This window comes from Oncorhynchus keta, chromosome 34 (assembly GCF_023373465.1).
Source record: "Oncorhynchus keta strain PuntledgeMale-10-30-2019 chromosome 34, Oket_V2, whole genome shotgun sequence".
Classification (NCBI taxonomy): Eukaryota; Metazoa; Chordata; class Actinopteri; order Salmoniformes; family Salmonidae; genus Oncorhynchus; species Oncorhynchus keta.
Window position 1 is genome coordinate 20,001 of NC_068454.1, and position 130,052 is coordinate 150,052.

The 130,052-nt window shown below is 45.4% G+C and overlaps 2 protein-coding genes across 2 annotated transcripts; both read left to right on the plus strand.

Moving 5' to 3' along the window:
• The first annotated feature begins 22,500 nt into the window (after window positions 1-22,500).
• LOC127914917 (T-cell-specific surface glycoprotein CD28-like) lies at window positions 22,501-84,429 on the plus strand. Its single transcript, XM_052492693.1, has 4 exons — window positions 22,501-22,681; window positions 41,541-41,867; window positions 73,083-73,231; window positions 77,493-84,429. Exons 1-4 carry the CDS (start codon window positions 22,588-22,590, stop codon window positions 77,598-77,600), a joined length of 678 nt encoding a protein of 225 aa, XP_052348653.1. The 5' UTR covers window positions 22,501-22,587; the 3' UTR covers window positions 77,601-84,429.
• Window positions 84,430-93,671: 9,242 nt separating this feature from the next.
• Window positions 93,672-97,684, plus strand: cd28 (CD28 molecule). Its single transcript, XM_052492694.1, has 4 exons — window positions 93,672-94,178; window positions 95,014-95,376; window positions 95,952-96,088; window positions 97,170-97,684. The coding sequence occupies exons 1-4, from the start codon at window positions 94,121-94,123 to the stop codon at window positions 97,254-97,256; spliced, it is 645 nt and encodes a 214-aa protein (XP_052348654.1). The 5' UTR covers window positions 93,672-94,120; the 3' UTR covers window positions 97,257-97,684.
• Window positions 97,685-130,052: the final 32,368 nt, after the last annotated feature.

The following is a 130,052-nucleotide window of genomic DNA, read 5'->3' on the forward strand; positions in this document are numbered from 1 at the left end:
TAAACATCAGCGCCACAGGTAACTTCCACAAAGCTGTGAAAGATCTGAGAGAAAAGGCAAGAAGGGCATTCTATGCCATCAAAAGGAACAAATTTCAACATACCAATTAGGATTTGGCTAAAAATACTTGAATCAGTCATAGAGCCCATTGCCCTTTATGGTTATGAGGTCTGGGGTCCGCTCACCAACCAAGACTTCACAAAATGGGACAAACACCAAACTGAGACTCTGCAGAATTCTGCAAAAATATCCTCCTTGTACAACGTAGAACACCAGCTAATGCAGAGCAGAATTAGGCCGATACCCACTAATTATCAAAATCCAGAAAAGAGACGTTAAATTCTACAACCACCTGAAAGGAAGCGATTCCCAAACCTTCCATAACAAAGCCATCACCTACAGAGAGATGAACCTGGAGAAGAGTCCCCTAAGCAAGCTTGTCCTGGGGCTCTGTTCACAAACACACCCTACAGAGAGATGAACCTGGAGAAGAGTCCCCTAAGCAAGCTGGTCCTGGGGCTCTGTTCACAAACACAAACACACCCTACAGAGCCCCAGGACAACAGCACAATTACACCCAACCAAATCATGAGAAAACAAAAAGATAATTACTTGACACATTGGAAAGTATTAACAAAAAAACAGAGCAAACTAGAATGCTATTTGGCCCTACACAGAGAGCACACAGCGACAGAATACCTGACCACTGTGACTGGCCCTAAACAGAGAGGACACAGTGGCAGAATACCTGACCACTGTGACTGACCCAAACATAAGGAAAGCTTTGACTATGTACAGACTCAGTGAGCATAGCCTTGCTATTGAGAAAGGCAGCCGTAGGCAGACATGGCTCTCAAGAGAAGACTGGCTATGTGCACACTGCCCATAAAATGAGGTGGAAACTGAGCTGCACTTTCTAACCTCCTGCCCAATGTTTGACCATATTAGAGAGACATATTTCCCTCAGATTACACAGATCCACCAATTTTGATAAACTCCCATATCTACTGGGTGAAATTCCACAGTGTGACATCACAGCAGCAAGATTTGTGACCTGTTGCCACAAGAAAAGGGCAACCAGTGAAGAACACGCACCATTGTAAATACAACCCATATTTATGCTTATTTATTTTATCTTGTGTCCTTTAACCATTTGTACATTGTTAAAACACTGTATATATACACATACATATATATACATACATATATACATACATAAAGCAAGTGAGGTAGATAATATATAAAGTGAAATACAAAATTACACAGACAAGTTTCAAAACAATAAAGACATTACAAATGTCATATATATATAATTTGTATTTCACTTTATATATTCACTTTGTATGTTGTCTACCTCACTTGCTTTGGCAATGTTAACACATGTTTCCCATGCCAATAAAGCCCTATATGAGACAGACGGCTATTTTTGAGATCCACTGAAGTAAACTGCTACCTGACATCTGGAATTGTGATTGGTTGCCAGATGAAAGCAGCTTTAGTGGAAACTGCTGAGATTCACCATCTCCCTCTTCTTATAGAAACATGACCTCAACAAGACCTTCAAATCAAATAGTTAGCACTACCCTGCACCTCAACAAGACCTTCAAATCAAATAGTTAGCACTACCCTGCACCTCAACAAGACCTTCAAATCAAATAGTTAGCACTACCCTGCACCTCAACAAGACCTTCAAATCAAATAGTTAGCACTACCCTGCACCTCAACAAGACCTTCAAATCAAATAGTTAGCACTACCCTGCACCTCAACAAGACCTTCAAATCAAATAGTTAGCACTACCCTGCACCTCAACAAGACCGTCAAATCAAATAGTTAGCACTACCCTGCACCTCAACAAGACCGTCAAATCAAATAGTTAGCACTACCCTGCACCTCAACAAGACCTTCAAATCAAATAGTTAGCACTACCCTGCACCTCAACAAGACCTTCAAATCAAATAGTTAGCACTACCCTGCACCTCAACAAGACCTTCAAATCAAATAGTTAGCACTACCCTGCACCTCAACAAGACCTTCAAATCAAATAGTTAGCACTACCCTGCACCTCAACAAGACCTTCAAATCAAATAGTTAGCACTACCCTGCACCTCAACAAGACCGTCAAATCAAATAGTTACCACTACCCTGCACCTCAACAAGACCTTCAAATCAAATAGTTAGCACTACCCTGCACCTCAACAAGACCTTCAAATCAAATAGTTAGCACTACCCTGCACCTCAACAAGACCTTCAAATCAAATAGTTAGCACTACCCCGCACCTCAACAAGACCGTCAAATCAAATAGTTAGCACTACCCCGCATCTCAACAAGACCTTCAAATCAAATAGTTAGCACTACCCTGCATCTCAACAAGACCTTCAAATCAAATAGTTAGCACTACCCTGCACCTCAACAAGACCTTCAAATCAAATAGTTAGCACTACCCCGCACCTCAACAAGACCGTCAAATCAAATAGTTAGCACTACCCTGCATCTCAACAAGACCGTCAAATCAAATAGTTACCACTACCCTGCACCTCAACAAGACCTTCAAATCAAATAGTTAGCACTACCCTGCACCTCAACAAGACCTTCAAATCAAATAGTTAGCACTACCCTGCATCTCAACAAGACCTTCAAATCAAATAGTTAGCACTACCCTGCACCTCAACAAGACCTTCAAATCAAATAGTTAGCACTACCCTGCACCTCAACAAGACCTTCAAATCAAATAGTTAGCACTACCCTGCATCTCAACAAGACCTTCAAATCAAATAGTTAGCACTACCCTGCACCTCAACAAGACCTTCAAATCAAATAGTTAGCACTACCCTGCACCTCAACAAGACCTTCAAATCAAATAGTTAGCACTACCCTGCACCTCAACAAGACCGTCAAATCAAATAGTTAGCACTACCCTGCATCTCAACAAGACCTTCAAATCAAATAGTTAGCACTACCCTGCATCTCAACAAGACCTTCAAATCAAATAGTTAGCACTACCCTGCACCTCAACAAGACCTTCAAATCAAATAGTTAGCACTACCCTGCACCTCAACAAGACCGTCAAATCAAATAGTTAGCACTACCCTGCACCTCAACAAGACCGTCAAATCAAATAGTTAGCACTACCCTGCACCTCAACAAGACCTTCAAATCAAATAGTTAGCACTACCCTGCACCTCAACAAGACCGTCAAATCAAATAGTTAGCACTACCCTGCACTCAACAAGACGTCAAATAGTTACCACTACCCTGCACCTCAACAAGACCTTCAAATCAAATAGTTAGCACTACCCTGCACCTCAACAAGACCTTCAAATCAAATAGTTAGCACTACCCTGCACCTCAACAAGACCTTCAAATCAAATAGTTAGCACTACCCTGCACCTCAACAAGACCTTCAAATCAAATAGTTAGCACTACCCTGCACCTCAACAAGACCTTCAAATCAAATAGTTAGCACTACCCTGCACCTCAACAAGACCTTCAAATCAAATAGTTAGCACTACCCTGCACCTCAACAAGACCGTCAAATCAAATAGTTAGCACTACCCTGCACCTCAACAAGACCGCAAATCGTCAAATCAAATAGTTAATCAAATAGCACTACCCTGCATCTCAACAAGACCTTCAAATCAAATAGTTAGCACTACCCTGCACCTCAACAAGACCTTCAAATCAAATAGTTAGCACTACCCTGCACCTCAACAAGACCTTCAAATCAAATAGTTAGCACTACCCTGCATCTCAACAAGACCTTCAAATCAAATAGTTAGCACTACCCTGCACCTCAACAAGACCTTCAAATCAAATAGTTAGCACTACCCTGCACCTCAACAAGACCTTCAAATCAAATAGTTAGCACTACCCTGCACCTCAACAAGACCTTCAAATCAAATAGTTAGCACTACCCTGCACCTCAACAAGACCGTCAAATCAAATAGTTAGCACTACCCTGCACCTCAACAAGACCGTCAAATCAAATAGTTAGCACTACCCTGCACCTCAACAAGACCTTCAAATCAAATAGTTAGCACTACCCTGCACCTCAACAAGACCTTCAAATCAAATAGTTAGCACTACCCTGCACCTCAACAAGACCGTCAAATCAAATAGTTAGCACTACCCTGCATCTCAACAAGACCGTCAAATCAAATAGTTAGCACTACCCTGCATCTCAACAAGACCGTCAAATCAAATAGTTAGCACTACCCTGCACCTCAACAAGACCTTCAAATCAAATAGTTAGCACTACCCTGCACCTCAACAAGACCTTCAAATCAAATAGTTAGCACTACCCTGCATCTCAACAAGACCTTCAAATCAAATAGTTATCTGCTTCAAGCATCAATGAATTGGTCAACGTCTCAAGGTTCCTTGACAATCAAGACCAAGTAAATCTGTCCGGTGACTTTAGGTCCTGACTGTGTCATGAATCGATCCTCCCTAATTCTCCAGATTCTTCTCTGTGTAGGAGAATGTTGTCATCTGTTTCTCTCATTTCAGTCCTTCAGTCCTGTGAGAGCTGGCAGTACGGTATCAGCATCTGGTCTGGATGGGTTGGCTCTGCTCTCTACTCTGAAATGACTACAGCAGCTGCTGCCACCAAGCCAAAGGTCAGCTAAACCACAGAGAACACCACGCTACAAATAAGGAATGTTGTTTCTCCTCCTGCAAAACTGTGGTCTGACGACCAGACCTCCTCCCCCCTGGCACAGGACTGTGGTCTGACAACCAGACCTCCTCCCCCTGGCGCAGGACTGTGGTCTGACAACCAGACCTCCTCCCCCCTGGCACAGGACTGTGGTCTGACAACCAGACCACCTCCCCCCTGGCACAGGACTGTGGTCTGACGACCGGACCTCCTCCCCCCTGGCGCAGGACTGTGGTCTGACAACCAGATCTCCTTTAGCAGAATAAACAGTTGTCTCCATGGCAGGGGGACAGAGATGTCCTCTGTACAGGTGGTCTATGATTGTCCCTGTCTGCAGAAACACAAGCACTCACCATACCTCAATAATAAAAGTATGACTAATGTATAATATACAGACTAGAGGTCGACCGATTATGATTTTTCAACACCGATACCGATTATTGGAGGACCCAAAAAAAAAAGCAGATACCGATTAAATCTGCCAATTTGTTTTATTTGTAATAATGACCATTACAACAATACTGAATGAACACTTGTTTTAACTTAATATAATACATCAATAAAATCAATTTAGCCTCAAATAAATAATGAAAGATGTTCGGTTTTTGGTTTAAATAAGTGTTGGAGAAGAAAGTAAAAGTGCAATATGTGCTATGTAAGAAAGCGAACGTTTAAGTTCCTTAAAAGATTAAGAGGGTAGTGCATACGGCCCAGTGCCTCACTGGGACCAAGCTTCCTGCCACTGAGGACCTGTAGCGCCTTCGGAAAGTATTCAGACCCCTTGACTTTTTCCACATTTTATTAAGTTACAGCTTTATTATCAGCAATCTACACACAACACCCAAGAACCCGATGGCTCCAGAGTTCCTCTGTGGAGATGGGAGAACCTTCCAGAAGGAAAACCATCTCCGCAGCACTCCACCAATCAGGCCTTTATGGTAAAGTGGCCTGACAGAAGCCACTCCTCAGTAAAAGGCACATGACAGTCCGCTTGGAGTTTGCCAAAAGGCACCTAAAGGACTCTCAGACCATGAGAAACAACGTTCTCTGATCTGAGGAAACCAAGATTGAACTCTTTGACCTGAATGTCAAGTGTTACGTCTGGAGGAAACCTGGCACCATCCCAACGGTGAAGCATGGGTGGTAGCATCATGCTGTGGGGATGTTTTTCAGCAGCACAGACTGGGAGACTAGTCAGGATTGAGATAAAGACGAACGGAGCAAAGTACAAATAGATCCTTGATGAAAACCTGCTCCAGAGTGCTCAGGACCTCAGACTGGGGCGAAGGTTCACCTTCCAACAGGACCCTAAGCACAAAGCCAAGACAACGTAGGAGTGACACATGTGACAAATACAATTTGATTTGGGAAGTAAATCCCACTTGGGTCATCACAATGATCTTCACCGTGTGATTAGGTTCTGCAGTAACAGTCAATTGAATGTGTTGAGATTAGGATTCAGTCTTACCAGATTTTGTTCTACACACAAAATCTGCCCATAAGATATTACTGAGCGGAAAATCACGACAAGGGTATCATCTCAGGCCTTGGCTCGCTACTCTGTCCAGCTCAGGAGAAACAGGAGGGATTTCCTGAAGGGAAAACAATATTTTCCATCCATCCACAGGCCTGTCCTAGCAGCAACCACAGCCACAGGCCTGTCCTAGCAGCAACCACAGCCACAGGCCTGTCCTAGCAGCAACCACAGCTACAGGCCTGTCCTAGCAGCAACCACAACCACAGGCCTGTCCTAGCAGCAACCACAGCCCTGTCCTAGCAGCAACCACAGCCCTGTCCTAGCAGCAACCACAGCCCTGTCCTAGCAGCAACCACAGCCCTGTCCTAGCAGCAACCACAGCCCTGTCCTAGCAGCAACCACAGCCCTGTCCTAGCAGCAACCACAGGCCTGTCCTAGCAGCAACCACAGGCCTGTCCTAGCAGCAACCACAGGCCTGTCCTAGCAGCAACCACAGCCCTGTCCTAGCAGCAACCACAGGCCTGTCCTAGCAGCAACCACAGCTACAGGCCTGTCCTAGCAGCAACCACAGCCACAGGCCTGTCCTAGCAGCAACCACAGCTACAGCCCTGTCCTAGCAGCAACCACAGGCCTGTCCTAGCAGCAACCATAGCCCTGTCCTAGCAGCAACCACAGGCCTGTCCTAGCAGCAACCACAGCCCTGTCCTAGCAGCAACCACAGCCCTGTCCTAGCAGCAACCACAGGCCTGTCCTAGCAGCAACCACAGGCCTGTCCTAGCAGCAACCACAGCCACAGGCCTGTCCTAGCAGCAACCACAGCCCTGTCCTAGCAGCAACCACAGCCCTGTCCTAGCAGCAACCACAGCCAGCACAACCACAGCCCTGTCCTAGCAGCAACCACAGCCCTGTCCTAGCAGCAACCACAGCCCTGTCCTAGCAGCAACCACAGCCCTGTCCTAGCAGCAACCACAGGCCTGTCCTAGCAGCAACCACAGCCCTGTCCTAGAAACAACCACAGCCATGTCCTAGCAGCAACCACAGCCCTGTCCTAGCAGCAACCACAGCCCTGTCCTAGCAGCAACCACAGCCCTGTCCTAGCAGCAACCACAGGCCTGTCCTAGCAGCAACCACAGGCCTGTCCTAGCAGCAACCACAGGCCTGTCCTAGCAGCAACCACAGCCACAGGCCTGTCCTAGCAGCAACCACAGCCCTGTCCTAGCATTACATTTACATTTACATTTAAGTCATTTAGCAGACGCTCTTATCCAGAGCGACTTACAAATTGGTGCATACACCTTATGACAACCAGTGGAACAGCCACTTGCATCTAAATCTTGTTGGGGGGGTGAGAAGGGGGGCAGCAACCACAGCCCTGTGAGAAGGATTACTTACCCTTACTTACCCTATCCTAGGTATTCCTTGAAGAGGTGGGGTTTCAGGTGTCTCCGGAAGGTGGTGATTGACTCCGCTGTCCTGGCGTCGTGAGGGAGTTTGTTCCACCATTGGGGGGCCAGAGCAGCGAACAGTTTTGACTGGGCTGAGCGGGAACTGTACTTCCTCAGTGGTAGGGAGGCGTGTGGCTGTGGTTGCTGCTAGGACAGCAACCACAGGCCTGTCCTAGCAGCAACCACAGCCCTGTCCTAGCAGCAACCACAGCCACAGGCCTGTCCTAGCAGCAACCACAGACACAGGCCTGTCCTAGCAGCAACCACAGACACAGGCCTGTCCTAGCAGCAACCACAGCCCTGTCCTAGCAGCAACCACAGCCACAGGCCTGTCCTAGCAGCAACCACAGCCCTGTCCTAGCAGCAACCACAGCCACAGGCCTGTCCTAGCAGCAACCACAGACACAGGCCTGTCCTAGCAGCAACCACAGACACAGCCCTGTCCTAGCAGCAACCACAGACACAGCCCTGTCCTAGCAGCAACCACAGCCCTGTCCTAGCAGCAACCACAGCCCTGTCCTAGCAGCAACCACAGGCCTGTCCTAGCAGCAACCACAGGCCTGTCCTAGCAGCAACCACAGGCCTGTCCTAGCAGCAACCACAGGCCTGTCCTAGCAGCAACCACAGCCCTGTCCTAGCAGCAACCACAGGCCTGTCCTAGCAGCAACCACAGCTACAGGCCTGTCCTAGCAGCAACCACAGCCACAGGCCTGTCCTAGCAGCAACCACAGCTACAGCCCTGTCCTAGCAGCAACCACAGGCCTGTCCTAGCAGCAACCATAGCCCTGTCCTAGCAGCAACCACAGGCCTGTCCTAGCAGCAACCACAGCCCTGTCCTAGCAGCAACCACAGGCCTGTCCTAGCAGCAACCACAGGCCTGTCCTAGCAGCAACCACAGCCACAGGCCTGTCCTAGCAGCAACCACAGCCCTGTCCTAGCAGCAACCACAGCCAGCACAACCACAGCCCTGTCCTAGCAGCAACCACAGGCCTGTCCTAGCAGCAACCACAGCCCTGTCCTAGCAGCAACCACAGCCCTGTCCTAGCAGCAACCACAGCCCTGTCCTAGCAGCAACCACAGGCCTGTCCTAGCAGCAACCACAGGCCTGTCCTAGCAGCAAGACCACAGGCCTGTCCTAGCAGCAACCACAGACACCCTGTCCTAGCAGCAACCACAGGGCCTGTCCTAGCAGCAACCACAGACACAGGCCTGTTCTAGCAGGCCTGTCCTAGCAGCAACCACAGCACAGGCCTGTCCTAGCAGCAACCACAGACACAGGCCTGTCCTAGCAGCAACCACAGGCCTGTCCTAGCAGCAACCACAGCCCCTGTCCTAGCAGCAACCACAGGCCTGTCCTAGCAGCAACCACAGCCCTGTCCTAGCAGCAACCACAGACCCCTGTCCTAGCAGCAACCACAGGCCTGTCCTAGCAGCAACCACAGGCCTGTCCTAGCAGCAACCACAGCCACAGGCCTGTCCTAGCAGCAACCACAGCCACAGGCCTGTCCTAGCAGCAACCACAGCCACAGGCCTGTCCTAGCAGCAACCACAGCCACAGGCCTGTCCTAGCAACCACACCACAGGCCTGGCCTAGCAGCAACCACAGCCCCTGTCCTAGCAGCAACCACAGCCCTGTCCTAGCAGCAACCACAGGCCTGTCCTAGCAGCAACCACAGCCCTGTCCTAGCAGCAACCACAGGCCTGTCCTAGCAGCAACCACAGCCCTGTCCTAGAAACAACCACAGGCCATGTCCTAGCAGCAACCACAGCCCTGTCCTAGCAGCAACCACAGCCAGGTCCTAGCAGCAACCACAGCCCTGTCCTAGCAGCAACCACAGGCCTGTCCTAGCAGCAACCACAGGCCTGTCCTAGCAGCAACCACAGGCCTGTCCTAGCAGCAACCACAGCCACAGGCCTGTCCTAGCAGCAACCACAGCCCTGTCCTAGCATTACATTTACAGACATTTAGGTCATTTAGCAGACGCTCTTATCCAGAGCGACTTACAAATTGGTGCATACACCTTATGACAACCAGTGGAACAGCCACAGCATCTAAATCTTGTTGGGGGTGAGAAGACACAGGCCTGAGAAGGATTAACCCAGACACCCTATCCTAGGCATTCCTTGAAGAGGTGGGGTTTCAGGTGTCCCAGACAGGCCTGTCCTAGCAGCAACCACAGACACAGGCCTGTTCTAGCAGCAACCACAGACAGGTGGTGATTGACACCACTGTCCAGGGCGTCGTAGGGAGTTTGTTCCACCATTGGGGGCCAGAGCAGCCACAGAACAGTTTTGACTGGGCTGAGCGAACTGTACTTCCTCAGTGGTAGGGACACAGGGCTGTGGTTGCTGCTAGGACAGCAGACACAGGCCTGTCCTAGCAGCAACCACAGCCCTGTCCTAGCAGCAACCACAGCCACAGGCCTGTCCTAGCAGCAACCACAGACACAGGCCTGTCCTAGCAGCAACCACAGACACAGGCCTGTCCTAGCAGCAACCACAGCCCTGTCCTAGCAGCAACCACAGCCACAGGCCTGTCCTAGCAGCAACCACAGCCCTGTCCTAGCAGCAACCACAGCCACAGGCCTGTCCTAGCAGCAACCACAGACACAGGCCTGTCCTAGCAGCAACCACAGACACAGCCCTGTCCTAGCAGCAACCACAGACACAGCCCTGTCCTAGCAGCAACCACAGCCCAGGCCTGTCAGCAACCACAGCCCTGTCCTAGCAGCAACCACAGGCCTGTCCTAGCAGCAACCACAGGCCTGTCCTAGCAGCAACCACAGGCCTGTCCTAGCAGCAACCACAGGCCTGTCCTAGCAGCAACCACAGCCCTGTCCTAGCAGCAACCACAGGCCTGTCCTAGCAGCAACCACAGCTACAGGCCTGTCCTAGCAGCAACCACAGCCACAGGCCTGTCCTAGCAGCAACCACAGCTACAGCCCTGTCCTAGCAGCAACCACAGGCCTGTCCTAGCAGCAACCACAGCCCTGTCCTAGCAGCAACCACAGGCCTGTCCTAGCAGCAACCACAGCCCTGTCCTAGCAGCAACCACAGGCCTGTCCTAGCAGCAACCACAGGCCTGTCCTAGCAGCAACCACAGCCACAGGCCTGTCCTAGCAGCAACCACAGCCCTGTCCTAGCAGCAACCACAGCCAGCACAACCACAGCCCTTGTCCTAGCAGCAACCACAGGCCTGTCCTAGCAGCAACCACAGCCAGGCCTGTCCTAGCAGCAACCACAGGCCTGTCCTAGCAGCAACCACAGGCCTGTCCTAGCAGCAACCACAGCCCTGTCCTAGCAGCAACCACAGCCCTGTCCTAGAAACAACCACAGCCATGTCCTGCAGCAACCACAGCCCTGTCCTAGCAGCAACCACAGCCCTGTCCTAGCAGCAACCACAGCCCTGTCCTAGCAGCAACCACAGCCCTGTCCTAGCAGCAACCACAGCAACCACACAGGCCTGTCCTAGCAGCAACCACAGACCTGTCCTAGCAGCAACCACAGGCCTGTCCTAGCAGCAACCACAGGGCCTGTCCTAGCAGCAACCACAGCCCCTGTCCTAGCAGCAACCACAGCCCTGTCCTAGCAGCAACCACAGGCCTGTCCTAGCAGCAACCACAGGCCCTGTCCTAGCAGCAACCACAGACACAGGCCTGTCCTAGCAGCAACCACAGACACAGGCCTGTCCTAGCAGCAACCACAGACACAGGCCTGTCCTAGCAGCAACCACAGACCAGGCCTGTCCTAGCAGCAACCACAGCCACAGCCCTGTCCTAGCAGCAACCACAGCCCCTGTCCTAGCAGCAACCACAGCCACAGGCCTGTCCTAGCAGCAACCACAGACACAGGCCTGTCCTAGCAGCAACCACAGACACAGGCCTGTCCTAGCAGCAACCACAGACACAGCCCTGTCCTAGCAGCAACCACAGACACAGCCCTATCCTAGCAGCAACCACAGACACAGGCCTGTCCTAGCAGCAACCACAGACACAGCCCTGTCCTAGCAGCAACCACAGCCCTGTCCTAGCAGCAACCACAGCCCTGTCCTAGCAGCAACCACAGCCCTGTCCTAGCAGCAACCACAGCCCTGTCCTAGCAGCAACCACAGCCCTGTCCTAGCAGCAACCACAGGCCTGTCCTAGCAGCAACCACAGGCCTGTCCTAGCAGCAACCACAGGCCTGTCCTAGCAGCAACCACAGCCCTGTCCTAGCAGCAACCACAGCCCTGTCCTAGCAGCAACCACAGCCCTGTCCTAGCAGCAACCACAGACACAGGCCTGTCCTAGCAGCAACCACAGACACAGGCCTGTCCTAGCAGCAACCACAGACACAGGCCTGTCCTAGCAGCAACCACAGACACAGGCCTGTCCTAGCAGCAACCACAGACACAGGCCTGTCCTAGCAGCAACCACAGACACAGGCCTGTCCTAGCAGCAACCACACCTGGCCTAGACACAGGCCTGTCCTAGCAGCAACCACAGACACAGGCCTGTCCTAGCAGCAACCACAGACACAGGCCTGTCCTAGCAGCAACCACAGACACAGGCCTGTCCTAGCAGCAACCACAGACACAGGCCTGTCCTAGCAGCAACCACAGACACAGGCCTGTCCTAGCAGCAACCACAGACACAGGCCTGTCCTAGCAGCAACCACAGACACAGGCCTGTCCTAGCAGCAACCACAGACACAGGCCTGTCCTAGCAGCAACCACAGACACAGGCCTGTTCTAGCAGCAACCACAGACACAGGCCTGTTCTAGCAGCAACCACAGACACAGGCCTGTCGTAGCAGCAACCACAGACACAGGCCTGTCCTAGCAGCAACCACAGACACAGGCCTGTTCTAGCAGCAACCACAGACACAGGCCTGTTCTAGCAGCAACCACAGACACAGGCCTGTTCTAGCAGCAACCACAGACACAGGCCTGTCCTAGCAGCAACCACAGACACAGGCCTGTCCTAGCAGCAACCACAGACACAGGCCTGGCCTGGCAGCAACCACAGACACAGGCCTGGCCTGGCAGCAACCACAGACACAGGCCTGGCCTGGCAGCAACCACAGACACAGGCCTGGCCTGGCAGCAACCACAGACACAGGCCTGGCAGCAACCACAGACACAGGCCTGGCAGCAACCACAGACACAGGCCTGGCCTAGCAGCAACCACAGACACAGGCCTGGCCTAGCAGCAACCACAGACACAGGCCTGGCCTAGCAGCAACCACAAACACAGGCCTGGCCTAGCAGCAACCACAGACACAGGCCTGGCCTAGCAGCAACCACAGACACAGGCCTGGCCTAGCAGCAACCAGACACACAGGCCTGGCCTAGCAGCAACCACAGACACAGGCCTGGCCTAGCAGCAACCACAGACACAGGCCTGGCCTAGCAGCAACCACAGACACAGGCCTGGCCTAGCAGCAACCACAGACACAGGCCTGGCCTAGCAGCAACCACAGACACAGGCCTGGCCTAGCAGCAACCACAGACACAGGCCTGTCCTAGCAGCAACCACAGACACAGGCCTGTCCTAGCAGCAACCACAGACACAGGCCTGGCCTAGCAGCAACCAGACACAGGCCTGGCCTAGCAGCAACCACAGACACAGGCCTGGCCTAGCAGCAACCACAGACACAGGCCTGGCCTAGCAGCAACCACAGACACAGGCCTGGCCTAGCAGCAACCACAGACACAGGCCTGGCCTAGCAGCAACCACAGACACAGGCCTGGCCTAGCAGCAACCACAGACACAGGCCTGGCCTAGCAGCAACCACAGACACAGGCCTGGCCTAGCAGCAACCACAGACACAGGCCTGTCCTAGCAGCAACCACAGCCACAGCCCCTCTAAAGGGACATTTCAGGGCTGAGAGATATGAAGTTTAATGTATAGGCAAACCCAGACCTACAGTACTGCATGTTCCAAATGCCACCCTAGTCTCTCTGGGTCCTGGTCCAGTAGAGCACTATAAAGGGAATCGGGTGGCATTTGGAAGGCATCTATTGATAGATGCCTATAGATTCCCTCACCTGAGCCCTACCACAGTACCACTGCAGAGTCCAGGCCCGTTCTCCTAAAATCAAGGCTAAATTCATGGTTAGAAGAAATATTTAAGCGAGTCCTCCAGATCAGAGGCAGTAGGGATGTTCTCTGTTTAGCGAGTCCTCCAGATCAGAGGCAGTAGGGATGTTCTCTTGATAATAGTGTGAATTAGACCATGTTCCTGTCCTGCGAACCATTCAAAACATAAGTACTTTTAGGTGTCAGGGAAAATGTATGGAGTAAAAAGTACATTATTTTCTTTAGAAATGTAGTGAAGTCAATTATAAATAGTAAGGTTCAGACACGTCAAAAAAACTACTTTGAAGTATTTTTACACCACTGGGCCTACCTAATAGATTTATAAACCTCTCTGATACAGAACTTTATGGACCTACCTAACATACTGACCAGTGTATAAACCTCTCTGATACAGAACTTTATGGACCTACCTAACATACTGACCAGTGTATAAACCTCTCTGATACAGAACTTTATGGACCTACCTAACATACTGACCAGTGTATAAACCTCTCTGATACAGAACTTTATGGACCTACCTAACATACTGACCAGTGTATAAACCTCTCTGATACAGAACTTTATGGACCTACCTAACATACTGACCAGTGTATAAACCTCTCTGATACAGAACTTTATGGGCCTACCTAACATACTGACCAGTGTATAAACCTCTCTGATACAGAACTTTATGGACCTACCTAACATACTGACCAGTGTATAAACCAACATGTTGGTCCCATGTTGGTCCCATGTTTCATGAGAATAAAATATACAACACATTTTCCAATACACACAAAAACCTTCTCTCAAATTAGTTTACATCCATTTAAAGTTGTAAACAATTTTGTTTCCATCCCTGTTAGTGAGCATTTCAACTTTGCCAAGATAATCCATCCACCTGACAGGTGTGGCATATCAAGAAGATGATTAAACAGAATGATCATTACACAGCTGCACCTTGTGCTGGGGGACAATAAAAGGCCACTCTAACATGTCCAGTTTTGTCACACAACACAATGCCGCAGATGTCTCAAGTTGAGGGTGCAGCAGTTGGCATGCTGACAGCAGGATTGTCCACCAGAGCTGTTGCCAGATAATTGAATGTTAATTTCTCTACCATAAGCCACCTCCATTGTCCTTTTATAGAATTTGGCAGTACGTCCAACCAGCCTCAGAACTGCAGACCACGTGTAACCAGGCCAGCCCAGGAGGTCCACATCCAGCTTCTTCACCTGCGAAATCGTCTGAGACCAGACACCCAGACAGCTGATCAAACGGAGGAGTATTTCTGTCTGTAATAAAGCCCTTTTGTGGGGAAAAACATATTATGATTGGTTGGGCCTGGCTCCTAAATGGGTGGGCCATCATTTTTTAACTAGGCAAGTCAGTTAAGAACAAATTCTTATTTACAATGACAGCCTACCCCGGCCAAACCCAGACGACGCTGGGCCAAATTGTGTGCTGCCCTATGAGACTCCCAATCATATCCGGATGTGATACAGCCTGGATTCGAATCAGGGACTGTAGTGATGCCTCTTGCACTGAGATGCTGCGCCGTAGAGCGCTGTATTTTATGGTGCAAATAAATATATTTATAAACCTCTCTGATAGACATAAAGCTAGCTGGTACTGTCTGGCAGCGACACTGTCTGGCAGCGACACTGTCTGACAGAGACACTGTCTGACAGAGACACTGTCTGACAGAGACACTGTCTGACAGAGACACTGTCTGGCAGAGACACTGTCTGACAGAGACACTGTCTGGCAGAGACACTGTCTGACAGAGACACTGTCTGACAGAGACACTGTCTGACAGAGACACTGTCTGACAGAGACACTGTCTGGCAGAGACATTGTCTGGCAGAGACACTGTCTGGCAGACACACTGTCTGGCAGAGACACTGGCTGACTGAGACACTGCATCCAACAGGAACTAAAATACAGCACAGCTGAGCCAGTAGATGGTCATGGAATGGGCCCACTCTGTGGTCTAATGTAAAGGGTAGGAACAGCTGAGCCAGTAGTTGGTCATGGAATGGGCCCACTCTGTGGTCTAATGTAAAGGGTAGAAACAGCTGAGCCAGTAGATAGTCATGGAATGGGCCCACTCTGTAGTCTAATGTAAAGGGTAGGAACAGCTGAGCCAGTAGATGGTTATGGAATGGGCCCACTCTGTGGTCTAATGTAAAGGGTAGGAACAGCTGAGCCAGTAGATGGTCGTGGAATGGGCCCACTCTGTGGTCTAATGTAAAGGGTAGGAACAGCTGAGCCAGTAGATGGTCATGGAATGGGCCCACTCTGTGGTCTAATGTAAAGGGTAGGAACAGCTGAGCCAGTAGATGGTCATGGAATGGGCCCACTCTGTGGTCTAATGTAAAGGGTAGGAACAGCTGAGCCAGTAGATGGTCATGGAATGGGCCCACTCTGTAGTCTAATGTAAAGGGTAGGAACAGCTGAGCCAGTAGATGGTCATGGAATGGGCCCACTCTGTGGTCTAATGTAAAGGGTAGGAACAGCTGAGCCAGTAGATGGTCATGGAATGGGCCCACTCTGTGGTCTAATGTAAAGGGTAGGAACAGCTGAGCCAGTAGAGCCAGTAGATGGTCATGGAATGGGCCAACTCTGTGGTCTAATGTAAAGGGTAGGAACAGCTGAGCCAGTAGATGGTCATGGAATGGGCCCACTCTGTAGTCTAATGTAAAGGGTAGAAACAGCTGAGCCAGTAGATGGTTATGGAATGGGCCCACTCTGTGGTCTAATGTAAAGGGTAGGAACAGCTGAGCCAGTAGATGGTCATGGAATGGGCCCACTCTGTGGTCTAATGTAAAGGGTAGAAACAGCTGAGCCAGTAGATGGTCATGGAATGGGCCCACTCTGTAGTCTAATGTAAAGGGTAGAAACAGCTGAGCCAGTAGATGGTTATGGAATGGGCCCACTCTGTGGTCTAATGTAAAGGGTAGGAACAGCTGAGCCAGTAGATGGTCATGGAATGGGCCCACTCTGTAGTCTAATGTAAAGGGTAGAAACAGCTGAGCCAGTAGATGGTTATGGAATGGGCCCACTCTGTGGTCTAATGTAAAGGGTAGGAACAGCTGAGCCAGTAGATGGTCATGGAATGGGCCCACTCTGTAGTCTAATGTAAAGGGTAGGAACAGCTGAGCCAGTAGATAGTCATGGAATGGGCCCACTCTGTAGTCTAATGTAAAGGGTAGGAACAGCTGAGCCAGTAGATGGTCATGGAATGGGCCCACTCTGTAGTCTAATGTAAAGGGTAGGAACAGGGATTAACTAGGGACGTGGTCACCAGCCGGTCCATCTCCAAAGTATCCCGAGTCCATCAGCAAACATTTCTGTAAATATCCCAATGATAAAGCCTTGCGTTCGTTCCTGTTGTTTACGGTTAGTGTTAGTGCTGTTTAGTGCTGTTGACAGTAACTGCTCCGACCCCTCAGAACAGACGCTGAGCCAATAGGGTGCCGTCCCACGGGACTCCTAATCACGGCCGGATGTGATGCTTCTTGTGTACTGAGATGCAGTGTCTTAGACCACTGTGCCACTCGAGAGCCCCCATTGGGCCTATCGCCTACTGTATAAACCTCATTGCTAATGAACTGTTTTTAATTGGTTAATGTTGCATAGTTTGTTTTGTTTTTAAGTCATGTTTTTTTTTTTTTAATCTGAGTAGTAGATCTCTGCTTGCATTTTGACTCAGAAAAGGTTGGTGACCACTGAATTAGGGTGTAGGAAGCAGCTAAATCTACACACCGAATGTTTAGAACAATAAACTGCCATTTATTGGATTAGGCAGCTCGAGTGTCCGATCGATTACAACAAGGATGTGTCCATATGAATATAGCAGGTTATCAGAGATGTTCCTCTTCCTACTACTGTCGGTAATACAGAGCGGTGCAGCTGAGAGGCAGTGTGACCGGGTGGTGCTCGGCGGTGTTCGCACCATGCTCGATTAGGTAGAAAGCCTGGTGATTTATATTTATTTATTTAACTAGGTAAATCAGTTAAAGAACTAATTATTATGTTACAATTACCGGACTACCCCGGCTGTAAATACATCAGTACATACATGTAACAGATGAGCTAGCTAGCGACAATAAATCATTGTTTTCTCATATATATATATTTTTTTTTAGGGGTTCATAACTTCTGTTGACTGTAAGTACGTTTTAATTCATGGCGATATGATGTTAAAGCGATTCACTTTTCACAGGGGCGAAAATGTGTTTACTCCGTTGCTACGGTAACCGGCGGCTGTTGTCTTCAGTGTGTTGAATTTCCGGGTTCGCCTTCAAAATAAAAGTCCCTATCTGAGAGTGATGGCAGAACGGATACAAATTGTGATAACGTGCCATATTTAGACTAGCTCATGCTAAACAAGGTTGGAATGTTACAATTTAAAATAAAAAAATGTATTAGTTTGACAATAAACAGAACAAATCATTGAATTCACATTGTGGATGTATAAGAATGCATAACTGCATTGGGGGCATAGTTATAGGCACTGTACGTCTTTACTTATGGCATGAAACAGGGTATCAGTATACTCAGTGGTTATCTGACCTTTAAATTGTACAAAGATTAGAGAAAACATTTCAGATATAGATCGTAAATCGCACATAAATTTGAACAACAAAATCGAGATTATATTTTTAGGCCATATCGCACAGCCCAAAAATAGAGTGCTTCGCTGTGGCATCAAACATGAACCAACAGTGCTGTGATGAGACCATTTAGAAATTACAGGGTGGAAACACAGATGAAACACTGGCACGAGAACACGCCCCTATCAGTGACTCGCCACGCCCTTATCATGTGTAGGCCTAATTCAGAATTTACATCGTACATATTGCCCCAATTAGGGTTGCCTTACTTAATGGTATGTCACATTATTCTCCCCGGCAATAGTGTTCACAGGCCGGGAACCATCCACGACTTTTCTCTGTGCTTGTCCTTCGGCTGACATACACTGCATTATTCCATGAACAGGGCACCAAAACATTAGCCTCGTACAAACCACAACACACCCATTTAGCCTGAAAACGTCCAAACCAGCTCCAGATGCAATTCAATTCTCATCTGCTGCCTTCGTTGAAATTAATCAACGTTGTAGTCTCATGCATTTTTGGCCTAGCGATAAACGTGTTGTTTTTCTTGCATTTAAAACACAGGATAAATCTGCCTTGGCCATTTGTGTTTCCAAATGTCTCTAGATTTCACCGCTGTAGAAATGTAGGCTAATCATGGTAGCCTGATGGGGCTCCATATCAGCGAATAGGCTAATGAGTAATCCGTTATAATAACCTCAAATTCAACATTGCATCGATTTAACAGATGAGCGTCCGCTGATTCCAACGTACCATGATTATAAAAACGTTTTGCAAATGCAAAATATTGCTCGTAAATCAAGGTGGGTTTCAAGAGAGACAGAATGTAAGCGGCTACTTACTATCACAAATCCAGAATGTTTTCCTCTGTATCCAACGGGAAAACTGCTACAATTGATCGGCACATGCAATATTGTGATTTCAATTGGTCGGTTTTCAGAATTGAACGGTTTTCACCGGCGATGCCGACTCCTTGGCTTCGTAACTACTCTGACACTGATTCCTTCCAGCTCCATTCTGTAAAAACCAGTCAGGAGCGCGCCGCAGATGGGAGGCGCGTTCCCGAATTCCTGTTTCCTGTCCAGAGGAGACGAGGCCTGCAGTCCCTCGGTGCTGCAATCAGTCTCGACCAATCAACCAACCAACCGAGCGAAAACAAACGCTATTTATTTGAGATCGTCAGTCACACAAATAACAGTGATTTAAATACATACATGTTTTCTTACCTGCATGTGCCTATATTGTACAGACAGGTCTCATGTAACAGAATAATTTTAAACCGTCCCTCGCCCATACCCGGGCGCGAACCAGGGACCTTCTGCACACATCAACAACAGTCACCCACGAAGCATCGTTCGTTACCCATCGCTCCACAAAAGCCGCGGCCCTTGCAGAGCAAGGGGAACTACTACTTCAAGGTCCCAGAGCAAGTGACGTAACCGATTGAAACGCTATGTAGCGCACACCGCTAACTAAGCTAGCCGTTTCACATCCGTTACACTCACTCGGGAGTATCTATGTCTGGGAATGGGGAAATACTCCTTATATGCTTGATCATATTACCACTAAAGAAATATTGTATATTGGTGGTTCCTCTTCAAAGGCCTGTAATGTGAGACTGGTGAGTATCTATACAGTGAGACTGTTAAAATTGCCCCTTGGACGCTGATCTTGGGTCAGTTTAGCATTTTCCCCACTAATAGTTAAAGATAGGATTGGGGGAGGGCAGGCTGATCCTAGATCTGTAACTAGGAGAAACTTCACCCTGGAGCAAGAGGGGACATGTGGGGTCGCAGTGATTGTTTCCCCCAGGCCTGAAGACAAACCACATGAAACAGGTCATGGTCAATTACTAATCTAAGCCCAGGGCCTGAGGTCAGACAGTATATCTAGCCAGCACAGGAGGCTGCTGGGAGGAGGACGGCTCACAATAATGGAGGAACGGAGCCATGCGTTTTCTGTATTATATTTTCTGTATTATTATTCTTTTGTATTTTCTCTCTTTTTTTCGATCTTGTCTCATCGCTGCAACTCCCCAACGGGTTTGGGGGAGGCGAAGGTCAAGTCATGCGTCCTCCGAAACATGACCCGCCGAACCGCTCTTCTTAACACCCGTCAGCTTAACCTGGAAGCCGCACCAATGTGTCGGAGGAACACCGTTCAACCGATGAACGAGGTCAGCCTGCAGGAGCCCGGCCCGCCACAAGGAGTCGCTAGAGCGCGATGAGCCAAGTAAAGCTCCCCCTGACCAAACCCTGCCCGAACCCAGACGACACTGGGCCAGTTGTTTGCCGCCCTATGGGACTCCCGATCATGGCTGGTTGTGACACAGCCTGGGATCAAACCAGGTTCTGTAGTGACCCCTCTAGCACTGCGATGCAGTGCCTTAGACCTAGCACTGCGATGCAGTGCCTTAGACCTAGTGCCTTAGACCTAGTGCCTTAGACCTAGCACTGCGATGCAGTGCCTTAGACCGGTGCCACTCGAAAGGCCTTGTTTTATGTATTTGATACCATTCCACTCATTTGACATTTTTGTCATTTAGCAGACGCTGTAACCTACAGTTAGTGCATTCATCTAAAGACAGCTAGGTGGAACAACCACATATCACAGTAGCATAGTAAGTGGGATTTTTTTAAATACTCATTAAAGAGTGGGTGTCTGTCTGCTTTGTAGTAGAGTTTCAAATGTTTTCAGAAGATGTTACCGTGTTAAAATACACCTGACTCTGTTCTGTGGAACCATCACCACATTGTGGTTGAAAACGCCCAACTTCCTCTCTCTGGCTCTGTCTGTTAGCTGCAACATCTCTCTCTCTCTTCTAACCCAAACCCATCTATCTCAGATCTGGCTGTGATGCCAATTTCACCCTATTCCCTATGTAGTGCACTACTTTAGACCAGAGCCCTACGGCACCCTATTCCCTATGTAGTGCACTACTTTTGACCAGGTCACATAGGGTGCTATTTGAGATGTCATGCCCAGAGACCAGGGGTTTTAAACCCAACAGGGAGGTGAAGAAGGTGAAGAGAGGGAGGAGAGAGGGAGGAGAAGAGAGGGAGGAGAGAGGGAGGAGAAGAGGGAGGAGAGAGGGGGGAGAGGAGGGAGAAGAGAGGGAGGAGAAGAGAGGGAGGAGAGAGGGAGGAGAAGAGGGAGAAGAGAGGGAGGTGAGAGGGAGGAGAAGAGGGAGAAGAGAGGGAGGTGAGAGGGAGAAGAGAGGGAGGTGAGAGGGAGGAGAGGAGGGAGGAGAGAGGGAGGAGAAGAGAGGGAGGAGAGAGGGAGGAGAAGACGGAGAAGAGAGAGAGGGAGGTGAGAGGGAGGAGAAGAGGGAGAAGAGAGGGAGGTGAGAGGGAGAAGAGAGTGAGGAGAAAAGAGGGAGGAGAAGAGGGAGAAGAGAGGGATGTGAGAGGGAGGAGAAGAAGGAGAAGAGAGGGAGGTGAAGAGGGAGAAGAGAGGGAAGAGAAAAGAGGGAGGAGAAGAGGGAGAAGAGAGGGAGGTGGAGAGGGAGGAGAAGAGGGAGGAGAAGAGGGAGAAGAGAGGGAGGAGAAGAGGGAGAAGAGAGGGAGGAGAAGAGGGAGAAGAGAGGGAGGTGAAGAGGGAGAAGAGAGCATGTGAAGACAAAGGGAGGAGAGGGTAAAGAGAGGGAGGAGAAGAGAGGAAGGAGTGACTCACAAATATGGAAGGAGTGACTCACAATTCAGGCAGACACCCACAAAGTGCAAATGCACAGTGGAATAAAACAGTTCATTTAAAAAAAAGATTTCCTACCTGATCTGTAACCGAGGAAAACTTGTAGAAATTCTAAAGAAATACTTAGCAGAATATGGGCCTGGTTGGCAGTATATGGGTTTGTAAATAATATAGTAATATAGCAGGACAAGTATGTAAAATGTAGTCTGTAACAGTCAACTCAGTCTATATAGTGTAGTCTATGAATGCCCAGACATATCGAGTGTGTACCTGTCAAAGGGCACTCTATTCCCTATATAGTGCACTACTTCTATGAGTTCTGGTCAAAATAAGTGCACTAAATACCCACTGGGCACAGACTTCAATTCAACATCTATTCCACGTTGGTTCAACGTTAATTTAAATGACGTAGAAACAACTTTGATTCAACTAGTGGGTAGGCAACGGGGTGTCGTTTGACAAACAATGACAGTCTAGTAGTCTGTGAATACATATTGTTATTTACCACAGTCAAGTGTGTGGGTGTGTTTGTTTTCACCCCTCTGCTCGGGGTGAAAACTGTATCCTCCTAGCATCAAGGTGAATCAGAAACATCCTCTACTCTCTTCTAGCCCTGCTATCACTTCAGGAGAACAAGATGGAGGGTAATTTATGGATGACAACGATTCTCCTGTCCTTCTCTCTTTCAGATAATCTGTTTACAGAACTCTCCCAACGTCCCGACTGCAACGGTGAGATTCAGATACGCTTCTACATCTGTACTTACTTTCTGTTTGTGGTTTTAGGTTTCTGTTTAAACACCGTGTTCTACATCTGCTGATGTAAGAAAAGCAAAAAGGGGCTCTAATGAATCCATTTGATAGAAATCGGATGGATGTCCGTGTCAGAGTAGTGTTTTTCTGAAGATACTGCATCGTAAAGCATCATTTATCAGTTATGTAAGGCCGTCTGCGGGATGATCTTTCATCTGCCATGAAAACTTCTGTAAAATACATTGGATGTATTCTGTCAGTTGTCGTAAATTTTAAAATGAAAATCAAAAGTCGATGTGAAAAGATTTTCAACAGATTGAATGAACACATAGTTTATTATAGTTAGTTTATAGTTTATTGGTAGTGTAGTTCAAGATACGTCAAATTAGTAACATTTTACATTCATATAGATATAATGCTGTATTTCTAAATTTAAAAAATATATATGTTAATGTCATATAGGGGCGGCAGCGTAGCCTAGTGGTTAGAGCGTTGGACTAGTAACCGGAAGGTTGCGAGTTCAAAACCCCTGACCTGACAAGGTACAAATCTGTCGTTCTGCCCCTGAACAGGCAGTTAACCCACTGTTCCCAGGCTGTCATTGAAAATAAGAATATGTTCTTAACTGGTTAAATAAAGGTAAAAATTACAAAAATTAAATATATGTATCATTTGTACAAGTCTTTATTAAACATGTAGTTATTTGTTCCATGTGTAAAACCTGGTACTACTTATTATATAGGTGGATATCTATATATATATATATATAGCGCTTTGCAACAAAACATGATCATTTGTCTCTCTGAAATGAAACCTTCAAGTGTGTGTCATTGAACAACCCCATGCCGTGATTCGGGTTGTGAGAAAACACACCAATCTCTTTCATTTCATGTTTATTTAAGCTTTATTTTAACAGGGAAGACATATTGAGACCGAGGTCTCTTTTTTAAAATTCGCCCTGTATTTTGCAATATAAACGTGGGCCCCCCAGTTTTGCCGTGGTATTGTGATACAAAGTGTCCCGGTGTGCTTTAGGACCATGCGGACTCCTCTAAGCAGTCTGGTGGGCCGGCTGAATTGTCCCGGTGTGCGTTAGGACCATGCGGACTCCTCTAAGCAGTCTGGTGGGCCGGCTGAAGTGTTCCGGCTGGATTTAGGGCAGCATGCTGACAGCCTGTGTGGTGGCAAAGCTTCTGGAAGGCTGGCTCCAAACCCAACCGCAGTCCCGCAATGTTATTTTAGGCGTATGTGACGCAGCTCGCTTGCTTGCCCCACGGAGGTAGTTGGTTTTATAGTCGGACATTCAACAGCCATTCGCCCAAAAGCCCTTTACAAATGTAAAAATCAGTAACTAATTCACCGTTTGTCACAGAAACATCAAATTGATGATTTATTCTATAAATGTCTAGTATACTTTTACAACCTTTGTTTTGAGTAGAAATTCCAGTTTTGATTTGATAGAAATCCAGAAAATCCCAAATATTGCATTTAAAGAAGAAGAAACCAATAACTAATTCAGTGATTGTCACAGAAAACGTGAAAATATGCATTTATTTGCAATAACTTTAAAGAAATTTTCATTTTAAGTGCAATTGGTTCTACATGAAATTAGACAATGTTTACATAACGTTGTACAATGTTTACCATCTTAAATTGTATGCCAAGTCAATGGTTGCAATCTTAAATTGTATGCCAAGTCAATGGTTACAATCTTAAATTGTATGCCAAGTCAATGGTTGTATTTTTAGTGCAACAGTTCCGCATTTTAAAGTAGTTACAAGGCACAACAGTCACTAATTTATACGTCTCTAATTTATCAGCAAAGAGGCCCCCTTCCAATCATTTTCTATTTTGGCTTTGTTGAAGTCCTTCTTTGTCATCCCCAGACAAGCTGAATGGTGCCGTCCCCTGAGGTAATAGACTCAACTGTTCAACACTTACAGCCAAATGTTTAATAGCCCAGGTATTCCCAGAGCACATTCTGGAAAGTCTCTAGTCACAGTGGTCACTTTATTAGGTACAACCATCTATGCATCTGGAGCAGCGTGAATTCAGAACAACTGATGAAGCTGGGAAAGGAGATGGACTGTTTAAGTCCAGTTGGAGTTACAGACAGTAAAAGCTGAGGTTTGGAATTATAAAATAAAATAAACAGATTTGAAACTTTTCTGAGTTACCAAACACCATCACAGACTGTGCTGTCATTTTGCACATTCTGAAGTTCAAAACAAACAGAATACCTGAATACTTCTCTGCATGCTTTTAGTGTCCAGCAAGCCAAGACCACGGGACTTGATGTATGTAGGAGCAGTTTAGTATCGCAAATAGGGTGGTGAACCTAATAAAGTGACAACTGAGTGTAGATATCACAAACAACTCCTTATGAACAGTCTGTCTGTTATACGTTTGATCAATGGGTATAATGGTCAATCTGATCCCCAAGGTCCTCAGACTCACTTGAATATATGAGTTGGAGATAAATGAGAAAATATGGAACCAGGACATTAAAACACTGGCAGAATTATTTCATCCATTCACATAAAATGTCTTTTAAAGTATAAATACCCTTCTAAGACCACTGTCTTTCTAGATGTTTTAGAAGGTTTGCAAATAGTTCTTTCTACAAGGAATGTGAATTGAAAGGGATTTGGTAATACCTATGTAGGTGACCTAGTTTCTCCACTGGTATAATGTGTGGTAGTTGCACACCTCCCTGCTGAAATATGTAGAGCTGATTTGGGCCAGTTTACTTTTTTTTATTTTTTTTATTTTTTCATTTTCTTTTGTGGACAAACCACATTTTCATGTAGGCTTTGTGCTAGCAGAGAGAGCAAATAGCATACGGACAGCCTGGTTGAAGTCCTAGTTTTTAATGGTTAGTGCCAGTAGATTGCAGAGGGGTTCACATACAGTTCAGAGGTAAATTATAATGTATACATTTAGGCCAAAAACCAAACATGTACAGTCCACTTCTTCTTGGCACAGCCAGAAGAGGACTGGCCACCCCACATAGCCTGGTTCCTCTCTAGGTTTCTTCCTAGGTTTTGGCCTTTCTAGGGAGTTTTTCCCAGCCACCGTGCTTCTACACATGCATTGCTTGCTGTTTGGGGTTTTAGGCTGGGTTTCTGTACAGCACTTTGAGATATCAGCTGATGTACGAAGGGCTATATAAATAAAATTTGATTGATTGATTGATTAAATTAGTGGTTTATTTTGTTATCCACCCTCTGGTATATTTAAATACTAATATATTTATGCAGTATATACATACACAACCGTCTGAAGTTTGGGGTCACTTAGAAATGTCCTTGTTTTTGAAAGAGATATATAAAAAAATAGTCCACTAAAATAACATCAAATTGATCAGAAATACAGTGTAGACATTGTTAATGTTGTGAATGACTATTGTAGCTGGAAACATCTGATTCTTTATAGAATATCTACATAGGTGTACGGAGGCCCATTATCAGCAACCATCACTCCTGTGTTTCAATGGCACGTTGTGTTAGCTAATCCAAGTTTATCATTTTAAAAAGGCTAATTGATCATCAGAAAACCCTTTTGCAATTATGTTAGCACAGCTGAAAACTGTTGTTCTGATTAAAGAAGCAATAAAACTGGCCTTCTTTAGACTAGTTGAGTATCTGGAGCATCAGCATTTGTGGGTTTGATTACAGGGTCAAATTGGCCAGAAACAAAGAACTTTCTTCTGAAACTCGTCAGTCTATTCTTGTTCTGAGAAATGAAGGCTATTCCATGTGAGAAATGGCCAAGAAACTGAAGATCTCGTACAACACCGTGTACTACTCCCTTCACAGAACAGCGCAAACTGGCTCTAGCCAGAATAGAAAGAGGAGTGGGAGGCCCCGGTGCACAACTGAGCAAGAGGACAAGTACATTAGTGTGTCTAGTTTGAGAAACAGACGACTCACAAGTCCTCAACTACCAGCATCATTAAATAGAACCCGCAAAACACCAGTCTCAACGTCAACAGTGAAGAGTCGACTCCTGGGTGCTGGCCTTCTTGGCAGAGTTGCAAAGAAATATCCAAATCCTCTGTCTTGGTAAAAAGCAGAGGGATGGTCCTGGAGAAATGTAACCAATCGCAGATGAATAGACAGAGCTCTAGATGTAAGGACTGACCATCCATGAGCATAACAGGATAGTTTTAACCATTATGAAGCTGTACACTGTTTGTTTACATTTACAAGTTTAGGGTTCTGATGGGGTGTGACAGTGGAACTCAGCTCAAGAGGCATTTATAAGTAAGCTATATTTTAGTTTTATTCTTCAAAATGCAATGCAATATTAATTATATATATATATATAGTCCAGAAATGGACGTAGCAACTACAGATGGCCCCTTTAAGTCTATCAGAAGTGTGCTCATGTGTCTATTAGGTCAAAAACAATATTATTTATTTAATCAGCATGAATTAGATTGAGCAATAAAAGCCCCGATTTTAATTCCATCGGCTGGGATCCACACTATGCAGCTGTTATTCTACAGGCTGGGATCCACACTATACAGCTGCTATTCTATAGGCTGGGATCCACACTATGCAGCTGTTATTCTGTAGGCTGGGATCCACACTATGCAGCTGTTATTCTATAGGCTGGGATCCACACTATGCAGCTGTTATTCTATAGGCTGGGATCCACACTGTTATTCTATAGGCTGGGATCCACACTGTTATTCTACAGGCTGGGATCCACACTGTTATTCTATAGGCTGGGATCCACACAGTTATTCTATAGGCTGGGATCCACACTGTTATTCTATAGGCTGGGATCCACACTATGCAGCTGTTATTCTATAGGCTGGGATCCACACTGTTATTCTATAGGCTGGGATCCACACTATGCAGCTGTTATTCTATAGGCTGGGATCCACACTGTTATTCTATAGGCTGGGATCCACACTGTTATTCTATAAGCTGGGATCCACACTGTTATTCTATAGGCTGGGATCCACACTGTTATTCTATAGGCTGGGATCCACACTGTTATTCTATAGGCTGGGATCCACACTGTTATTCTATAGGCTGGGATCCACACTGTTATTCTATAGGCTGGGATCCACACTGTTATTCTATAGGCTGGGATCCACACTGTTATTCTATAGGCTGGGATCCACACTGTTATTCTATAGGCTGAGATCCACACTATGCAGCTGTTATTCTATAGGCTGGGATCCACACTGTTATTCTATAGGCTGGGATCCACACTATGCAGCTGCCTGACCTCAGCACCATCATAGACTGGTCTCCCCCTGTCTGCCCTACCTCAGCACCATCACAGACTGGTCTCCCCCTGTCTGCCTGACCTCAGCACCATCACAGACTGGTCTCCCTCTGTTTGCCTGACCTCAGCGCCATCACAGACTGGTCTCCCTCTGTCTGCCTGACCTCAGCACCATCACAGACTGGTCTCCCTCTGTCTGCCTGACCTCAGCACCATCACAGACTGGTCTCCCTCTGTCTGCCTGACCTCAGCACCATCACAGACTGGTCTCCCTCTGTCTGCCTGACCTCAGCACCATCACAGACTGGTCTCCCTCTGTCTGCCTGATCCTGCTGAGACCACCCCAGTCATCATCTGATCCTCCTAAAATGAAGCATGCCAAAAAATGACCTTGGTGTACATTTATACATTATATTATCCAAGAATAGAATCAATGGTTCCAATAATTTAAATGACCATTAGTCCCAGATCTCAGACAGTATCTTTAAGCTGCTGTCCTGTAGGTTTATCCATTAATTCAAGAAGGAACTTTGCATCATTCACCGATATTGTTAATATACTGCAGAATCACCTGAGCGCCGTAGACTGGTCTTCCCTGGCTGTCTGACCCTGCTGGGAGCCCTGTCAGATCTGATCCTGCTCAGACATGATGAGCATAGTGTTGTGTACTGACTGCACTAGAGTGCTGCGTTCCCTCAGGATGCCTGCGGGACCGGCGGATCCCGACAGAGCTCATTGGGGAGCGGTCTGCATTTTTCATGCTGTGGGCGGGAGCTGTCGGTAAAACAGACTACTTCAGGATTAAAATATTTTTGTTATTCCAAGAGATTATTTGAAAACTGTCTTCTTTCTGCTTTGTATGCGTTAGCCTAAATATTGTATTAAAAGCACATATTTTTTTAGCATGATTCCCAGAATTCACTGCTTCAACTTCAGTAGCCTACCTCTCCTAGTTGGGAGTGAGAGTTCAAGTGCGCCTAGTGAGTGTGTTCTCATTGAAATAGTGTGGACTGCCTATATGGGTGGGTGTCAGTTAACTTGAATATGATTGGACCGTAGTTTACTACAGTGTCTGTAAATAAATATTTATGATAGAAAGAAGCGGAGGGCGCTCAACCAACGTGAGTCGATGTGCAATCAAAATATGTCCTAATTAAAAAGGAATAGGCACAACGCACAGAGGTCAGACTACGATGGTGAGCGCGCGTTGCGCCAAGGGGTGCTACTTTGGTTTTAGAAGTGGGAGGGACATACATTATTTTTTAATTTTCCAGTCCGATAAACACTCCGAACAGCCTACCGACCAATCGGAGGTGTCCACATGGTCCTAAAGCACACCGTTGCCTCGTTTGATAAAATATGGAGGATGGGAAATGGGGGATGGGGAGGGGGGGGTAATCAATAAATATTGGGTAATAAATATTGATGACCCATTCATTTGTCACTGCCTGCAAATCGCCTCCTAAAGAGGCAGGATATATCCTATAGGACTAAACGTAGTGCGTTTTGCTGTCATCATTTTTGCTGCTTTCAGTTCAGTAGCAGTACCTGTGAGATCAGGTGAGCGTGTTGTCTCTGTTAACTAGAACAGGCTATAACCTATGTATACATGGGCAGAGAAGCACGGGGCAGTTATGGTTCCAAGGAAATGTACTTCCTAAATAGGCCTATGATTAGGCTATAGTTTACTACATTGCCTAGAAATAGGACCTAAATATTGATCACCCATATTTCTCAGTCTGAAAATATTCCCACTCCTTAAAGAGGTAGAGCCTCTCCAACTCTGCTCTCTTCAAACTAAATCTAGTTTATTGGCTGATAAAGGGAGAATATCTGGTCATTGAACCTATATTTCTTGAGTTATTTATGGATTTGCTAATTAGCTAATTATATATAGCTTATAGCTAATGCAGCATATGGGGCATAGAGCTAATGCAGCATAAGAGGCATAGAGCTAATGCAGCATAAGAGGCATATAGCTAATGCAGCATATGAGGCATATAGCTAATGCAGCATAAGAGGCATATAGCTAATGCAGCATAAGAGGCATATAGCTAATGCAGAATATGGGGCATATAGCTAATGCAGCATAAGAGGCATATAGCTAATGCAGCATAAGAGGCATATAGCTAATGCAGCATATGAGGCATATAGCTAATGCAGCATAAGAGGCATATAGCTAATGCAGCATAAGAGGCATATAGCTAATGCAGCATAAGAGGCATATAGCTAATGCAGCATATGAGGCATATAGCTAATGCAGCATAAGAGGCATATAGCTAATGCAGCATCAGAGGCATATAGCATCAATGCAGCATATGAGGCATATAGCTAATGCAGCATATGAGGCATATAGCTAATGCAGCATATGAGGCATATAGCTAATGCAGCATATGAGGCATAGAGCTAATGCAGCATATGAGGCATATAGCTAATGCAGCATATGAGGCATATAGCTATATGAGGCATAGAGCTAATGCAGCATAAGAGGCATATAGCTAATGCAGCATATGAGGCATATAGCTAATGCAGCATAAGAGGCATATAGCTAATGCAGCATATGAGGCATATAGCTAATGCAGCATAAGAGGCATATAGCTAATGCAGCATAAGAGGCATATAGCTAATGCAGCATAAGAGGCATATAGCATAATGCAGCATAATGCAGCATAGGCATATAGCAATGCAGCATAAGAGGCATATAGCTAATGCAGCATAAGAGGCATATAGCTAATGCAGCATATGAGGCATATAGCTAATGCAGCATATGAGGCATATAGCTAATGCAGCATATGAGGCATATAGCTAATGCAGCATAAGAGGCATATAGCTAATGCAGCATAAGAGGCATATAGCTAATGCAGCATATGAGGCATATAGCTAATGCAGCATAAGAGGCATATAGCTAATGCAGCATAAGAGGCATATAGCTAATGCAGCATAAGAGGCATATAGCTAATGCAGCATAAGAGGCATATAGCTAATGCAGCATATGAGGCATATAGCTAATGCAGCATAAGAGGCATATAGCTAATGCAGCATATGCTAATGCAGCATATAGCTAAGCTAATGCAGCATATGAGGCATATAGCTAATGCAGCATAAGAGGCATATAGCTAATGCAGCATAAGAGGCATATAGCTAATGCAGCATAAGAGGCATATAGCTAATGCAGCATAAGAGGCATATAGCTAATGCAGCATAAGAGGCATATAGCTAATGCAGCATAAGAGGCATATAGCTAATGCAGCATAAGAGGCATATAGCTAATGCAGCATAAGAGGCATATAGCTAATGCAGCATATGAGGCATATAGCTAATGCAGCATAAGAGGCATATAGCTAATGCAGCATAAGAGGCATATAGCTAATGCAGCATAAGAGGCATATAGCTAATGCAGCATATGAGGCATATAGCTAATGCAGCATAAGAGGCATATAGCTAATGCAGCATAAGAGGCATATAGCTAATGCAGCATAAGAGGCATATAGCTAATGCAGCATAAGAGGCATATAGCTAATGCAGCATAAGAGGCATATAGCTAATGCAGCATATGAGGCATATAGCTAATGCAGCATAAGAGGCATATAGCTAATGCAGCATAAGAGGCATATAGCTAATGCAGCATAAGAGGCATAGCTAATGCAGCATAAGAGGCATATAGCTAATGCAGCATATGGGGCATATAGCTAATGCAGCATATAGCTAATGCAGCATATAGCTAATGCAGCATAAGAGGCATATAGCTAATGCAGCATAAGCTAATGCAGGGCATATAGAGCTAATGCAGCATATGGGGCATATAGCTAATGCAGCATAAGAGGCATATAGCTAATGCAGCATAAGAGGCATATAGCTAATGCAGCATAAGAGGCATATAGCTAATGCAGCATAAGAGGCATATAATGCAGCATATGAGGCATATAGCTAATGCAGCATAAGAGGCATATAGCTAATGCAGCATATGAGGCATATAGCTAATGCAGCATAAGCTAATGCAGCATAGAGCTAATGCAGCATAAGAGGCATATAGCTAATGCAGCATATGGGGCATATAGCTAATGCAGCATATGAGGCATATAGCTAATGCAGCATATGGGGCATATAGCTAATGCAGCATAAGAGGCATAGAGCTAATGCAGCATAAGAGGCATATAGCTAATGCAGCATATGAGGCATAGAGCTAATGCAGCATATGAGGCATATAGCTAATGCAGCATAAGAGGCATATAGCTAATGCAGCATATGAGGCATAGAGCTAATGCAGCATAAGAGGCATATAGCTAATGCAGCATAAGAGGCATATAGCTAATGCAGCATATGAGGCATAGAGCTAATGCAGCATAAGAGGCATATAGCTAATGCAGCATAAGAGGCATATAGCTAATGCAGCATAAGAGGCATATAGCTAATGCAGCATAAGAGGCATAGAGCTAATGCAGCATATGGGGCATAGAGCTAATGCAGTATATGAGGCATATAGCTAATGCAGCATAAGAGGCATAGAGCTAATGCAGCATATGAGGCATATAGCTAATGCAGCATAAGAGGCATAGAGCTAATGCAGCATATGAGGCATATAGCTAATGCAGCATAAGAGGCATATAGCTAATGCAGCATAAGAGGCATATAGCTAATGCAGCATAAGAGGCATATAGCTAATGCAGCATAAGAGGCATAGAGCTAATGCAGCATATGAGGCATATAGCTAATGCAGCATAAGAGGCATATAGCTAATGCAGCATATGAGGCATATAGCTAATGCAGCATAAGAGGCATATAGCTAATGCAGCATATGAGGCATAGAGCTAATGCAGCATATGAGGCATATAGCTAATGCAGCATAAGAGGCATAGAGCTAATGCAGCATATGAGGCATATAGCTAATGCAGCATAAGAGGCATAGAGCTAATGCAGCATATGAGGCATATAGCTAATGCAGCATATGAGGCATATAGCTAATGCAGCATAAGAGGCATATAGCTAATGCAGCATAAGAGGCATATAGCTAATGCAGCATATGGGGCATAGAGCTAATGCAGCATATGAGGCATATAGCTAATGCAGCATATGAGGCATAGAGCTAATGCAGCATAAGAGGCATAGAGCTAATGCAGCATAAGAGGCATAGAGCTAATGCAGCATAAGAGGCATAGAGCTAATGCAGCATAAGAGGCATATAGCTAATGCAGCATATGAGGCATATAGCTAATGCAGCATAAGAGGCATATAGCTAATGCAGCATATGAGGCATAGAGCTAATGCAGCATATGAGGCATATAGCTAATGCAGCATATGAGGCATAGAGCTAATGCAGCATATGAGGCATAGAGCTAATGCAGCATATGGGGCATATAGCTAATGCAGCATATGAGGCATAGAGCTAATGCAGCATAAGAGGCATATAGCTAATGCAGCATATGAGGCATATAGCTAATGCAGCATATGAGGCATATAGCTAATGCAGCATATGAGGCATAGAGCTAATGCAGCATATGAGGCATATAGCTAATGCAGCATATGAGGCATATAGCTAATGCAGCATAAGAGGCATATAGCTAATGCAGCATAAGAGGCATATAGCTAATGCAGCATAAGAGGCATATAGCTAATGCAGCATAAGAGGCATATAGCTAATGCAGCATAAGAGGCATATAGCTAATGCAGCATAAGAGGCATATAGCTAATGCAGCATAAGAGGCATATAGCTAATGCAGCATAAGAGGCATATAGCTAATGCAGCATAAGAGGCATATAGCTAATGCAGCATAAGAGGCATATAGCTAATGCAGCATAAGAGGCATATAGCTAATGCAGCATAAGAGGCATATAGCTAATGCAGCATAAGAGGCATATAGCTTATGCAGCATAAGAGGCATATAGCTAATGCAGCATATGGAATTCATTTTCCACATGTAAATAGCCCTCTTCAGTAGTCCTCAAAGCATGCCATTCCATGAGCGCAGCATTTATTTTTCAACTCGAATCATGGAGCCCAATCAGTCCTCTAATAACAAGAAAATCATAAACCACAGAGCAGGGCTGGCTAATAAGTCCATATTTTTGGGGTCATGTTCAGGTAAATACATTTGGCTAATCTATACTTCCTGTTCTTGAAGATCAAGGGGTATAACATTAGTTAGAATGACTGGAAGAGTTTGGTTTTTAATGTAAAGATATAATTTAATCATATGATTATATGTCCTAGAAAGCGATGGGTTAGAAGAAGTGTACATAACCAACCCATAAAGTTAAATTGAACGTCCATATATGACCAGCTAAGTAAATGATAACAATGATTTATCCTGCAATAGATGTGGTTCAATTGGTAACCTACACTATTGTCTTATATATATATATATGTTGTTCAATTGGTAACATACGTTTGTGTCTTCCTCTAACACCTCTTAAAGGGAAAGTAATCTAAAAGTAACTGAATGTAATCAGATTACGTTACTGAGTTTGGGGTAATCCAAAAGTTACGTTGCTGATTACAAGTTTGGAAACTAGTAACTGTAACGGATTACATTTAGAAAGTAACCTACCCAACCCTGTCACCTACCCAACCCTGTCACCTACCCAACCCTGTCACCTACCCAACCCCGTCACCTACCCAACCCCGTCACCTACCCAACCCTGTCACCTACCCAACCCCGTCACCTACCCAACCCCACCTCACCTACCCAACCCCGTCACCTACCCAACCCCGTCACCTACCCAACCCCGTCACCTACCCAACCCCGTCACCTACCCAACCCCACCTACCCAACCCTGTCACCTACCCAACCCCGTCACCTACCCAACCCTGTCACCTACCCAACCCTGTCACCTACCCAACCCTGTCACCTACCCAACCCCGTCACCTACCCAACCCCGTCACCTACCAAACCCTGTCACCTAACCCAACCCCGTCACCTACCCCCCGTCAACCCCCCCGTCACCTACCCAACCCTGTCACCTACCCAACCCCGTCACCTACCCAACCCCCTACCCAACCCTGTCACCTACCCAACCCTGTCACCTACCCAACCCTGTCACCTACCCAACCCTGTCACCTACCCAACCCTGTCACCTACCCAACCCTGTCACCTACCCAACCCTGTCACCTACCCAACCCTGTCACCTACCCAACCCTGTCACCTACCCAACCCTGTCACCTACCCAACCCTGTCACCTACCCAACCCTGTCACCTAACCCAACCCTGTCACCTACCCAACCCCGTCACCTACCCAACCCTGTACCTACCCAACCCTGTCACCTACCCAACCCTGTCACCTACCCAACCCTGTCACCTACCCAACCCTGTCACCTACCCAACCCTGTCACTACACCTACCCAACCCTGTCACCTACCCAACCCTGTCACCTACCCAACCCTGTCACCTACCCAACCCTGTCACCTACCCAACCCTGTCACCTACCCAACCCTGTCACCACCTACCCAACCCCGCCACCTACCCAACCCCGTCACCTACCCAACCCTGTCACCTACCCAACCCTGTCACCTACCCAACCCTGTCACCTACCCAACCCTGTCACCTACCCAACCCTGTCACCTACCCAACCCTGTCACTACACCCTGTCACCCAACCCTGTCACCTACCCAACCCTGTCACCTACCCAACCTGTCACCAACCCAACCCCGTCACCTACCCAACCCTGTCACCTACCCAACCCTGTCACTACACCTACCCAACCCTGTCACCTACCCAACCCTGTCACCTACCCAACCCTGTCACCTACCCAACCCTGTCACCTACCCAACCCTGTCACCTACCCAACCCTGTCACCTACCCAACCCCATCACCTACCCAACCCTGTCACCTACCCAACCCTGTCACCTACCCAACCCTGTCACCTACCCAACCCTGTACCTACCCAACCCCGTCACCTACCCAACCCTGTCACCTACCCAACCCTGTCACCTACCCAACCCTGTCACCTACCCAACCCTGTCACCTACCCAACCCTGTCACTACCCAACCCTGTCACCTACCCAACCCCGTCACCTACCCAACCCTGTCACCTACCCAACCCCGTCACCTACCCAACCCCATCACCTACCCAACCCTGTCACCTACCCAACCCTGTCACCTACCCAACCCCATCACCTACCCAACCCTGTCACCTACCCAACCCTGTCACCTACCCAACCCCGTCACCTACCCAACCCTGTCACCTACCCAACCCTGTCACCTACCCAACCCTGTCACCTACCCAACCCTGTCACCTACCCAACCCTGTCACCTACCCAACCCTGTCACCTACCCAACCCCGTCACCTACCCAACCCTGTCACCTACCCAACCCTGTCACCTACCCAACCCTGTCACCTACCCAACCCTGTCACCTACCCAACCCTGTCACCTACCCAACCCTGTCACCTACCCAACCCTGTCACCTACCCAACCCTGTCACCTACCCAACCCTGTCACCTACCCAACCCTGTCACCTACCCAACCCCGTCACCTACCCAACCCTGTCACCTACCCAACCCCGTCACCTACCCAACCCTGTCACCTACCCAACCCTGTCACCTACCCAACCCTGTCACCTACCCAACCCTGTCACCTACCCAACCCTGTCACCTACCCAACCCTGTCACCTACCCAACCCTGTCACCTACCCAACCCTGTCACCTACCCAACCCTGTCACCTACCCAACCCTGTCACTACACCTACCCAACCCTGTCACCTACCCAACCCTGTCACCTACCCAACCCTGTCACCTACCCAACCCTGTCACCTACCCAACCCTGTCACTACACCTACCCAACCCTGTCACCTACCCAACCCTGTCACCTACCCAACCCTGTCACCTACCCAACCCCGTCACCTACCCAACCCTGTCACCTACCCAACCCTGTCACCTACCCAACCCTGTCACCTACCCAACCCTGTCACCTACCCAACCCTGTCACCTACCCAACCCTGTCACTACACCTACCCAACCCTGTCACCTACCCAACCCTGTCACCTACCCAACCCTGTCACCTACCCAACCCTGTCACCTACCCAACCCTGTCACCTACCCAACCCCGTCACCTACCCAACCCTGTCACCTACCCAACCCTGTCACCTACCCAACCCTGTCACCTACCCAACCCTGTCACCTACCCAACCCCGTCACCTACCCAACCCTGTCACCTACCCAACCCTGTCACCTACCCAACCCTGTCACCTACCCAACCCTGTCACCTACCCAACCCTGTCACCTACCCAACCCCGTCACCTACCCAACCCTGTCACCTACCCAACCCTGTCACCTACCCAACCCTGTCACCTACCCAACCCTGTCACCTACCCAACCCCGTCACCTACCCAACCCCGTCACTACCTCACCTACCCAACCCTGTCACCTACCCAACCCTGTCACCTACCCAACCCTGTCACCTACCCAACCCCGTCACCTACCCAACCCCGTCACCTACCCAACCCTGTCACCTACCCAACCCTGTCACCTACCCAACCCTGTCACCTACCCAACCCTGTCACCTACCCAACCCTGTCACTACACCTACCCAACCCTGTCACCTACCCAACCCTGTCACCTACCCAACCCTGTCACCTACCCAACCCTGTCACCTACCCAACCCCGTCACCTACCCAACCCCGTCACCTACCCAACCCTGTCACTACACCTACCCAACCCCGTCACCTACCCAACCCTGTCACCTACCCAACCCTGTCACCTACCCAACCCTGTCACTACACCTACCCAACCCTGTCACTACACCTACCCAACCCTGTCACCTGCCCAACCCTGTCACCTACCCAACCCGTCACCTACCCAACCCTGTCACCTACCCAACCCTGTCACCTACCCAACCCTGTCACCTACCCAACCCTGTCACCCCAACCCTGTCAACCCTGTCACCTACCCAACCCTGTCACCTACCCAACCCTGTCACCTACCCAACCCTGTCACCTACCCAACCCTGTCACCTAACCAACCCTGTCACCTACCCAACCCCTGTCACCTACCCAACCCTGTCACCTACACCTACCCAACCCTGTCACCTACCCAACCCTGTCACTACACCTACCCAACCCTGTCACCTACCCAACCCTGTCACCTACCCAACCCTGTCACCTACCCAACCCTGTCACCTACCCAACCCTGTCACTACACCTACCCAACCCTGTCACCTACCCAACCCTGTCACTACACCTCACCCAACCCTGTCACCTACCCAACCCTGTCACTACACCTACCCAACCCTGTCACCTACCCAACCCTGTCACTACACCTACCCAACCTGTCACCTACCCAACCCTGTCACCTACCCAACCCTGTCACCTACCCAACCCTGTCACCTACCCAACTCTGTCACCTACCCAACCCCGTCACCTACCCAACCCTGTCACCTACCCAACCCTGTCACCTACCCAACCCTGTCACCTACCCAACCCTGTCACCTACCCAACCCTGTCACCTACCCAACCCTGTCACCTACCCAACCCTGTCACCTACCCAACCCTGTCACCTACCAAACCCCGTCACCTACCCAACCCTGTCACCTACCCAACCCTGTCACCTACCCAACCCTGTCACCTACCCAACCCTGTCACCTACCCAACCCTGTCACCTACCCAACCCTGTCACCTACCCAACCCTGTCACCTACCCAACCCTGTCACCTACCCAACCCTGTCACTACCCACCTACCCAACCCTGTCACCTACCCAACCCTGTCACTACACCTACCCAACCCTGTCACCTACCCAACCCTGTCACCTACCCAACCCTGTCACCTACCCAACCCTGTCACCTACCCAACCCTGTCACCTACCCAACCCTGTCACCTACCCAACCCTGTCACTACACCTACCCAACCCTGTCACCTACCCAACCCCTGTCACCTACCCAACCTGTCACCTACCCAACCCTGTCACCTACCCAACTCTGTCACCTACCCACCCCTGTCACCCACCCAACCCTGTCACCTACCCAACCCTGTCACCTACCCAACCCTGTCACCTACCCAACCCCGTCACCTACCCAACCCTGTCACCTACCCAACCCTGTCACCTACCCAACCCTGTCACCTACCCAACCCTGTCACCTCCCACCTCACCCCAACCCTGTCACCTACCCAACCCCGTCACCTACCCAACCCCGTCACCTACCCAACCCTGTACCTAACCAACCCTGTCACCTACCCAACCCTGTCACCTAACCAACCCTGTCACTACACCTACCCAACCCTGTCACCTAACCAACCCTGTCACCTACCCAACCCTGTCACCTACCCAACCCTGTCACTACACCTACCCAACCCCGTCACCTACCCAACCCCGTCACCTACCCAACCCTGTCACTACCCCTACCCAACCCTGTCACCTACCCAACCCCGTCACCTACCCAACCCTGTCACTACACCTACCCAACCCTGTCACCTACCAACCCTGTCACCTACCCAACCCCGTCACCTACCCAACCCCGTCACCTACCCAACCCTGTCACTACACCTACCCAACCCTGTCACCTACCCAACCCTGTCACCTACCCAACCCTGTCACCTACCCAACCCTGTCACCTACCCAACCCTGTCACCTACCCAACCCTGTCACCTACCCAACCCTGTCACCTACCCAACCCTGTCACCTACCCAACCCTGTCACCTACCCAACCCTGTCACCTACCCAACCCCGTCACCTACCCAACCCTGTCACCTACCCAACCCCGTCACCTACCCAACCCTGTCACCTACCCAACCCTGTCACCTACCCAACCCTGTCACCTACCTACAACCCTGTCACCTACCCAACCCTGTCACCTACCCAACCCTGTCACCTACCCAACCCCGTCACCCCACCCAACCCTGTCACCTACCCAACCCCGTCACCTACCCAACCCTGTCACCTAACCAACCCTGTCACCTACCCAACCCTGTCACTACACCTACCCAACCCTGTCACCTACCCAACCCTGTCACCTACCCAACCCTGTCACCTACCCAACCCTGTCACCTAACCAACCCTGTCACTACACCTACCTACCAACCCTGTCACCTACCCAACCCTGTCACCTACCCAACCCTGTCACCTACCCAACCCTGTCCCTGTCACCTACCCAACCCTGTCACTACACCTACCCAACCCTGTCACCTACCCAACCCTGTCACCTACCCAACCCCCAACCTTACCTACCCAACCCTGTCACCTACCCAACCCTGTCACCTGCACCCAACCCTGTCACCTACCCAACCCCGTGTCTACCCAACCCTGTCACCTACCCAACCCCGTCACCTACCCAACCCTGTCACCTAACCAACCCTGTCACCTACCCAACCCTGTCACTACACCTACCCAACCCTGTCACCTACCCAACCCTGTCACCTACCCAACCCTGTCACCTACCCAACCCTGTCACCTAACCAACCCTGTCACTACACCTACCCAACCCTGTCACCTACCCAACCCTGTCACCTAACCAACCCTGTCACCTACCCAACCCTGTCACTACACCTACCCAACCCTGTCACCTACCCAACCCTGTCACCTACCCAACCCCGTCACCTACCCAACCCTGTCACTACACCTACCCAACCCTGTCACCTACCCAACCCTGTCACCTACCCAACCCTGTCACCTACCCAACCCTGTACCTTAGTCACCGGCTTCATCAGAAAGTGCATCGACGACATCGTCAATGACCGTATGTACAGTTGAAGTCGGAAGTTAACATACACCTCAGCCAAATACATTTAAACTCAGTTTTTCACAATTCCTGACATTTAATCCAAGCTTTAAGTTCCTGACTGATTTCTTGAGATGTTGCTTCGATATTTCCACATAATTTTCCTCCCTCATGAAGCCATCTATTTTGCGTAGTGCACCAGTCCCTCCTGCAGCAAAGCACCTCCACAACATGATGCTGCTTCACTGTTGGGATGGTGTTCTTCAGCTTACAAGCGTCCCCCTTTTCCCTCCAAATATAACAATGGTCATTATGGCCAAACATTTCTATTTCTGTTTCATCAGACCAGAGGACATTTCTCCAAAAAGTACTATCTTTATCCCCATGTGCAGTTGCAAACCGTATTCTGGCTTTTTTATGGCGGTTTTGGAGCAGTGGCTTCTTCCTTGCTGAGGGGTGCAAAACTGACCCAGGATAAGCTTCCTAAGGGTAACTTCACCCGACACCTCTACAGGCTCTTGATTTCTAACTCAAAGAATCCGAACCCTGTTGTCTTCTGGAACGTGACGTCACTATCCCAACAGGAGGGACGCCACGTTTCAGTGCAGACGTAAAATAATACTGAAGTTCCTCACCCACCAAACTAGCGTCCTGTCCAGTGGGGTGTACCCTACATCAATCTGCCTCACTACAGAAACAGGAGATAGACTAGTGTCCTGTCCAGGGGGTGTCCTGTACATCAAGCTGTCTCACTACAGAAACAGGAGATAGACTAGTGTCCTGTCCAGTGGGGTGTACTTGTCCATCAAGCTGTCTCACTACAGAAACAGGAGATAGACTAGTGTCCTGTCCAGGGGGTGTCCTGTACATCAAGCTGTCTCACTACAGAAACAGGTTCCTGCCCTCTAACATGTCATAGTCACTTAACCCACCCTCCTTGTTTCCCCATACAGACAGACCTCTGTCCATACAGAGTGTATCTCTCCACAGCAGAGTGTCCATCTCCTGCCCCAACATGACAGGAGACGATCTGAGATTCCACCTCTCTTTGAACCGGTCCCTCGTTCACACCACAGTGCTCAAGAGGAACCAGAATCACACCAGAAACAACCAATCAGACACCTGGGTCCAGTTCTACCCAGCTGAACAGAACCTGAACCACAACTTAACCAACCGCTATGTGTTCACGGTCAATGGAACAGGACTGTACATCTGCAGAGCAGAGAGGCTGTGGTCACCCCCTTATAAAGTGGATTCTGTTCACACTCTACTGATAACAAGTAAGGGACTGAATACAAAGATGATGCACAGCACAAATGAACTGACCTGGTCCGAGATCTATAACACAACCAGACTATCTTAGCCTGGTCCCAGATCTATAACATCTCTAACAGAACCATACTATCTTAGCCTGGTCCCAGATCTATAACACAACCAGACTATCCAAGCCTGGTCCCAGATCTATAACACAACCAGACTATCTTAGCCTGGTCCCAGATCTATAACACAACCAGACTATCCAAGCCTGGTCCCAGATCTATAACACAACCAGACTATCCTAGCCTGGTCCCAGATCTATAACACAACCAGACTATCCAAGCCTGGTCCGAGATCTATAACACAACCAGACTATCCAAGCCTGGTCCCAGATCTATAACAGAACCATACAATCCTAGCCTGGTCCCAGATCTATAACAGAACCATACTATCCTAGCCTGGTCCCAGATCTTTAACAGAACCATACTATCCTAGCCTGGTCCCAGATCTTTAACAGAACCATACTATCCTAGCCTGGTCCCAGATCTATAACAGAACCATACAAGAACCTATCCTGGTCCCAGATCTTTAACTCAACAGAACCATACTATCCTAGCCTGGTCCCAGATCTTAACAGAACCATACTATTCTAGCCTGGTCCCAGATCTTTAACAGAACCATACTATCCTAGCCTGGTCCCAGATCTTAACAGAACCATACTATCCTAGCCTGGTCCCAGATCTTTAACAGAACCATACTATCCTAGCCTGGTCCCAGATCTTTAACAGAACCATACTATCCTAGCCTGGTCCCAGATCTTTAACAGAACCATACTATCCTAGCCTGGTCCCAGATCTTTAACAGAACCATACTATCCTAGCCTGGTCCCAGATCTATAACAGAACCATACTATCCTAGCCTGGTCCCAGATCTATAACAGAACCATACTATCCTAGCCTGGTCCCAGATCTATAACAGAACCATACTATCCTAGCCTGGTCCCAGATCTATAACAGAACCATACTATCCTAGCCTGGTCCCAGATCTATAACAGAACCATACTATCCTAGCCTGGTCCCAGATCTATAACAGAACCATACTATCCTAGCCTGGTCCCAGATCTATAACAGAACCATACTATCCTAGCCTGGTCCCAGATCTATAACAGAACCATACAATCCTAGCCTTGTCCCAGATCTATAACAGAACCAGACTATTCCTAGCCTGGTCCCAGATCTATAACAGAACCATACAATCCTAGCCTTGTCCCAGATCTATAACAGAACCATACTATCCTAGCCTGGTCCCAGATCTATAACAGAACCATACTATCCTAGCCTGGTCCCAGATCTATAACAGAACCATACTATCCTAGCCTGGTCCCAGATCTATAACAGAACCATGAATCCTAGCCTGGTCCCAGATCTATAACAGAACCATTCTATCCTAGCCTGGTCCCAGATCTATAACAGAACAAGACTATCCAAGCCTGGTCCCAGATCTATAACAGAACCAGACTATCCTAGCCTGGTCCCAGATCTATAACAGAACCATACTATCTTAGCCTGGTCCCAGATCTATAACAGAACCATACTATCCTAGCCTGGTCCCAGATCTATAACAGAACCATACTATCCTAGCCTGGTCCCAGATCTTTAACAGAACCATACTATCCAGCCTGGTCCCAGATCTATAACAGAACCATACTATCCTGCCTGGTCCCAGATCTATAACAGAACCATACATCCTAGCCTGGTCCCAGATCTATAACAGAACCATACTATCCTAGCCTGGTCCCAGATCTTTAACAGAACCATACTATCCTAGCCTGGTCCCAGATCTTTAACAGAACCATACTATCCTAGCCTGGTCCCAGATCTATAACAGAACCATACTATCCTAGCCTGGTCCCAGATCTATAACAGAACCATACTATCCTAGCCTGGTCCCAGATCTTTAACAGAACCATACTATCCTAGCCTGGTCCCAGATCTATAACAGAACCATACAATCCTAGCCTGGTCCCAGATGGTCCGAGATCTATAACAGAACCAGACTATCCTAGCCTGGTCCCAGATCTATAACAGAACCACACTATCCTAGCCTGGTCCCAGACATAACAGAACCATACTATCCTAGCCTGGTCCCAGATCTATAACAGAACCATACTATCCTAGCCTGGTCCCAGATCTATAACAGAACCATACTATCCTAGCCTGGTCCCAGATCTATAACAGAACCATACAATCCTAGCCTGGTCCCAGATCTTTAACAGAACCATACTATCCCAGATAGCCTGGTCCCAGATCTTTAACAGAACCATACTCCTAGCCTGGTCCCAGATCTATAACAGAACCATACTATCCTAGCCTGGTCCCAGATCTATAACAGAACCATACTATCCTAGCCTGGTCCCAGATCTATAACAGAACCATACTATCCTAGCCTGGTCCCAGATCTATAACAGAACCATACTATCCAAGCCTGGTCCCAGATCTATAACAGAACCATACAATCCTAGCCTGGTCCCAGATCTATAACATCACTTACAGAACCATACTATCTAGCCTGGTCCCAGATCTATAACAGAACCATACTATCTTAGCCTGGTCCCAGATCTATAACAGAACCATACTATCACAGCCTGGTCCAGATCTATAACAGAACCATACTATCCTAGCCTGGTCCCAGATCTATAACAGAACCATACTATCCTAGCCTGGTCCCAGATCTATAACAGAACCATACTATCCTAGCCTGGTCCCAGATCTATAACAGAACCATACTATCCTAGCCTGGTCCCAGATCTATAACAGAACCATACAATCCTAGCCTGGTCCCAGATCTATAACAGAACCATACTATCCTAGCCTGGTCCCAGATCTATAACAGAACCATACTATCCTAGCCTGGTCCCAGATCTATAACAGAACCATACTATCCTAGCCTGGTCCCAGATCTATAACAGAACCATACTATCCAAGCCTGGTCCGAGATCAGAAACCAGACTACTATCCAGAACCAGACTAGCCTGGTCCCAGATCTATAACAGAACCATACCAGCCTGGTCCCAGATCTATCCAAGCCTGGTCCGAGATCTATAACACAACCAGACTATCCAAGCCTGGTCCCAGATCTATAACAGAACCATACAATCCTAGCCTGGTCCCAGATCTATAACAGAACCATACTATCCTAGCCTGGTCCCAGATCTATAACAGAACCATACTATCCTAGCCTGGTCCCAGATCTTTAACAGAACCATACTATCCTAGCCTGGTCCCAGATCTTTAACAGAACCATACTATCCTAGCCTGGTCCCAGATCTATAACAGAACCATACTATCCTAGCCTGGTCCCAGATCTATAACAGAACCATACAATCCTAGCCTGGTCCCAGATCTATAACAGAACCATACTATCCTAGCCTGGTCCCAGATCTATAACAGAACCATACTATCCTAGCCTGGTCCCAGATCTATAACAGAACCATACTATCCTAGCCTGGTCCCAGATCTATAACAGAACCATACAATCCTAGCCTGGTCCCAGATCTATAACAGAGAACCATACTTTCCTAGTACTGGTCCCAGATCTATAACAGAACCATACTATTCTAGCCAGATCTATAAAAGAACCAGACTATCCTAGCCTGGTCCCAGATCTATAACAGAACCATACAATCCTAGCCTGGTCCCAGATCTATAACAGAACCATACTATCCTAGCCTGGTCCCAGATCTTTAACAGAACCATACTATCCTAGCCTGGTCCCAGATCTTTAACAGAACCATACTATCCTAGCCTGGTCCCAGATCAATAACAGAACCATACTATCCTAGCCTGGTCCCAGATCTTTAACAGAACCATACTATCCTAGCCTGGTCCCAGATCTTTAACAGAACCATACTAACCTAGCCTGGTCCCAGATCTTTAACAGAACCATACTATCCTAGCCTGGTCCCAGATCTTTAACAGAACCATACTATCCTAGCCTGGTCCCAGATCAATAACAGAACCATACTATCCTAGCCTGGTCCCAGTTCTATAACAGAAACACACTATCCTAGCCTGGCCCCAGACCTATAACAGAACCATACAATCCTAGCCTGGTCCCAGATCTATAACAGAACCATACTATCCTAGTCTGGTCCCAGATGTATAACAGAACCATACAATCCTAGCCTGGTCCCAGATCTTTAACAGAACCATACTATCCTAGCCTGGTCCCAGATCTTTAACAGAACCATACTATCCTAGCCTGGTCCCAGTTCTATAACAGAACCACACTATCCTAGCCTGGCCCCAGACCTATAACAGAACCATACAATCCTAGCCTGGTCCCAGATCTATAACAGAACCAGACTATCCAAGCCTGGTCCCAGATCTATAACACAACCAGACTATCTTAGCCTGGTCCCAGATCTATAACACAACCAGACTATCTTAGCCTGGTCCCAGATCTATAACACAACCAGACTATCCAAGCCTGGTCCCAGATCTATAACACAACCAGACTATCCAAGCCTGGTCCCAGATCTATAACATCACTAACAGAACCATACTATCTTAGCCTGGTCCCAGATCTATAACAGAACCAGACTATCTTAGCCTGGTCCCAGATCTCTAACAGAACGATAATATCTTAGCCTGGTCCCAGATCTATAACAGAACCATACTATCCTAGTCTGGTCCCAGATGTATAACAGAACCATACAATCCTAGCCTGGTCCCAGATCTATAACAGAACTATACTATCCTAAACTGGTCCCAGATCTATAAAAGAACCATGCTATCCTAGCCTGGTCCCAGATCAATAACAGAACCATACAATCCTAGCCTGGTCCCAGATCTATAACAGAACCATTCTATCCTAGCCTGGTCCCAGATCTATAACAGAACCATACTATCCCAGCCTGGTCCCAGATCTATAACAGAACCATACTATCCTAGTCTGGTCCCAGATCTATAACAGAACCATACTATCCTAGTCTGGTCCCAGATGTATAACAGAACCATACAATCCTAGCCTGGTCCCAGATCTTTAACAGAACCATACTATCCTAGCCTGGTCCCAGATCTTTAACAGAACCATACTATCCTAGCCTGGTCCCAGTTCTATAACAGAACCACACTATCCTAGCCTGGCCCCAGACCTATAACAGAACCATACAATCCTAGCCTGGTCCCAGATCTATAACAGAACCATACTATCCTAGTCTGGTCCCAGATGTATAACAGAACCATACAATCCTAGCCTGGTCCCAGATCTTTAACAGAACCATACTATCCTAGCCTGGTCCCAGATCTTTAACAGAACCATACTATCCTAGCCTGGTCCCAGTTCTATAACAGAACCACACTATCCTAGCCTGGCCCCAGACCTATAACAGAACCATACAATCCTAGCCTGGTCCCAGATCTATAACAGAACCATACTATCCTAGTCTGGTCCCAGATCTATAACAGAACCATACAATCCTAGCCTGGTCCCAGATCTATAACAGAACCATACTATCCTAACCTGGTCCCAGATCTATAACAGAACCATGCTATCCTAGCCTGGTCCCAGATCAATAACAGAACCATACAATCCTAGCCTGGTCCCAGATCTATAACAGAACCATTCTATCCTAGCCTGGTCCATGATCTATAACAGAACCATACTATCCCAGCCTGGTCCCAGATCTATAACAGAACCATACTATCCCCAGCCTGGTCCCAGATCTATAACAGAACCATACAATCCTAGCCTGGTCCCAGATCTTTAACAGAACCATACTATCCTAGCCTGGTCCCAGATCTTTAACAGAACCATACTATCCTAGCCTGGTCCCAGTTCTATAACAGAACCACACTATCCTAGCCTGGCCCCAGACCTATAACAGAACCATACAATCCTAGCCTGGTCCCAGATCTATAACAGAACCATACTATCCTAGTCTGGTCCCAGATGTATAACAGAACCATACAATCCTAGCCTGGTCCCAGATCTTTAACAGAACCATACTATCCTAGCCTGGTCCCAGATCTTTAACAGAACCATACTATCCTAGCCTGGTCCCAGTTCTATAACAGAACCACACTATCCTAGCCTGGCCCCAGACCTATAACAGAACCATACAATCCTAGCCTGGTCCCAGATCTATAACAGAACCATACTATCCTAGCCTGGTCCATGATCTATAACAGAACCATACTATCCTAGCCTGGTCCCAGATCTATAACAGAACCATACTATCCCAGCCTGGTCCCAGATCTATAACAGAACCATACTATCCCTAGTCTGGTCCCAGATCTATAACAGAACCATACTATCCCAGCCTGGTCCCAGATCTATAACAGAACCATACAATCCTAGCCTGGTCCCAGATCTATAACATCACTTACAGAACCATACTATCCCTAGTCTGGTCCCAGATCTATAACAGAACCATACTATCCTAGTCTGGTCCCAGATGTATAACAGAACCATACAATCCTAGCCTGGTCCCAGATCTTTAACAGAACCATACTATCCTAGCCTGGTCCCAGATCTTTAACAGAACCATACAATCATAGCCTGGTCCCAGATCTATAACAGAACCATACTATCCTAGTCTGGTCCCAGATCTATAACAGAACCATTCCATCCTAGCTGGTCCCAGATCTTTAACAGAACCATACTATCCTAGCCTGGTCCCAGATCTTTAACAGAACCATACAATCCTAGCCGGGTCCCAGATCTATAACAGAACCATACTATCCTAGCCTGGTCCCAGATCTATAACAGACCTATACTATCCTAGCCTGGTCCCAGATCTATAACAGAACCATACTTTCCTAGCCTGGTCCCAGATCTATAACAGAACCATACAATCCTAGCCTGGTCCCAGATCTATAACAGAGCCATACAATCCTAGCCTGGTCCCAGATCTATAACAGAACCATACTATCCTAGCCTGGTCCCAGATTTATAACATAACCATACAATCCTAGCCTGGTCCCAGATCTATAACAGAACCATGAGATCCTAGCCTGGTCCCAGATCTATAACAGAACCATACAATCCAAGCCTTGTCCCAGATCTATAACAGAACAATACGATCCTAGCCTGGTCCCAGATCTATAACAGAACCATACAATCCAAGCCTTGTCCCAGATCTATAACAGAACAATACTATCCTAGTCTGGTCCCAGATCTATAACAGAACCATACTATCCTAGCCTGGTCCCAGATCTATAACAGAACTATACTATCCTAGCCTGGTCCCAGATCTATAACAGAACCATGAGATCCTAGCCTGGTCCCAGATCTATAACAGAACCATTCTATCCTAGCCTGGTCCCAGATCTATAACAGAACAATACGGTCCTAGCCTGGTCCCAGATCTATAACAGAACAATAAGATCCTAGCCTGGTCCCAGATCTATAACAGAACCATACTATTCTGGCCTGGTCCCAGATCTATAACAGAACCATTCTATCCTAGCCTGGCCCCAGATCATTAACAGAACCATACATTCCTAGCCTGGTCCCAGATCTTTAACAGAACCATACTATCCTAGCCTGGTCCCAGATCTATAACACAACCATAAATTCCTCGCCTGGTCCCAGATCAATAACAGAACCATACAATCCTAGCCTGGTCCCAGATCTATAACAGAACCATACTATCCTAGCCTGGTCCCAGATCTATAACAGAACCATACTATCCTAGCCTGGTCCCAGTTCTATAACAGAACCACACTATCCTAGCCTGGCCCCAGACCTATAACAGAACCATACAATCCTAGCCTGGTCCCAGATCTATAACAGAACCATGCTATCCTAGCCTGGTCCCAGATCAATAACAGAACCATACAATCCTAGCCTGGTCCCAGATCAATAACAGAACCATACAATCCTAGCCTGGTCCCAGATCTAAAACAGAACAATACTATCCGAGCCTGGGCCGAGATCGAAACAGAACCAGACTATCCTAGCCTGGTCCCAGTTCTATAACAGAACCACACTATCCTAGCCTGGCCCCAGACCTATAACAGAACCATACAATCCTAGCCTGGTCCCAGATCTATAACAGAACCATGCTATCCTAGCCTGGTCCCAGATCTAAAACAGAACCATACAATCCTAGCCTGGTCCCAGATCAATAACAGAACCATACAATCCTAGCCTGGTCCCAGATCTAAAACAGAACAATACTATCCGAGCCTGGTCCGAGATCGAAACAGAACCAGACTATCCTAGCCTGGTCCATGATCTATAACAGAACCATACTATCCCAGCCTGGTCCCAGATCTATAACAGAACCATACTATCCCTAGTCTGGTCCCAGATCTATAACAGAACCATACTATCCCAGCCTGGTTCCAGATCTATAACAGAACCATACTATCCTACCCTGGTCCCAGATCTATAACAGAACCATACAATCCTAGCCTGGTCCCAGATCTATAACATCACTTACAGAACCATACTTTCCTAGTCTGGTCCATGATCTATAACAGAACCATACTATTCTGGCCTGGTCCCAGATCTATAAAAGAACCATACTATCACAGCCTGGTTCCAGATCTATAACAGAACCATACTATCCTACCCTGGTCCCAGATCTATAACAGAACCATACTATCCTAGCCTGGTCCCAGATCTATAACAGAACCATACTATCCTAGCCTGGTCCCAGATCTATAAAAGAACCATGCTATCCTAGCCTGGTCCCAGATCAATAACAGAACCATACAGTCCTAGCCTGGTCCCAGATCAATAACAGAACCATACAATCCTAGCCTGGTCCCAGATCTAAAACAGAACCATACAATCCTAGCCTGGTCCCAGATCAATAACAGAACCATACAATCCTAGCCTGGTCCCAGATCTAAAACAGAACAATACTATCCGAGCCTGGTCCGAGATCGAAAGAGAACCAGACTATCCCTAGTCATACAATCCCAGCCTGGTCCCAGATCTAAAACAGAACAATACTATCCGAGCCTGGTCCCAGATCTAGATCCCAGATACTATCCCAGCCTGGTTCCAGATCTATAACAGAACCATACTATCCTACCCTGGTCCCAGATCTATAACAGAACCATACAATCCTAGCCTGGTCCCAGATCTATAACATCACTTACAGAACCATACTTTCCTAGTCTGGTCCATGATCTATAACAGAACCATACTATTCTGGCCTGGTCCCAGATCTATAAAAGAACCATACTATCACAGCCTGGTTCCAGATCTATAAAAGAACCATACTATCCCAGCCTGGTCCCAGATCTATAACAGAACCATTCTATCCTAGTCTGGTCCCAGATCTATAACAGAACCATACTATCCTAGCCTGGTCCCAGATCTATAAAAGAACCACACTATCCTAGCCTGGTCCCAGATCTAAAACAGAACCATTCTATCCTAGTCTGGTCCCAGATCTATAACAGAACCATACTATCCTAGTCTGGTCCCAGATCTATAACAGAACCATACTATCCTAGCCTGGTCCCAGATCTATAACAGAACCATACTATCCTAGCCTGGTCCCAGATTTATAACAGAACCATACAATCCTAGCCTGGTCCCAGATCTATAACATCACTTACAGAACCATACTTTCCTAGTCTGGTCCATGATCTATAACAGAACCATACTATTCTGCCCTGGTCCCAGATCTATAAAAGAACCATACTATCACAGCCTGGTTCCAGATCTATAACAGAACCATACTATCCTACCCTGGTCCCAGATCTATAACAGAACCATACTATCCTAGCCTGGTCCCAGATCTATAACAGAACCATACTATCCTAGCCTGGTCCCAGATCTATAAAAGAACCATGCTATCCTAGCCTGGTCCCAGATCAATAACAGAACCATACAATCCTAGCCTGGTCCCAGATCTAAAACAGAACAATACTATCCGAGCCTGGTCCGAGATCGAAACAGAACCAGACTATCCTAGCCTGGTCCATGATCTATAACAGAACCATACTATCCCAGCCTGGTCCCAGATCTATAACAGAACCATACTATCCCTAGTCTGGTCTCAGATCTATAACAGAACCATACTATCCCAGCCTGGTTCCAGATCTATAACAGAACCATACTATCCTACCCTGGTCCCAGATCTATAACAGAACCATACAATCCTAGCCTGGTCCCAGATCTATAACAGAACCATACTATCCTAGTCTGGTCTCAGATCTATAACAGAACCATACTATCCCAGCCTGGTTCCAGATCTATAACAGAACCATACTATCCTACCCTGGTCCCAGATCTATAACAGAACCATACAATCCTAGCCTGGTCCCAGATCTATAACATCACTTACAGAACCATACTTTCCTAGTCTGGTCCATGATCTATAACAGAACCATACTATTCTGGCCTGGTCCCAGATCTATAAAAGAACCATACTATCCCAGCCTGGTCCCAGATCTATAACAGAACCATACTATCCTAGTCTGGTCCCAGATCTAAAACAGAACCATTCTATCCTAGTCTGGTCCCAGATCTTTAACAGAACCATACTTTCCTAGTCTGGTCCATGATCTATAACAGAACCATACTATTCTGGCCTGGTCCATGATCTATAAAAGAAACATACTATCCTAGCCTGGTCCATGATCTATAACAGAACCATACTATCCAAGCCTGGTCCCAGATCTATAACAGAACCATACAATCCTAGCCTGGTCCCAGATCTATAACAGAACCATACTATCCTAGCCTGGTCCCAGATCTATAACAGACCTATACTATCCTAGCCTGGTCCCAGATCTATAACAGAGCCATACAATCCTAGCCTGGTCCCAGATCTATAACAGAACCATACTATCCTAGCCTGGTCCCAGATTTATAACAGAACCATACAATCCTAGCCTGGTCCCAGATCTATAACAGAACCATGAGATCCTAGCCTGGTCCCAGATCTATAACAGAACCATACAATCCAAGCCTTGTCCCAGATCTATAACAGAACAATACGATCCTAGCCTGGTCCCAGATCTATAACAGAACCATACAATCCAAGCCTTGTCCCAGATCTATAACAGAACAATACTATCCTAGTCTGGTCCCAGATCTATAACAGAACCATACTATCATAGCCTGGTCCCAGATCTATAACAGAACTATACTATCCTAGCCTGGTCCCAGATCTATAACAGAACCATGAGATCCTAGCCTGGTCCCAGATCTATAACAGAACCATTCTATCCTAGCCTGGTCCCAGATCTATAACAGAACAATACGGTCCTAGCCTGGTCCCAGATCTATAACAGAACAATACGATCCTAGCCTGGTCCGAGATCTATAACAGAACCATACTATTCTGGCCTGGTCCCAGATCTATAACAGAACCATTCTATCCTAGCCTGGCCCCAGATCATTAACAGAACCATACATTCCTAGCCTGGTCCCAGATCAATAACAGAACCATACAATCCTAGCCTGGTCCCAGATCTATAACAGAACCATACTATCCTAGCCTGGTCCCAGATCTATAACAGAACCATACTATCCTAGCCTGGTCCCAGTTCTATAACAGAACCACACTATCCTAGCCTGGCCCCAGACCTATAACAGAACCATACAATCCTAGCCTGGTCCCAGATCTATAACAGAACCATGCTATCCTAGCCTGGTCCCAGATCAATAACAGAACCATACAATCCTAGCCTGGTCCCAGATCAATAACAGAACCATACAATCCTAGCCTGGTCCCAGATCTAAAACAGAACAATACTATCCGAGCCTGGGCCGAGATCGAAACAGAACCAGACTATCCTAGCCTGGTCCCAGATCTAAAACAGAACCATACAATCCTAGCCTGGTCCCAGATCAATAACAGAACCATACAATCCTAGCCTGGTCCCAGATCTAAAACAGAACAATACTATCCGAGCCTGGTCCGAGATCGAAACAGAACCAGACTATCCTAGCCTGGTCCATGATCTATAACAGAACCATACTATCCCAGCCTGGTCCCAGATCTATAACAGAACCATACTATTCCTAGTCTGGTCCCAGATCTATAACAGAACCATACTATCCCAGCCTGGTTCCAGATCTATAACAGAACCATACTATCCTACCCTGGTCCCAGATCTATAACAGAACCATACAATCCTAGCCTGGTCCCAGATCTATAACATCACTTACAGAACCATACTTTCCTAGTCTGGTCCCAGATCTATAACAGAACCATACTATTCTGGCCTGGTCCCAGATCTATAAAAGAACCATACTATCACAGCCTGGTTCCAGATCTATAACAGAACCATACTATCCTACCCTGGTCCCAGATCTATAACAGAACCATACTATCCTAGCCTGGTCCCAGATCTATAACAGAACCATACTATCCTAGCCTGGTCCCAGATCTATAAAAGAACCATGCTATCCTAGCCTGGTCCCAGATCAATAACAGAACCATACAATCCTAGCCTGGTCCCAGATCAATAACAGAACCATACAATCCTAGCCTGGTCCCAGATCTAAAACAGAACAATACTATCCGAGCCTGGTCCCAGATCAATAACAGAACCATACAACCCTAGCCTGGTCCCAGATCTAAAACAGAACAATACTATCCGAGCCTGGTCCCAGATCTAGATCCCAGATACTATCCCAGCCTGGTTCCAGATCTATAACAGAACCATACAATCCTAGCCTGGTCCCAGATCTATAACAGAACCATACAATCCTAGCCTGGTCCCAGATCTATAACATCACTTACAGAACCATACTTTCCTAGTCTGGTCCCAGATCTAAAACAGAACCATTCTATCCTAGTCTGGTCCCAGATCTTTAACAGAACCATACTATCAGAACAATAGCCTGGTCCCCCAGATCTATAACAGAACCATACTATCCTAGCCTGGTCCCAGATCTATAAAAGAACCATACTATCCTAGCCTGGTCCCAGATCTATAAAGAACCATACTATCCCAGCCTGGTCCCAGATCTATAACAGAACCATACTATCCTAGCCTGGTCCCAGATCTATAACAGAACCATACTATCCTAGCCTGGTCCCAGATCTATAACAGAACCATACTATCCTAGTCTGGTCCCAGATCTATAACAGAACCATACTATTCTAGCCTGGTCCCAGATCTATAAAGAACCATACTATCCTAGCCTGGTCCCAGATCTATAACAGAACCATACAATCCTAGCCTGGTCCCAGATCTATAACAGAACCATACTATCCTAGCCTGGTCCCAGATCTATAACAGAACCATACAATCCCAGCCTGGTCCCAGATCTATAACAGAACCATTCTATCCTAGTCTGGTCCCAGATCTATAACAGAACCATACTATCCTAGCCTGGTCCAAGATCTATAACAGAACCATACTATCCTAGCCTGGTCCCAGATCTATAACAGAACCATACTATCCTAGCCTGGTCCAAGATCTATAACAGAACCATACAATCCTAGCCTGGTCCCAGATCTATAACAGAACCATACTATCCTAGCCTGGTCCCAGATCTATAACAGAACCATACTATCCTAGCCTGGTCCCATGATCTATAACAGAACAATACGATCCCAGCCTGGTCCCAGATCTATAACAGAACCATACTATCCTAGCCTGGTCCCAGATCTATAACAGAACAATACTATCCGAGCCTGGTCCCAGATCTATAACAGAACCATACTATCCTAGCCTGGTCCCAGATCTATAACAGAACCATACAATCCTAGCCTGAAGATCTATAACAGAACAATACTATCCCTAGCCTGGTCCCAGATCTATAACAGAACTATACTATCCTAGCCTGGTCCCAGATCTATAACAGAACCATACTATCCTAGCCTGGTCCCAGATCTATAACAGAACCAACTATCCTAGCCTGGCCCCAGATCATTAACAGAACCATACAATCCTAGCCTGGTCCCAGATCAACAGAAACATACAATTCCTAGCCTGGTCCCAGATCTAAAACAGAACCATACTATCCTAGCCTGGTCCCAGATCTAAACAGAACCATACTATCCTAGCCTGGTCCCAGTTCTATAACAGAACCACACTATCCTAGCCTGGCCCCAGACCTATAACAGAACCATACAATCCTAGCCTGGTCCCAGATCTATAACAGAACCATGCTATCCTAGCCTGGTCCCAGATCTAAAACAGAACCATACAATCCTAGCCTGGTCCCAGATCAATAACAGAACCATACAATCCTAGCCTGGTCCCAGATCTAAAACAGAACAATACTATCCGAGCCTGGTCCGAGATCGAAACAGAACCAGACTATCCTAGCCTGGTCCCAGTTCTATAACAGAACCACACTATCCTAGCCTGGCCCCAGACCTATAACAGAACCATACAATCCTAGCCTGGTCCCAGATCTATAACAGAACCATGCTATCCTAGCCTGGTCCCAGATCTAAAACAGAACCATACAATCCTAGCCTGGTCCCAGATCTATAACAGAACCATACAATCCTAGCCTGGTCCCAGATCTATAACATCACTTACAGAACCATACTTTCCTAGTCTGGTCCCAGATCTAAAACAGAACCATTCTATCCTAGTCTGGTCCCAGATCTTTAACAGAACCATACTTTCCTAGTCTGGTCCATGATCTATAACAGAACCATACTATTCTGGCCTGGTCCATGATCTATAAAAGAAACATACTATCCCAGCCTGGTCCATGATCTATAAAAGAAACATACTATCCCAGCCTGGTCCCAGATCTATAACAGAACCATACTATCCTAGTCTGGTCCCAGATCTAAAACAGAACCATTCTATCCTAGTCTGGTCCCAGATCTTTAACAGAACCATACTTTCCTAGTCTGGTCCATGATCTATAACAGAACCATACTATTCTGGCCTGGTCCATGATCTATAAAAGAAACATACTATCCCAGCCTGGTCCCAGATCTATAACAGAACCATACAATCCTAGCCTGGTCCCAGATCTATAACAGAACCATACTATCCTAGCCTGGTCCCAGATCTATAACAGAACCATACAATCCCAGCCTGGTCCCAGATCTATAACAGAACCATTCTATCCTAGTCTGGTCCCAGATCTTTAACAGAACCATACTATCCTAGCCTGGTCCAAGTTCTATAACAGAACCATACTATCCTAGCCTGGTCCCAGATCTATAACAGAACCATTCTATCCTAGCCTGGTCCATGATCTATAACAGAACCATACAATCCTAGCCTGGTCCCAGATCTATAACAGAACCATACTATCCTAGCCTGGTCCCAGATCTATAACAGAACCATACAATCCTTGCCTGGTCCATGATCTATAACAGAACAATACGATCCTAGCCTGGTCCCAGATCTATAACAGAACAATACGATCCAAGCCTTGTCCCAGATCTATAACAGAACAATACGATCCGAGCCTGGTCCCAGATCTATAACAGAACTATACTATCCTAGCCTGGTCCCAGATCTATAACAGAACCATACAATCCAAGCCTAAGATCTATAACAGAACAATACGGTCCTAGCCTGTTCCCAGATCTATAACAGAACTATACTATCCTAGCCTGGTCCCAGATCTATAACAGAACCATACTATCCTAGCCTGGTCCCAGATCTATAACAGAACCACACTATCCTAGCCTGGTCCCAGATCATTAACAGAACCATACAATCCTAGCCTGGTCCCAGATCATTAACAGAACCATACATTCCTAGCCTGGTCCCAGATCTAAAACAGAACAATACTATCCGAGCCTGGTCCGAGATCTATAAAAGAAACAGAACCAGACTATCCTAGCCTGGTCCCAGTTCTATAACAGAACCACACTATCCCAGCCTGGCCCCAGACCTATAACAGAACCATACAATCCTAGCCTGGTCCCAGATCTATAACAGAACCATGCTATCCTAGCCTGGTCCCAGATCTAAAACAGAACCATACAATCCTAGCCTGGTCCCAGATCAATAACAGAACCATACAATCCTAGCCTGGTCCCAGATCTAAAACAGAACAATACTATCCGAGCCTGGTCCGAGATCGAAACAGAACCAGACTATCCTAGCCTGGTCCATGATCTATAACAGAACCATACTATCCCAGCCTGGTCCCAGATCTATAACAGAACCATACTATCCCTAGTCTGGTCCCAGATCTATAACAGAACCATACTATCCCAGCCTGGTTCCAGATCTATAACAGAACCATACTATCCTACCCTGGTCCCAGATCTATAACAGAACCATACAATCCTAGCCTGGTCCCAGATCTATAACATCACTTACAGAACCATACTTTCCTAGTCTGGTCCATGATCTATAACAGAACCATACTATTCTGGCCTGGTCCCAGATCTATAAAAGAACCATACTATCACAGCCTGGTTCCAGATCTATAACAGAACCATACTATCCTACCCTGGTCCCAGATCTATAACAGAACCATACAATCCTAGCCTGGTCCCAGATCTATAACAGAACCATACTATCCTAGCCTGGTCCCAGATCTATAAAAGAACCATGCTATCCTAGCCTGGTCCCAGATCTAACAGAACCATACAATCCTAGCCTGGTCCCAGATCAATAACAGAACCATACAATCCTAGCCTGGTCCCAGATCTAAAACAGAACCATACAATCCTAGCCTGGTCCCAGATCAATAACAGAACCATACAATCCTAGCCTGGTCCCAGATCTAAAACAGAACAATACTATCCGAGCCTGGTCCCAGATCTAGATCCCAGATACTATCCCAGCCTGGTTCCAGATCTATAACAGAACCATACTATCCTACCCTGGTCCCAGATCTATAACAGAACCATACAATCCTAGCCTGGTCCCAGATCTATAACAGAACCATACTTTCCTAGTCTGGTCCATGATCTATAACAGAACCATACTATTGGGCCTGGTCCCAGATCTATAACAGAACCATACTATCCTAGCCTGGTCCCAGATCTATAAAGAACCATGCTATCCTAGCCTGGTCCCAGATCAATAACAGAACCATACAATCCTAGCCTGGTCCCAGATCAATAACAGAACCATACAATCCTAGCCTGGTCCCAGATCTAAAACAGAACCATACAATCCTAGCCTGGTCCCAGATCAATAACAGAACCATACAATCCTAGCCTGGTCCCAGATCTAAAACAGAACAATACTATCCGAGCCTGGTCCGAGATCGAAACAGAACCAGACTATCCTAGCCTGGTCCATGATCTATAACAGAACCATACTATCCCAGCCTGGTCCCAGATCTATAACAGAACCATACTATCCCTAGTCTGGTCCCAGATCTATAACAGAACCATACAACCCCAGCCTGGTTCCAGATCTATAACAGAACCAGACTATCCTACCCTGGTCCCAGATCTATAACAGAACCATACAATCCTAGCCTGGTCCCAGATCTATAACATCACTTACAGAACCATACTTTCCTAGTCTGGTCCATGATCTATAACAGAACCATACTATTCTGGCCTGGTCCCAGATCTATAAAAGAACCATACTATCACAGCCTGGTTCCAGATCTATAACAGAACCATACTATCCTACCCTGGTCCCAGATCTATAACAGAACCATACAATCCTAGCCTGGTCCCAGATCTATAACAGAACCATACTATCCTAGCCTGGTCCCAGATCTATAAAAGAACCATGCTATCCTAGCCTGGTCCCAGATCAATAACAGAACCATACAATCCTAGCCTGGTCCCAGATCAATAACAGAACCATACAATCCTAGCCTGGTCCCAGATCTAAAACAGAACCATACAATCCTAGCCTGGTCCCAGATCAATAACAGAACCATACAATCCTAGCCTGGTCCCAGATCTAAAACAGAACAATACTATCCGAGCCTGGTCCCAGATCTAGATCCCAGATACTATCCCAGCCTGGTTCCAGATCTATAACAGAACCATACTATCCTACCCTGGTCCCAGATCTATAACAGAACCATACAATCCTAGCCTGGTCCCAGATCTATAACATCACTTACAGAACCATACTTTCCTAGTCTGGTCCATGATCTATAACAGAACCATACTATTGTGGCCTGGTCCCAGATCTATAACAGAACCATACTATCCTAGCCTGGTCCCAGATCTATAACAGAACCATGCTATCCTAGCCTGGTCCCAGATCAATAACAGAACCATACAATCCTAGCCTGGTCCCAGATCTATAACAGAACCATACAATCCTAGCCTGGTCCCAGATCTAAAACAGAACCATACAATCCTAGCCTGGTCCCAGATCTATAACAGAACCATACAATCCTAGCCTGGTCCCAGATCTAAAACAGAACCATACTATCCTAAACTGGTCCCAGATCTATAACAGAACCATACTATCCTAGCCTGGTCCATGATCTATAACAGAACCATACTATCCCAGCCTGGTCCCAGATCTATAACAGAACCATACTATCCCTAGTCTGGTCTCAGATCTATAACAGAACCATACTATCCCAGCCTGGTTCCAGATCTATAACAGAACCATACTATCCTACCCTGGTCCCAGATCTATAACAGAACCATACAATCCTAGCCTGGTCCCAGATCTATAACATCACTTACAGAACCATACTTTCCTAGTCTGGTCCATGATCTATAACAGAACCATACTATTGTGGCCTGGTCCCAGATCTATAACAGAACCATACTATCCTAGCCTGGTCCCAGATCTATAAAAGAACCATGCTATCCTAGCCTGGTCCCAGATCAATAACAGAACCATACAATCCTAGCCTGGTCCCAGATCAATAACAGAACCATACAATCCTAGCCTGGTCCCAGATCTAAAACAGAACCATACAATCCTAGCCTGGTCCCAGATCAATAACAGAACCATACAATCCTAGCCTGGTCCCAGATCTAAAACAGAACAATACTATCCGAGCCTGGTCCAGATCTAAACAGAACCAGACTATCCTAGCCTGGTCCATGATCTATAACAGAACCATACTATCCCAGCCTGGTCCCAGATCTATAACAGAACCATACTATCCCTAGTCTGGTCTCAGATCTATAACAGAACCATACTATCCCAGCCTGGTTCCAGATCTATAACAGAACCATACTATCCTACCCTGGTCCCAGATCTATAACAGAACCATACAATCCTAGCCTGGTCCCAGATCTATAACATCACTTACAGAACCATACTTTCCTAGTCTGGTCCATGATCTATAACAGAACCATACTATTCTGGCCTGGTCCATGATCTATAAAAGAAACATACTATCCCAGCCTGGTCCCAGATCTATAACAGAACCATACTATCCTAGCCTGGTCCCAGATCTATAACAGAACCATACTATCCTAGTCTGGTCCCAGATCTTTAACAGAACCATACTATCCTAGCCTGGTCCCAGATCTATAACAGAACCATACTATCCTAGCCTGGTCCCAGATCTATAACAGAACCATACAATCCTTGCCTGGTCCATGATCTATAACAGAACAATACGATACTAGCCTTGTCCAAGATCTATAACAGAAAAATACGGTCCTACCCTGGTCCCAGATCTATAACAGAACCATACTATTCTGGCCTGGACCCAGATCTATAAAAGAACCATACTATCCCTAGTCTGGTCCCAGATCTAAAACAGAACCATTCTATCCTAGTCTGGTCCCAGATCTTTAACAGAACCATACTTTCCTAGTCTGGTCCATGATCTATAACAGAACCATACTATTCTGGCCTGGTCCAGATCTATAAAAGAAACATACTATCCCAGCCTGGTCCCAGATCTATAACAGAACCATACTATCCCTAGTCTGGTCCCAGATCTAAAACAGAACCATTCTATCCTAGCCTGGTCCCAGATCTATAACAGAACCATACAATCCTTGCCTGGTCCATGATCTATAACAGAACAATACGATCCTAGCCTGGTCCCAGATCTATAACAGAACAATACGATCCAAGCCTTGTCCCAGATCTATAACAGAACAATACGATCCGAGCCTGGTCCCAGATCTATAACAGAACCATACTATCCTTGCCTGGTCCCAGATCTATAACAGAACCATACTATCCTAGCCTGGTCCCAGATCTATAACAGAACTATACTATCCTAGCCTGGTCCCAGATCTATAACAGAACCATACAATCCAAGCCTTGTCCAAGATCTATAACAGAACAATACGGTCCTAGCCTGTTCCCAGATCTATAAGAGAACCATACTATCCTAGCCTGGTCCCAGATCTATAACAGAACCATACTATCCTAGCCTGGTCCCAGATCTATAACAGAACCATACTATCCTAGCCTGGCCCCAGATCATTAACAGAACCATACAATCCTAGCCTGGTCCCAGATCATTAACAGAAACATACATTCCTAGCCTGGTCCCAGATCTAAAACAGAACAATACTATCCGAGCCTGGTCCGAGAGAACCATACTATCCTAGCCTGGTCCCAGTTCTATAACAGAACCACACTATCCTAGCCTGGCCCCAGACCTATAACAGAACCATACAATCCTAGCCTGGTCCCAGATCTATAACAGAACCATGCTATCCTAGCCTGGTCCCAGATCTAAAACAGAACCATACAATCCTAGCCTGGTCCCAGATCAATAACAGAACCATACAATCCTAGCCTGGTCCCAGATCTAAAACAGAACAATACTATCCGAGCCTGGTCCGAGATCGAAACAGAACCAGACTATCCTAGCCTGGTCCATGATCTATAACAGAACCATACTATCCCAGCCTGGTCCCAGATCTATAACAGAACCATACTATCCCTAGTCTGGTCCCAGATCTATAACAGAACCATACTATCCCAGCCTGGTTCCAGATCTATAACAGAACCAGACTATCCTACCCTGGTCCCAGATCTATAACAGAACCATACAATCCTAGCCTGGTCCCAGATCTATAACATCACTTACAGAACCATACTTTCCTAGTCTGGTCCATGATCTATAACAGAACCATACTATTCTGGCCTGGTCCCAGATCTATAAAAGAACCATACTATCACAGCCTGGTTCCAGATCTATAACAGAACCATACTATCCTACCCTGGTCCCAGATCTATAACAGAACCATACAATCCTAGCCTGGTCCCAGATCTATAACAGAACCATACTATCCTAGCCTGGTCCCAGATCTATAAAAGAACCATGCTATCCTAGCCTGGTCCCAGATCAATAACAGAACCATACAATCCTAGCCTGGTCCCAGATCAATAACAGAACCATACAATCCTAGCCTGGTCCCAGATCTAAACAGAACCATACAATCCTAGCCTGGTCCCAGATCAATAACAGAACCATACAATCCTAGCCTGGTCCCAGATCTAAAACAGAACAATACTATCCGAGCCTGGTCCGAGATCGAAAGAGAACCAGACTATCCCTAGTCATACAATCCTAGCCTGGTCCCAGATCTAAAACAGAACAATACTATCCGAGCCTGGTCCCAGATCTAGATCCCAGATACTATCCCAGCCTGGTTCCAGATCTATAACAGAACCATACTATCCTACCCTGGTCCCAGATCTATAACAGAACCATACAATCCTAGCCTGGTCCCAGATCTATAACATCACTTACAGAACCATACTTTCCTAGTCTGGTCCATGATCTATAACAGAACCATACTATTGTGGCCTGGTCCCAGATCTATAACAGAACCATACTATCCTAGCCTGGTCCCAGATCTATAAAAGAACCATGCTATCCTAGCCTGGTCCCAGATCAATAACAGAACCATACAATCCTAGCCTGGTCCCAGATCAATAACAGAACCATACAATCCTAGCCTGGTCCCAGATCTAAAACAGAACCATACAATCCTAGCCTGGTCCCAGATCAATAACAGAACCATACAATCCTAGCCTGGTCCCAGATCTAAAACAGAACAATACTATCCGAGCCTGGTCCGAGATCGAAACAGAACCAGACTATCCTAGCCTGGTCCATGATCTATAACAGAACCATACTATCCCAGCCTGGTCCCAGATCTATAACAGAACCATACTATCCCTAGTCTGGTCTCAGATCTATAACAGAACCATACTATCCCAGCCTGGTTCCAGATCTATAACAGAACCATACTATCCTACCCTGGTCCCAGATCTATAACAGAACCATACAATCCTAGCCTGGTCCCAGATCTATAACATCACTTACAGAACCATACTTTCCTAGTCTGGTCCATGATCTATAACAGAACCATACTATTCTGGCCTGGTCCATGATCTATAAAAGAAACATACTATCCCAGCCTGGTCCCAGATCTATAACAGAACCATACTATCCTAGCCTGGTCCCAGATCTATAACAGAACCATACTATCCTAGTCTGGTCCCAGATCTTTAACAGAACCATACTATCCTAGCCTGGTCCCAGATCTATAACAGAACCATACTATCCTAGCCTGGTCCCAGATCTATAACAGAACCATACAATCCTTGCCTGGTCCATGATCTATAACAGAACAATACGATACTAGCCTGGTCCCAGATCTATAACAGAACAATACGATCCGAGCCTGGTCCCAGATCTATAACAGAACTATACTATCCTAGCCTGGTCCCAGATCTATAACAGAAACATACAATCCAAGCCTTGTCCAAGATCTATAACAGAAAAATACGGTCCTACCCTGGTCCCAGATCTATAACAGAACCATACTATTCTGGCCTGGACCCAGATCTATAAAAGAACCATACTATCCCTAGTCTGGTCCCAGATCTAAAACAGAACCATTCTATCCTAGTCTGGTCCCAGATCTTTAACAGAACCATACTTTCCTAGTCTGGTCCATGATCTATAACAGAACCATACTATTCTGGCCTGGTCCATGATCTATAAAAGAAACATACTATCCCAGCCTGGTCCCAGATCTATAACAGAACCATACTATCCCTAGTCTGGTCCCAGATCTAAAACAGAACCATTCTATCCTAGCCTGGTCCCAGATCTATAACAGAACCATACAATCCTTGCCTGGTCCATGATCTATAACAGAACAATACGATCCTAGCCTGGTCCCAGATCTATAACAGAACAATACGATCCAAGCCTTGTCCCAGATCTATAACAGAACAATACGATCCGAGCCTGGTCCCAGATCTATAACAGAACCATACTATCCTTGCCTGGTCCCAGATCTATAACAGAACCATACTATCCTAGCCTGGTCCCAGATCTATAACAGAACTATACTATCCTAGCCTGGTCCCAGATCTATAACAGAACCATACAATCCAAGCCTTGTCCAAGATCTATAACAGAACAATACGGTCCTAGCCTGTTCCCAGATCTATAAGAGAACTATACTATCCTAGCCTGGTCCCAGATCTATAACAGAACCATACTATCCTAGCCTGGTCCCAGATCTATAACAGAACCACACTATCCTAGCCTGGCCCCAGATCATTAACAGAACCATACAATCCTAGCCTGGTCCCAGATCATTAACAGAAACATACATTCCTAGCCTGGTCCCAGATCTAAAACAGAACAATACTATCCGAGCCTGGTCCGAGATCGAAACAGAACCAGACTATCCTAGCCTGGTCCCAGTTCTATAACAGAACCACACTATCCTAGCCTGGCCCCAGACCTATAACAGAACCATACAATCCTAGCCTGGTCCCAGATCTATAACAGAACCATGCTATCCTAGCCTGGTCCCAGATCTAAAACAGAACCATACAATCCTAGCCTGGTCCCAGATCAATAACAGAACCATACAATCCTAGCCTGGTCCCAGATCTAAAACAGAACAATACTATCCGAGCCTGGTCCGAGATCGAAACAGAACCAGACTATCCTAGCCTGGTCCATGATCTATAACAGAACCATACTATCCCAGCCTGGTCCCAGATCTATAACAGAACCATACTATCCCAGCCTGGTTCCAGATCTATAACAGAACCAGACTATCCTACCCTGGTCCCAGATCTATAACAGAACCATACAATCCTAGCCTGGTCCCAGATCTATAACATCACTTACAGAACCATACTTTCCTAGTCTGGTCCATGATCTATAACAGAACCATACTATTCTGGCCTGGTCCCAGATCTATAAAAGAACCATACTATCACAGCCTGGTTCCAGATCTATAACAGAACCATACTATCCTACCCTGGTCCCAGATCTATAACAGAACCATACAATCCTAGCCTGGTCCCAGATCTATAACAGAACCATACTATCCTAGCCTGGTCCCAGATCTATAAAAGAACCATGCTATCCTAGCCTGGTCCCAGATCAATAACAGAACCATACAATCCTAGCCTGGTCCCAGATCAATAACAGAACCATACAATCCTAGCCTGGTCCCAGATCTAAAACAGAACCATACAATCCTAGCCTGGTCCCAGATCAATAACAGAACCATACAATCCTAGCCTGGTCCCAGATCTAAAACAGAACAATACTATCCGAGCCTGGTCCGAGATCGAAAGAGAACCAGACTATGCCTAGTCATACAATCCTAGCCTGGTCCCAGATCTAAAACAGAACAATACTATCCGAGCCTGGTCCCAGATCTATAACAGAACCATACTATCCTACCCTGGTCCCAGATCTATAACAGAACCATACAATCCTAGCCTGGTCCCAGATCTATAACATCACTTACAGAACCATACTTTCCTAGTCTGGTCCATGATCTATAACAGAACCATACTATTGTGGCCTGGTCCCAGATCTATAACAGAACCATACTATCCTAGCCTGGTCCCAGATCTATAACAGAACCATACTATCCTAGCCTGGTCCCAGATCTATAATAGAACCCTACTATCCTAGCCTGGTCCCAGATCTATAAAAGAACCATGCTATCCTAGCCTGGTCCCAGATCAATAACAGAACCATACAATCCTAGCCTGGTCCCAGATCAATAACAGAACCATACAATCCTAGCCTGGTCCCAGATCTAAAACAGAACCATACAATCCTAGCCTGGTCCCAGATCAATAACAGAACCATACAATCCTAGCCTGGTCCCAGATCTAAAACAGAACAATACTATCCGAGCCTGGTCCGAGATCGAAACAGAACCAGACTATCCTAGCCTGGTCCATGATCTATAACAGAACCATACTATCCCAACCTGGTCCCAGATCTATAACAGAACCATACTATCCCTAGTCTGGTCTCAGATCTATAACAGAACCATACTATCCCAGCCTGGTTCCAGATCTATAACAGAACCATACTATCCTACCCTGGTCCCAGATCTATAACAGAACCATACAATCCTAGCCTGGTCCCAGATCTATAACATCACTTACAGAACCATACTTTCCTAGTCTGGTCCATGATCTATAACAGAACCATACTATTCTGGCCTGGTCCATGATCTATAAAAGAAACATACTATCCCAGCCTGGTCCCAGATCTATAACAGAACCATACTATCCTAGCCTGGTCCCAGATCTAAAACAGAACCATTCCATCCTAGTCTGGTCCCAGATCTTTAACAGAACCATACTATCCTAGCCTGGTCCCAGATCTATAACATCACTTACAGAACCATACTTTCCTAGTCTGGTCCATGATCTATAACAGAACCATACTATTCTGGCCTGGTCCATGATCTATAAAAGAAACATACTATCCCAGCCTGGTCCCAGATCTATAACAGAACAATACGATCCAAGCCTTGTCCCAGATCTATAACAGAACAATACGATCCGAGCCTGGTCCCAGATCTATAACAGAACTATACTATCCTAGCCTGGTCCCAGATCTATAACAGAACCATACAATCCTAGCCTGGTCCCAGATCAATAACAGAACCATACAATCCTAGCCTGGTCCCAGATCTAAAACAGAACCATACAATCCTAGCCTGGTCCCAGATCAATAACAGAACCATACAATCCTAGCCTGGTCCCAGATCTAAAACAGAACAATACTATCCGAGCCTGGTCCGAGATCGAAACAGAACCAGACTATCCTAGCCTGGTCCATGATCTATAACAGAACCATACTATCCCAACCTGGTCCCAGATCTATAACAGAACCATACTATCCCTAGTCTGGTCTCAGATCTATAACAGAACCATACTATCCCAGCCTGGTTCCAGATCTATAACAGAACCATACTATCCTACCCTGGTCCCAGATCTATAACAGAACCATACAATCCTAGCCTGGTCCCAGATCTATAACATCACTTACAGAACCATACTTTCCTAGTCTGGTCCATGATCTATAACAGAACCATACTATTCTGGCCTGGTCCATGATCTATAAAAGAAACATACTATCCCAGCCTGGTCCCAGATCTATAACAGAACCATACTATCCTAGCCTGGTCCCAGATCTATAACAGAACCATACTATCCTAGTCTGGTCCCAGATCTTTAACAGAACCATACTATCCTAGCCTGGTCCCAGATCTATAACAGAACCATACTATCCTAGCCTGGTCCCAGATCTATAACAGAACCATACAATCCTTGCCTGGTCCATGATCTATAACAGAACAATACGATACTAGCCTGGTCCCAGATCTATAACAGAACAATACGATCCAAGCCTTGTCCCAGATCTATAACAGAACAATACGATCCGAGCCTGGTCCCAGATCTATAACAGAACTATACTATCCTAGCCTGGTCCCAGATCTATAACAGAACCATACAATCCAAGCCTTGTCCAAGATCTATAACAGAAAAATACGGTCCTACCCTGGTCCCAGATCTATAACAGAACCATACTATTCTGGCCTGGACCCAGATCTATAAAAGAACCATACTATCCTAGCCTGGTCCCAGATCAATAACAGAACCATACAATCCTAGCCTGGTCCCAGATCTAAAACAGAACAATACTATCCGATCCTGGTCCGAGATCGAAACAGAACCAGACTATCCTAGCCTGGTCCATGATCTATAACAGAACCATACTATCCCAGCCTGGTCCCAGATCTATAACAGAACCATACTATCCCTAGTCTGGTCCCAGATCTATAACAGAACCATACTATCCCAGCCTGGTTCCAGATCTATAACAGAACCAGACTATCCTACCCTGGTCCCAGATCTATAACAGAACCATACAATCCTAGCCTGGTCCCAGATCTATAACATCACTTACAGAACCATACTTTCCTAGTCTGGTCCATGATCTATAACAGAACCATACTATTCTGGCCTGGTCCCAGATCTATAAAAGAACCATACTATCACAGCCTGGTTCCAGATCTATAACAGAACCATACTATCCTACCCTGGTCCCAGATCTATAACAGAACCATACAATCCTAGCCTGGTCCCAGATCTATAACAGAACCATACTATCCTAGCCTGGTCCCAGATCTATAAAAGAACCATGCTATCCTAGCCTGGTCCCAGATCAATAACAGAACCATACAATCCTAGCCTGGTCCCAGATCAATAACAGAACCATACAATCCTAGCCTGGTCCCAGATCTAAAACAGAACCATACAATCCTAGCCTGGTCCCAGATCAATAACAGAACCATACAATCCTAGCCTGGTCCCAGATCTAAAACAGAACAATACTATCCGAGCCTGGTCCGAGATCGAAAGAGAACCAGACTATCCCTAGTCATACAATCCTAGCCTGGTCCCAGATCTAAAACAGAACAATACTATCCGAGCCTGGTCCCAGATCTAGATCCCAGATACTATCCCAGCCTGGTTCCAGATCTATAACAGAACCATACTATCCTACCCTGGTCCCAGATCTATAACAGAACCATACAATCCTAGCCTGGTCCCAGATCTATAACATCACTTACAGAACCATACTTTCCTAGTCTGGTCCATGATCTATAACAGAACCATACTATTGTGGCCTGGTCCCAGATCTATAACAGAACAATACGATACTAGCCTGGTCCCAGATCTATAACAGAACAATACGATCCAAGCCTTGTCCCAGATCTATAACAGAACAATACGATCCGAGCCTGGTCCCAGATCTATAACAGAACTATACTATCCTAGCCTGGTCCCAGATCTATAACAGAACCATACAATCCAAGCCTTGTCCAAGATCTATAACAGAAAAATACGGTCCTACCCTGGTCCCAGATCTATAACAGAACCATACTATTCTGGCCTGGACCCAGATCTATAAAAGAACCATACTATCCTAGCCTGGTCCCAGATCTATAACAGAACCATACTATCCTAGCCTGGTCCCAGATCAATAACAGACCCACACTATCCTAGCCTGGCCCCAGATCATTAACAGAAACATACAATCCTAGCCTGGTCCCAGATCTATAACAGAACCATACTATACTAGCCTTGTCCCAGATCTATAACAGAACCATACTATCCTAGCCTGGTACCAGATCTATAACAGACACACACTATCCTAGCCTGGCCCCAGATCATTAACAGAACCATACATTCCTAGCCTGGTCCCAGATCTATAACAGAAGCATACAATCCTAGCCTGGTCCCAGATCTATAACATCACTTACAGAACCATACTTTCCTAGTCTGGTCCATGATCTATAACAGAACCATACTATTCTGGCCTGGTCCATGATCTATAAAAGAAACATACTATCCCAGCCTGGTCCCAGATCTATAACAGAACCATACTATCCTAGCCTGGTCCCAGATCTATAACAGAACCATACTATCCTAGTCTGGTCCCAGATCTTTAACAGAACCATACAATCCGAGCCTGGTCCCAGATCTATAACAGAACCATGAGATCCTAGCCTGGTCCCAGATCTATAACAGAACCATTCTATCCTAGCCTGGTCACAGATCTATAACAGAACCATACTATCCTTGCCTGGTCCCAGATTTATAACAGAACCATACAATCCTAGCCTGGTCCCAGATCAATAACAGACCCACACTATCCTAGCCTGGCCCCAGATCATTAACAGAAACATACAATCCTAGCCTGGTCCCAGATCTATAACAGAACCATACTATACTAGCCTGGTCCTAGATCTATAACAGAACCATACTATCCTAGCCTGGTACCAGATCTATAACAGACACACACTATCCTAGCCTGGCCCCAGATCATTAACAGAACCATACATTCCTAGCCTGGTCCCAGATCATTAACAGAACCATACTCTCCTCGCCTGGTCCCAGATCTATAACAGAACCATTCTATCCGAGCCTGGCCGTAGATCTATAACAGAACCATACTATCCCTAGTCTGGTCTCAGATCTATAACAGAACCATACTATCCCAGCCTGGTTCCAGATCTTTAACAGAACCATACAAACCAAGCCTGGTCCCAGATCTATAACAGAACCATACTATCCTTGCCTGGTCCCAGATTTATAACAGAACCATACAATCCGAGCCTGGTCCCAGATCTATAACAGAACCATGAGATCCTAGCCTGGTCCCAGATCTATAACAGAACCATTCTATCCTAGCCTGGTCCCAGATCTATAACAGAACCATACTATCCTTGCCTGGTCCCAGATTTATAACAGAACCATACAATCCGAGCCTGGTCCCAGATCTATAACAGAACCATACTATTCTAGCCTGGTCCATGATCTATAACAGAACCATACTATCCTGGCCTGGTTCATGATCTATAACAGAACCATACTATTCAAGCCTGGTACCAGATCTAAAACAGAACCATACTATTCTAGCTAGTCCATGATCTATAACAGAACCATACAATCCTAGCCTGGTCCCAGATCTATAACAGAACCATACAATCCTAGCCTGGTCCCAGATCTATAACAGAACCATACAATCCTAGCCTGGTCCCAGATCTATAACAGAAACATACAATCCTAGCCTGGTCCCAGATCTATAACATACTATCCTAGCCTGGTCCCAGATCTATAACAGAACCATACTATCCTAGCCTGGTCCCAGATCTATAACAGAACCATACTATCAAATTCTGGTCCCAGATCTAAATCAGAACCATACTGTCCTAGCCTGGTCCATAATCTATAAAAGAAACAAACTGTCCTAGAATGGACCTAGATCTATAACAGAACCATACAATCCTTGCCTGGTCCCAGATCTATAACAGAACCATACTATCCTAGCCTGGTCCCAGATCTATAACAGAACCATACTATCCTAGCCTGGTCCCAGATCTATAACAGAACCATACTATCCTAGCCTGGTCCCAGATCTATAACAGAACCATACTATCCCTAGTCTGGTCTCAGATCTATAACAGAACCATACTATCCCAGCCTGGTTCCAGATCTTTAACAGAACCATACAAACCAAGCCTGGTCCCAGATCTATAACAGAACCATACTATCCTTGCCTGGTCCCAGATTTATAACAGAACCATACAATCCGAGCCTGGTCCCAGATCTATAACAGAACCATGAGATCCTAGCCTGGTCCCAGATCTATAACAGAACCATTCTATCCTAGCCTGGTCCCAGATCTATAACAGAACCATACTATCCTTGCCTGGTCCCAGATTTATAACAGAACCATACAATCCGAGCCTGGTCCCAGATCTATAACAGAACCATACTATTCTAGCCTGGTCCATGATCTATAACAGAACCATACTATCCTGGCCTGGTTCATGATCTATAACAGAACCATACTATTCAAGCCTGGTACCAGATCTAAAACAGAACCATACTATTCTAGCTAGTCCATGATCTATAACAGAACCATACAATCCTAGCCTGGTCCCAGATCTATAACAGAACCATACAATCCTAGCCTGGTCCCAGATCTATAACAGAACCATACAATCCTAGCCTGGTCCCAGATCTATAACAGAAACATACAATCCTAGCCTGGTCCCAGATCTATAACATACTATCCTAGCCTGGTCCCAGATCTATAACAGAACCATACTATCCTAGCCTGGTCCCAGATCTATAACAGAACCATACTATCAAATTCTGGTCCCAGATCTAAATCAGAACCATACTGTCCTAGCCTGGTCCATAATCTATAAAAGAAACAAACTGTCCTAGAATGGACCTAGATCTATAACAGAACCATACAATCCTTGCCTGGTCCCAGATCTATAACAGAACCATACTATCCTAGCCTGGTCCCAGATCTATAACAGAACCATACTATCCTAGCCTGGTCCCAGATCTATAACAGAACCATACTATCCTAGCCTGGTCCCAGATCTATAACAGAACCATACTATCAAATTCTGGTCCCAGATCTAAATCAGAACCATACTATCCTAGCCTGGTCCATAATCTATAAAAGAAACAAACTGTCCTAGAATGGACCTAGATCTATAACAGAACCATACAATCCTTGCCTGGTCCCAGATCTTATTTCTTATTACGGACTTCTTGTGTGTTCTGATTGGTTCACAGAGAAGCAGTGTCTGAAACCCCATGATCCACTGGCCAAACAGAGTTGTGTGGAGGATCCTAATCCCCTCCTTCTGTGTCTGCTGCTGGTCGGATGTGGGGTGCTACTCCTCTACAGCACCATCCTCACCGTCATCGTCGTCCTCATCTGGGTAGGTAGATCCGGCACAATGACAGAGCCTGCGTTCCAGCAACGTGTCAGACAGACTGACTGACAGCAACCTGACAGTAATGGTGGTAATGTATATATAGATGACCCTGTATTCTGACAGTAATGTATGTATAGTATGTATAGATGACCCTGTATTCTGATGGTAATGTATGTATAGTATGTATAGATGACACTGTATTCTGATGGTAATGTATGTATAGATGACCCTGTATTCTGATGGTAATGTATGTATAGTATGTATAGATGACCCTGTATTCTGATGGTAATGTATGTATAGTATGTATAGATGACCCTGTATTCTGATGGTAATGTATGTATAGATGACACTGTATTCTGATGGTAATGTATGTATAGGATGTATAGATGACCCTGTATTCTGATGGTAATGTATGTATAGATGACACTGTATTCTGATGGTAATGTATGTATAGATGACCCTGTATTCTGATGGTAATGTATGTATAGATGACCCTGTATTCTGATGGTAATGTATGTATAGTATGTATAGATGACCCTGTATTCTGATGGTAATGTATGTATAGTATGTATAGATGACCCTGTATTCTGATGGTAATGTATGTATAGATGACCATGTATTCTCATGGTAATGTATGTATAGATGACCCTGTATTCTGATGGTAATGTATGTATAGATGACCCTGTATTCTGATGGTAATGTATGTATAGATGACCCTCTATTCTGATGGTAATGTATGTATAGTATGTATAGATGACCCTGTATTCTGATGGTAATGTATGTATAGATGACACTGTATTCTGATGGTAATGTATGTATGGATGACCCTGTATTCTGATGGTAATGTATGTATAGATGACCCTGTATTCTGATGGTAATGTATGTATAGTATGTATAGATGACCCTGTATTCTGATGGTAATGTATGTATAGGATGTATAGATGACACTGTATTCTGATGGTAATGTATGTATAGATGACCCTGTATTCTGATGGTAATGTATGTATAGTATGTATAGATGACCCTGTATTCTGATGGTAATGTATGTATAGATGATGTATTCTGAGGTATGACATAGATGACTGTATTCTGATGGTAATGTATGTATAGATGACCCTGTATTCTGATGGTAATGTATGTATAGTATGTATAGATGACCCTGTATTCTGATGGTAATGTATGTATAGGATGTATAGATGACCCTGTATTCTGATGGTAATGTATGTATAGATGACCCTGTATTCTGATGGTAATGTATGTATAGATGACCCTGTATTCTGATGGTAATGTATGTATAGATGACCCTGTATTCTGATGGTAATGTATGTATAGATGACCCTGTATTCTGATGGTAATGTATGTATAGATGACCCTGTATTCTGATGGTAATGTATGTATAGTATGTATAGATGACCCTGTATTCTGATGGTAATGTATGTATAGTATGTATAGATGACACTGTATTCTGATGGTAATGTATGTATAGATGACCCTGTATTCTGATGGTAATGTATGTATAGATGACCCTGTATTCTGATGGTAATGTATGTATAGTATGTATAGATGACCCTGTATTCTGATGGTAATGTATGTATAGAGGACACTGTATTCTGATGGTAATGTATGTATAGTATGTATAGATGACCCTGTATTCTGATGGTAATGTATGTATAGATGACACTGTATTCTGATGGTAATGTATGTATAGTATGTATAGATGACCCTGTATTCTGATGGTAATGTATGTATAGATTACACTGTATTCTGATGGTAATGTATCTATAGTATGTATAGATGACACTGTATTCTGATGGTAATGTATGTATAGTATGTATAGATGACCCTGTATTCTGATGGTAATGTATGTATAGATGACACTGTATTCTGATGGTAATGTATGTATAGTATGAATAGATGACCCTGTATTCTGACAGTAATGTATGTATAGATAACCCTGTATTCTGATGGTAATGTATGTATAGATGACCCTGTATTCTGATGGTAATGTATGTATAGTATGAATAGATGACCCTGTATTCTGACAGTAATGTATGTATAGATAACCCTGTATTCTGATGGTAATGTATGTATAGATGACCCTGTATTCTGATGGTAATGTATGTATAGTATGTATAGATGACCCTGTATTCTGATGGTAATGTATGTATAGATGGCCCTGTATTCTGATGGTAATGTATGTATAGTATGTATAGATGACCCTGTATTCTGATGGTAATGTATGTATGGATGACCCTGTATTCTGATGGTAATGTATGTATGGATGACCCTGTATTCTGATGGTAATGTATGTATAGATGACCCTGTATTCTGATGGTAATGTATGTATAGTATGTATAGATGACCCTGTATTCTGATGGTAATGTATGTATAGTATGTATAGATGACACTGTATTCTGATGGTAATGTATGTATAGTATGTATAGATGACCCTGTATTCTGACAGTAATGTATGTATAGATGACCCTGTATTTTGATGGTAATGTATGTATAGATGACACTGTATTCTGACAGTAATGTATGTATAGATGACCCTGTATTCTGATGGTAATGTATGTATAGATGACCCTGTATTCTGATGGTAATGTATGTATAGATGACCCTGTATTCTGATGGTAATGTATGTATAGTATGTATAGATGACCCTGTATTCTGATGGTAATGTATGTATAGTATGTATAGATGACACTGTATTCTGATGGTAATGTATGTATAGATGACCCTGTATTCTGATGGTAATGTATGTATAGTATGTATAGATGACACTGTATTCTGATGGTAATGTATGTATAGATGACCCTGTATTCTGATGGTAATGTATGTATAGTATGTATAGATGACCCTGTATTCTGACAGTAATGTATGTATAGATGACCCTGTATTCTGATGGTAATGTATGTATAGATGACACTGTATTCTGACAGTAATGTATGTATAGATGACCCTGTATTCTGATGGTAATGTATGTATAGATGACCCTGTATTCTGATGGTAATGTATGTATAGATGACCCTGTATTCTGATGGTAATGTATGTATAGTATGTATAGATGACCCTGTATTCTGATGGTAATGTATGTATAGTATGTATAGATGACACTGTATTCTGATGGTAATGTATGTATAGATGACCCTGTATTCTGATGGTAATGTATGTATAGTATGTATAGATGACACTGTATTCTGATGGTAATGTATGTATAGATGACCCTGTATTCTGATGGTAATGTATGTATAGTATGTATAGATGACCCTGTATTCTGACAGTAATGTATGTATAGATGACCCTGTATTCTGATGGTAATGTATGTATAGATGACCCTGTATTCTGATGGTAATGTATGTATAGATGACCCTGTATTCTGATGGTAATGTATGTATAGATGACACTGTATTCTGATGGTAATGTATGTATAGTATGTATAGATGACCCTGTATTCTGATGGTAATGTATGTATAGTATGTATAGATGACCCTGTATTCTGATGGTAATGTATGTATAGTATGTATAGATGACACTGTATTCTGATGGTAATGTATGTATAGATGACCCTGTATTCTGACAGTAATGTATGTATAGTATGTATAGATGACCCTGTATTCTGATGGTAATGTATATATAGATGACCCTGTATTCTGATGGTAATGTATGTATAGTATGTATAGATGACACTGTATTCTGATGGTAATGTATGTATAGATGACCCTGTATTCTGATGGTAATGTATGTATAGATGACCCTGTATTCTGATGGTAATGTATGTATAGATGACCCTGTATTCTGATGGTAATGTATGTATAGTATGTATAGATGACCCTGTATTCTGATGGTAATGTATGTATAGTATGTATAGATGACACTGTATTCTGATGGTAATGTATGTATAGATGACCCTGTATTCTGATGGTAATGTATGTATAGATGACCCTGTATTCTGATGGTAATGTATGTATAGTATGTATAGATGACACTGTATTCTGATGGTAATGTATGTATAGTATGTATAGATGACCCTGTATTCTGATGGTAATGTATGTATAGATGACCCTGTATTCTGATGGTAATGTATGTATAGTATGTATAGATGACACTGTATTCTGATGGTAATGTATGTATAGATGACCCTGTATTCTGATGGTAATGTATGTATGGTATGTATAGATGACCCTGTATTCTGATGGTAATGTATGTATAGATGACACTGTATTATTCTATTACTAATGGGTTGATATCTTTTTTTCCTCAGAGGAAGCTGAAGAAGGAAGTGTCTGCTCAGAGCACATACCTGAACATAAAGCTAGGAGAGAAGAGAGTTCCTCAGAGAGTCCAGTATCCAGTCACTGGAAGGTTCTGACGCTGACCTTCCTAAGGCTGTGCATGCACTACTTTTGTGCACTATGTAGGGAATAGGGTGCCATCTGGGACTTAGCCGATTGGCTCTTCAATCAATCTACTGACGCGTTCAACGGCTCGAACGGCTTCATACTGCATTAGAACTGTCTCATACTGCATTAGAATGGCTTCATCCTGCATTAGAATGGCTTCATCCTGCATTAGAATGGCTTCATACTGCATTAGAATGGCTTCATACTGCATTAGAATGGCTTCACGATGCATTAGAATGGCTTCATACTGCATTAGAATGGCTTCATACTGCATTAGAATGGCTTCATCCTGCATTAGAATGGCTTCATACTGCATTAGAATGGCTTCACGATGCATTAGAATGGCTTCATACTGCATTAGAATGGCTTCATACTGCATTAGAATGGCTTCATCCTGCATTAGAATGGCTTCATACTGCATTAGAATGGCTTCATACTGCATTAGAATGGCTTCATCCTGCATTAGAATGGCTTCATACTGCATTAGAATGGCTTCATCCTGCATTAGAATGGCTTCATACTGCATTAGAATGGCTTCATACTGCATTAGAATGGCTTCATCCTGCATTAGAATGGCTTCATACTGCATTAGAATGGCTTCATACTGCATTAGAACTGTCTCATACAGCATTAGAACTGTCTCATACTGCATTAGAACGGCTTCATACTGCATTAGAATGGCTTCATACTGCATTAGAACTGTCTCATACTGCATTAGAATGGCTACATACTGCATTAGAACTGTCTCATACTGCATTAGAACGGCTTCATACTGCATTAGAATGGCTTCATACTGCATTAGAACTGTCTCATACTGCATTAGAATGGCTACATACTGCATTAGAATGGCTACATACTGCATTAGAATGGCTTCATACTGCATTGGAATGGCTTCATCCTGCATTAGAATGGCTTCATACTGCATTAGAACTGTCTCATACTGCATTAGAATGGCTTCATACTGCATTAGAATGGCTTCATACTGCATTGGAATGGCTTCATCCTGCATTGGAATGGCTTCATACTGCATTAGAATGGCTTCATACTGCGTTAGAATGGCTTCATACTACATTAGAATGGCTTCATACTGCATTGGAATGGCTTCATACTGCATTAGAATGGCTTCATACTGCATTGGAATGGCTTCATACTGCATTAGAATGGCTTCATACTGCATTAGAATGGCTTCATACTGCATTGGAATGGCTTCATACTGCATTAGAATGGCTTCATACTGCATTAGAACTGTCTCATACTGCATTAGAATGGCTTCATACTGCATTGGAACTGTCTCATACTGCATTAGAATGGCTTCATCCTGCATTAGAATAGCTTCATACTGCATTAGAATGGCTTCATCCTGCATTAGAATGGCTTCATCCTGCATTGGAATGGCTTCATCCTGCATTGGAATGGCTTCATACTGCATTAGAATGGCTTCATACTGCATTAGAATGGCTTCATACTGCATTAGAATGGCTTCATCCTGCATTAGAATGGCTTCCTACTGCATTAGAACTGTCTCATACTGCATTAGAATGGCTTCATACTGCATTGGAACTGTCTCATACTGCATTAGAATGGCTTCATCCTGCATTAGAATAGCTTCATACTGCATTAGAATGGCTTCATCCTGCATTAGAATGGCTTCATCCTGCATTGGAATGGCTTCATCCTGCATTAGAATGGCTTCATACTGCATTAGAATGGCTTCATACTGCATTAGAACTGTCTCATACTGCATTAGAATGGCTTCATACTGCATTAGAATAGCTTCATACTGCATTAGAATGGCTTCATCCTGCATTAGAATGGCTTCATCCTGCATTGGAATGGCTTCATCCTGCATTAGAATGGCTTCATACTGCATTAGAATGGCTTCATACTGCATTAGAACTGTCTCATACTGCATTAGAATGGCTTCATACTGCATTAGAACTGTCTCATACTGCATTAGAATGGCTTCATACTGCATTAGAATGGCTTCATACTGCATTAGAACTGTCTCATACTGCATTAGAATGGCTTCATACTGCATTAGAATAGCTTCATACTGCATTAGAATGGCTTCATCCTGCATTAGAATGGCTTCATCCTGCATTGGAATGGCTTCATCCTGCATTAGAATGGCTTCATACTGCATTAGAATGGCTTCATACTGCATTAGAACTGTCTCATACTGCATTAGAATGGCTTCATACTGCATTAGAACTGTCTCATACTGCATTAGAATGGCTTCATACTGCATTAGAATGGCTTCATACTGCATTAGAACTGTCTCATACTGCGTTAGAATGGCTTCATACTGCATTAGAATAGCTTCATACTGCATTAGAATGGCTTCATCCTGCATTAGAATGGCTTCATCCTGCATTGGAATGGCTTCATCCTGCATTAGAATGGCTTCATCCTGCATTAGAATGGCTTCATCCTGCATTAGAATGGCTTCATACTGCATTAGAACTGTCTCATACTGCATTAGAATGGCTTCATACTGCATTAGAACTGTCTCATACTGCATTAGAATGGCTTCATACTGCATTAGAATAGCTTCATACTGCATTAGAATGGCTTCATACTGCATTAGAATGGCTTCATACTACATTAGAATAGCTTCATACTGCATTAGAATAGCTTCATACTGCATTAGAATGGCTTCATCCTGCATTAGAATGGCTTCATACTGCATTAGAATAGCTTCATACTGCATTAGAATGGCTTCATCCTGCATTGGAATGGCTTCATACTGCATTAGAATGGCTTCATACTGCATTAGAACTGTCTCATACTGCATTAGAATGGCTTCATACTGCATTGGAACTGTCTCATACTGCATTAGAATGGCTTCATCCTGCATTAGAATAGCTTCATACTGCATTAGAATGGCTTCATCCTGCATTAGAATGGCTTCATCCTGCATTGGAATGGCTTCATCCTGCATTGGAATGGCTTCATACTGCATTAGAATGGCTTCATACTGCATTAGAATGGCTTCATACTGCATTAGAATGGCTTCATCCTGCATTAGAATGGCTTCCTACTGCATTAGAACTGTCTCATACTGCATTAGAATGGCTTCATACTGCATTGGAACTGTCTCATACTGCATTAGAATGGCTTCATCCTGCATTAGAATAGCTTCATACTGCATTAGAATGGCTTCATCCTGCATTAGAATGGCTTCATCCTGCATTGGAATGGCTTCATCCTGCATTAGAATGGCTTCATACTGCATTAGAATGGCTTCATACTGCATTAGAACTGTCTCATACTGCATTAGAATGGCTTCATACTGCATTAGAATAGCTTCATACTGCATTAGAATGGCTTCATCCTGCATTAGAATGGCTTCATCCTGCATTGGAATGGCTTCATCCTGCATTAGAATGGCTTCATACTGCATTAGAATGGCTTCATACTGCATTAGAACTGTCTCATACTGCATTAGAATGGCTTCATACTGCATTAGAACTGTCTCATACTGCATTAGAATGGCTTCATACTGCATTAGAATGGCTTCATACTGCATTAGAACTGTCTCATACTGCATTAGAATGGCTTCATACTGCATTAGAATAGCTTCATACTGCATTAGAATGGCTTCATCCTGCATTAGAATGGCTTCATCCTGCATTGGAATGGCTTCATCCTGCATTAGAATGGCTTCATACTGCATTAGAATGGCTTCATACTGCATTAGAACTGTCTCATACTGCATTAGAATGGCTTCATACTGCATTAGAACTGTCTCATACTGCATTAGAATGGCTTCATACTGCATTAGAATGGCTTCATACTGCATTAGAACTGTCTCATACTGCGTTAGAATGGCTTCATACTGCATTAGAATAGCTTCATACTGCATTAGAATGGCTTCATCCTGCATTAGAATGGCTTCATCCTGCATTGGAATGGCTTCATCCTGCATTAGAATGGCTTCATCCTGCATTAGAATGGCTTCATCCTGCATTAGAATGGCTTCATACTGCATTAGAACTGTCTCATACTGCATTAGAATGGCTTCATACTGCATTAGAACTGTCTCATACTGCATTAGAATGGCTTCATACTGCATTAGAATAGCTTCATACTGCATTAGAATGGCTTCATACTGCATTAGAATGGCTTCATACTACATTAGAATAGCTTCATACTGCATTAGAATAGCTTCATACTGCATTAGAATGGCTTCATCCTGCATTAGAATGGCTTCATACTGCATTAGAATAGCTTCATACTGCATTAGAATGGCTTCATCCTGCATTAGAATGGCTTCATACTGCATTAGAATGGCTTCATCCTGCATTAGAATGGCTTCATACTGCATTAGAATGGCTTCATACTGCATTAGAATGGCTTCATACTGCATTAGAACTGTCTCATACTGCATTAGAATGGCTTCATACTGCATTAGAATGGCTTCATACTGCATTAGAATGGCTTCATCCTGCATTAGAACTGTCTCATACTGCATTAGAATGGCTTCATACTGCATTAGAATGGCTTCATACTGCATTAGAACTGTCTCATACTGCATGAGAATGGCTTCAAACTGCATTAGAATGGCTTCATACTGCATTAGAACTGTCTCATACTGCATTAGAATGGCTTCATACTGCATTAGAATAGCTTCATACTGCATTAGAATGGCTTCATCCTGCATTAGAATGGCTTCATCCTGCATTGGAATGGCTTCATCCTGCATTAGAATGGCTTCATCCTGCATTAGAATTGCTTCATCCTGCATTAGAATGGCTTCATACTGCATTAGAACTGTCTCATACTGCATTAGAATGGCTTCATACTGCATTAGAACTGTCTCATACTGCATTAGAATGGCTTCATACTGCATTAGAATAGCTTCATACTGCATTAGAATGGCTTCATACTGCATTAGAATGGCTTCATACTACATTAGAATAGCTTCATACTGCATTAGAATAGCTTCATACTGCATTAGAATGGCTTCATCCTGCATTAGAATGGCTTCATACTGCATTAGAATAGCTTCATACTGCATTAGAATGGCTTCATCCTGCATTAGAATGGCTTCATACTGCATTAGAATGGCTTCATCCTGCATTAGAATGGCTTCATACTGCATTAGAATGGCTTCATACTGCATTAGAATGGCTTCATACTGCATTAGAACTGTTTCATACTGCATTAGAACTGTTTCATACTGCATTAGAATGGCTTCATACTGCATTAGAATAGCTTCATACTGCATTAGAATGGCTTCATCCTGCATTAGAATGGCTTCATACTGCATTAGAATGGCTTCATCCTGCATTAGAATGGCTTCATACTGCATTAGAATAGCTTCATACTGCATTAGAATGGCTTCATACTGCATTAGAATGGCTTCATACTGCATTAGAATGGCTTCATCCTGCATTAGAATGGCTTCATACTACATTAGAATAGCTTCATACTGCATTAGAATAGCTTCATCCTGCATTAGAATGGCTTCATACTGCATTAGAATGGCTTCATACTGCATTAGAATGGCTTCATACTGCATTAGAATGGCTTCATACTGCATTAGAACTGTTTCATACTGCATTAGAACTGTTTCATACTGCATTAGAATGGCTTCATACTGCATTGGAACGGCTTCACGATGCATTAGAATGGCTTCATACTGCATTAGAATGGCTTCATACTGCATTAGAACTGTTTCATACTGCATTAGAACTGTTTCATACTGCATTAGAATGGCTTCATACTGCATTGGAACGGCTTCACGATGCATTAGAATGGCTTCATACTGCATTAGAATGGCTTCATACTGCATTAGAACTGTTTCAAACTGCATTAGAATGGCTTCACGATGCATTGGAACGGCTTCATACTGCATTAGAACTGCGTCATACTGCATTAGAATGGCTTCATACTGCATTAGAACTGCCTCATACTGCATTAGAATGGCTACATACTGCATTAGAATGGCTTCATACTGCATTAGAATGGCTTCATACTGCATTAGAACTGCCTCATACGGCATTAGAATGGCTACATACTGCATTAGAACGGCTTCATACTGCATTAGAATGGCTACATACGGCATTAGAATGGCTTCATACTGCATTAGAACTGTTTCATACTGCATTAGAACTGCCTCATACTGCATTAGAATGGCTACATACTGCATTAGAATGGCTTCATACTGCATTAGAATGGCTTCATACTGCATTAGAACTGCCTCATACTGCATTAGAATGGCTACATACTGCATTAGAATGGCTTCATACTGCATTAGAATGGCTTCATACTGCATTAGAATGGCTTCATACTGCATTAGAATGGCTTCATACTGCATTAGAATGGCTTCATACTGCATTAGAATGGCTTCATACTGCATTAGAACGGCTTCAGAATACATTATTCTTACAGGCTTTAAGTAAAGTTTTACCAATCAGGATGTTTGTATTAAAGTGTGTTAACTGACACTGTATAATCTCTGTGTTGTTCCATAACTCCCTCCCTATTGGTTAATGCTTTGTATAATCTCTGTGTTGTTCCATAACTCCCTCCCTATTGGTTAATGCTTTGTATAATCTCTGTGTTGTTCCATAACTCCCTCCCTATTGGTTAATGCTTTGTATAATCTCTGTGTTGTTCCATAACTCCCTCCCTATTGGTTAATGCTTTGTATAATCTCTGTGTTGTTCCATGACTCCCTCCCTATTGGTTAATGCTTTGTATAATCTCTGTGTTGTTCCATAACTCCCTCCCTATTGGTTAATGCTTTGTACGAAGCTGTTTGTGTTTCAAAAGTAAAGGAAGGAGAAAGTTCATGTGAGTTTCACTTCATACCCTCACGTTAGGCCCTCACCACACGTTCTTCCTGACATGCCAGGGCTCACGCTCAAATGGCACCCTATTCCCTATGTAGTGCACTACTGTTGACCGGGGTGCATATGGGCTCTGGTCTAAAGTAGTGCACTATAATATAGGGAATAGGGTGCCATTTGGGACCCCGCCGAGACATTTTCACACCTATTCTAGGAAATCAAAGATCGTGTCTACTGCGTATCACTGAGCAGTTTCACACAACCTCACATACTGTAAGCACACATAAATATTGAGTGATGGATGGCAAATATGTGGATGATCCCTCATTAAAATGGCACTCTGTTCCATAAATAGGGCACTACTTTTATCCATAAATAGGGCACTACTCTGTTCCATAAATAGGGCACTACTCTGTTCCATAAATAGGGCACTACTCTGTTCCATAAATAGGGAACTACTCTGTTCCATAAATAGGGCACTACTCTGTTCCATAAATAGGGCACTACTCTGTTCCATAAATAGGACACTACTTTTATCCATAAATAGGACACTACTTTTATCCATTGCCATAAGGGAATAGGGTCCCATTTCAGACAAACCCCTTTTTCTGACAGTTGACAGGCTGCTTCGCGTGATGTATTGTTGTCTCTACCTTCTTGCCCTTTGTGCTGTTGTCTGGGCCCAATAATGTTTGTACCATGTTTTTGTGCTGCTACCATGTTGTATTGCTACCGTGTTGTTGTCATGTGGAGTTGCTACCATGCTGTGTTGTCATGTGGTGTTGCTACCGTGCTGTATTGTCATGTGGTGTTGCTACGGTGCTGTGTTGTCATGTGTTGCTACCATGCTGTGTTGTCATGTGTTGCTACCGTGCTGTGTTGTCATGTGGAGTTGCTACCATGCTGTGTTGTCATGTGGTGTTGCTACCGTGCTGTGTTGTCATGTGGTGTTGCTACCGTGCTGTGTTGTCATGTGGTGTTGCTACCGTGCTGTGTTGTCATGTGGTGTTGCTACCGTGCTGTGTTGTCATGTGGTGTTGCTACCGTGCTGTGTTGTCATGTGGTGTTGCTACCGTGCTGTGTTGTCATGTGGTGTTTCTGCCGTGCTGTGTTGTCATGTGGTGTTGCTACCGTGCTGTGTTGTCATGTGGTGTTGCTGTGGTGTTGCCGTGCTGTGTTGTCATGTGGTGTTGCTACCGTGCTGTGTTGTCATGTGGTGTTTCTGCCGTGCTGTGTTGTCGTGTGTTGCTACCGTGCTGTGTTGTCATGTGGTGTTTCTGCCGTGCTGTGTTGTCGTGTGTTGCTACCGTGCTGTGTTGTCATGTGGTGCTGTGTTGTCATGTGGTGTTGCTACTGTGCTGTGTTGTCATGTGGTGTTGCTACTGTGCTGTGTTGTCATGTGGTGTTGTGTTGTCATGTGGTGCTGTGTTGTCATGTGGTGTTGCTACTGTGCTGTGTTGTCATGTGGTGTTGCTACTCTGCTGTGTTGTCGCCTTAGGTCTCTCTTTATGTAATGTAGTGTTGTCTTAGGTCTCTCTTTATGTAGTGTTGTGTTGTCTCTCTTTATGTAGTGTTGTGTTGTCTCTCTTTATGGAGTGTTGTGGTGTCTTAGGTCTCTCTTTATGTAGTGTTGTGGTGTCTCTCTTTATGTAGTGTTGTGGTGTCTTAGGTCTCTCTTTATGTAGTGTTGTGGTGTCTCTCTTTATGTAGTGTTGTGGTGTCTTAGGTCTCTCTTTATGTAGTGTTGTGGTGTCTTAGGTCTCTCTTTATGTAGTGTTGTGGTGTCTTAGGTCTCTCTTTATGTAGTGTTGTGGTGTCTTAGGTCTCTCTTTATGTAGTGTTGTGGTGTCTTAGGTCTCTCTTTATGTAGTGTTGTGTTGTCTCTCTTTATGGAGTGTTGTGTTGTCTTAGGTCTCTCTTTATGTAGTGTTGTGGTGTCTTAGGTCTCTCTTTATGTAGTGTTGTGGTGTCGCTCTTTATGTAGTGTTGTGGTGTCTCTCTTTATGTAGTGTTGTGGTGTCTTAGGTCTCTCTTTATGTAGTGTTGTGTTGTCTCTCTTTATGTAGTGTTGTGGTGTCTCTCTTTATGTAGTGTTGTGGTGTCTCTCTTTATGTAGTGTTGTCTCTCTTTATGTAGTGTTGTGGTGTCTTAGGTCTCTCTTTATGTAGTGTTGTGGTGTCTCTCTTTATGTAGTGTTGTGGTGTCTCTCTTTATGTAGTGTTGTGGTGTCTCTCTTTATGTAGTGTTGTGGTGTCTTAGGTCTCTCTTTATGTAGTGTTGTCTTAGGTCTCTCTTTAATGTAGTGTTGTGGTGTCTTAGGTCTCTCTTTATGTAGTGTTGTGTTGTCTCTCTTTATGGAGTGTTGTGTTGTCTCTCTTTATGTAGTGTTGTGTTGTCTTAGGTCTCTCTTTTTATGTAGTGTTGTGTTGTCTTAGGTCTCTCTTTATGTAGTGTTGTGGTGTTTTAGGTCTCTCTTTATGTAGTGTTGTGGTGTCTTAGGTCTCTCTTTATGTAGTGTTGTGGTGTCTCTCTTTATGGAGTGTTGTGTTGTCTTAGGTCTCTCTTTATGTAGTGTTGTGGTGTCTTAGGTCTCTCTTTATGTAGTGTTGTGGTGTCTTAGGTCTCTCTTTATGTAGTGTTGTCTCTCTTTATGTAGTGTTGTGGTGTCTCTCTTTATGTAGTGTTGTGTTGTCTTGGGTCTCTCTTTATGTAGTGTTGTGGTGTCTTAGGTCTCTCTTTATGTAGTGTTGTGGTGTCTTAGGTCTCTCTTTATGTAGTGTTGTGGTGTCTTAGGTCTCTCTTTATGTAGTGTTGTGGTGTCTTAGGTCTCTCTTTATGTAGTGTTGTCTCTCTTTATGTAGTGTTGTGGTGTCTCTCTTTATGTAGTGTTGTGTTGTCTTGGGTCTCTCTTTATGTAGTGTTGTGTTGTCTTAGGTCTCTCTTTATGTAGTGTTGTGGTGTCTTAGGTCTCTCTTTATGTAGTGTTGTGGTGTCTTAGGTCTCTCTTTATGTAGTGTTGTGGTGTCTTAGGTCTCTCTTTATGTAGTGTTGTGGTGTCTCTCTTTATGGAGTGTTGTGTTGTCTTAGGTCTCTCTTTATGTAGTGTTGTGGTGTCTTAGGTCTCTCTTTATTCAGTGTTGTGGTGTCTTAGGTCTCTCTTTATGTAGTGTTGTCTCTCTTTATGTAGTGTTGTGGTGTCTCTCTTTATGTAGTGTTGTGTTGTCTTGGGTCTCTCTTTATGTAGTGTTGTGTTGTCTCTCTTTATGTAGTGTTGTGGTGTCTTAGGTCTCTCTTTATGTAGTGTTGTGTTGTCTCTCTTTATGTAGTGTTGTGGTGTCTTCAGTCTCTCTTTATGTCGTGTTGTGGTGTCTCTCTTTATGTAGTGTTGTGGTGTCTCTCTTTATGTAGTGTTGTGGTGTCTCTCTTTATGTAGTGTTGTGTTGTCTCTCTTTATGTAGTGTTGTGGTGTCTTAGGTCTCTCTTTATGTAGTGTTGTGGTGTCTCTCTTTATGGAGTGTTGTGTTGTCTTAGGTCTCTCTTTATGTAGTGTTGTGTTGTCTTAGGTCTCTCTTTATGTAGTGTTGTGGTGTCTCTCTTTATGGAGTGTTGTGGTGTCTTAGGTCTCTCTTTATGTAGTGTTGTGGTGTCTCTCTTTATGGAGTGTTGTGTTGTCCTCTTTATGTAGTGTTGTGTTGTCTTAGGTCTCTCTTTATGTAGTGTTGTGGTGTCTTAGGTCTCTCTTTATGTAGTGTTGTGGTGTCTCTCTTTATGGAGTGTTGTGTTGTCTCTCTTTATGTAGTGTTGTGTTGTCTTAGGTCTCTCTTTATGTAGTGTTGTGGTGTCTTAGGTCTCTCTTTATGTAGTGGTGTCTTAGTCTTCTTTAGGTGTTGTGGTGTCTTAGGTCTCTTTTATGTAGTGTTGTGGTGTCTTAGGTCTCTCTTTATGTAGTGTTGTGTTGTCTTAGGTCTCTCTTTATGTAGTGTTGTGGTGTCTTAGGTCTCTCTTTATGTAGTGTTGTGGTGTCTTAGGTCTCTCTTTATGTAGTGTTGTGGTGTCTTAGGTCTCTCTTTATGTAGTGTTGTGGTGTCTTAGGTCTCTCTTTATGTAGTGTTGTGTTGTCTTAGGTCTCTCTTTATGTAGTGTTGTGGTGTCTTAGGTCTCTCTTTATGTAGTGTTGTGGTGTCTTAGGTCTCTCTTTTTTGTAGTGTTGTGGTGTCTTAGGTCTCTCTTTATGTAGTGTTGTGGTGTCTTAGGTCTCTCTTTATGTAGTGTTGTGTTGTCTTAGGTCTCTCTTTATGTAGTGTTATGTTGTCTTAGGTCTCTCTTTATGTAGTGTTGTCATAGGTCTCTCTTTATTCAGTGTTGTGTTGTCTCTCTTTATGTAGTGTTGTGTTGTCTTTCTTTATGTAGTGTTGTGTTGTCTCTCTTTATGTAGTGTTGTCTTAGGTCTCTCTTTATGTAGTGTTGTGTTGTCTCTCTTTATGTAGTGTTGTGTTGTCTTAGGTCTCTCTTTTATGTAGTGTTGTGTTGTCTTAGGTCTCTCTTTATGTAGTTTGTGTGTCTTAGGTCTTAGGTCTCTCTTTATGTAGTGTTGTGGTGTCTTAGGTCTCTCTTTATGTAGTGTTGTGTTGTGTCTTAGGTCTCTCTTTATGTAGTGTTGTGGTGTCTTAGGTCTCTCTTTATGTAGTGTTGTGGTGTCTTAGGTCTCTCTTTATGTAGTGTTGTGGTGTCTTAGGTCTCTCTTTATGTAGTGTTGTGGTGTCTCTCTTTATGGAGTGTTGTGTTGTCTTAGGTCTCTCTTTATGTAGTGTTGTGGTGTCTTAGGTCTCTCTTTATGTAGTGTTGTGGTGTCTTAGGTCTCTCTTTATGTAGTGTTGTCTCTCTTTATGTAGTGTTGTGGTGTCTCTCTTTATGTAGTGTTGTGTTGTCTTTTATGGGTTGTCTCTTTTTATGTAGTGTTGTGTTGTCTCTCTTTATGTAGTGTTGTGGTGTCTTTTAGGTCTCTCTTTATGTAGTGTTGTGTTGTCTCTCTTTATGTAGTGTTGTGGTGTCTTCGGTCTCTTTTATGTAGTGTTGTGGTGTCTCTCTTTATGTAGTGTTGTGGTGTCTCTCTTTATGTAGTGTTGTGGTGTCTCTCTTTATGTAGTGTTGTGTTGTCTCTCTTTATGTAGTGTTGTGGTGTCTTAGGTCTCTCTTTATGTAGTGTTGTGGTGTCTCTCTTTATGTGTTGTGTTGTCTTAGGTCTCTCTTTATGTAGTGTTGTGTTGTCTTAGGTCTCTCTTTATGTAGTGTTGTGGTGTCTCTCTTTATGGAGTGTTGTGTGTGTCTTAGGTCTCTCTTTATGTAGTGTTGTGGTGTCTCTCTTTATGGAGTGTTGTGTTGTCTCTCTTTATGTAGTGTTGTGTTGTCTTAGGTCTCTCTTTATGTAGTGTTGTGGTGTCTTAGGTCTCTCTTTATGTAGTGTTGTGGTGTCTCTCTTTATGGAGTGTTGTGTTGTCTCTCTTTATGTAGTGTTGTGTTGTCTTAGGTCTCTCTTTATGTAGTGTTGTGGTGTCTTAGGTCTCTCTTTATGTAGTGGTGTCTTAGGTCTCTCTTTATGTAGTGTTGTGGTGTCTTAGGTCTCTCTTTATGTAGTGTTGTGTTGTCTTAGGTCTCTCTTTATGTAGTGTTGTGGTGTCTTAGGTCTCTCTTTATGTAGTGTTGTGGTGTCTTAGGTCTCTCTTTATGTAGTGTTGTGGTGTCTTAGGTCTCTCTTTATGTAGTGTTGTGGTGTCTTAGGTCTCTCTTTATGTAGTGTTGTGTTGTCTTAGGTCTCTCTTTATGTAGTGTTGTGGTGTCTTAGGTCTCTCTTTTTATGTAGTGTTGTGGTGTCTTAGGTCTCTCTTTATGTAGTGTTGTGGTGTCTTAGGTCTCTCTTTATGTAGTGTTGTGGTGTCTTAGGTCTCTCTTTATGTAGTGTTGTGTTGTCTTAGGTCTCTCTTTATGTAGTGTTATGTTGTCTTAGGTCTCTCTTTATGTAGTTATGTTGTCTTAGGTCTCTTTATGTAGTGTTGTCATAGGTCTCTCTTTATTCAGTGTTGTGTTGTCTCTCTTTATGTAGTGTTGTGTTGTCTTTCTTTATGTAGTGTTGTGTTGTCTCTCTTTATGTAGTGTTGTCTTAGGTCTCTCTTTATGTAGTGTTGTGTTGTCTCTCTTTATGTAGTGTTGTGTTGTCTTAGGTCTCTCTTTATGTAGTGTTGTGGTGTCTTAGGTCTCTCTTTATGTAGTGTTGTGGTGTCTTAGGTCTCTCTTTATGTAGTGTTGTGGTGTCTTAGGTCTCTCTTTATGTAGTGTTGTGGTGTCTCTCTTTATGGAGTGTTGTGTTGTCTTAGGTCTCTCTTTATGTAGTGTTGTGGTGTCTTAGGTCTCTCTTTATGTAGTGTTGTGGTGTCTTAGGTCTCTCTTTATGTAGTGTTGTCTCTCTTTATGTAGTGTTGTGGTGTCTCTCTTTATGTAGTGTTGTGTTGTCTTGGGTCTCTCTTTATGTAGTGTTGTGTTGTCTCTCTTTATGTAGTGTTGTGGTGTCTTAGGTCTCTCTTTATGTAGTGTTGTGTTGTCTCTCTTTATGTAGTGTTGTGGTGTCTTCGGTCTCTCTTTATGTCGTGTTGTGGTGTCTCTCTTTATGTAGTGTTGTGGTGTCTCTCTTTATGTAGTGTTGTGGTGTCTCTCTTTATGTAGTGTTGTGTTGTCTCTCTTTATGTAGTGTTGTGGTGTCTTAGGTCTCTCTTTATGTAGTGTTGTGGTGTCTCTCTTTATGGAGTGTTGTGTTGTCTTAGGTCTCTCTTTATGTAGTGTTGTGTTGTCTTAGGTCTCTCTTTATGTAGTGTTGTGGTGTCTCTCTTTATGGAGTGTTGTGGTGTCTTAGGTCTCTCTTTATGTAGTGTTGTGGTGTCTCTCTTTATGGAGTGTTGTGTTGTCTCTCTTTATGTAGTGTTGTGTTGTCTTAGGTCTCTCTTTATGTAGTGTTGTGGTGTCTTAGGTCTCTCTTTATGTAGTGTTGTGGTGTCTCTCTTTATGGAGTGTTGTGTTGTCTCTCTTTATGTAGTGTTGTGTTGTCTTAGGTCTCTCTTTATGTAGTGTTGTGGTGTCTTAGGTCTCTCTTTATGTAGTGGTGTCTTAGGTCTCTCTTTATGTAGTGTTGTGGTGTCTTAGGTCTCTCTTTATGTAGTGTTGTGTTGTCTTAGGTCTCTCTTTATGTAGTGTTGTGGTGTCTTAGGTCTCTCTTTATGTAGTGTTGTGGTGTCTTAGGTCTCTCTTTATGTAGTGTTGTGGTGTCTTAGGTCTCTCTTTATGTAGTGTTGTGGTGTCTTAGGTCTCTCTTTATGTAGTGTTGTGTTGTCTTAGGTCTCTCTTTATGTAGTGTTGTGGTGTCTTAGGTCTCTCTTTATGTAGTGTTGTGGTGTCTTAGGTCTCTCTTTATGTAGTGTTGTGGTGTCTTAGGTCTCTCTTTATGTAGTGTTGTGGTGTCTTAGGTCTCTCTTTATGTAGTGTTGTGTTGTCTTAGGTCTCTCTTTATGTAGTGTTATGTTGTCTTAGGTCTCTCTTTATGTAGTGTTGTCATAGGTCTCTCTTTATTCAGTGTTGTGTTGTCTCTCTTTATGTAGTGTTGTGTTGTCTTTCTTTATGTAGTGTTGTGTTGTCTCTCTTTATGTAGTGTTGTCTTAGGTCTCTCTTTATGTAGTGTTGTGTTGTCTCTCTTTATGTAGTGTTGTGTTGTCTTAGGTCTCTCTTTATGTAGTGTTGTGTTGTCTTAGGTCTCTCTTTATGTAGTGTTGCGGTGTCTTAGGTCTCTCTTTATGTAGTGTTGTGGTGTCTTAGGTCTCTCTTTATGTAGTGTTGTGGTGTCTTAGGTCTCTCTTTATGTAGTGTTGTGGTGTCTTAGGTCTCTCTTTATGTAGTGTTGTGGTGTCTTAGGTCTCTCTTTATGTAGTGTTGTGGTGTCTCTCTTTATGGAGTGTTGTGTTGTCTTAGGTCTCTCTTTATGTAGTGTTGTGGTGTCTTAGGTCTCTCTTTATGTAGTGTTGTGGTGTCTTAGGTCTCTCTTTATGTAGTGTTGTCTCTCTTTATGTAGTGTTGTGGTGTCTCTCTTTATGTAGTGTTGTGTTGTCTTGGGTCTCTCTTTATGTAGTGTTGTGTTGTCTCTCTTTATGTAGTGTTGTGGTGTCTTAGGTCTCTCTTTATGTAGTGTTGTGTTGTCTCTCTTTATGTAGTGTTGTGGTGTCTTCGGTCTCTCTTTATGTCGTGTTGTGGTGTCTCTCTTTATGTAGTGTTGTGGTGTCTCTCTTTATGTAGTGTTGTGGTGTCTCTCTTTATGTAGTGTTGTGTTGTCTCTCTTTATGTAGTGTTGTGGTGTCTTAGGTCTCTCTTTATGTAGTGTTGTGGTGTCTCTCTTTATGGAGTGTTGTGTTGTCTTAGGTCTCTCTTTATGTAGTGTTGTGTTGTCTTAGGTCTCTCTTTATGTAGTGTTGTGGTGTCTCTCTTTATGGAGTGTTGTGGTGTCTTAGGTCTCTCTTTATGTAGTGTTGTGGTGTCTCTCTTTATGGAGTGTTGTGTTGTCTCTCTTTATGTAGTGTTGTGTTGTCTTAGGTCTCTCTTTATGTAGTGTTGTGGTGTCTTAGGTCTCTCTTTATGTAGTGTTGTGGTGTCTCTCTTTATGGAGTGTTGTGTTGTCTCTCTTTATGTAGTGTTGTGTTGTCTTAGGTCTCTCTTTATGTAGTGTTGTGGTGTCTTAGGTCTCTCTTTATGTAGTGGTGTCTTAGGTCTCTCTTTATGTAGTGTTGTGGTGTCTTAGGTCTCTCTTTATGTAGTGTTGTGTTGTCTTAGGTCTCTCTTTATGTAGTGTTGTGGTGTCTTAGGTCTCTCTTTATGTAGTGTTGTGGTGTCTTAGGTCTCTCTTTATGTAGTGTTGTGGTGTCTTAGGTCTCTCTTTATGTAGTGTTGTGGTGTCTTAGGTCTCTCTTTATGTAGTGTTGTGGTGTCTCTCTTTATGTAGTGTTGTGTTGTCTCTCTTTATGTAGTGTTGTCTTAGGTCTCTCTTTATGTAGTGTTGTGTTGTCTTAGGTCTCTCTTTATGTAGTGTTGTGTTGTCTTAGGTCTCTCTTTATGTAGTGTTGCGGTGTCTTCGGTCTCTCTTTATGTAGTGTTGTGGTGTCTCCCTTGTCCTGATTTGTGTTTTGTCCTATATTTATCAATCCCAGACCCCCCCCACACCCGTCCCCACAGGAGGCCTTTTGGTAGGCCGTCTTTGTAAATAAGAATTTGTAATTAAATGACTTGCCTCGTTAAATAAAGGTTAAATTAAATATCTATCTAGTTCACTGCAGCACCAAATATGTTCCAATCAACGCTGAGGACGTCAAAAAGTGTCAATTCTCACTAATCAGCATTTTCATTATGACTCATTGTTGTACTTACGGCAGTTTTTTTTCTCTCTCTCTTTATATTCACTTTGCATATCTTCCGTTGTTATTGGAACCTATTTTAGCAGAATAGTGAACTGTATAGGCTACTCGACCGGGTGGTTTTGGGATTACTGGTACTGAGGGCTTTCTATGGCGTATGTATCAGAGCACCGTCTCAAACTCTTTCCAAAACACTTGGTTATATAAAAGACTGACAAGATTCTTTTTGGAGGAACATTTCTTCTCGTCGTCATGAGTCTCAGCCTGTTGACATTTCTCTGTCTCGGTCTTTGCCTCCCAGTGTGGAATGGTGAGTTCTTTTCAAATATGATACATTTCTTGAAGGACTAGATTTAGTCCATGCAGAGTTAGTTGTTAGTTGTAATTGTGTTGTTGGGACCTCAGGTGTTATGAGGTGGACCCCTGTTTCTGGATAATGTGGAGCTGTATAAGATACAAGCTCAGCAACAGCAGTGAGTGAATCTGACCTTTCCCCTCTCTCTCTCTCCTGATCCCTCTCTCTCTCTCTCCCTCTTTCTGCTGCTCTCTCTCTCTCTGATCCCTCTCTCTCTCTCTCTCTCTCCTGATCCCTCTCTCTCTCTCTCCCTCTTTCTGCTGCTCTCTCCCTCTCTCCTGATCCCTCTCTCTCTCTCTCTCCCTCTTTCTGCTGCTCTCTCCCTCTCTCCTGATCCCTCTCTCTCTCTCCCTCTTTCTGCTGCTCTCTCCCTCTCTCTCCCTCTTTCTGCTGCTCTCTCCCTCTCTCCTGATCCCTCTCTCTCTCTCTCCCTCTTTCTGCTGCTCTCTCTCTCTCTCCTGATCCCCCTCTCTCTCTCTCCCTCTTTCTGCTGCTCTCTCTCTCTCTCCTGATCCCCCTCTCTCTCTCTCTCTCCCTCTTTCTGCTGCTCTCTCTCTCTCCTGATCCCTCTCTCTCTCTCCCTCTTTCTGCTGCTCTCTCTCTCTCTCCTGATCCCTCTCTCTCTCTCCCTCTTTCTGCTGCTCTCTCCCTCTCTCCTGATCCCTCTCTCTCTCCCTCTTTCTGCTGCTCTCTCCCTCTCTCCTGATCCCTCTCTCTCTCTCCCTCTTTCTGCTGCTCTCTACCTCTCTCTGTCCACCTCTCTCCCACTCTCTCCCGCCTCTCTCCCCAGCGCTGAGGGTCACCCAGCCGTACCGTGTGGTCGGTTTTCGTGGTGAGGTCGAGCTGTTCTGCTCCTACCACCACGCAGGGAGACATGAACCGGAGGAGCTCAGGGTCACTCTGTACCGGGGGGTGTACAGGGAGGGGAAGCAGGAGGTGTGCACCTCCTCCTTCACCCACAACCAGACATCCTTCCAGGTGGAGGGAGTGGGGGAGGTGCGTTGTCGGGGCCAGTTAGGGCCAGGCAGGGTGAACCTGACTATTTCTGGTCTCCGGGGTAACGACACTGACCTGTACTACTGTGGCGTAGAGGTCATGTACCCTCCGCCATACCTCAGGAGGTTTGGAAATGGTAGTCTTCTCTTCATACCAGGTAAGTCTGTATACTAATGTATACTGAGATAATACATTCTTAGGCGTATAAAACTGTGTGACTGTGTATGAAGCTGTAACGTGGACTATGAAGTTGATGGGAGATTTGGGGGAAAATTCTAGTTACAGGTGTGTATTTTATGTTAGGGTTCAGTGAAAGAAACGGATTTGTTTAAATCTCTGAATTCCTTAATAACCTTATACTGCAGGGTAACACAGAGTGGTTCCTGGTTGTCTGAAACAAATCTACTTGGAAACAAGCGTATCCACCTCACACACATGGTTATAGGCTTAACAAAAAGAAGACACCTGTACCATGTCAGATACAGGGTTGAAATGTGTTACATTTGGAGTTTACATCCCAGTATTACACTTTATATACAACACAGAAGACTGAAATATAACTAAACCGTTTGACGTAGAAACACCAGATTTTCGGCAGAAAAAAAAACCCCAAACATGATTAATTATGATAAATATGAATAACGTTCCACCCATGAGGCCGCTTTTGGTCATTGACTGTTAGGAAAGAGCTACAGTCAATGAAACTGAGTCTATATGTGTGACCTTCTGTAGAGGAACCAGGCTGCTCGTTGCCAGAGGCCCAGAGAACGAGTGACGAGGGAGAACCGTCAGTCCGACTAGCTCTAGCAGGACTGGTCGCAGCCAACATACTGATGGTCATCTCTGTTGTCACCTTTCTCCTTTACCAGGTAAACCCTTACAAACAACCTCCGCTTTAACACGGATCCCTTGATACTGTACACGTCTGTTTTGTTCAAATTCACGACCCAACATTAACTTAATAACAAAATTTATTTTGGTTGAGAAACACTACTTACTGATATGTTCTTTTATAGTTTTCTCCACCGAGTACAGAGCCTTCAGAAACTATTCACACCCTTTGACTTTAGTCCTCATTTCTGTTGTTTACAGCCTGAATTTAAAATGGATTAAGTGTAAATGTTGTGTCACTGGCCTACCCACAACACCCCATAATGTCGAGGTGGAATTGTGTTTTTAGACATTTTTACGTAAAATGCTTTAAGCTGAAATGTATTGAGTCACTAAGTATTCAACTCCTGTTTTTTTATGGCTCAAGTCACATAATAAGTTGCATGGATTCACTCTGTGTGCAATAATAGTGTTTAACATCTCTGTGTGCAATAATAGTGTTTAACATCTCTGTGCCGCCACACATACAACTATCTGTAAGGTCTCTCAGTCGAGCAGTGAATTTCAAACACAAATTTAACCACAAAGACCGGGGAGGTTTTCCGTTATGGGTATGCTTGTAATCGTTAAGGACTGGGGAGGTTTTCCGTTATGGGTATGCTTGTAATCGTTAAGGACTGGGGAGGTTTTCCGTTATGGGTATGCTTGTAATCTTTAAGGACTGGGGAGGTTTTCCGTTATGGGTATGCTTGTAATCGTTAAGGACCTGGGAGGTTTTCCGTTATGGGTATGCTTGTAGTCGTTAAGGACTGGGGAGGTTTTCCGTTATGGGTATGCTTGTAATCGTTAAGGACTGGGGAGGTTTTCCGTTATGGGTATGCTTGTAATCGTTAAGGACTGGGGAGGTTTTCCGTTAAGGGTATGCATTGGGTAATGTTGAGGGTGTAATATAGTTCTGATGAATGTATTGGGTAATGTTGAGGGTGTAATATAGTTCTGATGAATGTATTGGGTAATGTTGAGGGTGTAATATAGTTCTGATCGACAACATTGTTAAAACAATACTTGAGACAACGTGTAATAGATATAATAATAAATGTTGATCTATTTACCGTCTAGGTTCTACAGAGGACAAGACGGTTTGGAGGAATGACATCGATGATTTCACAGAATGACGGAAGATTTGGTTACGGAAACTTCCAATGAAGAATTTTCATCAATTGTCTGCATCACCTCCAATCCCCCACATGTTACCAATACCACAGAACTACAGGATCTCTGTAACACAAACTGCTGTAGGTTTCCAATCCCCCACATCACTAACCACAGAACTACAGGATCTCTGTAACACAAACTGCTGTAGGTTTCCAATCCCCCATATGTTCACTAACCACAGAACTACAGGATCTCTGTAACACAAACTGCTGTAGGTTTCCAATCCCCCATATATGTTCACTAACCACAGAACTACAGGATCTCTGTAACACAAACTGCTGTAGGTTTCCAATCCCCCATATATGTTTTTTGCAAATATATACAAACATACATACGCACGCACGCACGCACGCACGCACGCACACACGCACACACACACACACACACACACACACACACACACACACACACACACAAAATATATACAACATGATCATTACACAGGTGCACCTTGTGCTGGGAACAATAAAAGGCCACTAAAATGTGCAGTTTTGTCACACAACACAATGCCACAGAAGTCTCAAGTTTTGACGGATGAGTGTAGGACTGTCCACCAGAGCTGTTGCCAGAGAATGTCATGTTAATTTCTCTACCATAAGCCGCCTCCAACATCGTTCTATAGAATTTGGCAGTACGTCCAACCGGCCTCACAACCGCAGACCACATGTAACTATGCCAGCACAAGACTTCCTGATTGGCGAGCCTGGCTCCCCAGTGGGTGGGCCTATGGGTGGGCCTATGGGTGGGTGGGCCTATGGGTGGGTGGGCCTATGGGTGGGTGGGCCCCCATCCCACCCTTCCCCAGAACACGTGTAAATATTGGACTATAAATTGTGCCTTCCTGTATTATACTGATGCAAAAATGTTTAATTCTACTGAGACATTTACTTTGTGTAGCCTGGTCCCAGATCTGTAGTCTCCTCCTATAGCCTGGTCCCAGATCTGTAGTCTCCTCCTATAGCCTGGTCCCAGATCTGTAGTCTCCTCCTATAGCCTGGTCCCAGACCTGTTGTCTCCTCATGTAGCCTGGTCCCAGATCTGTAGTCTCCTCCTATAGCCTGGTCCCAGATCTGTAGTCTCCTTCTATAGCCTGGTCCCAGATTTGTAGTCTCCTTCTATAGCCTGGTCCCAGATCTGTAGTCTCCTTCTATTGCCTGGTCCCAGATCTGTAGTCTCCTCCTATAGCCTGGTCCCAGATCTGTAGTCTCCTCCTATAGCCTGGTCCCAGATCTGTAGTCACCTCCTATAGCCTGGTCCCAGATCTGTTGTCTCCTCCTATAGCCTGGTCCCAGATCTGTAGTCTCCTCCTATAGCCTGGTCCCAGATCTGTTGTCTCCTTCTATAGCCTGGTCCCAGATCTGTAGTCTCCTCCGATAGCCTGGTCCCAGATCTGTAGTCTCCTCCTATAGCCTGGTCCCAGATCTGTAGTCTCCTTCTATAGCCTGGTCCCAGATCTGTTGTCTCCTTCTATAGCCTGGTCCCAGATCTGTTGTCTCCTCCTATAGCCTGGTCCCAGATCTGTTGTCTCCTTCTATAGCCTGGTCCCAGATCTGTTGTCTCCTTCTATAGCCTGGTCCCAGATCTGTTGTCTCCTTCTATAGCCTGGTCCCAGATCTGTAGTCTCCTCCTATAGCCTGGTCCCATATCTGTTGTCTCCTCCTATAGCCTGGTCCCAGATCTGTTGTCTCCTCCTATAGCCTGGTCCCAGATCTGTTCTCTCCTTCTATAGCCTGGTCCCAGATCTGTAGTCTCCTTCTATAGCCTGGTCCCAGATATGCTGTCTCCTCCTGTAGCTTGGTCCCAGATCTGTAGTCTCCTCCTATAGCCTGGTCCCAGATCTGTAGTCTCCTTCTATAGCCTGGTCCCAGATATGCTGTCTCCTCCTGTAGCTTGGTCCCAGATCTGTTGTCTCCTCCTGTAGCCAGAGTCTGAACGCTCTGAATTAACTGATAAGATCTAAACCTTTTTTTTTTTTTCACACTGATTATTAATAATGGTAGTTGAATGTGATTTATTTCATTAAATATGTTTGTTATTGCTGAATTATATTGTTTTGTACACGTATGTTTTGTTATTCTGTTGTTATTGTAATGTATACAGGGCTCTCTTGTTCTTATCTTGTATTAGTTCTTATTGCTGTTGATATGTCCAGAAGGAACCTGAATGTAAGCATTTAGTTGGCCATCCGTACACTGTACATATGACTGTTAAAACGTGAAAACTTAAAAAGCACCTTGGAATGATTTGAAGAAGAAACGTTAAGGCTGTTCTGGAGTGACCAGCGTTGAGTCCAGATCGGTATCACATCCATACCCTCCCACGAGATCTGAAAACAGCTGTTGCACCTTGAAAAGAGCAGTTTGCTGCCTAATTAGCAGTAGAAAGGTGCTCACGGATGGCTTCAAGAAGCATTTGTCTGCAGTTATCTTGACCATGTGCAACCAAGCACAAGCTCCGAGGTGCCAATCATTTTGTCCATGCCATTTTTCTTTAAGTTTACAATTTTAATTGAGAAAATAAGGTTTCAAAAAATAAGTGTTTTTTTCAATTTCAATTAATTTCTGTGAAGAAATAGGGAATAATTTAAGAAAGGTGCAAGGGTGCCAATATACATGGCTGCAACTGTATCTGCATTTCAACAATATTTAACTTTGAGAGTCTATTGACACACCTGTATAATTTAATTCTGCAAAAATCCCCATCAAAATGTGTCTGTTTTGGGCGTCCCTCGCAGTGGTTAAGGGCGCTGTACTGCAGCGCCAGCTGTGCCACCAGAGACTCTGGGTTCGCGCCCAGGCTCTGTCGTAACCGGCCGCGACCGGGAGGTCCGTGGGGCGACGCACAATTGTACTAGCGTCGTCCGGGTTTGGGAGGGTTTGGCCGGTAGGAATATCCTTGTCTCATCGCGCACCAGCGACTCCTGTGGGAGGACTCTCGTTCCTCCCACACAACATTTCCCCCAGGTGGACTCTCATTCCTCCCACACAACATTTCCCCCAGGTGGACTCTTGTCCTCCCACACAACATTTCCCCCAGGTGGACTCTCATTCCTCCCACACAACATTTCCCCCAGGTGGACTCTTGTCCTCCCACACAACATTTCCCCCAGGTGGACTCTTGTCCTCCCACACAACATTTCCCCCGGGTGGACTCTCGTTCCTCCCACACAACATTTCCCCCCAGGTGGACTCTTGTCCTCCCACACAACATTTCCCCCAGGACTCTTGTCCTCCCACACAACATTTCCCCCAGGTGGACTCTTGTCCTCCCACACAACATTTCCCCCAGGACTCTTGTACTCCCACACAACATTTCCCCCAGGTGGACTCTTGTCCTCCCACACAACATTTCCCCCAGGTGGACTCTCGTCCTCCCACACAACATTTCCCCAGGTGGACTCTCATTGCTCCCACACAACATTTCCCCCCAGCTGGACTCTTGTCCTCCCACACAACATTTCCCCCCAGGTGGACTCTTGTCCTCCCACACAACATTTCCCCCAGGTGGACTCTTGTCCTCCCACACAACATTTCCCCCAGGTGGACTCTTGTCCTCCCACACAACATTTCCCCCAGGACTCTCGTCCTCCCACACAACATTTCCCCCAGGACTCTTGTCCTCCCACACAACATTTCCCCCCAGGTAGACTCTTGTCCTCCCACACAACATTTCCCCCCAGGTGGACTCTTGTCCTCCCACACAACATTTCCCACCAGGTGGACTCTTGTCCTCCCACACAACATTTCCCCCCAGGTGGACTCTCGTTCCTCCCACACAACATTTCCCCCAGGACTCTTGTCCTCCCACACAACATTTCCCCCAGGTGGACTCTTGTCCTCCCACACAACATTTCCCCCCAGGTGGACTCTTGTCCTCCCACACAACATTTGCTCCCAGGTGGACTCTTGTCCTCCCACACAACATTTCCCCCAGGACTCTTGTCCTCCCACACAACATCTCCCCCAGGTGGACTCTTGTCCTCCCACACAACATTTCCCCCAGGTGGACTCTTGTCCTCCCACACAACATTTCCCCCCAGGTTGACTCTTGTCCTCCCACACAACATTTCCCCCTATGTGGACTCTTGTCCTCCCACACAACATTTCCCCCCAGGTGGACTCTCATCCTCCCACACAACATTTCCCCCCAGGTGGACTCTTGTCCTCCCACACAACATTTCCCCCAGGTGGACTCTTGTCCTCCCACACAACATTTCCCCCAGGTGGACTCTTGTCCTCCCACACAACATTTCCCCCCAGGTGGTCTCTTGTCCTCCCACACAACATTTCCCCCCAGGTGGACTCTTGTCCTCCCACACAACATTTCCTCCCAGGTGGACTCTTGTCCTCCCACACAACATTTCCCCCCAGGTGGACTCTTGTCCTCCCACACAACATTTCCTCCCAGGTGGACTCTTGTCCTCCCACACAACATTTCCCCCCAGGTGGACTCTTGTCCTCCCACACAACATTTCCCCCCAGGTGGACTATTGTCCTCCCTCACAACATTTCCCCCCAGGTTGACTCTTGTCCTCTCACACAACATTTCCCCCAGGTGGACTCTTGTCCTCCCACACAACATTTCCCCCCAGGTGGACTCTTGTCCTCCCACACAACATTTCCCCCAGGTGGTCTCTTGTCCTCCCACACTACATTTCCCCCAGGTGGACTCTTGTCCTCCCACACAACATTTCCCCCAGGACTCTTGTCCTCCCACACAACATTTCCTCCCAGGTGGACTCTCGTCCTCCCACACAACAATTTCCCCCAGGTGGACTCTTGTCCTACCACACAACATTTCCCCCCAGGTGGACTCTCGTCCTCCCACACAACATTTCCCCAGGTGGACTCTCATTGCTCCCACACAACATTTCCCCCCAGCTGGACTCTTGTCCTCCCACGCAACATTTCCCCCCAGATGGACTCTTGTCCTCCCACACAACATTTCCCCCCAGGTGGACTCTTGTCCTCCCACACAACATTTCCCCCAGGTGGACTCTTGTCCTCCCACACAACATTTCCCCCCAGGTGGACTCTTGTCCTCCCACACAACATTTCCCCCAGGACTCTTGTCCTCCCACACAACATTTCCCCCAGGACTCTTGTCCTCCCACACAACATTTCCCCCCAGGTAGACTCTTGTCCTCCCACACAACATTTCCCCCCAGGTGGACTCTTGTCCTCCCACACAACATTTCCCACCAGGTGGACTCTTGTCCTCCCACACAACATTTCCCCCCAGGTGGACTCTCGTTCCTCCCACACAACATTTCCGCCAGGACTCTTGTCCTCCCACACAACATTTCCCCCAGGTGGACTCTTGTCCTCCCACACAACATTTCCCCCCAGGTGGACTCTTGTCCTCCCACACAACATTTCCCCCAGGTGGACTCTCGTTCCTCCCACACAACATTTGCTCCCAGGTGGACTCTTGTCCTCCCACACAACATTTCCCCCAGGACTCTTGTCCTCCCACACAACATCTCCCCCCAGGTGGACTCTTGTCCTCCCACACAACATTTCTCCCCAGGTGGACTCTTGTCCTCCCACACAACATTTCCCCCTATGTGGACTCTTGTCCTCCCACACAACATTTCCCCCAGGTGGACTCTCTTTCCTCCCACACAACATTTCCCCCAGGTGGACTCTCGTTCCTCCCACACAACATTTCCCCCCAGGTGGACTCTTGTCCTCCCACACAACATTTCCCCCAGGTGGACTCTTGTCCTCCCACACAACATTTCCCCCAGGACTCTTGTCCTCCCACACAACATTTCCCCCCAGGTGGACTCTTGTCCTCCCACACAACATTTCCCCCCCAGGTGGTCTCTTGTCCTCCCACACAACATTTTCCCCCAGGTGGACTCTTGTCCTCCCACACAACATTTCCCCCCAGGTGGACTCTTGTCCTCCCACACAACATTTCCCCCCAGGTGGACTCTTTTCCTCCCACACAACATTTCCCTCAGGACTCTTGTCCTCCCACACAACATTTCCCCCCAGGTGGACTCTTGTCCTCCCACACAACATTTCCCCCCAGGTGGACTCTTGTCCTCCCACACAACATTTCCCCCCAGGTGGACTCTTGTCCTCCCACACAACATTTCCCCCCAGGTGGACTCTTGTCCTCCCACACAACATTTCCCCCAGGACTCTTGTCCTCCCACACAACATTTCCCCCCAGGTGGACTCTTGTCCTCCCACACAACATTTCCCCCAGGTAGACTCTTGTCCTCCTTTCCCCCAGGTGGACTCTTGTCCTCCCACAAACATTTCCCCCAGGTGGACTCTTGTCCTCCCACACAACATTTCCCCGTAGGTGGACTCTTGTCCTCCCACACAACATTTCCCCGGGTGGACTCTTGTCCTCCCACACAACATTTCCCCCAGGTGGACTTTTGTCCTCCCACACAACATTTCCCCAGGTGGACTCTTGTCCTCCCACACAACATTTCCCCCAGGTAGACTCTTGTCCTCCCACACAACATTTCCCCCCAGGTGGACTCTTGTCCTCCCACACAACATTTCCCCCCAGGTGGACTCTTGTCCTCCCACACAACATTTCCCCGTAGGTGGACTCTTGTCCTCCCACACAACATTTCCCCCAGGTGGACTCTTGTCCTCCCACACAACATTTCCCCCCAGGTGGACTTTTGTCCTCCCACACAACATTTCCCCCAGGTGGACTCTTGTCCTCCCACACAACATTTCCCCCCAGGTGGACTCTTGTCCTCCCACACAACATTTCCCCCAGGTGGACTCTTGTCCTCCCACACAACATTTCCCCCCAGGTGGACTCTTGTCCTCCCACACAACATTTCCCCCAGGTGGACTCTTGTCCTCCCACACAACATTTCCCCCCAGGTGGACTTTTGTCCTCCCACACAACATTTCCCCCAGGTGGACTCTTGTCCTCCCACACAACATTTCCCCCAGGTGGACTCTCGTCCTCCCACACAACATTTCCCCGGGTGGACTCTTGTCCTCCCACACAACATTTCCCCCAGGTGGACTCTTGTCCTCCCACACAACATTTCCCCCAGGTGGACTCTCGTCCTCCCACACAACATTTCCCCCAGGTGGACTCTTGTCCTCCCACACAACATTTCCCCCAGGTGGTCTCTTGTCCTCCCACACAACATTTCCCCCAGGTGGACTCTCGTCCTCCCACACAACATTCCCCCCAGGTGGACTCTTGTCCTCCCACACAACATTTCCCCCAGGTGGTTGTCCTCCCACACAACATTTCCCCCAGGTGGACTCTTGTCCTCCCACACAACATTTCCCCCAGGTGGACTCTCGTCCTCCCACACAACATTTCCCCCAGGTGGACTCTCGTCCTCCCACACAACATTTCCCCCAGGTGGACTCTCGTCCTCCCACACAACATTTCCCCCAGGTGGACTCTTGTCCTCCCACACAACATTTCCCCCAGGTGGACTCTCGTCCTCCCACACAACATTTCCCCCAGGTGGACTCTCGTCCTCCCACACAACATTTCCCCCAGGTGGACTCTCGTCCTCCCACACAACATTTCCCCCAGGTGGACTCTCGTCCTCCCACACAACATTTCCCCCAGGTGGACTCTCGTCCTCCCACACAACATTTCCCCCCAGGTGGACTCTCGTCCTCCCACACAACATTTCCCCCCAGGTGGACTCTCGTCCTCCCACACAACATTTCCCCCCAGGTGGACTCTCGTCCTCCCACACAACATTTCCCCCAGGTGGACTCTCGTCCTCCCACACAACATTTCCCCCAGGTGGACTCTCGTCCTCCCACACAACATTTCCCCCAGGTGGACTCTTGTCCTCCCACACAACATTTCCCCCAGGTAGACTCTTGTCCTCCCACACAACATTTCCCCCAGGTGGACTCTTGTCCTCCCACACAACATTTCCCAGGTGGACTCTTGTCCTCCCACACAACATTTCCCCCAGGTGGACTCTCGTTCCTCCCACACAACATTTCCCCAGGACTCTTGTCCTCCCACACAACATTTCCCCCAGGTGGACTCTTGTCCTCCCACACAACATTTCCCCCAGGTGGACTCTTGTCCTCCCACACAACATTTCCCCCAGGTGGACTCTCGTTCTCCCACACAACATTTGCTCCCAGGTGGACTCTTGTCCTCCCACACAACATTTCCCCCAGGACTCTTGTCCTCCCACACAACATCTCCCCCCAGGTGGACTCTTGTCCTCCCACACAACATTTCTCCCCAGGTGGACTCTTGTCCTCCCACACAACATTTCCCCCTATGTGGACTCTTGTCCTCCCACACAACATTTCCCCCAGGTGGACTCTCTTTCCTCCCACACAACATTTCCCCCAGGTGGACTCTCGTTCCTCCCACACAACATTTCCCCCCAGGTGGACTCTTGTCCTCCCACACAACATTTCCCCCAGGTGGACTCTTGTCCTCCCACACAACATTTCCCCCAGGACTCTTGTCCTCCCACACAACATTTCCCCCCAGGTGGACTCTTGTCCTCCCACACAACATTTCCCCCCCAGGTGGTCTCTTGTCCTCCCACACAACATTTTCCCCCAGGTGGACTCTTGTCCTCCCACACAACATTTCCCCCCAGGTGGACTCTTGTCCTCCCACACAACATTTCCCCCAGGTGGACTCTTTCCTCCCACACAACATTTCCCCAGGACTCTTGTCCTCCCACACAACATTTCCCCCAGGTGGACTCTTGTCCTCCCCCACACAACATTTCCCCCAGGTGGACTCTTGTCCTCCCACACAACATTTCCCCCCAGGTGGACTCTTGTCCTCCCACACAACATTTCCCCCCAGGTGGACTCTTGTCCTCCCACACAACATTTCCCCCAGGACTCTTGTCCTCCCACACAACATTTCCCCCCAGGTGGACTCTTGTCCTCCCACACAACATTTCCCCCAGGTAGACTCTTGTCCTCCCACACAACATTTCCCCCCAGGTGGACTCTTGTCCTCCCACACAACATTTCCCCCCAGGTGGACTCTTGTCCTCCCACACAACATTTCCCCCAGGTGGACTCTTGTCCTCCCACACAACATTTCCCCAGGTGGACTCTTGTCCTCCCACACAACATTTCCCCCAGGTGGACTTTTGTCCTCCCACACAACATTTCCCCCAGGTGGACTCTTGTCCTCCCACACAACATTTCCCCCAGGTGGACTCTCGTCCTCCCACACAACATTTCCCCCAGGTGGACTCTTGTCCTCCCACACAACATTTCCCCCAGGTGGACTCTTGTCCTCCCACACAACATTTCCCCCAGGTGGACTCTTGTCCTCCCACACAACATTTCCCCCAGGTGGACTCTTGTCCTCCCACACAACATTTCCCCCAGGTGGACTTTTGTCCTCCCACACAACATTTCCCCCAGGTGGACTCTCGTCCTCCCACACAACATTTCCCCCAGGTGGACTCTTGTCCTCCCACACAACATTTCCCCCAGGTGGACTCTCGTCCTCCCACACAACATTTCCCCCAGGTGGACTCTTGTCCTCCCACACAACATTTCCCCCAGGTGGACTCTTGTCCTCCCACACAACATTCCCCCAGGTGGACTCCCTCCCACAACATTTCCCCCAGGTGGACTCTTGTCCTCCCACACAACATTTCCCCCAGGTGGACTCTCGTCCTCCCACACATTTCCCCCAGGTGGACTCTTGTCCTCCCACACACAACATTTCCCCCAGGTGGACTCTTGTCCTCCCACACAACATTTCCCCCAGGTGGACTCTCGTCCTCCCACACAACATTTCCCCCAGGTGGACTCTTGTCCTCCCACACAACATTTCCCCCAGGTGGACTCTTGTCCTCCCACACAACATTTCCCCCAGGTGGACTCTCGTCCTCCCACACAACATTTCCCCCAGGTGGACTCTTGTCCTCCCACACAACATTTCCCCAGGTGGACTCTTGTCCTCCCACACAACATTTCCCCCAGGTGGACTCTTGTCCTCCCACACAACATTTCCCCCAGGTGGACTCTCGTCCTCCCACACACAACATTTCCCCCAGGTGGACTCTCGTCCTCCCACACAACATTTCCCCAGGTGGACTCTCGTCCTCCCACACAACATTTCCCCCAGGTGGACTCTTGTCCTCCCACACAACATTTCCCCCAGGTGGACTCTCGTCCTCCCCACACAACATTCCCCCAGGTGGACTCTCGTCCTCCCACACAACATTTCCCCCCAGGTGGACTCTCGTCCTCCCACACAACATTTCCCCCAGGTGGACTCTCGTCCTCCCACACAACATTTCCCCCAGGTGGACTCTCGTCCTCCCACACAACATTTCCCCCAGGTGGACTCTCGTCCTCCCACACAACATTTCCCCCCAGGTGGACTCTCGTCCTCCCACACAACATTTCCCCCAGGTGGACTCTCGTCCTCCCACACAACATTTCCCCCAGGTGGACTCTTGTCCTCCCACACAACATTTCCCCCAGGTGGACTCTCGTCCTCCCACACAACATTTCCCCCAGGTGGACTCTCGTCCTCCCACACAACATTTCCCCCAGGTGGACTCTCGTCCTCCCACACAACATTTCCCCCAGGTGGACTCTCGTCCTCCCACACAACATTCCCCCCAGGTGGACTCTTGTCCTCCCACACAACATTTCCCCCAGGTGGACTCTCGTCCTCCCACACAACATTTCCCCCAGGTGGACTCTTCCTCCCACAGGTGGACTCTCGTCCTCCCACACAACATTTCCCCCAGGTGGACTCTCGTCCTCCCACACAACATTTCCCCCAGGTGGACTCTCGTCCTCCCACACAACATTTCCCCCAGGTGGACTCTCGTCCTCCCACACAACATTTCCCCAGGTGGACTCTCGTCCTCCCACACAACATTTCCCCCAGGTGGACTCTCGTCCTCCCACAACATTCCCCCAGGTGGACTCTCGTCCTCCCACACAACATTTCCCCCAGGTGGACTCTCGTCCTCCCACAACATTTCCCCCAGGTGGACTCTCGTCCTCCCCCAGGTGGACTCTCGTCCTCCCACACAACATTTCCCCCAGGTGGACTCTCGTCCTCCCACACAACATTTCCCCCAGGTGGACTCTCGTCCTCCCACACAACATTTCCCCCAGGTGGACTCTCGTCCTCCCACACAACATTTCCCCCAGGTGGACTCTCCCCCAGGTGGACTCTCGTCCTCCCACACAACATTTCCCCCAGGTGGACTCTCGTCCTCCCACACAACATTTCCCCCCAGGTGGACTCTCGTCCTCCCACACAACATTTCCCCCAGGTGGACTCTCGTCCTCCCACACAACATTTCCCCCAGGTGGACTCTCGTCCTCCCACACAACATTTCCCCCAGGTGGACTCTCGTCCTCCCACACAACATTTCCCCCCAGGTGGACTCTTGTCCTCCCACACAACATTTCCCCCAGGTGGACTCTCGTCCTCCCACACAACATTTCCCCCAGGTGGACTCTTGTCCTCCCACACAACATTTCCCCCCAGGTGGACTCTCGTCCTCCCACACAACATTTCCCCAGGTGGACTCTCGTCCTCCCACACAACATTTCCCCCAGGTGGACTCTCGTCCTCCCACACAACATTTCCCCAGGTGGACTCTCGTCCTCCCACACAACATTTCCCCCAGGTGGACTCCTCCCACACAACATTTCCCCCAGGTCCTCCCTCCACACAACATTTCCCCCAGGTGGACTCTTGTCCTCCCACACAACATTTCCCCCAGGTGGACTCTCGTCCTCCCACACAACATTTCCCCCAGGTGGACTCTCGTCCTCCCACACAACATTTCCCCCAGGTGGACTCTCGTCCTCCCACACAACATTTCCCCCAGGTGGACTCTCGTCCTCCCACACAACATTTCCCCAGGTGGACTCTCGTCCTCCCACACAACATTTCCCCCAGGTGGACTCTTGTCCTCCCACACAACATTTCCCCCAGGTGGACTCTCGTCCTCCACACAACATTTCCCCCAGGTGGACTCTTGTCCTCCCACACAACATTTCCCCCAGGTGGACTCTCGTCCTCCCACACAACATTTCATTTCCAGGTGGACTCTCGTCCTCCCACACAACATTTCCCCCAGGTGGACTCTCGTCCTCCCACACAACATTTCCCCCCAGGTGGACTCTTGTCCTCCCACACAACATTTCCCCCCAGGTGGACTCTCGTCCTCCCACACAACATTTCCCCCCAGGTGGACTCTCGTCCTCCCACACAACATTTCCCCCCAGGTGGACTCTCGTCCTCCCACACAACATTTCCCCCAGGTGGACTCTCGTCCTCCCACACAACATTTCCCCCAGGTGGACTCTCGTCCTCCCACACAACATTTCCCCCAGGTGGACTCTCGTCCTCCCACACAACATTTCCCCCCAGGTGGACTCTCGTCCTCCCACACAACATTTCCCCCCAGGTGGACTCTCGTCCTCCCACACAACATTTCCCCCCAGGTGGACTCTCGTCCTCCCACACAACATTTCCCCCCAGGTGGACTCTCGTCCTCCCACACAACATTTCCCCCCAGGTGGACTCTCGTCCTCCCACACAACATTTCCCCCAGGTGGACTCTCGTCCTCCCACACAACATTTCCCCCCAGGTGGACTCTCGTCCTCCCACACAACATTTCCCCCAGGTGGACTCTCGTCCTCCCACACAACATTTCCCCCAGGTGGACTCTCGTCCTCCCACACAACATTTCCCCCAGGTGGACTCTCGTCCTCCCACACAACATTTCCCCCAGGTGGACTCTCGTCCTCCCACACAACATTTCCCCCAGGTGGACTCTCGTCCTCCCACACAACATTTCCCCCAGGTGGACTCTCGTCCTCCCACACAACATTTCCCCCAGGTGGACTCTCGTCCTCCCACACAACATTTCCCCCAGGTGGACTCTCGTCCTCCCACACAACATTTCCCCAGGTGGACTCTCGTCCTCCCACACAACATTTCCCCCAGGTGGACTCTCGTCCTCCCACACAACATTTCCCCCAGGTGGACTCTCGTCCTCCCACACAACATTTCCCCCAGGTGGACTCTCGTCCTCCCACACAACATTTCCCCCAGGTGGACTCTCGTCCTCCCACACAACATTTCCCCCAGGTGGACTCTCGTCCTCCCACACAACATTTCCCCCAGGTGGACTCTCGTCCTCCCACACAACATTTCCCCAGGTGGACTCTCGTCCTCCCACACAACATTTCCCCCAGGTGGACTCTCGTCCTCCCACACAACATTTCCCCCAGGTGGACTCTCGTCCTCCCACACAACATTTCCCCAGGTGGACTCTCGTCCTCCCACACAACATTTCCCCCAGGTGGACTCTCGTCCTCCCACACAACATTTCCCCCCAGGTGGACTCTCGTCCTCCCACACAACATTTCCCCCCAGGTGGACTCTCGTCCTCCCACACAACATTTCCCCCAGGTGGACTCTCGTCCTCCCACACAACATTTCCCCCAGGTGGACTCTCGTCCTCCCACACAACATTTCCCCCAGGTGGACTCTCGTCCTCCCACACAACATTTCCCCCAGGTGGACTCTCGTCCTCCCACACAACATTTCCCCCCAGGTGGACTCTCGTCCTCCCACACAACATTTCCCCCCAGGTGGACTCTCGTCCTCCCACACAGGTGGACTCTCGTCCTCCCACAACATTTCCCCCAGGTGGACTCTCGTCCTCCCACACAACATTTCCCCCCAGGTGGACTCTCGTCCTCCCACACAACATTTCCCCCAGGTGGACTCTCGTCCTCCCACACAACATTTCCCCCAGGTGGACTCTCGTCCTCCCACACAACATTTCCCCCAGGTGGACTCTCGTCCTCCCACACAACATTTCCCCCAGGTGGACTCTCGTCCTCCCACACAACATTTCCCCCCCCCAGGTGGACTCTCGTCCTCCCACACAACATTTCCCCCAGGTGGACTCTTGTCCTCCCACACAACATTTCCCCCAGGTGGACTCTCGTCCTCCCACACAACATTTCCCCAGGTGGACTCTCGTCCTCCCACTTTCCCCCAGGTGGACTCTTGTCCTCCCACACAACATTTCCCCCAGGTGGACTCTCGTCCTCCCACACAACATTTCCCCCAGGTGGACTCTCGTCCTCCCACACAACATTTCCCCCCAGGTGGACTCTCGTCCTCCCACACAACATTTCCCCCAGGTGGACTCTCCCTCCCACACAACATTTCCCCCAGGTGGACTCTCGTCCTCCCACACAACATTTCCCCCAGGTGGACTCTCGTCCTCCCACACAACATTTCCCCCAGGTGGACTCTCGTCCTCCACACAACATTTCCCCCAGGTGGACTCTCGTCCTCCCACACAACATTTCCCCCAGGTGGACTCTCGTCCTCCCACACAACATTTCCCCAGTCCTCCTCCCACACAACATTTCCCCCAGGTGGACTCTCGTCCTCCCACACAACATTTCCCCCAGGTGGACTCTTGTCCTCCCACACAACATTTCCCCCAGGTGGACTCTCGTCCTCCCACACAACATTCCCCCAGGTGGACTCTCGTCCTCCCACACAACATTTCCCCAGGTTGACTCTTGTCCTCTCACACAACATTTCCCCCAGGTGGACTCTCGTCCTCCCACACAACATTCCCCCAGGTGGACTCTTGTCCTCCCACACAACATTTCCCCCAGGTGGACTCTTGTCCTCCCACACAACATTTCCCCCCAGGTGGACTCTCGTCCTCCCACACAACATTTCCCCCAGGTGGACTCTCGTCCTCCCACACAACATTTCCCCCCAGGTGGACTCTCGTCCTCCCACCCAACATTTCCCCCCAGGTGGACTCTCGTCCTCCCACAACATTTCCCCCAGGTGGACTCTTGTCCTCCCACACAACATTTCCCCCCAGGTGGACTCTTGTCCTCCCACACAACATTTCCCCCAGGTGGACTCTTGTCCTCCCACACAACATTTCCCCCCAGGTGGACTCTCGTCCTCCCACACAACATTTCCCCCCAGGTGGACTCTCGTCCTCCCACACAACATTTCCCCCCAGGTGGACTCTCGTCCTCCCACACAACATTTCCCCCCAGGTGGACTCTTGTCCTCCCACACAACATTTCCCCCAGGTGGACTCTCGTCCTCCCACACAACATTTCCCCCAGGTGGACTCTTGTCCTCCCACACAACATTTCCCCCAGGTGGACTCTCGTCCTCCCACACAACATTTCCCCCAGGTGGACTCTCGTCCTCCCACACAACATTTCCCCCAGGTGGACTCTTGTCCTCCCACACAACATTTCCCCCAGGTGGACTCTCGTCCTCCCACACAACATTTCCCCCAGGTGGACTCTCGTCCTCCCACACAACATTTCCCCCAGGTGGACTCTCGTCCTCCCACACAACATTTCCCCCCAGGTGGACTCTCGTCCTCCCACACAACATTTCCCCCAGGTGGACTCTCGTCCTCCCACACAACATTTCCCCCCAGGTGGACTCTCGTCCTCCCACACAACAGGTGGACTCTCGTCCTCCCACACAACATTTCCCCCAGGTGGACTCTCGTCCTCCCACACAACATTTCCCCCAGGTGGACTCTCGTCCTCCCACACAACATTTCCCCAGGTGGACTCTCGTCCTCCCACACAACATTTCCCCCAGGTGGACTCTCGTCCTCCCACACAACATTCCCCCAGGTGGACTCTCGTCCTCCCACACAACATTTCCCCCAGGTGGACTCTCGTCCTCCCACAAACATTTCCCCCAGGTGGACTCTCGTCCTCCCACACAACATTTCCCCCAGGTGGACTCTCGTCCTCCCACACAACATTTCCCCCAGGTGGACTCTTGTCCTCCCACACAACATTTCCCCCCAGGTGGACTCTCGTCCTCCCACACAACATTTCCCCCAGGTGGACTCTCGTCCTCCCACACAACATTTCCCCCAGGTGGACTCTCGTCCTCCCACACAACATTTCCCCCCAGGTGGACTCTCGTCCTCCCACACAACATTTCCCCCAGGTGGACTCTCGTCCTCCCACACAACATTTCCCCCAGGTGGACTCTCGTCCTCCCACACAACATTTCCCCCAGGTGGACTCTCGTCCTCCCACACAACATTTCCCCCAGGTGGACTCTCGTCCTCCCACACAACATTTCCCCCAGGTGGACTCTCGTCCTCCCACACAACATTTCCCCCAGGTGGACTCTTGTCCTCCCACACAACATTTCCCCCAGGTGGACTCTCGTCCTCCCACACAACATTTCCCCCAGGTGGACTCTCGTCCTCCCACACAACATTCCCCCCAGGTGGACTCTCGTCCTCCCACACAACATTTCCCCCAGGTGGACTCTCGTCCTCCCACACAACATTTCCCCCAGGTGGACTCTCGTCCTCCCACACAACATTTCCCCCAGGTGGACTCTCGTCCTCCCACACAACATTTCCCCCAGGTGGACTCTCCCTCCCACACAACATTTCCCCCAGGTGGACTCTCGTCCTCCCACACAACATTTCCCCAGGTGGACTCTCGTCCTCCCACACAACATTTCCCCCAGGTGGACTCTCGTCCTCCCACACAACATTTCCCCCAGGTGGACTCTCGTCCTCCCACACAACATTTCCCCCAGGTGGACTCTCGTCCTCCCACACAACATTTCCCCAGGTGGACTCTCGTCCTCCCACACAACATTTCCCCAGGTGGACTCTCGTCCTCCCACACAACATTTCCCCCAGGTGGACTCTCGTCCTCCCACACAACATTTCCCCCAGGTGGACTCTCGTCCTCCCACACAACATTTCCCCCAGGTGGACTCTCGTCCTCCCACAACATTTCCCCCAGGTGGACTCTCGTCCTCCCACACAACATTTCCCCCAGGTGGACTCTCGTCCTCCCACACAACATTTCCCCCAGGTGGACTCTCGTCCTCCCACACAACATTTCCCCCAGGTGGACTCTCGTCCTCCCACACAACATTTCCCCCAGGTGGACTCTCGTCCTCCCACAACATTTCCCCCAGGTGGACTCTCGTCCTCCCACACAACATTTCCCCCAGGTGGACTCTCGTCCTCCCACACAACATTTCCCCCAGGTGGACTCTCGTCCTCCCACACAACATTTCCCCCCAGGTGGACTCTCGTCCTCCCACACAACATTTCCCCCAGGTGGACTCTCGTCCTCCCACACAACATTTCCCCCAGGTGGACTCTCGTCCTCCCACACAACATTTCCCCCAGGTGGACTCTCGTCCTCCCACACAACATTTCCCCAGGTGGACTCTCGTCCTCCCACACAATTTCCCCCAGGTGGACTCTCCCTCCCACACAACATTTCCCCCAGGTGGACTCTCGTCCTCCCACACAACATTTCCCCCCAGGTGGACTCTCGTCCTCCCACACAACATTTCCCCCAGGTGGACTCTCGTCCTCCCACACAACATTTCCCCCAGGTGGACTCTCGTCCTCCCACACAACATTTCCCCCAGGTGGACTCTCGTCCCCCACACAACATTTCCCCGGGTGGACTCTCGTCCTCCCACACAACATTTCCCCCAGGTGGACTCTCGTCCTCCCACACAACATTTCCCCCAGGTGGACTCTCGTCCTCCCACACAACATTTCCCCCAGGTGGACTCTTGTCCTCCCACACAACATTTCCCCCAGGTGGACTCTCGTCCTCCCACACAACATTTCCCCCAGGTGGACTCTCGTCCTCCCACACAACATTTCCCCCAGGTGGACTCTCGTCCTCCCACACAACATTTCCCCCAGGTGGACTCTCGTCCTCCCACACAACATTTCCCCCAGGTGGACTATTGTCCTCCCACACAACATTTCCCCAGGTGGACTCTCGTCCTCCCACACAACATTTCCCCCAGGTGGACTCTCGTCCTCCCACACAACATTTCCCCCAGGTGGACTCTCGTCCTCCCACACAACATTTCCCCAGGTGGACTCTCGTCCTCCCACACAACATTTCCCCCCAGGTGGACTCTCGTCCTCCCACACAACATTTCCCCCAGGTGGACTCTCGTCCTCCCACACAACATTCCCCCAGGTTGACTCTCGTCCTCCCACACAACATTTCCCCCAGGTGGACTCTCGTCCTCCCACACAACATTTCCCCCAGGTGGACTCTCGTCCTCCCACACAACATTTCCCCCAGGTGGACTCTCGTCCTCCCACACAACATTTCCCCCAGGTGGACTCTCGTCCTCCCACACAACATTTCCCCCAGGTGGACTCTCGTCCTCCCACACAACATTTCCCCAGGTGGACTCTCGTCCTCCCACACAACATTTCCCCCAGGTGGACTCTCGTCCTCCCACACAACATTTCCCCAGGTGGACTCTCGTCCTCCCACACAACATTTCCCCCAGGTGGACTCTCGTCCTCCCACACAACATTTCCCCCAGGTGGACTCTCGTCCTCCCACACAACATTTCCCCCCAGGTGGACTCTCGTCCTCCCACACAACATTTCCCCCCAGGTGGACTCTCGTCCTCCCACACAACATTTCCCCCCAGGTGGACTCTCGTCCTCCCACACAACATTTCCCCCCAGGTGGACTCTCGTCCTCCCACACAACATTTCCCCCAGGTGGACTCTCGTCCTCCCACACAACATTTCCCCCCAGGTGGACTCTCGTCCTCTATGAGTCATTGTACAATATCACATTTGGGTTGGTTCCTCCTGCCACTCGATTAGCACCCACCTATCTGTAGGTTAAACATGGGGCGGGAGCGTAGCCTAGTGGTTAGAGTGTAGAGGCGGCAGGGTAGCCTAGTGGTTAGAGTGTAGAGGTGGCAGGGTAGCCTAGTGGTTAGAGTGTAGAGGCGGCAGGGTAACCTAGTGGTTAGAGTGTAGAGGTGGCAGGGTAGCCTAGTGGTTAGAGTGTAGAGGCGGGAGCGTAGCCTAGTGGTTAGAGTGTAGAGGCGGCAGGGTAGCCTGGTGGTTAGAGTGTAGAGGCGGCAGGGTAACCTAGTGGTTAGAGTGTAGGGCGGCAGGGTAGCCTAGTGGTTAGAGTGTAGAGGCGGCAGGGTAACCTGTGGTTAGAGTGTAGAGGCGGCAGGGTAGCCTAGTGGTTAGAGTGTAGGGGCGGGAGCGTAGCCTAGTGGTTAGAGTGTAGAGGCGGCAGGGTAACCTAGTGGTTAGAGTGTAGAGGCGGCAGGGTAACCTAGTGGTTAGAGTGTAGAGGCGGCAGGGTAACCTAGTGGTTAGAGTGTAGAGGCGGCAGGGTAACCTAGTGGTTAGAGTGTAGAGGCGGCAGCGTAACCTAGTGGTTAGAGTGTAGAGGCGGCAGGTAGCCTAGTGGTTAGAGTGTAGGGCGGCAGGGTAACCTAGTGGTTAGAGTGTAGAGGCGGCAGGGTAACCTAGTGGTTAGAGTGTAGAGGCGGCAGGGTAGCCTAGTGGTTAGAGTGTAGAGGCGGCAGGGTAGCCTAGTGGTTAGAGTGTAGAGGCGGCAGGGTAGCCTAGTGGTTAGAGTGTAGAGGCGGCAGGGTAACCTAGTGGTTAGAGTGTAGAGGCGGCAGGGTAACCTAGTGGTTAGAGTGTAGAGGCGGCAGGGTAGCCTAGTGGTTAGAGTGTAGAGGCGGCAGGGTAACCTAGTGGTTAGAGTGTAGAGGCGGCAGGGTAACCTAGTGGTTAGAGTGTAGAGGTGGCAGGGTAACCTAGTGGTTAGAGCGTTAGACTAGTAACTGGAAGATTGCAAGATCGAATCCCTGAGCTGACAAGAGCTACATGAATGTTATAGCAAGCTTTAGTCTAATGTTAGCTAAATCAAATATATCAATCAAATGTATTTATATAGCCCTTCGTACATCAGCTGATATCTCAAATTGCTGTTCAGAAACCCAGCCTAAAACCCCAAACAGCAAGCAATGCAGGTGTAGAAGCACGGTGGCTGGGAAAAACTCCCTAGAAAGGCCAAAAGAAATAAACCTAGAGAGGAACGAGGCTATGTGGGGTGGCCAGTCCTCTTCTGGCTGTGCCGGGTGGAGATTATAACAGAACATGGCCAAGATGTTCAAATGTTCATAAATGACCAGCATGGTCAAATAATAATAATCACAAGGAGTCATCATGTCAGGTAGTCCTGAGGCATGGTCCTTTGGCTCAGGTCCTCCGAGAGAGAGAAAGAAAGAGAGAATTAGAGAGAGCATATGTGGGGTGGCCAGTCCTCTTCTGGCTGTGCCGGGTGGAGATTATAACAGAACATGGCCAAGATGTTCAAATGTTCATAAATGTCCAGCATGGTCGAATAATAATAAGGCAGAACAGTTGAAACTGGAGCAGCAGCACGGCCAGGTGGACTGGGGACAGAAAGGAGTCATCATGTCAGGTAGTCCTGGGGCATGGGTCTAGGGCTCAGGTCCTCCGAGAGAGAGAAAGAAAGAAGGAGAGAATTAGAGAACGCACACTTAGATTTACACAGGACACCGGATAGGACAGGAGAAGTACTCCAGATATAACAAACTGACATTTGCCCCCGACACATAAACTACTGCAGCATAAATACTGGAGGCTGAGACAGGAGGGGTCAGGAGACACTGTGGCCCCATCTGAGGACACCCCGGACAGGGCCAAACAGGCAGGATATAACCCCACCCACTTTGCCAAAGCACAGCCCCCACACCACTAGAGGGATATATTCAACCACCAACTTACCATCCTGAGACAAGGCCGAGTATAGCCCACAAAGATCTCTGCCACGGCACAACCCAAGGGGGGGCGTCAACCCAGACAGGAAGATCACATCAGTGACTCAACCCACTCAAGTGACGCACCCCTCCTAGGGACGGTATGAAAGAGCCCTAGTAAGCCAGTGACTCAGCCCCTGTAATAGGGTTTGAGGCAGAGAATCCCAGTGGAAAGAGGGGAACCGGCCAGGCAGAGACAGCAAGCTAACGTTAGATAACCATGGCCTCCAACTAAGCTACTGTAATGTGACTTAAACTAGCTACAGTAAAGTTAGGTTGTTTATGCTAGGTAGCTAGCTAACGTTAGCTGTAGGCTAATCGTGACTAACGTTAGCCAATGTTATTTTCAAACTTACCGTGGCTAGTTAGTTATTCAATAGGACATAAACCTACAGTTTAATTACCCAACATATTTACTTAATTTATTTTCTGGCCATTTTAGGAGTCAGGATTGTAGATTGTAGCTAACTATGTAACTTGTTTTGGGATAGCTAGCTCGTGTAAAAGGTGATCGATAGAAGGACCCTGTCTCGCTCTCTCGTCCTCTCTAGCTACATCAGTCAGATGGCGGGAACCACTCCAGTCTAGCAGGCGGCTACATCAGGAGTAGCCAAGACACCAAATGTAGCCATTATAAATAGTAATTAGCTAAGATTATTTTTTACATAATGTTAAAATGTAATATACAGATATGTTGGTATTTGTTCAATGAGCTAGTATGTTTTTTGGATGTTAGCTAGCACAGGTTGGGGGATAGCTAGCTAGCTAACATTAGCTAGAACAGACATGACGCAGCTAGCCATAACTAGCTACGTTAACTAAGAGTAGGGATATAAACTGAAAATATAAATTAGCTGGCTAGCTAGAGGGGATGTCAAAAATAAAGTTATACTCAACCATTTCATTCTAAAAACAAGATTACTCTTCTTCCATATAGGCTAAAGAGGGAACATCTCAGAGCCTAAATGTGTAGGTGATTTTTGATTTATTTATCCGTTATTTTACCAGGTAAATTGACTGAGAACACGTTCTCATTTGCAGCAACGACCTGGGGAATAGTTAAAGGGGAGAGGAGGGGGTGAATGAGCCAATTGTAAACTGGGGATTATTAGGTGACTGTGATGGTTTGAGGGCCAGATTGGGAATTTAGCCATGATGTTGGGGTGTTTTAGGGTATAGGTAGGGAATGTATTAGACTATAGGTAGGGAATGTATTAGACTATAGGTAGGGAATGTATTAGACTATAGGTAGGGAATGTATTAGACTATAGGTAGTGGAATGTATTAGACTATAGGTAGGGAATGTATTAGACTATAGGTAGGGGAATGTATTAGACTATAGGTAGGGAATGTATTAGACTATAGGTAGGGAATGTATTAGACTATAGGAATGTATTAGACTATAGGTAGGGAATGTATTAGACTATATGAATGTATTAGACTATAGGTAGGGGAATGTATTAGACTGTAGGTAGGGGAATGTATTAGACTATAGGAATGTATTAGACTATAGGTAGGGAATGTATTAGACTATAGGTAGTGGAATGTATTAGACTATAGGTAGTGGAATGTATTAGACTATAGGTAGGGAATGTATTAGACTATAGGAATGTATTAGACTATAGGTAGGGGAATGTATTAGACTATAGGTAGGGGAATGTATTAGACTATAGGAATGTATTAGACTATAGGTAGGGAATGTATTAGACTATAGGTAGGGGAATGTATTAGACTATAGGAATGTATTAGACTATAGGAATGTATTAGACTATAGGTAGGGAATGTATTAGACTATAGGTAGTGGAATGTATTAGACTATAGGTAGGGGAATGTATTAGACTATAGGTAGTGGAATGTATTAGACTATAGGTAGTGGAATGTATTAGACTATAGGTAGGGGAATGTATTAGACTATAGGTAGTGGAATGTATTAGACTATAGGTAGTGGAATGTATTAGACTATAGGAATGTATTAGACTATAGGTAGTGGAATGTATTAGACTATAGGTAGTGGAATGTATTAGACTATAGGTAGTGGAATGTATTAGACTATAGGAATGTATTAGACTATAGGTAGTGGAATGTATTAGACTATAGGTAGGGGAATGTATTAGACTATAGGAATGTATTAGACTATAGGTAGAGAATGTATTAGACTATAGGTAGTGGAATGTATTAGACTATAGGTAGTGGAATGTATTAGACTATAGGTAGTGGAATGTATTAGACTATAGGTAGTGGAATGTATTAGACTATAGGTAGGGAATGTATTAGACTATAGGTAGTGGAATGTATTAGACTATAGGTAGTGGAATGTATTAGACTATAGGTAGTGGAATGTATTAGACTATAGGTAGTGGAATGTATTAGACTATAGGTAGTGGAATGTATTAGACTATAGGTAGGGGAATGTATGTATTAGACTATAGGTAGTGGAATGTATTAGACTATAGGTAGGGAATGTATTAGACTATAGGTAGGGAATGTATTAGACTATAGGTAGTGGAATGTATTAGACTATAGGTAGTGGAATGTATTAGACTATAGGTAGTGGAATGTATTAGACTATAGGAATGTATTAGACTATAGGTAGGGGAATGTATTAGACTATAGGTAGTGGAATGTATTAGACTATAGGTAGTGGAATGTATTAGACTATAGGTAGTGGAATGTATTAGACTATAGGTAGTGGAATGTATTAGACTATAGGAATGTATTAGACTATAGGTAGGGGAATGTATTAGACTATAGGAATGTATTAGACTATAGGTAGGGGAATGTATTAGACTATAGGAATGTATTAGACTATAGGTAGTGGAATGTATTAGACTATAGGTAGTGGAATGTATTAGACTATAGGAATGTATTAGACTATAGGTAGGGGAATGTATTAGACTATAGGTAGTGGAATGTATTAGACTATAGGTAGGGGAATGTATTAGACTATAGGTAGTGGAATGTATTAGACTATAGGAATGTATTAGACTATAGGTAGTGGAATGTATTAGACTATAGGTAGTGGAATGTATTAGACTATAGGTAGTGGAATGTATTAGACTATAGGTAGGGAATGTATTAGACTATAGGAATGTATTAGACTATAGGAATGTATTAGACTATAGGAATGTATTAGACTATAGGTAGGGGAATGTATTAGACTATAGGAATGTATTAGACTATAGGTAGTGGAATGTATTAGACTATAGGTAGGGGAATGTATTAGACTATAGGAATGTATTAGACTATAGGTAGAGGAATGTATTAGACTATAGGTAGTGGAATGTATTAGACTATAGGTAGTGGAATGTATTAGACTATAGGTAGTGGAATGTATTAGACTATAGGAATGTATTAGACTATAGGTAGTGGAATGTATTAGACTATAGGTAGTGGAATGTATTAGACTATAGGTAGTGGAATGTATTAGACTATAGGAATGTATTAGACTATAGGTAGTGGAATGTATTAGACTATAGGAATGTATTAGACTATAGGTAGGGAATGTATTAGACTATAGGAATGTATTAAACTATAGGAATGTATTAGACTATAGGTAGTGGAATGTATTAGACTATAGGTAGGGAATGTATTAGACTATAGGAATGTATTAGACTATAGGAATGTATTAGACTATAGGTAGTGGAATGTATTAGACTATAGGTAGTGGAATGTATTAGACTATAGGTAGGGAATGTATTAGACTATAGGTAGTGGAATGTATTAGACTATAGGTAGGGAATGTATTAGACTATAGGTAGGGGAATGTATTAGACTATAGGAATGTATTAGACTATAGGTAGTGGAATGTATTAGACTATAGGTAGTGGAATGTATTAGACTATAGGTAGGGGAATGTATTAGACTATAGGTAGGGGAATGTATTAGACTATAGGAATGTATTAGACTATAGGTAGGGGAATGTATTAGACTATAGGTAGTGGAATGTATTAGACTATAGGTAGGGGAATGTATTAGACTATAGGTAGTGGAATGTATTAGACTATAGGTAGGGAATGTATTAGACTATAGGTAGTGGAATGTATTAGACTATAGGTAGTGGAATGTATTAGACTATAGGTAGTGGAATGTATTAGACTATAGGTAGGGGAATGTATTAGACTATAGGTAGGGAATGTATTAGACTATAGGTAGGGGAATGTATTAGACTATAGGAATGTATTAGACTATAGGTAGGGGAATGTATTAGACTATATGAATGTATTAGACTATAGGTAGGGAATGTATTAGACTGTAGGTAGGGAATGTATTAGACTATAGGAATGTATTAGACTATAGGTAGGGAATGTATTAGACTATAGGTAGTGGAATGTATTAGACTATAGGTAGTGGAATGTATTAGACTATAGGTAGGGAATGTATTAGACTATAGGTAGGGGAATGTATTAGACTATAGGAATGTATTAGACTATAGGTAGGGAATGTATTAGACTATAGGTAGGGAATGTATTAGACTATAGGAATGTATTAGACTATAGGTAGGGAAATGTATTAGACTATAGGTAGGGAATGTATTAGACTATAGGAATGTATTAGACTATAGGAATGTATTAGACTATAGGTAGGGAATGTATTAGACTATAGGTAGTGGAATGTATTAGACTATAGGTAGTGGAATGTATTAGACTATAGGTAGGGGAATGTATTAGACTATAGGTAGTGGAATGTATTAGACTATAGGTAGGGAATGTATTAGACTATAGGTAGTGGAATGTATTAGACTATAGGTAGTGGAATGTATTAGACTATAGGAATGTATTAGACTATAGGTAGTGGAATGTATTAGACTATAGGTAGTGGAATGTATTAGACTATAGGTAGTGGAATGTATTAGACTATAGGTAGTGGAATGTATTAGACTATAGGTAGTGGAATGTATTAGACTATAGGTAGTGGAATGTATTAGACTATAGGTAGGGAATGTATTAGACTATAGGTAGGGAATGTATTAGACTATAGGTAGTGGAATGTATTAGACTATAGGTAGGGAATGTATTAGACTATAGGTAGGGAATGTATTAGACTATAGGAATGTATTAGACTATAGGTAGTGGAATGTATTAGACTATAGGTAGTGGAATGTATTAGACTATAGGAATGTATTAGACTATAGGTAGGGAATGTATTAGACTATAGGTAGTGGAATGTATTAGACTATAGGTAGGGAATATATTAGACTATAGGTAGGGAATGTATTAGACTATAGGTAGGGAATGTATTAGACTATAGGTAGTGGAATGTATTAGACTATAGGTAGGGAATGTATTAGACTATAGGTAGGGAATGTATTAGACTATAGGTAGGGGAATGTATTAGACTATAGGAATGTATTAGACTATAGGAATGTATTAGACTATAGGAATGTATTAGACTATAGGAATGTATTAGACTATAGGAATGTATTAGACTATAGGTAGTGGAATGTATTAGACTATAGGTAGGGAATGTATTAGACTATAGGTAGGGAATGTATTAGACTATAGGTAGGGAATGTATTAGACTATAGGTAGTGGAATGTATTAGACTATAGGTAGTGGAATGTATTAGACTATAGGTAGTGGAATGTATTAGACTATAGGAATGTATTAGACTATAGGTAGTGGAATGTATTAGACTATAGGTAATGGAATGTATTAGACTATAGGTAGTGGAATGTATTAGACTATAGGAATGTATTAGACTATAGGTAGTGGAATGTATTAGACTATAGGAATGTATTAGACTATAGGTAGGGAATGTATTAGACTATAGGAATGTATTAAACTATAGGAATGTATTAGACTATAGATAGTGGAATGTATTAGACTATAGGTAGGGAATGTATTAGACTATAGGAATGTATTAGACTATAGGAATGTATTAGACTATAGGTAGTGGAATGTATTAGACTATAGGTAGTGGAATGTATTAGACTATAGGTAGGGAATGTATTAGACTATAGGTAGTGGAATGTATTAGACTATAGGTAGGGAATGTATTAGACTATAGGTAGTGGAATGTATTAGACTATAGGAATGTATTAGACTATAGGTAGTGGAATGTATTAGACTATAGGTAGGGAATGTATTAGACTATAGGTAGGGAATGTATTAGACTATAGGTAGGGAATGTATTAGACTATAGGAATGTATTAGACTATAGGTAGGGAATGTATTAGACTATAGGTAGGGAATGTATTAGACTATAGGTAGGGGAATGTATTAGACTATAGGTAGTGGAATGTATTAGACTATAGGTAGGGAATGTATTAGACTATAGGTAGTGGAATGTATTAGACTATAGGTAGTGGAATGTATTAGACTATAGGTAGTGGAATGTATTAGACTATAGGTAGGGAATGTATTAGACTATAGGTAGGGAATGTATTAGACTATAGGTAGGGAATGTATTAGACTATAGGAATGTATTAGACTATAGGTAGGGGAATGTATTAGACTATATGAATGTATTAGACTATAGGTAGGGAATGTATTAGACTGTAGGTAGGGAATGTATTAGACTATAGGAATGTATTAGACTATAGGTAGGGAATGTATTAGACTATAGGTAGTGGAATGTATTAGACTATAGGTAGTGGAATGTATTAGACTATAGGTAGGGAATGTATTAGACTATAGGTAGGGAATGTATTAGACTATAGGAATGTATTAGACTATAGGTAGGGAATGTATTAGACTATAGGTAGGGAATGTATTAGACTATAGGAATGTATTAGACTATAGGTAGGGAATGTATTAGACTATAGGTAGGGAATGTATTAGACTATAGGAATGTATTAGACTATAGGAATGTATTAGACTATAGGTAGGGAATGTATTAGACTATAGGTAGTGGAATGTATTAGACTATAGGTAGTGGAATGTATTAGACTATAGGTAGTGGAATGTATTAGACTATAGGTAGTGGAATGTATTAGACTATAGGTAGGGAATGTATTAGACTATAGGTAGTGGAATGTATTAGACTATAGGTAGTGGAATGTATTAGACTATAGGAATGTATTAGACTATAGGTAGTGGAATGTATTAGACTATAGGTAGTGGAATGTATTAGACTATAGGTAGTGGAATGTATTAGACTATAGGTAGTGGAATGTATTAGACTATAGGTAGTGGAATGTATTAGACTATAGGTAGGGAATGTATTAGACTATAGGTAGTGGAATGTATTAGACTATAGGTAGTGGAATGTATTAGACTATAGGTAGTGGAATGTATTAGACTATAGGTAGGGGAATGTATTAGACTATAGGTAGTGGAATGTATTAGACTATAGGTAGTGGAATGTATTAGACTATAGGTAGGGGAATGTATTAGACTATAGGTAGTGGAATGTATTAGACTATAGGTAGTGGAATGTATTAGACTATAGGTAGTGGAATGTATTAGACTATAGGTAGTGGAATGTATTAGACTATAGGTAGTGGAATGTATTAGACTATAGGTAGGGGAATGTATTAGACTATAGGAATGTATTAGACTATAGGTAGGGGAATGTATTAGACTATAGGTAGTGGAATGTATTAGACTATAGGTAGTGGAATGTATTAGACTATAGGTAGTGGAATGTATTAGACTATAGGTAGGGGAATGTATTAGACTATAGGAATGTATTAGACTATAGGTAGTGGAATGTATTAGACTATAGGTAGTGGAATGTATTAGACTATAGGTAGTGGAATGTATTAGACTATAGGTAGTGGAATGTATTAGACTATAGGTAGGGAATGTATTAGACTATAGGTAGGGAATGTATTAGACTATAGGTAGTGGAATGTATTAGACTATAGGTAGGGAATGTATTAGACTATAGGTAGGGAATGTATTAGACTATAGGAATGTATTAGACTATAGGTAGTGGAATGTATTAGACTATAGGTAGTGGAATGTATTAGACTATAGGAATGTATTAGACTATAGGTAGGGAATGTATTAGACTATAGGTAGTGGAATGTATTAGACTATAGGTAGGGAATATATTAGACTATAGGTAGGGAATGTATTAGACTATAGGTAGGGAATGTATTAGACTATAGGTAGTGGAGTGTATTAGACTATAGGTAGGGAATGTATTAGACTATAGGTAGGGAATGTATTAGACTATAGGTAGGGGAATGTATTAGACTATAGGTAGGGAATGTATTAGACTATAGGAATGTATTAGACTATAGGAATGTATTAGACTATAGGAATGTATTAGACTATAGGAATGTATTAGACTATAGGAATGTATTAGACTATAGGTAGTGGAATGTATTAGACTATAGGTAGGGAATGTATTAGACTATAGGTAGGGAATGTATTAGACTATAGGTAGGGGAATGTATTAGACTATAGGTAGTGGAATGTATTAGACTATAGGTAGTGGAATGTATTAGACTATAGGTAGTGAATGTATTAGACTATAGGAATGTATTAGACTATAGGTAGTGGAATGTATTAGACTATAGGTAGTGGAATGTATTAGACTATAGGTAGTGGAATGTATTAGACTATAGGAATGTATTAGACTATAGGTAGTGGAATGTATTAGACTATAGGAATGTATTAGACTATAGGTAGGGAATGTATTAGACTATAGGAATGTATTAAACTATAGGAATGTATTAGACTATAGGTAGGGAATGTATTAGACTATAGGAATGTATTAGACTATAGGAATGTATTAGACTATAGGTAGTGGAATGTATTAGACTATAGGTAGTGGAATGTATTAGACTATAGGTAGTGGAATGTATTAGACTATAGGTAGGGGAATGTATTAGACTATAGGAATGTATTAGACTATAGGTAGTGGAATGTATTAGACTATAGGTAGTGGAATGTATTAGACTATAGGTAGTGGAATGTATTAGACTATAGGTAGTGGAATGTATTAGACTATAGGTAGTGGAATGTATTAGACTATAGGTAGTGGAATGTATTAGACTATAGGTAGTGGAATGTATTAGACTATAGGAATGTATTAGACTATAGGTAGGGGAATGTATTAGACTATAGGAATGTATTAGACTATAGGTAGTGGAATGTATTAGACTATAGGTAGTGGAATGTATTAGACTATAGGAATGTATTAGACTATAGGTAGGGGAATGTATTAGACTATAGGTAGTGGAATGTATTAGACTATAGGTAGTGGAATATATTAGACTATATGTAGGGAATGTATTAGACTATAGGTAGGGGAATGTATTAGACTATAGGTAGTGGAATGTATTAGACTATAGGTAGGGAATGTATTAGACTATAGGTAGGGAATGTATTAGACTATAGGTAGGGGAATGTATTAGACTATAGGTAGGGAATGTATTAGACTATAGGAATGTATTAGACTATAGGAATGTATTAGACTATAGGAATGTATTAGACTATAGGAATGTATTAGACTATAGGAATGTATTAGACTATAGGTAGTGGAATGTATTAGACTATAGGTAGGGAATGTATTAGACTATAGGTAGGGAATGTATTAGACTATAGGTAGGGAATGTATTAGACTATAGGTAGTGGAATGTATTAGACTATAGGTAGTGGAATGTATTAGACTACAGGTAGTGAATGTATTAGACTATAGGAATGTATTAGACTATAGGTAGTGGAATGTATTAGACTATAGGTAGTGGAATGTATTAGACTATAGGAATGTATTAGACTATAGGTAGTGGAATGTATTAGACTATAGGAATGTATTAGACTATAGGTAGGGAATGTATTAGACTATAGGAATGTATTAAACTATAGGAATGTATTAGACTATAGGTAGTGGAATGTATTAGACTATAGGTAGGGAATGTATTAGACTATAGGAATGTATTAGACTATAGGAATGTATTAGACTATAGGTAGTGGAATGTATTAGACTATAGGTAGTGGAATGTATTAGACTATAGGTAGGGGAATGTATTAGACTATAGGTAGTGGAATGTATTAGACTATAGGTAGGGAATGTATTAGACTATAGGTAGTGGAATGTATTAGACTATAGGAATGTATTAGACTATAGGTAGTGGAATGTATTAGACTATAGGTAGGGAATGTATTAGACTATAGGTAGGGAATGTATTAGACTATAGGTAGGGAATGTATTAGACTATAGGAATGTATTAGACTATAGGTAGGGAATGTATTAGACTATAGGTAGGGGAATGTATTAGACTATAGGTAGTGGAATGTATTAGACTATAGGAATGTATTAGACTATAGGTAGGGGAATGTATTAGACTATAGGTAGTGGAATGTATTAGACTATAGGTAGTGGAATGTATTAGACTATAGGTAGTGGAATGTATTAGACTATAGGTAGGGGAATGTATTAGACTATAGGAATGTATTAGACTATAGGTAGAGAATGTATTAGACTATAGGTAGTGGAATGTATTAGACTATAGGTAGTGGAATGTATTAGACTATAGGTAGTGGAATGTATTAGACTATAGGAATGTATTAGACTATAGGAATGTATTAGACTATAGGTAGGGAATGTATTAGACTATAGGTAGGGAATGTATTAGACTATAGGAATGTATTAGACTATAGGTAGGGGAATGTATTAGACTATAGGTAGGGGAATGTATTAGACTATAGGAATGTATTAGACTATAGGTAGGGAATGTATTAGACTATATGAATGTATTAGACTATAGGAATGTATTAGACTATAGGTAGGGAATGTATTAGACTATAGGTAGTGGAATGTATTAGACTATAGGTAGTGGAATGTATTAGACTATAGGTAGGGAATGTATTAGACTATAGGTAGGGAATGTATTAGACTATAGGAATGTATTAGACTATAGGTAGGGGAATGTATTAGACTATAGGAATGTATTAGACTATAGGTAGGGAATGTATTAGACTATAGGTAGGGAATGTATTAGACTATAGGAATGTATTAGACTATAGGAATGTATTAGACTATAGGTAGGGAATGTATTAGACTATAGGAATGTATTAGACTATAGGTAGTGGAATGTATTAGACTATAGGTAGTGGAATGTATTAGACTATAGGTAGTGGAATGTATTAGACTATAGGTAGTGGAATGTATTAGACTATAGGTAGTGGAATGTATTAGACTATAGGTAGTGGAATGTATTAGACTATAGGAATGTATTAGACTATAGGTAGTGGAATGTATTAGACTATAGGTAGTGGAATGTATTAGACTATAGGTAGTGGAATGTATTAGACTATAGGTAGTGGAATGTATTAGACTATAGGTAGTGGAATGTATTAGACTATAGGTAGGGGAATGTATTAGACTATAGGAATGTATTAGACTATAGGTAGGGAATGTATTAGACTATAGGTAGGGGAATGTATTAGACTATAGGTAGTGGAATGTATTAGACTATAGGTAGTGGAATGTATTAGACTATAGGTAGAGAATGTATTAGACTATAGGTAGTGGAATGTATTAGACTATAGGTAGTGGAATGTATTAGACTATAGGTAGTGGAATGTATTAGACTATAGGTAGTGGAATGTATTAGACTATAGGTAGTGGAATGTATTAGACTATAGGAATGTATTAGACTATAGGTAGTGGAATGTATTAGACTATAGGTAGGGGAATGTATTAGACTATAGGTAGTGGAATGTATTAGACTATAGGTAGTGGAATGTATTAGACTATAGGTAGAGAATGTATTAGACTATAGGTAGGGGAATGTATTAGACTATAGGAATGTATTAGACTATAGGTAGTGGAATGTATTAGACTATAGGTAGTGGAATGTATTAGACTATAGGTAGTGGAATGTATTAGACTATAGGTAGTGGAATGTATTAGACTATAGGTAGGGGAATGTATTAGACTATAGGTAGGGGAATGTATTAGACTATAGGTAGTGGAATGTATTAGACTATAGGTAGGGGAATGTATTAGACTATAGGAATGTATTAGACTATAGGTAGGGGAATGTATTAGACTATAGGAATGTATTAGACTATAGGTAGGGGAATGTATTAGACTATAGGTAGTGGAATGTATTAGACTATAGGTAGTGGAATGTATTAGACTATAGGTAGGGAATGTATTAGACTATAGGTAGGGAATGTATTAGACTATAGGAATGTATTAGACTATAGGTAGGGAATGTATTAGACTAT

Coding starts and splice junctions, on each gene's coding strand:
- cd28 (XM_052492694.1), top strand. CDS start 94,121: ATGAGTCTCAGCCTGTTGACATTTCTCTGTCTCGGTCTTTGCCTCCCA. Junction 95,377..95,951: donor TAGTCTTCTCTTCATACCAG/GTAAGTCTGTAT, acceptor GACCTTCTGTAG/AGGAACCAGGCTGCTCGTTG. Junction 96,089..97,169: donor TCACCTTTCTCCTTTACCAG/GTAAACCCTTAC, acceptor TTTACCGTCTAG/GTTCTACAGAGGACAAGACG.
- LOC127914917 (XM_052492693.1), top strand. CDS start 22,588: ATGGAGGGTAATTTATGGATGACAACGATTCTCCTGTCCTTCTCTCTT. Junction 22,682..41,540: donor CCAACGTCCCGACTGCAACG/GTGAGATTCAGA, acceptor TTCCCCATACAG/ACAGACCTCTGTCCATACAG. Junction 73,232..77,492: donor TCATCGTCGTCCTCATCTGG/GTAGGTAGATCC, acceptor TTTTTTCCTCAG/AGGAAGCTGAAGAAGGAAGT.